Raw genomic sequence first — 126791 nt, 5'->3', positions numbered from 1 at the left:
ATTCTCCCCACTCCCTGTGGGAGAGAGTCCCACATTCCCCCCACTCCCTGTGGGAGCGAATCCCACATTCTCCCCACTCCCTGTGGGAGCGAATCCCACATTCTCCCCGCTCCCTGTGGGAGCGTGTCCCACATTGTCCCCACTCCCTGTGGGAGCGAGTCCCACATTCTCCCCACTCCCTGTGGGAGCGAGTCCCACATTCTCCCCACTCCCTGTGGGAGCGAGTCCCACATTCTCCCCATTCCCCTGTGGGAGCGAGTCCCACATTCTCCCCACTCCCTGTGGGAGCGAGTCCCACATTCTCCCCACTCCCTGTGGGAGCGAGTCCCACATTCTCCCCACTCCCTGTGGGAGAGAGTCCCACATTCCCCCCACTCCCTGTGGGAGCGAATCCCACATTCTCCCCACTCCCTGTGGGAGCGAATCCCACATTCTCCCCACTCCCTGTGGGAGCGAGTCCCACATTCTCCCCACTCCCTGTGGGAGCGAGTCCCACATTCTCCCCATTCCCCTGTGGGAGCGAGTCCCACATTCTCCCCACTCCCTGTGGGAGCGAGTCCCACATTCTCCCCACTCCCTGTGGGAGCGACTCCCACATTCTCCCCGTGCCTGCGTGGGTGTCCTCCGGGGTCTGGATTGTTCCCATCATCTCCACAATCAAACGCTGACGTTGCCGACTCCTCGCCCCACACACCCCCCTCCTCCCCGCCCCCACACCCCTCCTCCCCGCCCCCACACCCCCCTCCTCCCCGCCCCCACACCCCCCTCCTCCCCGCCCCCACACCCTCCCCTCCCCCACACCCTCCCCTCCCCCACACCCCCCTCCTCCCCGCCCACACACCCCCCTCCTCCCCGCCCACACACCCCCCTCCTCCCCGCCCCCACACCCCCCCTCCTCCCCCACACCCCCCCTCCTCCCCCACACCCCCCCTCCTCCCCCACACCCCCCTCCTCCCCCACACCCCCCTCCTCCCCGCCCCCACACCCCCCTCCTCCCCGCCCCCACACCCCCCCCTCCCCCACACCCCCCTCCTCCCCGCCCCCACACCCCCCTCCTCCCCGCCCCCACACCCCCCTCCTCCCCGCCCCCACACCCCCCTCCTCCCCGCCCCCACACCCCCCTCCTCCCCGCCCCCACACCCCCCTCCTCCCCGCCCCCACACCCCCCTCCTCCCCGCCCCCACACCCCCCTCCTCCCCGCCCCCACACCCCCCTCCTCCCCGCCCCCACACCCCCCTCCTCCCCGCCCCCACACCCCCCTCCTCCCCGCCCCCACACCCCCCTCCTCCCCGCCCCCACACCCCCCTCCTCCCCGCCCCCACACCCCCCTCCTCCCCGCCCCCACACCCCCCTCCTCCCCGCCCCCACACCCCCCTCCTCCCCGCCCCCACACCCCGCTCCTCCCCGCCCCCACACCCCCCTCCTCCCCGCCCCCACACCCCCCTCCTCCCCGCCCCCACACCCCCCTCCTCCCCGCCCCCACACCCCCCTCCTCCCCGCCCCCACACCCCCCTCCTCCCCGCCCCCACACCCCCCTCCTCCCCGCCCCCACACCCCCCTCCTCCCCGCCCCCACACCCCCCTCCTCCCCGCCCCCACACCCCCCTCCTCCCCGCCCCCACACCCCCCTCCTCCCCGCCCCCACACCCCCCTCCTCCCCGCCCCCACACCCCCCTCCTCCCCGCCCCCACACCCCCCTCCTCCCCGCCCCCACACCCCCCTCCTCCCCGCCCCCACACCCCGCTCCTCCCCGCCCCCACACCCCGCTCCTCCCCGCCCCCACACCCCCCTCCTCCCCGCCCCCACACCCCCCTCCTCCCCGCCCCCACACCCCCCTTCTCCCTGCCCCCACACCCCCCTCCTCCCCGCCCCACACCCTCCCCTCCTCCCCACCCCCACACCCCCCTCCTCCCCGCCCCCACACCCCTCCTCCCCGCCCCCACACCCCGCTCCTCCCCGCCCCCACACCCCCCTCCTCCCTGCCCCCACACCGCCCCTCCTCCCCGCCCCCACCCCCCCTCCTCCCTGCCCCCACACCCACACCCCCCTCCTCCCCACACCGCCCCCCTTCCCTGTCTCTCTGTCTTTCTCTCTCTCTCCCTCTATCTCTCTCTGTCTCTCTATCCCTCTCTCCCTCTCTCTCTCCCTGTCTCTCTCTGTCTTTCTCTCTCTCTCCATGTCTCTCTCTGTCTTTCTCGCTCTCTCTCCCTCTATCTCTCTCTCACTGTGTCTCTCTCTGTCTCCCTATCCCTCTCTCTCTCTCCCTCTCTCTCTCCCTCTCTCTCTCTTTCTCTCCCTCTATCCCTCTCTCTCTAACCCACTTTCTCTCCCTCTCTCGCTATCCCTCTCTCTCTCTCTCTCTCTCTATCCCTCTCTCTTTCTCTCTCTCTCTCTCTCTATCCCTCTCTCTCTCTCTCTATCCCTCTCTCTCTCTCTATCCCTCTCTCTCCCTCTCTCTATCCCTCTCTCTCTCTCTCCCTGTCTCTCTGTCTTTCTCTCCCTCTCTCACTGTGTCTCTCTGTCTCTCTATCCCTCTCTCTCTCTGTGTCTCTCTAACCCTTTCTCTCTCTCTCGCTATCCCTCTCTCTCTATCCCTCTCTCTTTCTCTCTCTCTCTCTCTCTATCCCTCTCTCTCTCTCTATCCCTCCCTCTCTCTCTGCCTCACTATCCCTCTCTCTCTCTCTCTATCCCTCTCTCTCTCTCTATCCCTCCCTCTCTCTCTATCCCTCCCTCTCTCTCCCTCTCTCTCTGCCTCGCTATCCCCCTCTCTCTCTCTCTATCCCTCTCTCTCTCTCTATCCCTCCCTCTCTCTCCCTCTCTCTCTCTGTCTCTCTATCCCTCTCTCTATCCCCCTCTCTCTCTGTTACAGAGCTGACGAATACCATGATTAAAAGCTGCTGTTTCAGGAGCAATGGAAACGTGGATCAAACGGCTCCGGTTAGGGCTCATTCCCATCCGACGCTGGAAATCTCTGGGAAGCACAGATTTCACAGGAATACATGTGACCCTCAGTCTATATTTCCCGTCTCGCTGGATCTGCCATGTCCCCCAGGCTGCAGTTACTGAACCAGCTTCCACTATCGCACAGCCCCCCCCCCCCAGCTCAGTGTTCCAGTCCTCACTCACTCAGCAATCTGTGCCCCCCCCCTCACTCCCCCTCCCCAGCTCAATGTTCCAGTCCTCACTCACTCAGCAATCTGTGCCCCCCCCTCACTCCCCCCCCCAGCTCAATGTTCCAGTCCTCACTCACTCAGCAATCTGTGCCCCCCCCCTCACTCCCCCCCCAGCTCAATGTTCCAGTCCCCACTCACTCAGCAATCTGTGCCCCCCCCTCACTCCCCCCCCCCCAGCTCAATGTTCCAGTCCCCACTCACTCAGCAATCTGTGCCCCCCTCTCACTCCCCCCCCCCAGCTCAGTGTTCCAGTCCTCACTCACTCAGCAATCTGTGGCCCCCCTCACTCCCCCCCCAGCTCAATGTTCCAGTCCTCACTCACTCAGCAATCTGTGCCCCCCCCTCACTCCCTCCCCAGCTCAATGTTCCAGTCCTCACTCACTCAGCAATCTGTGCCCCCCCCTCACTCCCCCCCCAGCTCAATGTTCCAGTCCTCACTCACTCAGCAATCTGTGCCCCCCCCTCACTCCCTCCCCAGCTCAATGTTCCAGTCCTCACTCACTCAGCAATCTGTGCCCCCCTCTCACTCCCTCCCCAGCTCAGTGTTCCAGTCCTCACTCACTCAGCAATCTGTGCCCCCCCTCACTCCCTCCCCAGCTCAATGTTCCAGTCCTCACTCACTCAGCAATCTGTGCCCCCCTCACTCCCTCCCCAGCTCAGTGTTCCAGTCCTCACTCACTCAGCAATCTGTGCCCCCCCTCACTCCCTCCCCAGCTCAGTGTTCCAGTCCTCACTCACTCAGCAATCTGTGCCCCCCCTCACTCCCCCCCCAGCTCAGTGTTCCAGTCCTCACTCACTCAGCAATCTGTGCCCCCCCTCACTCCCTCCCCAGCTCAATGTTCCAGTCCCCAGTCACTCAGCAATCTGTGCCCCCCCCCCTCACTCCCCCCCCAGCTCAGTGTTCCAGTCCTCACTCACTCAGCAATCTGTGTCCCCCCTCACTCCCTCCCCAGCTCAGTGTTCCAGTCCTCACTCACTCAGCTATCTGTGCCCCCCCTCACTCCCTCCCCCAGCTCAGTGTTCCAGTCCTCACTCACTCAGCAATCTGTGCCCCCCCTCACTCCCTCCCCAGCTCAGTGTTCCAGTCCCCAGTCACTCAGCAATCTGTGCCCCCCCTCACTCCCCCCCCCAGCTCAGTGTTCCAGTCCCCACTCACTCAGCAATCTGTGCCCCCCTCCCACCCTCCCCAGCTCAATGTTCCAGTCCTCACTCACTCAGCAATCTGTGCCCCCCCTCACTCCCTCCCCAGCTCAGTGTTCCAGTCCTCACTCACTCAGCAATCTGTGGCCCCCCCTCACTCCCTCCCCAGCTCAATGTTCCAGTCCTCACTCACTCAGCAATCTGTGCCCCCCCCTCACTCCCCCCCCAGCTCAGTGTTCCAGTCCTCACTCACTCAGCAATCTGTGGCCCCCCCTCACTCCCTCCCCAGCTCAATGTTCCAGTCCTCACTCACTCAGCAATCTGTGCCCCCCCCCTCACTCCCCCCCAGCTCAATGTTCCAGTCCCCAGTCACTCAGCAATCTGAGCCCCCCCCTCACTCCCCCCCCAGCTCAGTGTTCCAGTCCTCACTCACTCAGCAATCTGTGTCCCCCCCCCCCTCACTCCTCAGCTCAATGTTCCAGTCCGCACTCACTCAGCAATCTGTGCCCCCCCCCCTCACTCCCCCCCCAGCTCAGTGTTCCAGTCCTCACTCACTCAGCAATCTGTGCCCCCCCCTCACTCCCCCCCCAGCTCAATGTTCCAGTCCTCACTCACTCAGCAATCTGTGCCCCCCCCCTCACTCCCTCCCCAGCTCAGTGTTCCAGTCCTCACTCACTCAGCAATCTGTGCCCCCCCCTCACTCCCCCCCCAGCTCAATGTTCCAGTCCTCACTCACTCAGCAATCTGTGCACCCCCTCACTCCCTCCCCAGCTCAGTGTTCCAGTCCTCACTCACTCAGCAATCTGTGCCCCCCCCTCACTCCCCCCCCCCAGCTCAGTGTTCCAGTCCTCACTCACTCAGCAATCTGTGCCCCCCCCTCACTCCCCCCCCCAGCTCAGTGTTCCAGTCCTCACTCACTCAGCAATCTGTGCCCCCCCCTCACTCCCCCCCCCAGCTCAATGTTCCAGTCCTCACTCACTCAGCAATCTGTGCCCCCCCCTCACTCCCTCCCCAGCTCAGTGTTCCAGTCCTCACTCACTCAGCAATCTGTGCCCCCCTCTCACTCCCCCCCAGCTCAGTGTTCCAGTCCCCAGTCACTCAGCAATCTGAGCCCCCCCTCACTCCCTCCCCAGCTCAGTGTTCCAGTCCCCACTCACTCAGCAATCTGTGCCCCCCCCTCACTCCCTCCCCAGCTCAGTGTTCCAGTCCTCACTCACTCAGCAATCTGTGCCCCCCTCTCACTCCCCCCTCCCCAGCTCAGTGTTCCAGTCCCCAGTCACTCAGCAATCTGTGCCCCCCCCCCCCACTCCCTCCCCAGCTCAGTGTTCCAGTCCTCACTCACTCAGCAATCTGTGCCCCCCCCTCACTCCCTCCCCAGCTCAGTGTTCCAGTCCTCACTCACTCAGCAATCTGTGCCCCCCCCTCACTCCCTCCCCAGCTCAGTGTTCCAGTCCTCACTCACTCAGCAATCTGTGTCCCCCCCCCTCTCACTCCCCCCCAGCTCAGTGTTCCAGTCCTCACTCACTCAGCAATCTGTGCCCCCCCCTCACTCCCTCCCCCAGCTCAATGTTCCAGTCGTCACTCACTCAGCAATCTGTGCCCCCCTCACCCCCCCCCCCCCAGCTCAGTGTTCCAGTCCTCACTCACTCAGCAATCTGTGCCCCCCCCTCACTGCCTCCCCAGCTCAGTGTTCCAGTCCTCACTCACTCAGCAATCTGTGCCCCTCTCACTCCCCCCCCAGCTCAGTGTTCCAGTCCCCAGTCACTCAGCAATCTGTGCCCCCCTCTCACTCCCTCCCCAGCTCAATGTTCCAGTCCTCACTCACTCAGCAATCTGTGCCCCTCTCACTCCCCCCCCAGCTCAGTGTTCCAGTCCTCACTCACTCAGCAATCTGTGCCCCCCCCTCACTCCCTCCCCAGCTCAGTGTTCCAGTCCTCACTCACTCAGCAATCTGTGCCCCCCCCTCACTCCCTCCCCAGCTCAATGTTCCAGTCCCCAGTCACTCAGCAATCTGTGCCCCCCTCTCACTCCCTCCCCAGCTCAATGTTCCAGTCCTCACTCACTCAGCAATCTGTGCCCCCCCTCTCACTCCCTCCCCAGCTCAGTGTTCCAGTCCTCACTCACTCAGCAATCTGTGCCCCTCTCACTCCCCCCCCAGCTCAGTGTTCCAGTCCTCACTCACTCAGCAATCTGTGCCCCCCCCTCACTCCCTCCCCAGCTCAGTGTTCCAGTCCTCACTCACTCAGCAATCTGTGCCCCCCCTCACTCCCTCCCCAGCTCAGTGTTCCAGTCCTCACTCACTCAGCAATCTGTGCCCCCCCCCTCACTCCCCCCCAGCTCAATGTTCCAGTCCTCACTCACTCAGCAATCTGTGCCCCCCCCCTCACTCCCCCCCCCCCCAGCTCTGTGTTCCAGTCCTCACTCACTCAGCAATCTGTGCCCCCCCTCACTCCCCCCCAGCTCAATGTTCCAGTCCCCAGTCACTCAGCAATCTGTGCCCCCCCCTCACTCCCCCCCCAGCTCAGTGTTCCAGTCCCCAGTCACTCAGCAATCTGTGCCCCCCCCTCACTCCCTCCCCAGCTCAGTGTTCCAGTCCTCACTCACTCAGCAATCTGTGCCCCCCCTCACTCCCCCCCCCCAGCTCAATGTTCCAGTCCTCACTCACTCAGCAATCTGTGCCCCCCCCTCACTCCCCCCCCCAGCTCAGTGTTCCAGTCCTCACTCACTCAGCAATCTGTGCCCCCCCCTCACTCCCCCCCCCCCAGCTCTGTGTTCCAGTCCTCACTCACTCAGCAATCTGTGCCCCCCCCTCACTCCCCCCCAGCTCAATGTTCCAGTCCTCACTCACTCAGCAATCTGTCCCCCCCCCTCACTCCCCCCCCAGCTCAGTGTTCCAGTCCCCAGTCACTCAGCAATCTGTGCCCCCCCCCTCACTCCCTCCCCAGCTCAGTGTTCCAGTCCTCACTCACTCAGCAATCTGTGCCCCCCCCTCACTCCCCCCACCCCCAGCTCAGTGTTCCAGTCCCCACTCACTCAGCAATCTGTGCCCCCCTCTCACTCCCCCCCCCCCAGCTCAATGTTCCAGTCCTCACTCACTCAGCAATCTGTGCCCCCCCCCTCACTCCCCCCCCCCCAGCTCAGTGTTCCAGTCCCCACTCACTCAGCAATCTGTGCCCCCCTCTCACTCCCCCCAGCTCAATGTTCCAGTCCCCAGTCACTCAGCAATCTGTGCCCCCCCCTCACTCCCCCCAGCTCAATGTTCCAGTCCCCACTCACTCAGCAATCTGTGCCCCCCCTCCCACCCTCCCCAGCTCAATGTTCCAGTCCCCACTCACTCAGCAATCTGTGCCCCCCTCCCACCCTCCCCAGCTCAATGTTCCAGTCCCCACTCACTCAGCAATCTGTGCCCCCCCCTCACTCCCCCCCCAGCTCAATGTTCCAGTCCCCACTCACTCAGCAATCTGTGCCCCCCTCCCACCCTCCCCAGCTCAATGTTCCAGTCCTCACTCACTCAGCAATCTGTGCCCCCCCTCACTCCCTCCCCAGCTCAATGTTCCAGTCCTCACTCACTCAGCAATCTGTGCCCCCCCCCTCACTCCCCCCCCAGCTCAGTGTTCCAGTCCTCACTCACTCAGCAATCTGTGCCCCCCTCTCACTCCCTCCCCAGCTCAATGTTCCAGTCCTCACTCACTCAGCAATCTGTGCCCCCCTCACTCCCTCCCCAGCTCAATGTTCCAGTCCTCACTCACTCAGCAATCTGTGCCCCCCTCTCACTCCCTCCCCAGCTCAATGTTCCAGTCCTCACTCACTCAGCAATCTGTGCCCCCCTCACTCCCCCCCCCAGCTCAGTGTTCCAGTCCTCACTCACTCAGCAATCTGTGCCCCCGCTCACTCCCTCCCCAGCTCAGTGTTCCAGTCCTCACTCACTCAGCAATCTGTGCCCCCCCCCTCACTCCCCCCCAGCTCAATGTTCCAGTCCCCACTCACTCAGCAATCTGTGCCCCCCTCCCACCCTCCCCAGCTCAATGTTCCAGTCCTCACTCACTCAGCAATCTGTGCCCCCCCTCACTCCCCCCCCAGCTCAGTGTTCCAGTCCTCACTCACTCAGCAATCTGTGCCCCCCCCCTCACTCCCCCCCAGCTCAATGTTCCAGTCCCCACTCACTCAGCAATCTGTGCCCCCCTCCCACCCTCCCCAGCTCAATGTTCCAGTCCTCACTCACTCAGCAATCTGTGTCCCCCCCCCTCACTCCTCAGCTCAATGTTCCAGTCCTCACTCACTCAGCAATCTGTGCCCCCCCCTCACTCCCCCCCCAGCTCAGTGTTCCAGTCCTCACTCACTCAGCAATCTGTGCCCCCCCCTCACTCCCCCCCCAGCTCAATGTTCCAGTCCTCACTCACTCAGCAATCTGTGCCCCTCTCACTCCCCCCCCCAGCTCAATGTTCCAGTCCCCAGTCACTCAGCAATCTGTGCCCCCCCCCTCACTCCCTCCCCAGCTCAATGTTCCAGTCCCCAGTCACTCAGCAATCTGTGCCCCCCCCTCTCACTCCCTCCCCAGCTCAGTGTTCCAGTCCTCACTCACTCAGCAATCTGTGCCCCCCCTCACTCCCTCCCCAGCTCAATGTTCCAGTCCTCACTCACTCAGCAATCTGTGCCCCCCCCTCACTCCCTCCCCAGCTGAGTGTTCCAGTCCTCACTCACTCAGCAATCTGTGCCCCCCCCTCACTCCGCTCCCCAGCTGAGTGTTCCAGTCCTCACTCACTCAGCAATCTGTGCCCCCCCCCCTCACTCCCCAGCTCAGTGTTCCAGTCCTCACTCACTCAGCAATCTGTGCCCCCCCCTCACTCCCTCCCCAGCTCAATGTTCCAGTCCTCACTCACTCAGCAATCTGTGCCCCCCTCTCATTCCCTCCCCAGCTCAATGTTCCAGTCCTCACTCACTCAGCAATCTGTGCCCCCCTCTCACTCCCCCCTCCCCAGCTCAGTGTTCCAGTCCCCAGTCACTCAGCAATCTGTGCCCCCCTCTCACTCCCCAGCTCAGTGTTCCAGTCCCCAGTCACTCAGCAATCTGTGCCCCCCTCTCACTCCCCCCCCCAGCTCAATGTTCCAGTCCTCACTCACTCAGCAATCTGTGCCCCCCCCTCACTCCCTCCCCAGCTCAATGTTCCAGTCCTCACTCACTCAGCAATCTGTGCCCCCCCTCACTCCCTCCCCAGCTCAGTGTTCCAGTCCTCACTCACTCAGCAATCTGTGCCCCCCTCTCACTCCCTCCTCAGCTCAATGTTCCAGTCCTCACTCACTCAGCAATCTGTGCCCCCCCTCACTCCCCCCTCCCCAGCTCAGTGTTCCAGTCCCCAGTCACTCAGCAATCTGTGCCCCCCCTCACTCCCCCCCAGCTCAGTGTTCCAGTCCTCACTCACTCAGCAATCTGTGCCCCCCCTCACTCCCTCCCCAGCTCAGTGTTCCAGTCCTCACTCACTCAGCAATCTGTGCCCCCCCCTCACTCCCTCCCCAGCTCAGTGTTCCAGTCCCCAGTCACTCAGCAATCTGTGCCCCCCCCTCACTCCCTCCCCAGCTCAATGTTCCAGTCCTCACTCACTCAGCAATCTGTGCCCCCCCCTCACTCCCTCCCCAGCTCAGTGTTCCAGTCCTCACTCACTCAGCAATCTGTGCCCCCCCCTCACTCCCTCCCCAGCTCAGTGTTCCAGTCCTCACTCACTCAGCAATCTGTGTCCCCCCCCCTCTCACTCCCCCCCAGCTCAGTGTTCCAGTCCTCACTCACTCAGCAATCTGTGCCCCCCCCTCACTCCCTCCCCCAGCTCAATGTTCCAGTCCTCACTCACTCAGCAATCTGTGCCCCCCCTCACTCCCTCCCCAGCTCAGTGTTCCAGTCCTCACTCACTCAGCAATCTGTGCCCCCCCTCACTCCCTCCCCAGCTCAATGTTCCAGTCCTCACTCACTCAGCAATCTGTGCCCCCCCTCACCCCCCCCCCCAGCTCAGTGTTCCAGTCCTCACTCACTCAGCAATCTGTGCCCCCCCCTCACTCCCCCGCCCCAGCTCAGTGTTCCAGTCCTCACTCACTCAGCAATCTGTGTCCCCCCCCCTCTCACTCCCCCCCAGCTCAGTGTTCCAGTCCTCACTCACTCAGCAATCTGTGCCCCCCCCTCACTCCCTCCCCCAGCTCAATGTTCCAGTCGTCACTCACTCAGCAATCTGTGCCCCCCTCACCCCCCCCCAGCTCAATGTTCCAGTCCTCACTCACTCAGCAATCTGTGCCCCCCCTCACTCCCTCCCCAGCTCAATGTTCCAGTCCTCACTCACTCAGCAATCTGTGCCCCCCCTCTCACTCCCCCCCCCCAGCTCTGTGTTCCAGTCCTCACTCACTCAGCAATCTGTGCCCCCCCTCACTCCCCCCCCAGCTCAGTGTTCCAGTCCTCACTCACTCAGCAATCTGTGCCCCCCCCTCTCACTCCCCCCCCAGCTCAGTGTTCCAGTCCCCAGTCACTCAGCAATCTGTGGCCCCCCCCTCACTCCCTCCCCAGCTCAGTGTTCCAGTCCTCACTCACTCAGCAATCTGTGCCCCCCCCTCACTCCCCCCCCAGCTCAGTGTTCCAGTCCTCACTCACTCAGCAATCTGTGCCCCCCCCTCACTCCCCCCCCAGCTCAGTGTTCCAGTCCTCACTCACTCAGCAATCTGTGCCCCCCTCTCACTCCCTCCCCAGCTCAATGTTCCAGTCCTCACTCACTCAGCAATCTGTGCCCCCCCCTCACCCCCCCCCCAGCTCAGTGTTCCAGTCCTCACTCACTCAGCAATCTGTGTCCCCCCCTCACTCCCCCCCCAGCTCAATGTTCCAGTCCTCACTCACTCAGCAATCTGTGCCCCCCCTCACTCCCCCCCCCAGCTCAATGTTCCAGTCCTCACTCACTCAGCAATCTGTGCCCCCCCTCACTCCCCCCCCCCAGCTCAGTGTTCCAGTCCTCACTCACTCAGCAATCTGTGCCCCCCCCCTCACTCCCCCCCCCCCCAGCTCAATGTTCCAGTCCCCAGTCACTCAGCAATCTGTGCCCCCCCCTCACTCACCCCAGCTCAATGTTCCAGTCCCCACTCACTCAGCAATCTGTGCCCCCCCCTCACTCCCCCCCAGCTCATTGTTCCAGTCCTCACTCACTCAGCAATCTGTGCCCCCCCCTCACTCCCCCCAGCTCAATGTTCCAGTCCTCACTCACTCAGCAATCTGTGCCCCCCTCTCACTCCCTCCCCAGCTCTATGTTCCAGTCCCCACTCACTCAGCAATCTGTGCCCCCCCCCTCACTCCCTCCCCAGCTCAGTGTTCCAGTCCTCACTCACTCAGCAATCTGTGCCCCCCCCTCTCACTCCACCCCAGCTCAATGTTCCAGTCCCCACTCACTCAGCAATCTGTGCCCCCCCCTCACTCCCTCCCCAGCTCAGTGTTCCAGTCCCCAGTCACTCAGCAATCTGTGCCCCCCCCCTCTCACTCCACCCCAGCTCAGTGTTCCAGTCCTCACTCACTCAGCAATCTGTGTCCCCCCCCCCTCTCACTCCCCCCCAGCTCAGTGTTCCAGTCCTCACTCACTCAGCAATCTGTGCCCCCCCCTCACTCCCTCCCCCAGCTCAATGTTCCAGTCCTCACTCACTCAGCAATCTGTGCCCCCCCTCACTCCCTCCCCAGCTCAGTGTTCCAGTCCTCACTCACTCAGCAATCTGTGCCCCCCCTCACTCCCTCCCCAGCTCAATGTTCCAGTCCTCACTCACTCAGCAATCTGTGCCCCCCCTCACCCCCCCCCCCAGCTCAGTGTTCCAGTCCTCACTCACTCAGCAATCTGTGCCCCCCCCTCACTCCCCCGCCCCAGCTCAGTGTTCCAGTCCTCACTCACTCAGCAATCTGTGTCCCCCCCCCTCTCACTCCCCCCCAGCTCAGTGTTCCAGTCCTCACTCACTCAGCAATCTGTGCCCCCCCCTCACTCCCTCCCCCAGCTCAATGTTCCAGTCGTCACTCACTCAGCAATCTGTGCCCCCCTCACCCCCCCCCAGCTCAATGTTCCAGTCCTCACTCACTCAGCAATCTGTGCCCCCCCCTCACTCCCTCCCCCAGCTCAATGTTCCAGTCGTCACTCACTCAGCAATCTGTGCCCCCCTCACCCCCCCCCAGCTCAGTGTTCCAGTCCTCACTCACTCAGCAATCTGTGCCCCCCCTCTCACTCCCCCCCCCCAGCTCTGTGTTCCAGTCCTCACTCACTCAGCAATCTGTGCACCCCCCCTCACCCCCTCCCCAGCTCAATGTTCCAGTCCTCACTCACTCAGCAATCTGTGCACCCCCCCTCACTCCCTCCCCCCAGCTCAATGTTCCAGTCCTCACTCACTCAGCAATCTGTGCCCCCCCCTCACTCCCTCCCCAGCTCAATGTTCCAGTCCCCAGTCACTCAGCAATCTGTGCCCCTCTCACTCCCCCCCCAGCTCAGTGTTCCAGTCCTCACTCACTCAGCAATCTGTGCCCCCCCCTCTCACTCCCCCCCCAGCTCAGTGTTCCAGTCCCCAGTCACTCAGCAATCTGTGGCCCCCCCCTCACTCCCTCCCCAGCTCAGTGTTCCAGTCCTCACTCACTCAGCAATCTGTGCCCCCCCCTCACTCCCCCCCCAGCTCAGTGTTCCAGTCCTCACTCACTCAGCAATCTGTGCCCCCCCCTCACTCCCCCCCCAGCTCAGTGTTCCAGTCCTCACTCACTCAGCAATCTGTGTCCCCCCCTCACTCCCCCCCCAGCTCAATGTTCCAGTCCTCACTCACTCAGCAATCTGTGCCCCCCTCACTCCCCCCCCCAGCTCAATGTTCCAGTCCTCACTCACTCAGCAATCTGTGCCCCCCCTCACTCCCCCCCCCCAGCTCAGTGTTCCAGTCCTCACTCACTCAGCAATCTGTGCCCCCCCCCCCTCACTCCCCCCCCCCCCCCAGCTCAATGTTCCAGTCCCCAGTCACTCAGCAATCTGTGCCCCCCCCTCACTCACCCCAGCTCAATGTTCCAGTCCCCACTCACTCAGCAATCTGTGCCCCCCCCTCACTCCCCCCCAGCTCATTGTTCCAGTCCTCACTCACTCAGCAATCTGTGCCCCCCCCTCACTCCCCCCAGCTCAATGTTCCAGTCCTCACTCACTCAGCAATCTGTGCCCCCCTCTCACTCCCTCCCCAGCTCTATGTTCCAGTCCCCACTCACTCAGCAATCTGTGCCCCCCCCCTCACTCCCTCCCCAGCTCAGTGTTCCAGTCCTCACTCACTCAGCAATCTGTGCCCCCCCCTCTCACTCCACCCCAGCTCAATGTTCCAGTCCCCACTCACTCAGCAATCTGTGCCCCCCCCTCACTCCCTCCCCAGCTCAGTGTTCCAGTCCCCAGTCACTCAGCAATCTGTGCCCCCCCCCTCTCACTCCACCCCAGCTCAGTGTTCCAGTCCTCACTCACTCAGCAATCTGTGCCCCCCCTCACTCCCTCCCCAGCTCAATGTTCCAGTCCTCACCCACTCAGCAATCTGTGCCCCCCCTCACTCCCTCCCCAGCTCAGTGTTCCAGTCCCCAGTCACTCAGCAATCTGTGCCCCCCCCCTCACTCCCCTCCCCCCAGCTCAATGTTCCAGTCCTCACTCACTCAGCAATCTGTGCCCCCCCTCACTCCCTCCTCAGCTCAATGTTCCAGTCCTCACTCACTCAGCAATCTGTGCCCCCCCTCACTCCCTCCCCAGCTCAATGTTCCAGTCCTCACTCACTCAGCAATCTGTGCCCCCCCCCTCACTCCCTCCCCAGCTCAATGTTCCAGTCCTCACTCACTCAGCAATCTGTGCCCCCCCCTCACTCCCCCCCCAGCTCAATGTTCCAGTCCTCACTCACTCAGCAATCTGTGCCCCCCCCCTCACTCCCCCCCCAGCTCAGTGTTCCAGTCCTCACTCACTCAGCAATCTGTGCCCCCCCCTCACTCCCTCCCCAGCTCAGTGTTCCAGTCCCCACTCACTCAGCAATCTGTGCCCCCCCTCACTGCCCCCCCCCAGCTCAATGTTCCAGTCCTCACTCACTCAGCAATCTGTGCCCCCCCCTCTCACTCCCTCCCCAGCTCAGTGTTCCAGTCCTCACTCACTCAGCAATCTGTGCCCCCCCCCTCACTCCCCCCCCCCAGCTCAATGTTCCAGTCCCCAGTCACTCAGCAATCTGTGCCCCCCCCTCTCACCCCAGCTCAATGTTCCAGTCCCCACTCACTCAGCAATCTGTGCCCCCCCCTCACTCCCCCCCAGCTCATTGTTCCAGTCCTCACTCACTCAGCAATCTGTGCCCCCCCCTCACTCCCCCCAGCTCAATGTTCCAGTCCTCACTCACTCAGCAATCTGTGCCCCCCTCTCACTCCCTCCCCAGCTCTATGTTCCAGTCCCCACTCACTCAGCAATCTGTGCCCCCCCCTCACTCCCTCCCCAGCTCAGTGTTCCAGTCCTCACTCACTCAGCAATCTGTGCCCCCCCCTCACTCCCCCCCCCAGCTCAGTGTTCCAGTCCTCACTCACTCAGCAATCTGTGCCCCCCTCTCACTCCCTCCCCAGCTCAATGTTCCAGTCCTCACTCACTCAGCAATCTGTGCCCCCCCCTCACCCCCCCCCCAGCTCAGTGTTCCAGTCCTCACTCACTCAGCAATCTGTGTCCCCCCCTCACTCCCCCCCCAGCTCAATGTTCCAGTCCTCACTCACTCAGCAATCTGTGCCCCCCCTCACTCCCCCCCCCAGCTCAATGTTCCAGTCCTCACTCACTCAGCAATCTGTGCCCCCCCTCACTCCCCCCCCCCAGCTCAGTGTTCCAGTCCTCACTCACTCAGCAATCTGTGCCCCCCCCCTCACTCCCCCCCCCCCCAGCTCAATGTTCCAGTCCCCAGTCACTCAGCAATCTGTGCCCCCCCCTCACTCACCCCAGCTCAATGTTCCAGTCCCCACTCACTCAGCAATCTGTGCCCCCCCCTCACTCCCCCCCAGCTCATTGTTCCAGTCCTCACTCACTCAGCAATCTGTGCCCCCCCCTCACTCCCCCCAGCTCAATGTTCCAGTCCTCACTCACTCAGCAATCTGTGCCCCCCTCTCACTCCCTCCCCAGCTCTATGTTCCAGTCCCCACTCACTCAGCAATCTGTGCCCCCCCCCTCACTCCCTCCCCAGCTCAGTGTTCCAGTCCTCACTCACTCAGCAATCTGTGCCCCCCCCTCTCACTCCACCCCAGCTCAATGTTCCAGTCCCCACTCACTCAGCAATCTGTGCCCCCCCCTCACTCCCTCCCCAGCTCAGTGTTCCAGTCCCCAGTCACTCAGCAATCTGTGCCCCCCCCCTCTCACTCCACCCCAGCTCAGTGTTCCAGTCCTCACTCACTCAGCAATCTGTGCCCCCCCTCACTCCCTCCCCAGCTCAATGTTCCAGTCCTCACCCACTCAGCAATCTGTGCCCCCCCTCACTCCCTCCCCAGCTCAGTGTTCCAGTCCCCAGTCACTCAGCAATCTGTGCCCCCCCCCTCACTCCCCTCCCCCCAGCTCAATGTTCCAGTCCTCACTCACTCAGCAATCTGTGCCCCCCCTCACTCCCTCCTCAGCTCAATGTTCCAGTCCTCACTCACTCAGCAATCTGTGCCCCCCCTCACTCCCTCCCCAGCTCAATGTTCCAGTCCTCACTCACTCAGCAATCTGTGCCCCCCCCCTCACTCCCTCCCCAGCTCAATGTTCCAGTCCTCACTCACTCAGCAATCTGTGCCCCCCCCTCACTCCCCCCCCAGCTCAATGTTCCAGTCCTCACTCACTCAGCAATCTGTGCCCCCCCCCCCTCACTCCCCCCCCAGCTCAGTGTTCCAGTCCTCACTCACTCAGCAATCTGTGCCCCCCCCTCACTCCCTCCCCAGCTCAGTGTTCCAGTCCCCACTCACTCAGCAATCTGTGCCCCCCCTCACTGCCCCCCCCCAGCTCAATGTTCCAGTCCTCACTCACTCAGCAATCTGTGCCCCCCCCTCTCACTCCCTCCCCAGCTCAGTGTTCCAGTCCTCACTCACTCAGCAATCTGTGCCCCCCCCCTCACTCCCCCCCCCAGCTCAGTGTTCCAGTCCTCACTCACTCAGCAATCTGTGCCCCACCTCACTCCCTCCCCAGCTCAGTGTTCCAGTCCCCAGTCACTCAGCAATCTGTGCCCCCCCTCACTCCCTCCCCAGCTCAGTGTTCCAGTCCCCACTCACTCAGCAATCTGTGCCCCCCCTCACTGCCCCCCCCCAGCTCAATGTTCCAGTCCTCACTCACTCAGCAATCTGTGCCCCCCCCTCTCACTCCCTCCCCAGCTCAGTGTTCCAGTCCCCACTCACTCAGCAATCTGTGCCCCCCCCTCACTCCCCCCCCAGCTCAATGTTCCAGTCCTCACTCACTCAGCAATCTGTGCCCCCCCCCTCACTCCCTCCCCAGCTCAATGTTCCAGTCCTCACTCACTCAGCAATCTGTGCCCCCCCCTCTCACTCCCTCCCCAGCTCAGTGTTCCAGTCCCCACTCACTCAGCAATCTGTGCCCCCCCCTCACTCCCCCCCCCAGCTCAATGTTCCAATCCTCGCTCACTCAGCAATCTGTGCCCCCCCCTCACTCCCTCCCGAGCTCAGTGTTCCAGTCCCCACTCACTCAGCAATCTGTGCCCCCCCCTCTCACTCCCTCCCCAGCTCAGTGTTCCAGTCCCCACTCACTCAGCAATCTGTGCCCCCCCCTCACTCCCCCCCCCAGCTCAATGTTCCAATCCTCGCTCACTCAGCAATCTGTGCCCCCCCCTCACTCCCTCCCCAGCTCAGTGTTCCAGTCCTCACTCACTCAGCAATCTGTGCCCCCCTCTCACTCCCTCGCCAGCTCAATGTTCCAGTCCTCACTCACTCAGCAATCTCTGCCCCCCCCTCACTCCCCCCCCAGCTCAGTGTTCCAGTCCTCACTCACTCAGCAATCTGTGCCCCCCCTCACTCCCTCCCCAGCTCAATGTTCCAGTCCTCACTCACTCAGCAATCTGTGCCCCCCCCCTCACTCCCTCCCCAGCTCAGTGTTCCAGCCCTCACTCACTCAGCAATCTGTGCCCCCCCCCTCACTCCCTCCCCAGCTCAATGTTCCAGTCCTCACTCACTCAGCAATCTGTGCCCCCCCCTCACTCCCTCCCCAGCTCAGTGTTCCAGTCCTCACTCACTCAGCAATCTGTGCCCCCCCTCACTCCCTCCCCAGCTCAGTGTTCCAGTCCCCAGTCACTCAGCAATCTGTGCCCCCCCCTCACTCCCCCCCCCAGCTCAATGTTCCAGTCCTCACTCACTCAGCAATCTGTGCCCCCCCTCACACCCTCACCAGCTCAGTGTTCCAGTCCTCACTCACTCAGCAATCTGTGCCCCCCCTCACTCCCTCCCCAGCTCAATGTTCCAGTCCTCACTCACTCAGCAATCTGTGCCCCCCCTCACTCCCCCCCCCCCAGCTCACTGTTCCCGTCCTCACTCACTCAGCAATCTGTGCCCCCCTCTCACTCCCCCCACCAGCTCAATGTTCCAGTCCCCAGTCACTCAGCAATCTGTGCCCCCCCCTCACCCCCCCCCCAGCTCAGTGTTCCAGTCCTCACTCACTCAGCAATCTGTGCCCCCCCCCCTCATTCCCTCCCCAGCTCAATGTTCCAGTCCTCACTCACTCAGCAATTTGTGCCCCCCCCTCACTCCCCCCAGCTCAATGTTCCAGTCCTCACTCACTCAGCAATCTGTGCCCCCCCCCTCACTCCCTCCCCAGCTCAATGTTCCAGTCCTCACTCACTCAGCAATTTGTGCCCCCCCCTCACTCCCCCCAGCTCAATGTTCCAGTCCTCACTCACTCAGCAATCTGTGCCCCCCCTCACTCCCTCCCCAGCTCAATGTTCCAGTCCTCACTCACTCAGCAATCTGTGCCCCCCCCTCACTCCCCCCCCCAGCTCAATGTTCCAGTCCTCACTCACTCAGCAATCTGTGCCCCCCCCCTCACTCCCCCCCCCAGCTCAATGTTCCAGTCCTCACTCACTCAGCAATCTGTGCCCCCCTCACTCCCTCCCCAGCTCAGTGTTCCAGTCCTCACTCACTCAGCAATCTGTGCCCCCCCTCACTCCCTCCCCAGCTCAGTGTTCCAGTCCTCACTCACTCAGCAATCTGTGCCCCCCCCCCCTCACTCCCTCCCCAGCTCAATGTTCCAGTCCTCACTCACTCAGCAATCTGTGCCCCCCTCTCACTCCCTCCCCAGCTCAATGTTCCAGTCCCCAGTCACTCAGCAATCTGTGCCCCCCCTCCTCACTCCCTCCCCAGCTCAGTGTTCCAGTCCTCACTCACTCAGCAATCTGTGCCCCCCTCTCACTCCCTCCCCAGCTCAATGTTCCAGTCCTCACTCACTCAGCAATCTGTGCCCCCCCTCACTCCCCCCCCAGCTCAGTGTTCCAGTCCTCACTCACTCAGCAATCTGTGCCCCCCCCTCACTCCCTCCCCAGCTCAATGTTCCAGTCCCCAGTCACTCAGCAATCTGTGCCCCCCCCCCCCCTCACTCCCCCCCCAGCTCAGTGTTCCAGTCCTCACTCACTCAGCAATCTGTGCCCCCCCCTCACTCCCTCCCCAGCTCAGTGTTCCAGTCCTCACTCACTCAGCAATCTGTGCCCCCCCTCACTCCCTCCCCCAGCTCAGTGTTCCAGTCCTCACTCACTCAGCAATCTGTGCCCCCCCCTCACTCCCTCCCCAGCTCAGTGTTCCAGTCCTCACTCACTCAGCAATCTGTGCCCCCCCTCACTCCCTCCCCCAGCTCAGTGTTCCAGTCCCCAGTCACTCAGCAATCTGTGCCCCCCTCTCACTCCCTCCCCAGCTCAGTGTTCCAGTCCTCACTCACTCAGCAATCTGTGCCCCCCTCTCACTCCCCCCCCCCCAGCTTAGTGTTCCAGTCCTCACTCACTCAGCAATCTGTGCCCCCCCCCTCACTCCCCCTCCCCAGCTCAATGTTCCAGTCCTCACTCACTCAGCAATCTGTGCCCCCCCCCCTCACTCCCCCCCCCCAGCTCAATGTTCCAGCCCTCACTCACTCAGCAATCTGTGCCCCCCCCTCACTCCCCCCCCAGCTCAATGTTCCAGCCCTCACTCACTCAGCAATCTGTGCCCCCCCCTCACTCCCCCCCCAGCTCAGTGTTCCAGTCCCCACTCACTCAGCAATCTGTGCCCCCCTCCCACCCTCCCCAGCTCAATGTTCCAGTCCCCACTCACTCAGCAATCTGTGCCCCCCTCCCACCCTCCCCAGCTCAATGTTCCAGTCCCCACTCACTCAGCAATCTGTGCCCCCCCCTCACTCCCCCCCCAGCTCAATGTTCCAGTCCCCACTCACTCAGCAATCTGTGCCCCCCTCCCACCCTCCCCAGCTCAATGTTCCAGTCCTCACTCACTCAGCAATCTGTGCCCCCCCTCACTCCCTCCCCAGCTCAATGTTCCAGTCCTCACTCACTCAGCAATCTGTGGCCCCCCTCACTCCCTCCCCAGCTCAGTGTTCCAGTCCCCACTCACTCAGCAATCTGTGCCTCCCCTCACTCCCTCCCCAGCTCAATGTTCCAGTCCCCAGTCACTCAGCAATCTGTGCCCCCCCCTCACTCCCCCCCCCAGCTCAGTGTTCCAGTCCCCAGTCACTCAGCAATCTGTGCCCCCCCCCTCACTCCCCCCCAGCTCAATGTTCCAGTCCCCACTCACTCAGCAATCTGTGCCCCCCTCCTCACTCCCCCGCCCCAGCTCAATGTTCCAGTCCCCAGTCACTCAGCAATCTGTGCCCCCCCCCTCACTCCCTCCCCAGCTCAGTGTTCCAGTCCTCACTCACTCAGCAATCTGTGCCCCCCCTCACTCCCTCCCCAGCTCAGTGTTCCAGTCCCCAGTCACTCAGCAATCTGAGCCCCCCCTCACTCCCTCCCCAGCTCAGTGTTCCAGTCCCCACTCACTCAGCAATCTGTGCCCCCCTCTCACTCCCTCCTCAGCTCAATGTTCCAGTCCTCACTCACTCAGCAATCTGTGCCCCCCTCTCACTCCCCCCCAGCTCAGTGTTCCAGTCCCCACTCACTCAGCAATCTGTGCCCCCCCCTCACTCCCTCCCCAGCTCAATGTTCCAGTCCCCAGTCACTCAGCAATCTGAGCCCCCCCTCACTCCCTCCCCAGCTCAGTGTTCCAGTCCCCACTCACTCAGCAATCTGTGCCCCCCTCTCACTCCCTCCCCAGCTCAGTGTTCCAGTCCCCAGTCACTCAGCAATCTGTGCCCCCCCTCACCCCCCCCCCCCAGCTCAGTGTTCCAGTCCCCACTCACTCAGCAATCTGTGCCCCCCTCTCACTCCCCCCTCCCCAGCTCAGTGTTCCAGTCCCCACTCACTCAGCAATCTGTGCCCCCCTCTCACTCCCCCCTCCCCAGCTCAGTGTTCCAGTCCCCAGTCACTCAGCAATCTGTGCCCCCCCTCACTCCCCCCCAGCTCAGTGTTCCAGTCCCCAGTCACTCAGCAATCTGTGCCCCCCCTCACTCCCCCCCAGCTCAGTGTTCCAGTCCTCACTCACTCAGCAATCTGTGCCCCCCCTCACTCCCTCCCCAGCTCAGTGTTCCAGTCCTCACTCACTCAGCAATCTGTGCCCCCCCCTCACTCCCTCCCCAGCTCAGTGTTCCAGTCCTCACTCACTCAGCAATCTGTGCCCCCCTCTCACTCCCCCCTCCCCAGCTCAGTGTTCCAGTCCCCAGTCACTCAGCAATCTGTGCCCCCCCCTCACTCCCTCCCCAGCTCAGTGTTCCAGTCCTCACTCACTCAGCAATCTGTGCCCCCCCCTCACTCCCTCCCCAGCTCAGTGTTCCAGTCCTCACTCACTCAGCAATCTGTGTCCCCCCCCCTCTCACTCCCCCCCAGCTCAGTGTTCCAGTCCTCACTCACTCAGCAATCTGTGCCCCCCCCTCACTCCCTCCCCAGCTCAATGTTCCAGTCCTCACTCACTCAGCAATCTGTGCCCCCCCCTCACTCCCTCCCCAGCTCAGTGTTCCAGTCCCCACTCACTCAGCAATCTGTGCCCCCCTCACCCCCTCACCAGCTCAGTGTTCCAGTCCTCACTCACTCAGCAATCTGTGCCCCCCCCTCACTCCCTCCCCAGCTCAGTGTTCCAGTCCTCACTCACTCAGCAATCTGTGTCCCCCCCTCACTCCCTCCCCAGCTCAGTGTTCCAGTCCTCACTCACTCAGCAATCTGTGCCCCCCCCTCACTCCCTCCCCAGCTCACTGTTCCAGTCCTCACTCACTCAGCAATCTGTGCCCCCCCTCACTCCCTCCCCAGCTCAATGTTCCAGTCCTCACTCACTCAGCAATCTGTGCCCCCCCTCTCACTCCCCCCCCCCAGCTCAGTGTTCCAGTCCTCACTCACTCAGCAATCTGTGCCCCCCCCTCACTCCCCCCCCAGCTCAGTGTTCCAGTCCTCACTCACTCAGCAATCTGTGCCCCCCCTCACTCCCCCCCCCCCCAGCTCAATGTTCCAGTCCTCACTCACTCAGCAATCTGTGCCCCCCTCTCACTCCCTCCCCAGCTCTATGTTCCAGTCCCCACTCACTCAGCAATCTGTGCCCCCCTCCCACCCTCCCCAGCTCAATGTTCCAGTCCCCACTCACTCAGCAATCTGTGCCCCCCTCACTCCCTCCCCAGCTCAGTGTTCCAGTCCTCACTCACTCAGCAATCTGTGCCCCCCCTCACTCCCTCCTCAGCTCAGTGTTCCAGTCCTCACTCACTCAGCAATCTGTGCCCCCCCCCCTCACTCCCTCCCCAGCTCAGTGTTCCAGTCCTCACTCACTCAGCAATCTGTGCCCCCCCCTCTCACTCCCTCCCCAGCTCAATGTTCCAGTCCTCACTCACTCAGCAATCTGTGCCCCCCCCCCTCACTCCCTCCCCAGCTCAATGTTCCAGTCCTCACTCACTCAGCAATCTGTGCCCCCCCCCTCACTCCCCAGCTCAGTGTTCCAGTCCTCACTCACTCAGCAATCTGTGCCCCCCCCTCTCACTCCCTCCCCAGCTCAATGTTCCAGTCCTCACTCACTCAGCAAACTTTGCCCCCCCTCACTCCCTCCCCAGCTCAATGTTCCAGTCCTCACTCACTCAGCAATCTGTGCCCCCCCCCTCACTCCCTCCCCAGCTCAATGTTCCAGTCCTCACTCACTCAGCAATCTGTGCCCCCCCCCCTCACTCCCTCCCCAGCTCAGTGTTCCAGTCCCCAGTCACTCAGCAATCTGTGCCCCCCCCCCTCACTCCCTCCCCAGCTCAGTGTTCCAGTCCTCACTCACTCAGCAATCTGTGCCCCCCCCTCTCACTCCACCCCAGCTCAATGTTCCAGTCCTCACTCACTCAGCAATCTGTGCCCCCCCTCTCACTCCCTCCCCAGCTCAATGTTCCAGTCCTCACTCACTCAGCAATCTGTGCCCCCCCTCACTCCCTCCCCAGCTCAATGTTCCAGTCCTCACTCACTCAGCAATCTGTGCCCCCCCTCACTCCCTCCCCAGCTCAATGTTCCAGTCCTCACTCACTCAGCAATCTGTGCCCCCCCCTCACTCCCCCCCCAGCTCAATGTTCCAGTCCTCACTCACTCAGCAATCTGTGCCCCCCCTCACTCCCTCCCCAGCTCAATGTTCCAGTCCTCAGTCACTCAGCAATCTGTGCCCCCCCCCCTCACTCCCTCCCCAGCTCAATGTTCCAGTCCTCACTCACTCAGCAATCTGTGCCCCCCCCCCTCACTCCCCCCCCAGCTCAGTGTTCCAGTCCTCACTCACTCAGCAATCTGTGCCCCACCTCACTCCCTCCCCAGCTCAGTGTTCCAGTCCCCAGTCACTCAGCAATCTGTGCCCCCCCTCACTCCCTCCCCAGCTCAGTGTTCCAGTCCCCACTCACTCAGCAATCTGTGCCCCCCCTCACTGCCCCCCCCCCAGCTCAATGTTCCAGTCCTCACTCACTCAGCAATCTGTGCCCCCCCTCACTCCCTCCCCAGCTCAGTGTTCCAGTCCTCACTCACTCAGCAATCTCTGCCCCCCCCCTCACTCCCCCCCCCCCAGCTCAATGTTCCAGTCCTCACTCACTCAGCAATCTGTGCCCCCCCCTCACTCCCTCCCCAGCTCAGTGTTCCAGTCCTCACTCACTCAGCAATCTCTGCCCCCCCCTCACTCCCTCCCCAGCTCAGTGTTCCAGTCCTCACTCACTCAGCAATCTGTGCCCCCCTCACTCCCTCCCCAGCTCAATGTTCCAGTCCTCACTCACTCAGCAATCTGTGCCCCCCCCCTCACTCCCTCCCCAGCTCAATGTTCCAGTCCCCGCTCACTCAGCAATCTGTGCCCCCCTCACTCCCCCCCCAGCTCAGTGTTCCAGTCCTCACTCACTCAGCAATCTGTGCCCCCCCCTCACTCCCTCCCCAGCTCAGTGTTCCAGTCCTCACTCACTCAGCAATCTGTGCCCCCCCCTCACTCCCTCCCCAGCTCAATGTTCCAGTCTTCACTCACTCAGCAATCTGTGCCCCCCTCGCGCTCCCTCCCCAGCTCAATGTTCCAGTCCTCACTCACTCAGCAATCTGTGCCCCCCCCCTCACTCCCCCCCCAGCTCAGTGTTCCAGTCCTCACTCACTCAGCAATCTGTGCCCCCCCTCACTCCCCCCCAGCTCAATGTTCCAGTCCTCACTCACTCAGCAATCTGTGCCCCCCCTCACTCCCTCCCCAGCTCAGTGTTCCAGTCCCCAGTCACTCAGCAATCTGTGCCCCCCCCTCACTCCCCCCCCCCCAGCTCAATGTTCCAGTCCTCACTCACTCAGCAATCTGTGCCCCCCTCTCACTCCCCCCCCCCCCAGCTCACTGTTCCAGTCCTCACTCACTCAGCAATCTGTGCCCCCCCTCACTCCCCCCCAGCTCAATGTTCCAGTCCTCACTCACTCAGCAATCTGTGCCCCCCTCTCACTCCCCCCACCAGCTCAATGTTCCAGTCCCCAGTCACTCAGCAATCTGTGCCCCCCCCTCACTCCCTCACCAGCTCAGTGTTCCAGTCCTCACTCACTCAGCAATCTGTGCCCCCCCATCACCCCCCCCCCCCAGCTCAGTGTTCCACTCCTCACTCACTCAGCAATCTGTGCCCCCCCCTCACTCCCTCACCAGCTCAGTGTTCCAGTCCTCACTCACTCAGCAATTTGTGCCCCCCTCTCACTCCCTCCCCAGCTCAATGTTCCAGTCCCCAGTCACTCAGCAATCTGTGCCCCCCCCCTCACTCCCTCCCCAGCTCAATGTTCCAGTCCTCACTCACTCAGCAATCTGTGCCCCCCCTCTCACTCCCTCCCCAGCTCAATGTTCCAGTCCCCAGTCACTCAGCAATCTGTGCCCCCCCCCTCACTCCCTCCCCAGCTCAGTGTTCCAGTCCTCACTCACTCAGCAATCTGTGCCCCCCCCTCACTCCCTCCCCAGCTCAATGTTCCAGTCCTCACTCACTCAGCAATCAGTGCCCCCCCCTCTCACTCCTCCCCAGCTCAATGTTCCAGTCCTCACTCACTCAGCAATCTGTGCCCCCCTCTCACTCCCCCCCCCCAGCTCACTGTTCCAGTCCTCACTCACTCAGCAATCTGTGCCCCCCCCTCACTCCCCCCCAGCTCAATGTTCCAGTCCCCACTCACTCAGCAATCTGTGCCCCCCCCCCTCACTCCCCCCCAGCTCAATGTTCCAGTCCCCACTCACTCAGCAATCTGTGCCCCCCTCTCACTCCCCCCCCTGCTCAGTGTTCCAGTCCTCACTCACTCATCAATCTGTGCCCCCCCTCACTCCCCCCCCAGCTCAGTGTTCCAGTCCTCACTCACTCAGCAATCTGTGCCCCCCCCCTCACTCCCCCCCAGCTCAATGTTCCAGTCCCCAGTCACTCAGCAATCTGTGCCCCCCCCTCACTCCCTCCCCAGCTCAGTGTTCCAGTCCTCACTCACTCAGCAATCTGTGCCCCCCCCTCTCACTCCCTCCCCAGCTCAGTGTTCCAGTCCTCACTCACTCAGCAATCTGTGCCCCCCTCTCACTCCCTCCCCAGCTCAATGTTCCAGTCGCCACTCACTCAGCAATCTGTGCCCCCCTCTCACTCCCTCCCCAGCTCAATGTTCCAGTCGCCACTCACTCAGCAATCTGTGCCCCCCCTCACTCCCTCCCCCAGCTCAATGTTCCAGTCCTCACTCACTCAGCAATCTGTGCCCCCCCCTCACTCCCTCCCCAGCTCAATGTTCCAGTCGCCACTCACTCAGCAATCTGTGCCCCCCCTCACTCCCTCCCCAGCTCAGTGTTCCAGTCCCCAGTCACTCAGCAATCTGTGCCCCCCCCTCACTCCCTCCCCAGCTCAATGTTCCAGTCCTCACTCACTCAGCAATCTGTGCCCCCCCCTCACTCCCTCCCCAGCTCAATGTTCCAGTCCCCAGTCACTCAGCAATCTGTGCCCCCTCACTCCCCCCCCCCCAGCTCAGTGTTCCAGTCCTCACTCACTCAGCAATCTGTGCCCCCCCTCACTCCCTCCCCAGCTCAGTGTTCCAGTCCTCACTCACTCAGCAATCTGTGCCCCCCTCTCACTCCCTCCCCAGCTCAGTGTTCCAGTCCCCACTCACTCAGCAATCTGTGCCCCCCCCTCACTCCCTCCCCAGCTCAATGTTCCAGTCCTCACTCACTCAGCAATCTGTGCCCCCCCCTCACCCCCTCCCCAGCTCAATGTTCCAGTCCCCACTCACTCAGCAATCTGTGCCCCCCCCTCACTCCCCCCCCCCCAGCTCAATGTTCCAGTCCTCACTCACTCAGCAATCTGTGCCCCCCTCTCACTCCCTCCCCAGCTCAATGTTCCAGTCCCCAGTCACTCAGCAATCTGTGCCCCCCCTCACTCCCTCCCCAGCTCAATGTTCCAGTCCTCACTCACTCAGCAAACTGTGCCCCCCCCTCACTCCCCCCCAGCTCAGTGTTCCAGTCCCCACTCACTCAGCAATCTGTGCCCCCCCCTCACCCCCTCCCCAGCTCAATGTTCCAGTCCTCACTCACTCAGCAATCTGTGCCCCCCCTCACTCCCTCCCCAGCTCAGTGTTCCAGTCCCCAGTCACTCAGCAATCTGTGCCCCCCTCTCACTCCCCCCTCCCCAGCTCAGTGTTCCAGTCCTCACTCACTCAGCAATCTGTGTCCCCCCCCTCACTCCCTCCCCAGCTCAATGTTCCAGTCCCCAGTCACTCAGCAATCTGTGCCCCCCTCTCACTCCCTCCCCAGCTCAGTGTTCCAGTCCCCACTCACTCAGCAATCTGTGCCCCCCCTCTCACTCCCCTCCCCAGCTCAATGTTCCAGTCCCCAGTCACTCAGCAATCTGTGCCCCCCCCTCACTCCCTCCCCAGCTCAGTGTTCCAGTCCTCACTCACTCAGCAATCTGTGCCCCCCTCTCACTCCCCCCCAGCTCAGTGTTCCAGTCCTCACTCACTCAGCAATCTGTGCCCCCCCCTCACTCCCTCCCCCAGCTCAATGTTCCAGTCCTCACTCACTCAGCAATCTGTGCCCCCCCCTCACTCCCCCCCCAGCTCAGTGTTCCAGTCCTCACTCACTCAGCAATCTGTGCCCCCCCCCTCACTCCCCCCCCAGCTCAGTGTTCCAGTCCTCACTCACTCAGCAATCTGTGCCCCCCCCCTCACTCCCTCCCCAGCTCACTGTTCCAGTCCTCACTCACTCAGCAATCTGTGTCCCCCCCCCTCACTCCTCAGCTCAATGTTCCAGTCCTCACTCACTCAGCAATCTGTGCCCCCCCCCTCACTCCCCCCCCAGCTCAGTGTTCCAGTCCTCACTCACTCAGCAATCTGTGCCCCCCCCTCACTGCCTCCCCAGCTCAATGTTCCAGTCCCCAGTCACTCAGCAATCTGTGCCCCCCCCCTCACTCCCTCCCCAGCTCAGTGTTCCAGTCCTCACTCACTCAGCAATCTGTGCCCCCCCCTCACTCCCCCCCCCAGCTCAGTGTTCCAGTCCTCACTCACTCAGCAATCTGTGCCCCCCCTCACTCCCTCCCCAGCTCAATGTTCCAGTCCTCACTCACTCAGCAATCTGTGCCCCCCTCTCACTCCCCCCCCCCCCAGCTCAGTGTTCCAGTCCTCACTCACTCAGCAATCTGTGTCCCCCCCCCTCACTCCTCAGCTCAATGTTCCAGTCCTCACTCACTCAGCAATCTGTGCCCCCCCCTCACTCCCCCCCCAGCTCAGTGTTCCAGTCCTCACTCAGTCAGCAATCTGTGCCCCCCCCTCACTCCCCCCCCAGCTCAATGTTCCAGTCCTCACTCACTCAGCAATCTGTGCCCCCCCCTCACTGCCTCCCCAGCTCAATGTTCCAGTCCCCAGTCACTCAGCAATCTGTGCCCCCCCCCTCACTCCCTCCCCAGCTCAGTGTTCCAGTCCTCACTCACTCAGCAATCTGTGCCCCCCTCTCACTCCCCCCCCCAGCTCAATGTTCCAGTCCTCACTCAGCAATCTGTGCCCCCCCCCTCACTCCCTCCCCAGCTCAGTGTTCCAGTCCTCACTCACTCAGCAATCTGTGCCCCCCCCTCACTCCCCCCCCAGCTCAGTGTTCCAGTCCTCACTCACTCAGCAATCTGTGTCCTCCCCTCACTCCCCCCCCAGCTCAGTGTTCCAGTCCTCACTCGCTCAGCAATCTGTGCCCCCCCCTCACTCCCCCCCCAGCTCAGTGTTCCAGTCCTCACTCACTCAGCAATCTGTGTCCTCCCCTCACTCCCTCCCCAGCTCAATGTTCCAGTCCTCACTCACTCAGCAATCTGTGTCCTCCCCTCACTCCCCCCCCAGCTCAGTGTTCCAGTCCTCACTCACTCAGCAATCTGTGTCCTCCCCTCACTCCCTCCCCAGCTCAATGTTCCAGTCCTCACTCACTCAGCAATCTGTGCCCCCCCCTCACTCCCCCCCCCAGCTCAATGTTCCAGTCCTCACTCACTCAGCAATCTGTGCCCCCCCCTCACTCCCCCTCCCCAGCTCAGTGTTCCAGTCCTCACTCACTCAGCAATCTGTGCCCCCCTCTCACTCCCCCCCAGCTCAGTGTTCCAGTCCCCAGTCACTCAGCAATCTGTGCCCCCCCCTCACTCCCTCCCCAGCTCAATGTTCCAGTCCTCACTCACTCAGCAATCTGTGCCCCCCCTCACTCCCTCCCCAGCTCAGTGTTCCAGTCCCCAGTCACTCAGCAATCTGAGCCCCCCCTCACTCCCTCCCCAGCTCAGTGTTCCAGTCCCCACTCACTCAGCAATCTGTGCCCCCCTCTCACTCCCTCCCCAGCTCAGTGTTCCAGTCCTCACTCACTCAGCAATCTGTGCCCCCCCCCTCACTCCCTCCCCAGCTCAATGTTCCAGTCCTCACTCACTCAGCAATCTGTGCCCCCCTCACTCCCCCCCCAGCTCAATGTTCCAGTCCTCACTCACTCAGCAATCTGTGCCCCCCTCTCACTCCCTCCCCAGCTCAATGTTCCAGTCCCCAGTCACTCAGCAATCTGTGCCCCCCCTCTCACTCCCTCCCCAGCTCAGTGTTCCAGTCCTCACTCACTCAGCAATCTGTGCCCCCCCTCTCACTCCCTCCCCAGCTCAGTGTTCCAGTCCTCACTCACTCAGCAATCTGTGCCCCCCTCTCACTCCCTCCCCAGCTCAATGTTCCAGTCCCCAGTCACTCAGCAATCTGTGCCCCCCCTCACTCCCTCCCCAGCTCAGTGTTCCAGTCCCCACTCACTCAGCAATCTGTGCCCCCCTCTCACTCCCCCCTCCCCAGCTCAGTGTTCCAGTCCCCAGTCACTCAGCAATCTGTGCCCCCCCTCACTCCCCCCCAGCTCAGTGTTCCAGTCCCCAGTCACTCAGCAATCTGTGCCCCCCCTCACTCCCCCCCAGCTCAGTGTTCCAGTCCCCACTCACTCAGCAATCTGTGCCCCCCCTCACTCCCTCCCCAGCTCAATGTTCCAGTCCTCACTCACTCAGCAATCTGTGCCCCCCCTCACTCCCTCCCCAGCTCAGTGTTCCAGTCCTCACTCACTCAGCAATCTGTGCCCCCCCTCACTCCCTCCCCAGCTCAGTGTTCCAGTCCTCACTCACTCAGCAATCTGTGCCCCCCCTCACTCCCCCCTCCCCAGCTCAGTGTTCCAGTCCCCAGTCACTCAGCAATCTGTGCCCCCCCTCACTCCCTCCCCAGCTCAGTGTTCCAGTCCTCACTCACTCAGCAATCTGTGCCCCCCCCTCACTCCCTCCCCAGCTCAGTGTTCCAGTCCTCACTCACTCAGCAATCTGTGCCCCCCTCTCACTCCCCCCCAGCTCAATGTTCCAGTCCTCACTCACTCAGCAATCTGTGCCCCCCCTCACTCCCTCCCCAGCTCAATGTTCCAGTCCTCACTCACTCAGCAATCTGTGCCCCCCCTCACTCCCCCCCCCCAGCTCAATGTTCCAGTCCTCACTCACTCAGCAATCTGTGCCCCCCCCCTCACTCCCTCCCCCCAGCTCAATGTTCCAGTCCTCACTCACTCAGCAATCTGTGCCCCCCCTCACTCCCTCCCCAGCTCAATGTTCCAGTCCTCACTCACTCAGCAATCTGTGCCCCCCTCTCACTCCTCCCCAGCTCAGTGTTCCAGTCCCCAGTCACTCAGCAATCTGTGGCCCCCCCCTCACTCCCTCCCCAGCTCAGTGTTCCAGTCCTCACTCACTCAGCAATCTGTGCCCCCCCTCTCACTCCCCCCCCAGCTCAGTGTTCCAGTCCTCACTCACTCAGCAATCTGTGCCCCCCCCTCACTCCCCCCCCAGCTCAGTGTTCCAGTCCTCACTCACTCAGCAATCTGTGCCCCCCCCTCACTCCCCCCCCCCAGCTCTGTGTTCCAGTCCTCACTCACTCAGCAATCTGTGCCCCCCCCTCACTCCCCCCCAGCTCAATGTTCCAGTCCCCAGTCACTCAGCAATCTGTGCCCCCCCCTCACTCCCCCCCCAGCTCAGTGTTCCAGTCCTCACTCACTCAGCAATCTGTGCCCCCCCCTCACTCCCTCCCCAGCTCAATGTTCCAGTCCTCACTCACTCAGCAATCTGTGCCCCCCCCTCACTCCCCCCCCCAGCTCAATGTTCCAGTCCTCACTCACTCAGCAATCTGTGCCCCCCCCTCACTCCCTCCCCAGCTCAGTGTTCCAGTCCTCACTCACTCAGCAATCTGTGCCCCCCTCTCACTCCCCCCCAGCTCAGTGTTCCAGTCCCCAGTCACTCAGCAATCTGTGCCCCCCCCTCACTCCCTCCCCAGCTCAATGTTCCAGTCCCCAGTCACTCAGCAATCTGAGCCCCCCCTCACTCCCTCCCCAGCTCAGTGTTCCAGTCCCCACTCACTCAGCAATCTGTGCCCCCCTCTCACTCCCTCCCCAGCTCAGTGTTCCAGTCCTCACTCACTCAGCAATCTGTGCCCCCCCCTCACTCCCTCCCCAGCTCAATGTTCCAGTCCTCACTCACTCAGCAATCTGTGCCCCCCTCTCACTCCCTCCCCAGCTCAATGTTCCAGTCCCCAGTCACTCAGCAATCTGTGCCCCCCTCTCACTCCCTCCCCAGCTCAGTGTTCCAGTCCTCACTCACTCAGCAATCTGTGCCCCCCCTCTCACTCCCTCCCCAGCTCAGTGTTCCAGTCCTCACTCACTCAGCAATCTGTGCCCCCCTCTCACTCCCTCCCCAGCTCAATGTTCCAGTCCCCAGTCACTCAGCAATCTGTGCCCCCCCTCACTCCCTCCCCAGCTCAGTGTTCCAGTCCCCACTCACTCAGCAATCTGTGCCCCCCTCTCACTCCCCCCTCCCCAGTTCAGTGTTCCAGTCCCCAGTCACTCAGCAATCTGTGCCCCCCCTCACTCCCCCCCAGCTCAGTGTTCCAGTCCCCAGTCACTCAGCAATCTGTGCCCCCCCTCACTCCCCCCCAGCTCAGTGTTCCAGTCCTCACTCACTCAGCAATCTGTGCCCCCCCTCACTCCCTCCCCAGCTCAGTGTTCCAGTCCTCACTCACTCAGCAATCTGTGCCCCCCTCTCACTCCCCCCTCCCCAGCTCAGTGTTCCAGTCCCCAGTCACTCAGCAATCTTTGCCCCCCCCTCACTCCCTCCCCAGCTCAATGTTCCAGTCCTCACTCACTCAGCAATCTGTGCCCCCCCTCTCACTCCCCCCCCCCAGCTCTGTGTTCCAGTCCTCACTCACTCAGCAATCTGTGCCCCCCTCTCACTCCCTCCCCAGCTCAGTGTTCCAGTCCCCAGTCACTCAGCAATCTGTGCCCCCCCCTCACTCCCTCCCCCCAGCTCAATGTTCCAGTCCTCACTCACTCAGCAATCTGTGCCCCCCCCTCACTCCCCCCCAGCTCAGTGTTCCAGTCCTCACTCACTCAGCAATCTGTGCCCCCCTCTCACTCCCCCCCAGCTCAGTGTTCCAGTCCCCAGTCACTCAGCAATCTGTGGCCCCCCCCTCACTCCCTCCCCAGCTCAGTGTTCCAGTCCTCACTCACTCAGCAATCTGTGCCCCCCCTCTCACTCCCCCCCCCCCAGCTCTGTGTTCCAGTCCTCACTCACTCAGCAATCTGTGCCCCCCCCTCACTCCCTCCCCCCAGCTCAATGTTCCAGTCCTCACTCACTCAGCAATCTGTGCCCCCCCCTCTCACTCCCTCCCCAGCTCAGTGTTCCAGTCCTCACTCACTCAGCAATCTGTGCCCCCCCCTCACTCCCTCCCCAGCTCAATGTTCCAGTCCTCACTCACTCAGCAATCTGTGCCCCCCTCTCACTCCCTCCCCAGCTCAATGTTCCAGTCCTCACTCACTCAGCAATCTGTGCCCCCCCTCACTCCCCCCCAGCTCAGTGTTCCAGTCCCCAGTCACTCAGCAATCTGTGCCCCCCCCTCACTCCCTCCCCAGCTCAGTGTTCCAGTCCTCACTCACTCAGCAATCTGTGCCCCCCTCTCACTCCCCCCCCAGCTCAGTGTTCCAGTCCCCAGTCACTCAGCAATCTGTGCCCCCCCCTCACTCCCCCCCCCCCAGCTCAGTGTTCCAGTCCCCACTCACTCAGCAATCTGTGCCCCCCTCACTCCCTCCCCAGCTCAGTGTTCCAGTCCTCACTCACTCAGCAATCTGTGCCCCCCTCTCACTCCCCCCCCAGCTCAGTGTTCCAGTCCCCAGTCACTCAGCAATCTGTGGCCCCCCCCTCACTCCCTCCCCAGCTCAGTGTTCCAGTCTTCACTCACTCAGCAATCTGTGGCCCCCCCTCTCACTCCCCCCCCAGCTCAGTGTTCCAGTCCTCACTCACTCAGCAATCTGTGCCCCCCCCTCACTCCCCCCCCAGCTCAGTGTTCCAGTCCTCACTCACACAGCAATCTGTGCCCCCCTCTCACTCCCCCCCCAGCTCAATGTTCCAGTCCTCACTCACTCAGCAATCTGTGCCCCCCCTCTCACTCCCCCCCCAGCTCAGTGTTCCAGTCCTCACTCACTCAGCAATCTGTGCCCCCCCCTCACTCCCTCCCCAGCTCAGTGTTCCAGTCCTCACTCACTCAGCAATCTGTGCCCCCCCCTCACTCCCCCCCAGCTCAATGTTCCAGTCCTCACTCACTCAGCAATCTGTGCCCCCCCCTCACTCCCCCCCCAGCTCAGTGTTCCAGTCCCCAGTCACTCAGCAATCTGTGCCCCCCCCTCACTCCCTCCCCAGCTCAGTGTTCCAGTCCTCACTCACTCAGCAATCTGTGCCCCCCCTCACTCCCCCCCCCCAGCTCAATGTTCCAGTCCTCACTCACTCAGCAATCTGTGCCCCCCCCTCACTCCCCCCCAGCTCAATGTTCCAGTCCTCACTCACTCAGCAATCTGTCCCCCCCCCTCACTCCCCCCCCCAGCTCAGTGTTCCAGTCCCCAGTCACTCAGCAATCTGTGCCCCCCCCTCTCACTCCCTCCCCAGCTCAGTGTTCCAGTCCTCACTCACTCAGCAATCTGTGCCCCCCCTCACTCCCCCCCCCCAGCTCAGTGTTCCAGTCCTCACTCACTCAGCAATCTGTGCCCCCCCTCACTCCCTCCCCAGCTCAGTGTTCCAGTCCTCACTCACTCAGCAATCTGTGCCCCCCCCCTCACTCCCCCCCCAGCTCAGTGTTCCAGTCCTCACTCACTCAGCAATCTGTGCCCCCCCCTCACTCCCCCCCCAGCTCAGTGTTCCAGTCCTCACTCACTCAGCAATCTGTGCCCCCCTCTCACTCCCCCCCCAGCTCAGTGTTCCAGTCCTCACTCACTCAGCAATCTGTGCCCCCCCCTCACTCCCTCCCCAGCTCAATGTTCCAGTCCCCAGTCACTCAGCTATCTGTGCCCCCCCCTCACTCCCCCCCCAGCTCAGTGTTCCAGTCCTCACTCACTCAGCAATCTGTGCCCCCCCCTCACTCCCCCCCCAGCTCAGTGTTCCAGTCCTCACTCACTCAGCAATCTGTGCCCCCCTCTCACTCCCTCCCCAGCTCAATGTTCCAGTCCTCACTCACTCAGCAATCTGTGCCCCCCCCTCACCCCCCCCCCAGCTCAATGTTCCAGTCCTCACTCACTCAGCAATCTGTGCCCCCCCTCACTCCCCTCCCCCAGCTCAATGTTCCAGTCCTCACTCACTCAGCAATCTGTGCCCCCCTCTCACTCCCTCCCCAGCTCAATGTTCCAGTCCTCACTCACTCAGCAATCTGTGCCCCCCCTCACTCCCCCCCCCCAGCTCAATGTTCCCGTCCTCACTCACTCAGCAATCTGTGCCCCCCCTCACTCCCCCCCCCCCCAGCTCAGTGTTCCAGTCCTCACTCACTCAGCAATCTGTGCCCCCCCTCAATCCCCCCCCCCCAGCTCAGTGTTCCAGTCCTCACTCACTCAGCAATCTGTGCCCCCCCCTCACTCCCCCCCCCCCAGCTCAGTGTTCCAGTCCCCACTCACTCAGCAATCTGTGCCCCCCTCTCACTCCCCCCAGCTCAATGTTCCAGTCCCCAGTCACTCAGCAATCTGTGCCCCCCCCTCACTCCCCCCAGCTCAATGTTCCAGTCCCCACTCACTCAGCAATCTGTGCCCCCCCCTCACTCCCCCCCCAGCTCATTGTTCCAGTCCTCATTCACTCAGCAATCTGTGCCCCCCCCCTCACTCCCCCCAGCTCAATGTTCCAGTCCCCACTCACTCAGCAATCTGTGCCCCCCTCTCACTCCCCCCCCAGCTCAGTGTTCCAGTCCTCACTCACTCAGCAATCTGTGCCCCCCCTCACTCCCCCCCCCCAGCTCAATGTTCCAGTCTTCACTCACTCAGCAATCTGTGCCCCCCTCTCACTCCCTCCCCAGCTCTATGTTCCAGTCCCCACTCACTCAGCAATCTGTGCCCCCCTCACTCCCTCCCCAGCTCAGTGTTCCAGTCCTCACTCACTCAGCAATCTGTGCCCCCCCCTCACTCCCTCCCCAGCTCAGTGTTCCAGTCCTCACTCACTCAGCAATCTGTGCCCCCCCTCACTCCCTCCCCAGCTCAGTGTTCCAGTCCTCACTCACTCAGCAATCTGTGCCCCCCCCTCTCACTCCACCCCAGCTCATTGTTCCAGTCCCCACTCACTCAGCAATCTGTGCCCCCCCCTCACTCCCTCCCCAGCTCAGTGTTCCAGTCCCCAGTCACTCAGCAATCTGTGCCCCCCCCCCTCACTCCCTCCCCAGCTCAGTGTTCCAGTCCTCACTCACTCAGCAATCTGTGCCCCCCCCTCTCACTCCACCCCAGCTCAATGTTCCAGTCCTCACTCACTCAGCAATCTGTGCCCCCCCTCACTCCCTCCCCAGCTCAATGTTCCAGTCCTCACTCACTCAGCAATCTGTGCCCCCCCTCACTCCCTCCCCAGCTCAGTGTTCCAGTCCCCAGTCACTCAGCAATCTGTGCCCCCCCTCACTCCCTCCCCAGCTCAATGTTCCAGTCCTCACTCACTCAGCAATCTGTGCCCCCCCCCCCTCACTCCCTCCCCAGCTCAATGTTCCAGTCCTCACTCACTCAGCAATCTGTGCCCCCCCCTCACTCCCCCCCCAGCTCAATGTTCCAGTCCTCACTCACTCAGCAATCTGTGCCCCCCCCCTCACTCCCCCCCCAGCTCAGTGTTCCAGTCCTCACTCACTCAGCAATCTGTGCCCCCCCTCTCACTCCCTCCCCAGCTCAGTGTTCCAGTCCCCAGTCACTCAGCAATCTGTGCCCCCCCTCACTCCCTCCCCAGCTCAGTGTTCCAGTCCCCACTCACTCAGCAATCTGTGCCCCCCCTCACTGCCCCCCCCCAGCTCAATGTTCCAGTCCTCACTCACTCAGCAATCTGTGCCCCCCCCTCTCACTCCCTCCCCAGCTCAGTGTTCCAGTCCCCACTCACTCAGCAATCTGTGCCCCCCCCTCACTCCCCCCCCCAGCTCAATGTTCCAGTCCTCACTCACTCAGCAATCTGTGCCCCCCCCTCTCACTCCCTCCCCAGCTCAATGTTCCAGTCCCCACTCACTCAGCAATCTGTGCCCCCCCCTCACTCCCCCCGCAGCTCAATGTTCCAATCCTCGCTCACTCAGCAATCTGTGCCCCCCCTCACTCCCTCCCCAGCTCAGTGTTCCAATCCTCACTCACTCAGCAATCTGTGCCCCCCCCTCACTCCCTCCCCAGCTCAGTGTTCCAGTCCTCACTCACTCAGCAATCTGTGCCCCCCTCTCACTCCCTCCCCAGCTCAATGTTCCAGTCCTCACTCACTCAGCAATCTGTGCCCCCCTCTCACTCCCTCCCCAGCTCAATGTTCCAGTCCTCACTCACTCAGCAATCTGTGCCCCCCCTCACTCCCTCCCCAGCTCAGTGTTCCAGTCCTCACTCACTCAGCAATCTGTGCCCCCCTCCCACTCCCTCGCCAGCTCAATGTTCCAGTCCTCACTCACTCAGCAATCTCTGCCCCCCCCCTCACTCCCCCCCCCCCAGCTCAGTGTTCCAGTCCTCACTCACTCAGCAATCTCTGCCCCCCCCTCACTCCCCCCCCAGCTCAGTGTTCCAGTCCTCACTCACTCAGCAATCTGTGCCCCCCCTCACTCCCTCCCCAGCTCAATGTTCCAGTCCTCACTCACTCAGCAATCTGTGCCCTCCCCTCACTCCCTCCCCAGCTCAATGTTCCAGTCCTCACTCACTCAGCAATCTGTGCCCCCCTCTCACTCCCTCCCCAGCTCAATGTTCCAGTCCTCACTCACTCAGCAATCTGTGCCCCCCCTCACTCCCTCCCCAGCTCAATGTTCCAGTCCTCACTCACTCAGCAATCTGTGCCCCCCCCTCACTCCCTCCCCAGCTCAGTGTTCCAGTCCTCACTCACTCAGCAATCTGTGCCCCCCCTCACTCCCTCCCCAGCTCAGTGTTCCAGTCCCCAGTCACTCAGCAATCTGTGCCCCCCCCTCACTCCCCCCCCAGCTCAATGTTCCAGTCCTCACTCACTCAGCAATCTGTGCCCCCCCCTCACACCCTCCCCAGCTCACTGTTCCAGTCCTCACTCACTCAGCAATCTGTGCCCCCCCCTCACTCCCTCCCCAGCTCAATGTTCCAGTCCTCACTCACTCAGCAATTTGTGCCCCCCCCTCACTCCCCCCAGCTCAATGTTCCAGTCCTCACTCACTCAGCAATCTGTGCCCCCCTCTCACTCCCTCCCCAGCTCAATGTTCCAGTCCCCAGTCACTCAGCAATCTGTGCCCCCCCCCTCACTCCCTCCCCAGCTCAATGTTCCAGTCCTCACTCACTCAGCAATCTGTGCCCCCCCCTCACTCCCCCCCCAGCTCAATGTTGCAGTCCCCAGTCACTCAGCAATCTGTGCCCCCCCCCTCACTCCCTCCCCAGCTCAGTGTTCCAGTCCTCACTCACTCAGCAATCTGTGCCCCCCCTCACTCCCTCCCCAGCTCAATGTTCCAGTCCTCACTCACTCAGCAATCTGTGCCCCCCCCTCACTCCCTCCCCAGCTCAGTGTTCCAGCCCTCACTCACTCAGCAATCTGTGCCCCCCCTCTCACTCCTCCCCAGCTCAGTGTTCCAGTCCTCACTCACTCAGCAATCTGTGCCCCCCCCTCACTCCCCCCCCAGCTCAGTGTTCCAGTCCTCACTCACTCAGCAATCTGTGCCCCCCCCTCACTCCCTCCCCAGCTCAATGTTCCAGTCCTCACTCACTCAGCAATCTGTGCCCCCCCCTCACTCCTTCCCCAGCTCAGTGTTCCAGTCCTCACTCACTCAGCAATCTGTGCCCCCCCCCTCACTCCCCCCCAGCTCAATGTTCCAGTCCCCACTCACTCAGCAATCTGTGCCCCCCTCTCACTCCCTCCCCAGCTCAATGTTCCAGTCCTCACTCACTCAGCAATCTGTGCCCCCCCTCACTCCCCCCCAGCTCAGTGTTCCAGTCCTCACTCACTCAGCAATCTGTGCCCCCCCCTCACTCCCTCCCCAGCTCAGTGTTCCAGTCCTCACTCACTCAGCAATCTGTGCCCCCCCTCACTCCCCCCCCAGCTCAGTGTTCCAGTCCTCACTCACTCAGCAATCTGTGCCCCCCCCTCACTCCCCCCCAGCTCAATGTTCCAGTCCCCACTCACTCAGCAATCTGTGCCCCCCCCCTCACTCCCCCCCAGCTCAGTGTTCCAGTCCTCACTCACTCAGCAATCTGTGCCCCCCCCCCTCACTCCCCCCCAGCTCAATGTTCCAGTCCCCAGTCACTCAGCAATCTGTGCCCCCCCCTCACTCCCTCCCCAGCTCAGTGTTCCAGTCCTCACTCACTCAGCAATCTGTGCCCCCCCTCACTCCCCACCCCCCCAGCTCAATGTTCCAGTCCCCACTCACTCAGCAATCTGTGCCCCCCCCTCACTCCCTCCCCAGCTCAATGTTCCAGTCCTCACTCACTCAGCAATCTGTGCCCCCCCTCACTCCCTCCCCAGCTCAATGTTCCAGTCCTCACTCACTCAGCAATCTGTGCCCCCCCCTCACTCCCTCCCCAGCTCAATGTTCCAGTCCTCACTCACTCAGCAATCTGTGCCCCCCCTCACTCCCCCCCCAGCTCAATGTTCCAGTCCCCAGTCACTCAGCAATCTGTGCCCCCCCCTCACTCCCCCCTCCAGCTCAATGTTCCAGTCCCCAGTCACTCAGCAATCTGTGCCCCCCCCTCACTCCCTCCCCAGCTCAGTGTTCCAGTCCTCACTCACTCAGCAATCTGTGCCCCCCCCTCTCACTCCCTCCCCAGCTCAGTGTTCCAGTCCTCACTCACTCAGCAATCTGTGCCCCCCCCTCTCACTCCCTCCCCAGCTCAGTGTTCCAGTCCTCACTCACTCAGCAATCTGTGCCCCCCTCTCACTCCCTCCCCAGCTCAATGTTCCAGTCGCCACTCACTCAGCAATCTGTGCCCCCCCTCACTCCCTCCCCCAGCTCAATGTTCCAGTCCTCACTCACTCAGCAATCTGTGCCCCCCTCTCACTCCCCCCCCAGCTCAGTGTTCCAGTCCTCACTCACTCAGCAATCTGTGCCCCCCCCTCACTCCCTCCCCAGCTCAATGTTCCAGTCGCCACTCACTCAGCAATCTGTGCCCCCCCCTCACTCCCTCCCCAGCTCAATGTTCCAGTCGCCACTCACTCAGCAATCTGTGCCCCCCCCTCACTCCCCCCCCCAGCTCAATGTTCCAGTCCTCACTCACTCAGCAATCTGTGCCCCCCTCTCACTCCCTCCCCCAGCTCAATGTTCCAGTCCTCACTCACTCAGCAATCTGTGCCCCCCCCTCACCCCCTCCCCAGCTCAATGTTCCAGTCCCCACTCACTCAGCAATCTGTGCCCCCCCCTCACTCCCCCCCCCCCAGCTCAATGTTCCAGTCCTCACTCACTCAGCAATCTGTGCCCCCCCTCACTCCCCCCCCCCAGCTCAGTGTTCCAGTCCCCAGTCACTCAGCAATCTGTGCCCCCCCTCACCCCCTCCCCAGCTCAATGTTCCAGTCCTCACTCACTCAGCAATCTGTGCCCCCCCTCACTCCCTCCCCAGCTCAGTGTTCCAGTCCCCAGTCACTCAGCAATCTGTGCCCCCCTCTCACTCCCCCCTCCCCAGCTCAGTGTTCCAGTCCTCACTCACTCAGCAATCTGTGTCCCCCCCCCTCACTCCCTCCCCAGCTCAGTGTTCCAGTCCCCACTCACTCAGCAATCTGTGCCCCCCCTCTCACTCCCCTCCCCAGCTCAATGTTCCAGTCCCCAGTCACTCAGCAATCTGTGCCCCCCCCTCACCCCCCCCCAGCTCAGTGTTCCAGTCCTCACTCACTCAGCAATCTGTGCCCCCCCCCTCACTCCCTCCCCAGCTCAATGTTCCAGTCCTCACTCACTCAGCAAACTTTGCCCCCCCCTCACTCCCTCCCCAGCTCAGTGTTCCAGTCCTCACTCACTCAGCAATCTGTGCCCCCCCCTCACTCCCTCCCCAGCTCAGTGTTCCAGTCCTCACTCACTCAGCAATCTGTGCCCCCCTCTCACTCCCCCCCCCCAGCTCAATGTTCCAGTCCTCACTCACTCAGCAATCTGTGCCCCCCCCCCCTCACTCCCTCCCCAGCTCAGTGTTCCAGTCCTCACTCACTCAGCAATCTGTGCCCCCCCCCCTCACTCCCCCCCAGCTCAATGTTCCAGTCCCCAGTCACTCAGCAATCTGTGCCCCCCCCTCACTCCCTCCCCAGCTCAGTGTTCCAGTCCTCACTCACTCAGCAATCTGTGCCCCCCCTCACTCCCCACCCCCCCAGCTCAATGTTCCAGTCCCCACTCACTCAGCAATCTGTGCCCCCCCCTCACTCCCTCCCCAGCTCAATGTTCCAGTCCTCACTCACTCAGCAATCTGTGCCCCCCCTCACTCCCTCCCCAGCTCAATGTTCCAGTCCTCACTCACTCAGCAATCTGTGCCCCCCCCTCACTCCCTCCCCAGCTCAATGTTCCAGTCCTCACTCACTCAGCAATCTGTGCCCCCCCTCACTCCCCCCCCAGCTCAATGTTCCAGTCCCCAGTCACTCAGCAATCTGTGCCCCCCCCTCACTCCCCCCTCCAGCTCAATGTTCCAGTCCCCAGTCACTCAGCAATCTGTGCCCCCCCCTCACTCCCTCCCCAGCTCAGTGTTCCAGTCCTCACTCACTCAGCAATCTGTGCCCCCCCCTCTCACTCCCTCCCCAGCTCAGTGTTCCAGTCCTCACTCACTCAGCAATCTGTGCCCCCCCCTCTCACTCCCTCCCCAGCTCAGTGTTCCAGTCCTCACTCACTCAGCAATCTGTGCCCCCCTCTCACTCCCTCCCCAGCTCAATGTTCCAGTCGCCACTCACTCAGCAATCTGTGCCCCCCCTCACTCCCTCCCCCAGCTCAATGTTCCAGTCCTCACTCACTCAGCAATCTGTGCCCCCCTCTCACTCCCCCCCCAGCTCAGTGTTCCAGTCCTCACTCACTCAGCAATCTGTGCCCCCCCCTCACTCCCTCCCCAGCTCAATGTTCCAGTCGCCACTCACTCAGCAATCTGTGCCCCCCCCTCACTCCCTCCCCAGCTCAATGTTCCAGTCGCCACTCACTCAGCAATCTGTGCCCCCCCCTCACTCCCCCCCCCAGCTCAATGTTCCAGTCCTCACTCACTCAGCAATCTGTGCCCCCCTCTCACTCCCTCCCCCAGCTCAATGTTCCAGTCCTCACTCACTCAGCAATCTGTGCCCCCCCCTCACCCCCTCCCCAGCTCAATGTTCCAGTCCCCACTCACTCAGCAATCTGTGCCCCCCCCTCACTCCCCCCCCCCAGCTCAATGTTCCAGTCCTCACTCACTCAGCAATCTGTGCCCCCCCTCACTCCCCCCCCCCCAGCTCAGTGTTCCAGTCCCCAGTCACTCAGCAATCTGTGCCCCCTCTCACCCCCTCCCCAGCTCAATGTTCCAGTTCTCACTCACTCAGCAATCTGTGCCCCCCCTCACTCCCTCCCCAGCTCAGTGTTCCAGTCCCCAGTCACTCAGCAATCTGTGCCCCCCTCTCACTCCCCCCTCCCCAGCTCAGTGTTCCAGTCCTCACTCACTCAGCAATCTGTGTCCCCCCCCCTCACTCCCTCCCCAGCTCAGTGTTCCAGTCCCCACTCACTCAGCAATCTGTGCCCCCCCTCTCACTCCCCTCCCCAGCTCAATGTTCCAGTCCCCAGTCACTCAGCAATCTGTGCCCCCCCCTCACCCCCCCCCAGCTCAGTGTTCCAGTCCTCACTCACTCAGCAATCTGTGCCCCCCCCTCACTGCCTCCCCAGCTCAATGTTCCAGTCCTCACTCACTCAGCAATCTGTGCCCCCCCCCTCACTCCCTCCCCAGCTCAATGTTCCAGTCCTCACTCACTCAGCAAACTTTGCCCCCCCCTCACTCCCTCCCCAGCTCAGTGTTCCAGTCCTCACTCACTCAGCAATCTGTGCCCCCCCCTCACTCCCTCCCCAGCTCAGTGTTCCAGTCCTCACTCACTCAGCAATCTGTGCCCCCCTCTCACTCCCCCCCCCCCAGCTCAATGTTCCAGTCCTCACTCACTCAGCAATCTGTGCCCCCCCCCCTCACTCCCTCCCCAGCTCAGTGTTCCAGTCCTCACTCACTCAGCAATCTGTGCCCCCCTCTCACTCCCCCCCCAGCTCAATGTTCCAGTCCTCACTCACTCAGCAATCTGTGCCCCCCCCTCACTCCCCCCCCAGCTCAATGTTCCAGTCCCCAGTCACTCAGCAATCTGTGCCCCCCCCCTCACTCCCCCCCCAGCTCAGTGTTCCAGTCCTCACTCACTCAGCAATCTGTGCCCCCCCCCTCACTCCCTCCCCCAGCTCAATGTTCCAGTCGCCACTCACTCAGCAATCTGTGCCCCCCCTCACTCCCTCCCCAGCTCAATGTTCCAGTCCTCACTCACTCAGCAATCTGTGCCCCCCCCTCACTCCCCCCCCAGCTCAATGTTCCAGTCCCCAGTCACTCAGCAATCTGTGCCCCCCCCTCACTCCCCCCCCAGCTCAGTGTTCCAGTCCTCACTCACTCAGCAATCTGTGCCCCCCCCCTCACTCCCTCCCCCAGCTCAATGTTCCAGTCGCCACTCACTCAGCAATCTGTGCCCCCCCTCACTCCCTCCCCAGCTCAATGTTCCAGTCCTCACTCACTCAGCAATCTGTGCCCCCCTCTCACTCCCCCCCCCAGCTCAATGTTCCAGTCCTCACTCACTCAGCAATCTGTGCCCCCCCCTCACTCCCTCCCCAGCTCAATGTTCCAGTCCCCAGTCACTCAGCAATCTGTGCCCCCCCCTCACTCCCCCCCCACAGCTCAGTGTTCCAGTCCTCACTCACTCAGCAATCTGTGCCCCCCCCTCACTCCCTCCCCAGCTCAGTGTTCCAGTCCCCAGTCACTCAGCAATCTGTGCCCCCCCTCACTCCCTCCCCAGCTCAGTGTTCCAGTCCCCAGTCACTCAGCAATCTGTGCCCCCCCCTCACTCCCCTCCCCCCAGCTCAATGTTCCAGTCCTCACTCACTCAGCAATCTGTGCCCCCCCTCACTCCCCCCCAGCTCAGTCTTCCAGTCGCCACTCACTCAGCAATCTGTGCCCCCCCCCTCACTCCCGCCCCCAGCTCAGTGTTCCAGTCCTCACTCACTCAGCAATCTGTGCCCCCCCCCTCACTCCCCCCCAGCTCAATGTTCCAGTCCTCACTCACTCAGCAATCTGTGCCCCCCCTCACTCCCTCCCCAGCTCAGTGTTCCAGTCCTCACTCACTCAGCAATCTGTGCCCCCCTCTCACTCCCTCCCCCAGCTCAATGTTCCAGTCCTCACTCACTCAGCAATCTGTGCCCCCCCCTCACTCCCCCCCCAGCTCAGTGTTCCAGTCCTCACTCACTCAGCAATCTGTGGCCCCTCCTCACTCCCTCCCCAGCTCAGTGTTCCAGTCCTCACTCACTCAGCAATCTGTGCCCCCCCCCTCACTCCCCCCCCAGCTCAATGTTCCAGTCCTCACTCACTCAGCAATCTGGGCCCCCCCCTCACTCCCTCCCCAGCTCAGTGTTCCAGTCCCCACTCACTCAGCAATCTGTGCCCCCCCCCTCACTCCCTCCTCAGCTCAATGTTCCAGTCCTCACTCACTCAGCAATCTGTGCCCCCCCCTCACTCCCCCCCAGCTCAGTGTTCCAGTCCTCACTCACTCAGCAATCTGTGCCCCCCCCTCACTCCCCCCCCAGCTCAATGTTCCAGTCCTCACTCACTCAGCAATCTGTGCCCCCCCCTCACTCCCCCCCAGCTCAGTGTTCCAGTCCTCACTCACTCAGCAATCTGTGCCCCCCCCTCACCCCCTCCCCAGCTCAATGTTCCAGTCTTCACTCACTTAGCAATCTGTGCCCCCCCCTCACTCCCTCCCCAGCTCAATGTTCCAGTCCTCACTCACTCAGCAATCTGTGCCCCCCCCTCACTCCCCCCCCAGCTCAGTGTTCCAGTCTTCACTCACTTAGCAATCTGTGCCCCCCCCTCACTCCCTCCCCAGCTCAGTGTTCCAGTCCCCAGTCACTCAGCAATCTGTGCCCCCCTCTCACTCCCCCCTCCCCAGCTCAGTGTTCCAGTCCTCACTCACTCAGCAATCTGTGCCCCCCCCTCACTCCCTCCCCAGCTCAATGTTCCAGTCCCCACTCACTCAGCAATCTGTGCCCCCCCCTCACTCCCTCCCCAGCTCAGTGTTCCAGTCCTCACTCACTCAGCAATCTGTGCCCCCCCTCACTCCCTCCCCAGCTCAATGTTCCAGTCCTCACTCACTCAGCAATCTGTGCCCCCCCCTCACTCCCCCCCCAGATCAGTGTTCCAGTCCTCACTCACTCAGCAATCTGTGCCCCCCCCTCACTCCCTCCCCAGCTCAATGTTCCAGTCCTCACTCACTCAGCAATCTGTGCCCCCCCTCACTCCCCCCCCCAGCTCAATGTTCCAGTCCTCACTCACTCAGCAATCTGTGCCCCCCTCACTCCCTCCCCAGCTCAATGTTCCAGTCCTCACTCACTCAGCAATCTGTGCCCCCCCTCACTCCCTCCCCAGCTCAATGTTCCAGTCCTCACTCACTCAGCAATCTGTTCCCCCCCTCACTCCCTCCCCAGCTCAATGTTCCAGTCCCCAGTCACTCAGCAATCTGTGCCCCCCCCCCTCACTCCCTCCCCAGCTCAATGTTCCAGTCCCCAGTCACTCAGCAATCTGTGCCCCCCTCTCACTCCCTCCCCAGCTCAGTGTTCCAGTCCTCACTCACTCAGCAATCTGTGCCCCCCTCTGACTCCCCCCCCCAGCTCAGTGTTCCAGTCCCCAGTCACTCACCAATCTGTGCCCCCCTCTCACTCCCTCCCCAGCTCAATGTTCCAGTCCTCACTCACTCAGCAATCTGTGCCCCCCCCTCACTCCCTCTCCCCAGCTCAGTGTTCCAGTCCTCACTCACTCAGCAATCTGTGCCCCCCCTCACTGCCTCCCCAGCTCAGTGTTCCAGTCCTCACTCACTCAGCAAACTTTGCCCCCCCTCACTCCCTCCCCAGCTCAATGTTCCAGTCCTCACTCACTCAGCAATCTGTGCCCCCCCCCCTCACTCCCTCCCCAGCTCAATGTTCCAGTCCTCACTCACTCAGCAATCTGTGCCCCCCCCCTCACTCCCTCCCCAGCTCAATGTTCCAGTCCTCACTCACTCAGCAATCTGTGCCCCCCCCTCACTGCCTCCCCAGCTCAGTGTTCCAGTCCTCACTCACTCAGCAAACTTTGCCCCCCCTCACTCCCTCCCCAGCTCAATGTTCCAGTCCTCACTCACTCAGCAATCTGTGCCCCCCCCCCTCACTCCCTCCCCAGCTCAATGTTCCAGTCCTCACTCACTCAGCAATCTGTGCCCCCCCCCTCACTCCCTCCCCAGCTCAATGTTCCAGTCCTCACTCACTCAGCAATCTGTGCCCCCCCCCTCACTCCCCCCCCCCCAGCTCAGTGTTCCAGTCCTCACTCACTCAGCAATCTGTGCCCCCCCCTCACTCCCCCCCCAGCTCAATGTTCCAGTCCTCACTCACTCAGCAATCTGTGCCCCCCCTCACTCCCTCCCCAGCTCAATGTTCCAGTCCTCACTCACTCAGCAATCTGTGCCCCCCCTCACTCCCTCCCCAGCTCAGTGTTCCAGTCCTCACTCACTCAGCAATCTGTGCCCCCCCCTCACTCCGCTCCCCAGCTCAATGTTCCAGTCCTCACTCACTCAGCAATCTGTGCCCCCCTGACTCCCCCCCAGCTCAGTCTTCCAGTCGCCACTCACTCAGCAATCTGTGCCCCCCCTCACTCCCCCCCCCAGCTCAATGTTCCAGTCCTCACTCACTCAGCAATCAGTGCCCCCCCCTCACTCCCCCCCCAGCTCAGTGTTCCAGTCCTCACTCACTCAGCAATCTGTGCCCCCCCTCACTCCCCCCCCAGCTCAATGTTCCAGTCCTCACTCACTCAGCAATCTGTGCCCCCCCCCTCACTTCCCCCCCCCAGCTCAATGTTCCAGTCCTCACTCACTCAGCAATCTGTGCCCCCCCCCTCACTCCCTCCCCAGCTCAGTGTTCCAGTCCTCACTCACTCAGCAATCTGTGCCCCCCTCTCACTCCCTCCCCAGCTCAATGTTCCAGTCCTCACTCACTCAGCAATCTGTGCCCCCCCCTCACTCCCTCCCCAGCTCAGTGTTCCAGTCCCCAGTCACTCAGCAATCTGTGCCCCCCCCTCACTCCCTCCCCAGCTCAGTGTTCCAGTCCCCAGTCACTCAGCAATCTGTGCCCCCCCCTCACTCCCTCCCCAGCTCACTGTTCCAGTCCTCACTCACTCAGCAATCTGTGCCCCCCCCTCACTCCCCATCCAGCTCAATGTTCCAGTCCTCACTCACTCAGCAATCTGTGCCCCCCCCTCACTCCCTCCCCAGCTCAATGTTCCAGTCCCCAGTCACTCAGCAATCTGTGCCCCCCCCCCTCACTCCCCTCCCCCCAGCTCAATGTTCCAGTCCTCACTCACTCAGCAATCTGTGCCCCCCCCTCACTCCCTCCCCAGCTCAGTGTTCCAGTCCTCACTCACTCAGCAATCTGTGCCCCCCCCTCACTCCCTCCCCAGCTCAGTGTTCCAGTCCTCACTCACTCAGCAATCTGTGCCCCCCTCTCACTCCCCCCCCCCAGCTCAATGTTCCAGTCCTCACTCACTCAGCAATCTGTGCCCCCCCCCCTCACTCCCTCCCCAGCTCAGTGTTCCAGTCCTCACTCACTCAGCAATCTGTGCCCCCCCCCCTCACTCCCCCCAGCTCAATGTTCCAGTCCCCAGTCACTCAGCAATCTGTGCCCCCCCCTCACTCCCTCCCCAGCTCAGTGTTCCAGTCCTCACTCACTCAGCAATCTGTGCCCCCCCTCACTCCCCACCCCCCCAGCTCAATGTTCCAGTCCCCACTCACTCAGCAATCTGTGCCCCCCCCTCACTCCCTCCCCAGCTCAATGTTCCAGTCCTCACTCACTCAGCAATCTGTGCCCCCCCTCACTCCCTCCCCAGCTCAATGTTCCAGTCCTCACTCACTCAGCAATCTGTGCCCCCCCCTCACTCCCTCCCCAGCTCAATGTTCCAGTCCTCACTCACTCAGCAATCTGTGCCCCCCCTCACTCCCCCCCCAGCTCAATGTTCCAGTCCCCAGTCACTCAGCAATCTGTGCCCCCCCCTCACTCCCCCCTCCAGCTCAATGTTCCAGTCCCCAGTCACTCAGCAATCTGTGCCCCCCCCTCACTCCCTCCCCAGCTCAGTGTTCCAGTCCTCACTCACTCAGCAATCTGTGCCCCCCCCTCTCACTCCCTCCCCAGCTCAGTGTTCCAGTCCTCACTCACTCAGCAATCTGTGCCCCCCCCTCTCACTCCCTCCCCAGCTCAGTGTTCCAGTCCTCACTCACTCAGCAATCTGTGCCCCCCTCTCACTCCCTCCCCAGCTCAATGTTCCAGTCGCCACTCACTCAGCAATCTGTGCCCCCCCTCACTCCCTCCCCCAGCTCAATGTTCCAGTCCTCACTCACTCAGCAATCTGTGCCCCCCTCTCACTCCCCCCCCAGCTCAGTGTTCCAGTCCTCACTCACTCAGCAATCTGTGCCCCCCCCTCACTCCCTCCCCAGCTCAATGTTCCAGTCGCCACTCACTCAGCAATCTGTGCCCCCCCCTCACTCCCTCCCCAGCTCAATGTTCCAGTCGCCACTCACTCAGCAATCTGTGCCCCCCCCTCACTCCCCCCCCCAGCTAAATGTTCCAGTCCTCACTCACTCAGCAATCTGTGCCCCCCTCTCACTCCCTCCCCCAGCTCAATGTTCCAGTCCTCACTCACTCAGCAATCTGTGCCCCCCCCTCACCCCCTCCCCAGCTCAATGTTCCAGTCCCCACTCACTCAGCAATCTGTGCCCCCCCCTCACTCCCCCCCCCCAGCTCAATGTTCCAGTCCTCACTCACTCAGCAATCTGTGCCCCCCCTCACTCCCCCCCCCCAGCTCAGTGTTCCAGTCCCCAGTCACTCAGCAATCTGTGCCCCCCCTCACCCCCTCCCCAGCTCAATGTTCCAGTCCTCACTCACTCAGCAATCTGTGCCCCCCCTCACTCCCTCCCCAGCTCAGTGTTCCAGTCCCCAGTCACTCAGCAATCTGTGCCCCCCTCTCACTCCCCCCTCCCCAGCTCAGTGTTCCAGTCCTCACTCACTCAGCAATCTGTGTCCCCCCCCCTCACTCCCTCCCCAGCTCAGTGTTCCAGTCCCCACTCACTCAGCAATCTGTGCCCCCCCTCTCACTCCCCTCCCCAGCTCAATGTTCCAGTCCCCAGTCACTCAGCAATCTGTGCCCCCCCCTCACCCCCCCCCCAGCTCAGTGTTCCAGTCCTCACTCACTCAGCAATCTGTGCCCCCCCCTCACTGCCTCCCCAGCTCAATGTTCCAGTCCTCACTCACTCAGCAATCTGTGCCCCCCCCCTCACTCCCTCCCCAGCTCAATGTTCCAGTCCTCACTCACTCAGCAAACTTTGCCCCCCCCTCACTCCCTCCCCAGCTCAGTGTTCCAGTCCTCACTCACTCAGCAATCTGTGCCCCCCCCTCACTCCCTCCCCAGCTCAGTGTTCCAGTCCTCACTCACTCAGCAATCTGTGCCCCCCTCTCACTCCCCCCCCCCAGCTCAATGTTCCAGTCCTCACTCACTCAGCAATCTGTGCCCCCCCCCCTCACTCCCTCCCCAGCTCAGTGTTCCAGTCCTCACTCACTCAGCAATCTGTGCCCCCCTCTCACTCCCCCCCCAGCTCAATGTTCCAGTCCTCACTCACTCAGCAATCTGTGCCCCCCCCTCACTCCCCCCCCAGCTCAATGTTCCAGTCCCCAGTCACTCAGCAATCTGTGCCCCCCCCTCACTCCCCCCCCAGCTCAGTGTTCCAGTCCTCACTCACTCAGCAATCTGTGCCCCCCCCCTCACTCCCTCCCCCAGCTCAATGTTCCAGTCGCCACTCACTCAGCAATCTGTGCCCCCCCTCACTCCCTCCCCAGCTCAATGTTCCAGTCCTCACTCACTCAGCAATCTGTGCCCCCCCCCTCACTCCCCCCCCAGCTCAATGTTCCAGTCCCCAGTCACTCAGCAATCTGTGCCCCCCCCCTCACTCCCCCCCCAGCTCAGTGTTCCAGTCCTCACTCACTCAGCAATCTGTGCCCCCCCCCTCACTCCCTCCCCCAGCTCAATGTTCCAGTCGCCACTCACTCAGCAATCTGTGCCCCCCCTCACTCCCTCCCCAGCTCAATGTTCCAGTCCTCACTCACTCAGCAATCTGTGCCCCCCTCTCACTCCCCCCCCCAGCTCAATGTTCCAGTCCTCACTCACTCAGCAATCTGTGCCCCCCCCTCACTCCCTCCCCAGCTCAATGTTCCAGTCCCCAGTCACTCAGCAATCTGTGCCCCCCCCTCACTCCCCCCCCACAGCTCAGTGTTCCAGTCCTCACTCACTCAGCAATCTGTGCCCCCCCCTCACTCCCTCCCCAGCTCAGTGTTCCAGTCCCCAGTCACTCAGCAATCTGTGCCCCCCCTCACTCCCTCCCCAGCTCAGTGTTCCAGTCCCCAGTCACTCAGCAATCTGTGCCCCCCCCTCACTCCCCTCCCCCCAGCTCAATGTTCCAGTCCTCACTCACTCAGCAATCTGTGCCCCCCCTCACTCCCCCCCAGCTCAGTCTTCCAGTCGCCACTCACTCAGCAATCTGTGCCCCCCCCCTCACTCCCGCCCCCAGCTCAGTGTTCCAGTCCTCACTCACTCAGCAATCTGTGCCCCCCCCCTCACTCCCCCCCAGCTCAATGTTCCAGTCCTCACTCACTCAGCAATCTGTGCCCCCCCTCACTCCCTCCCCAGCTCAGTGTTCCAGTCCTCACTCACTCAGCAATCTGTGCCCCCCTCTCACTCCCTCCCCCAGCTCAATGTTCCAGTCCTCACTCACTCAGCAATCTGTGCCCCCCCCTCACTCCCCCCCCAGCTCAGTGTTCCAGTCCTCACTCACTCAGCAATCTGTGGCCCCTCCTCACTCCCTCCCCAGCTCAGTGTTCCAGTCCTCACTCACTCAGCAATCTGTGCCCCCCCCTCACTCCCCCCCCAGCTCAATGTTCCAGTCCTCACTCACTCAGCAATCTGGGCCCCCCCCTCACTCCCTCCCCAGCTCAGTGTTCCAGTCCCCACTCACTCAGCAATCTGTGCCCCCCCCCCTCACTCCCTCCTCAGCTCAATGTTCCAGTCCTCACTCACTCAGCAATCTGTGCCCCCCCCTCACTCCCCCCCAGCTCAGTGTTCCAGTCCTCACTCACTCAGCAATCTGTGCCCCCCCCTCACTCCCCCCCCAGCTCAATGTTCCAGTCCTCACTCACTCAGCAATCTGTGCCCCCCCCTCACTCCCCCCCAGCTCAGTGTTCCAGTCCTCACTCACTCAGCAATCTGTGCCCCCCCCTCACCCCCTCCCCAGCTCAATGTTCCAGTCTTCACTCACTTAGCAATCTGTGCCCCCCCCTCACTCCCTCCCCAGCTCAATGTTCCAGTCCTCACTCACTCAGCAATCTGTGCCCCCCCCTCACTCCCCCCCCAGCTCAGTGTTCCAGTCTTCACTCACTTAGCAATCTGTGCCCCCCCTCACTCCCTCCCCAGCTCAGTGTTCCAGTCCCCAGTCACTCAGCAATCTGTGCCCCCCTCTCACTCCCCCCTCCCCAGCTCAGTGTTCCAGTCCTCACTCACTCAGCAATCTGTGCCCCCCCCTCACTCCCTCCCCAGCTCAATGTTCCAGTCCCCACTCACTCAGCAATCTGTGCCCCCCCTCACTCCCTCCCCAGCTCAGTGTTCCAGTCCTCACTCACTCAGCAATCTGTGCCCCCCCTCACTCCCTCCCCAGCTCAATGTTCCAGTCCTCACTCACTCAGCAATCTGTGCCCCCCCCTCACTCCCCCCCCCAGATCAGTGTTCCAGTCCTCACTCACTCAGCAATCTGTGCCCCCCCCCCTCACTCCCTCCCCAGCTCAATGTTCCAGTCCTCACTCACTCAGCAATCTGTGCCCCCCCTCACTCCCCCCCCCAGCTCAATGTTCCAGTCCTCACTCACTCAGCAATCTGTGCCCCCCCTCACTCCCTCCCCAGCTCAATGTTCCAGTCCTCACTCACTCAGCAATCTGTGCCCCCCCTCACTCCCTCCCCAGCTCAATGTTCCAGTCCTCACTCACTCAGCAATCTGTTCCCCCCCTCACTCCCTCCCCAGCTCAATGTTCCAGTCCCCAGTCACTCAGCAATCTGTGCCCCCCCCCCTCACTCCCTCCCCAGCTCAATGTTCCAGTCCCCAGTCACTCAGCAATCTGTGCCCCCCTCTCACTCCCTCCCCAGCTCAGTGTTCCAGTCCTCACTCACTCAGCAATCTGTGCCCCCCTCTGACTCCCCCCCCCAGCTCAGTGTTCCAGTCCCCAGTCACTCACCAATCTGTGCCCCCCTCTCACTCCCTCCCCAGCTCAATGTTCCAGTCCTCACTCACTCAGCAATCTGTGCCCCCCCCTCACTCCCTCTCCCCAGCTCAGTGTTCCAGTCCTCACTCACTCAGCAATCTGTGCCCCCCCTCACTGCCTCCCCAGCTCAGTGTTCCAGTCCTCACTCACTCAGCAAACTTTGCCCCCCCTCACTCCCTCCCCAGCTCAATGTTCCAGTCCTCACTCACTCAGCAATCTGTGCCCCCCCCCCTCACTCCCTCCCCAGCTCAATGTTCCAGTCCTCACTCACTCAGCAATCTGTGCCCCCCCCCTCACTCCCTCCCCAGCTCAATGTTCCAGTCCTCACTCACTCAGCAATCTGTGCCCCCCCCTCACTGCCTCCCCAGCTCAGTGTTCCAGTCCTCACTCACTCAGCAAACTTTGCCCCCCCTCACTCCCTCCCCAGCTCAATGTTCCAGTCCTCACTCACTCAGCAATCTGTGCCCCCCCCCCCTCACTCCCTCCCCAGCTCAATGTTCCAGTCCTCACTCACTCAGCAATCTGTGCCCCCCCCCTCACTCCCTCCCCAGCTCAATGTTCCAGTCCTCACTCACTCAGCAATCTGTGCCCCCCCCCTCACTCCCCCCCCCCCAGCTCAGTGTTCCAGTCCTCACTCACTCAGCAATCTGTGCCCCCCCCTCACTCCCCCCCCAGCTCAATGTTCCAGTCCTCACTCACTCAGCAATCTGTGCCCCCCCTCACTCCCTCCCCAGCTCAATGTTCCAGTCCTCACTCACTCAGCAATCTGTGCCCCCCCTCACTCCCTCCCCAGCTCAGTGTTCCAGTCCTCACTCACTCAGCAATCTGTGCCCCCCCCTCACTCCGCTCCCCAGCTCAATGTTCCAGTCCTCACTCACTCAGCAATCTGTGCCCCCCTGACTCCCCCCCCAGCTCAGTCTTCCAGTCGCCACTCACTCAGCAATCTGTGCCCCCCCTCACTCCCCCCCCCAGCTCAATGTTCCAGTCCTCACTCACTCAGCAATCAGTGCCCCCCCCTCACTCCCCCCCCAGCTCAGTGTTCCAGTCCTCACTCACTCAGCAATCTGTGCCCCCCCTCACTCCCCCCCCAGCTCAATGTTCCAGTCCTCACTCACTCAGCAATCTGTGCCCCCCCCCTCACTTCCCCCCCCCAGCTCAATGTTCCAGTCCTCACTCACTCAGCAATCTGTGCCCCCCCCCTCACTCCCTCCCCAGCTCAGTGTTCCAGTCCTCACTCACTCAGCAATCTGTGCCCCCCTCTCACTCCCTCCCCAGCTCAATGTTCCAGTCCTCACTCACTCAGCAATCTGTGCCCCCCCCTCACTCCCTCCCCAGCTCAGTGTTCCAGTCCCCAGTCACTCAGCAATCTGTGCCCCCCCCTCACTCCCTCCCCAGCTCAGTGTTCCAGTCCCCAGTCACTCAGCAATCTGTGCCCCCCCCTCACTCCCTCCCCAGCTCAGTGTTCCAGTCCTCACTCACTCAGCAAACTGTGCCCCCCCTCACTCCCTCCCCAGCTCAATGTTCCAGTCCTCACTCACTCAGCAATCTGTGCCCCCCCCTCACTCCCTCCCCAGCTCACTGTTCCAGTCCTCACTCACTCAGCAATCTGTGCCCCCCCCTCACTCCCCATCCAGCTCAATGTTCCAGTCCTCACTCACTCAGCAATCTGTGCCCCCCCCTCACTCCCTCCCCAGCTCAATGTTCCAGTCCCCAGTCACTCAGCAATCTGTGCCCCCCCCCCTCACTCCCCTCCCCCCAGCTCAATGTTCCAGTCCTCACTCACTCAGCAATCTGTGCCCCCCCTCTCACTCCCTCCCCAGCTCAGTGTTCCAGTCCTCACTCACTCAGCAATCTGTGCCCCCCCCTCACTCCCTCAATGTTCCAGTCCTCACTCACTCAGCAATCTGTGCCCCCCTCACTCCCCCCCCAGCTCAATGTTCCAGTCCTCACTCACTCAGCAATCTGTGCCCCCCCCTCACCCCCCCCAGCTCAATGTTCCAGTCCTCACTCACTCAGCAATCTGTGCCCCCCTCTCACTCCCTCCCCCAGCTCAATGTTCCAGTCCTCACTCACTCAGCAATCTGTGCCCCCCCTCACTCCCCCCCCAGCTCAATGTTCCAGTCCTCACTCACTCAGCAATCTGTGCCCCCCCCTCACTCCCCCCCCCAGCTCAATGTTCCAGTCCTCACTCACTCAGCAATCTGTGCCCCCCCCTCACTCCCCCCCCAGCTCAATGTTCCAGTCCTCACTCACTCAGCAATCTGTGCCCCCCCCTCACTCCCCCCCCAGCTCAATGTTCCAGTCCTCACTCACTCAGCAATCTGTGCCCCCCCCTCACTCCCTCCCCAGCTCAATGTTCCAGTCCTCACTCACTCAGCAATCTGTTCCCCCCCTCATTCCCTCCCCAGCTCAATGTTCCAGTCCCCACTCACTCAGCAATCTGTGCCCCCCCCTCATTCCCTCCCCAGCTCAATGTTCCAGTCCCCAGTCACTCAGCAATCAGTGCCCCCCCCTCACTCCCCCCCCAGCTCAGTGTTCCAGTCCTCACTCACTCAGCAATCTGTGTCCCCCCCCCTCACTCCCTCCCCAGCTGAATGTTCCAGTCCTCACTCACTCAACAATCTGTGCCCCCCTCTCACTCCCCCCCCCCCAGCTCAATGTTCCAGTCCCCAGTCACTCAGCAATCTGTGTCCCCCCCCCTCACTCCCTCCCCAGCTCAGTGTTCCAGTCCTCACTCACTCAGCAATCTGTGCCCCCCCCTCACTCCCTCCCCAGCTCATTGTTCCAGTCCTCACTCACACAGCAATCTGTGCCCACCCCCTCACTCCCTCCCCAGCTCAATGTTCCAGTCCTCACTCACTCAGCAATCTGTGCCCCCCCTCACTCCCCCCCCCAGCTCAATGTTCCAGTCCTCACTCACTCAGCAATCTGTGCCCCCACTCACTCCCTCCCCAGCTCAATGTTCCAGTCCTCACTCACTCAACAATCTGTGCCCCCCTCTCATTCCCTCCCCAGCTCAATGTTCCAGTCCTGACTCACTCAGCAATCTGTGCCCCCCCTCACCCACCCCCCCCAGCTCAATAATCCAGTCCCCAGTCACGCAGCAATCTGTGCCCCCCCCTCACTTCCCACCCCCAGCTCAGTGTTCCAGTCCTCACTCACTCAGCAATCTGTGCCCCCCCCTCACTCCCCCCCCAGCTCAATGTTCCAGTCCTCACTCACTCAGCAATCTGTGCCCCCCTCACTCCCCCCCCAGCTCAGTGTTCCAGTCCTCACTCACTCAGCAATCTGTGCCCCCCCCTCACTCCCCCCCCCAGCTCAGTGTTCCAGTCCTCACTCACTCAGCAATCTGTGCCCCCCCCTCACCCCCCCAGCTCAGTGTTCCAGTCCTCACTCACTCAGCAATCTGTGCCCCCCTCTCACTCCCTCCCCCAGCTCAATGTTCCAGTCCTCACTCACTCAACATCTGTGCCCCCCTCACTCCCCCCCCAGCTCAATGTTCCAGTCCTCACTCACTCAACAATCTGTGCCCCCCTCACTCCCTCCCCAGCTCAATGTTCCAGTCCTCACTCACTCAACAATCTGTGCCCCCCTCACTCCCCCCCCAGCTCAATGTTCCAGTCCTCACTCACTCAGCAATCTGTGCCCCCCCTCACTCCCCCCCAGCTCAATGTTCCAGTCCTCACTCACTCAGCAATCTGTGTCCCCTCCTTCACTCCCTCCCCAGCTCAATGTTCCAGTCCCCAGTCACTCAGCAATCAGTGCCCCCCCCCTCACTCCCCCCCCAGCTCAGTGTTCCAGTCCTCACTCACTCAGCAATCGGTGCCCCCCCTCACTCCCCCCCCCAGCTCAGTGTTCCAGTCCTCACTCACTCAGCCAATCTGTGCCCCCCTCACTCCCTCCTCAGCTCAATGTTCCAGTCCTCACTCACTCAGCAATCTGTGCCCCCCTCTCACTCCCCAGCACAATGTTCCAGTCCTCACTCACTCAGCAATCTGTGCCCCCCCCTCACCCCCCCCAGCTCAATGTTCCAGTCCTCACTCACTCAGCAATCTGTGCCCCCCTCTCACTCCCTCCCCCAGCTCAATGTTCCAGTCCTCACTCACTCAGCAATCTGTGCCCCCCCTCACTCCCCCCCCAGCTCAATGTTCCAGTCCTCACTCACTCAGCAATCTGTGCCCCCCCCTCACCCCCCCCAGCTCAATGTTCCAGTCCTCACTCACTCAGCAATCTGTGCCCCCCTCTCACTCCCTCCCCCAGCTCAATGTTCCAGTCCTCACTCACTCAGCAATCTGTGCCCCCCCCTCACTCCCCCCCCAGCTCAATGTTCCAGTCCTCACTCACTCAGCAATCTGTGCCCCCCCTCACTCCCCCCCCCAGCTCAATGTTCCAGTCCTCACTCACTCAGCAATCTGTGCCCCCCCTCACTCCCCCCCCAGCTCAATGTTCCAGTCCTCACTCACTCAGCAATCTGTGCCCCCCCCTCACTCCCCCCCCAGCTCAATGTTCCAGTCCTCACTCACTCAGCAATCTGTGCCCCCCCCTCACTCCCTCCCCAGCTCAATGTTCCAGTCCTCACTCACTCAGCAATCTGTTCCCCCCCTCATTCCCTCCCCAGCTCAATGTTCCAGTCCCCACTCACTCAGCAATCTGTGCCCCCCCCTCATTCCCTCCCCAGCTCAATGTTCCAGTCCCCAGTCACTCAGCAATCAGTCCCCCCCCCTCACTCCCTCCCCAGCTCAATGTTCCAGTCCTCACTCACTCAACAATCTGTGCCCCCCTCTCACTCCCCCCCCCCAGCTCAATGTTCCAGTCCCCAGTCACTCAGCAATCTGTGTCCCCCCCCCTCACTCCCTCCCCAGCTCAGTGTTCCAGTCCTCACTCACTCAGCAATCTGTGCCCCCCCCTCACTCCCTCCCCAGCTCATTGTTCCAGTCCTCACTCACACAGCAATCTGTGCCCACCCCCTCACTCCCTCCCCAGCTCAATGTTCCAGTCCTCACTCACTCAGCAATCTGTGCCCCCCCTCACTCCCCCCCCCCCAGCTCAATGTTCCAGTCCTCACTCACTCAGCAATCTGTGCCCCCACTCACTCCCTCCCCAGCTCAATGTTCCAGTCCTCACTCACTCAACAATCTGTGCCCCCCTCTCATTCCCTCCCCAGCTCAATGTTCCAGTCCTCACTCACTCAGCAATCTGTGCCCCCCCTCACCCACCCCCCCCAGCTCAATAATCCAGTCCCCAGTCACGCAGCAATCTGTGCCCCCCCCTCACTTCCCACCCCCAGCTCAGTGTTCCAGTCCTCACTCACTCAGCAATCTGTGCCCCCCCCTCACTCCCCCCCCAGCTCAATGTTCCAGTCCTCACTCACTCAGCAATCTGTGCCCCCCTCACTCCCCCCCAGCTCAGTGTTCCAGTCCTCACTCACTCAGCAATCTGTGCCCCCCCCTCACTCCCCCCCCCAGCTCAGTGTTCCAGTCCTCACTCACTCAGCAATCTGTGCCCCCCCCTCACCCCCCCAGCTCAGTGTTCCAGTCCTCACTCACTCAGCAATCTGTGCCCCCCTCTCACTCCCTCCCCCAGCTCAATGTTCCAGTCCCCACTCACTCAACAATCTGTGCCCCCCTCACTCCCCCCCCAGCTCAATGTTCCAGTCCTCACTCACTCAGCAATCTGTGCCCCCCCTCACTCCCCCCCCAGCTCAATGTTCCAGTCCTCACTCACTCAGCAATCTGTGTCCCCTCCTTCACTCCCTCCCCAGCTCAATGTTCCAGTCCCCACTCACTCAGCAATCTGTGCCCCCCCCCTCACTCCCCCCCCAGCTCAGTGTTCCAGTCCTCACTCACTCAGCAATCTGTGCCCCCCCCTCACTCCCCCCCCCCAGCTCAATGTTCCAGTCCTCACTCACTCAGCAATCTGTGCCCCCCCTCACTCCCCCCCAGCTCAGTGTTCCAGTCCTCACTCACTCAGCAATCTGTGTCCCCCCCCCTCACTCCCTCCCCAGCTCAATGTTCCAGTCCTCACTCACTCAGCAATCTGTGCCCCCCCCCTCACTCCCTCCCCAGCTCAGTGTTCCAGTCCTCACTCACTCAGCAATCTGTGCCCCCCCTCACTCCCTCCTCAGCTCAATGTTCCAGTCCTCACTCACTCAGCAATCTGTGCCCCCCTCTCACTCCCCCCCAGCTCAATGTTCCAGTCCTCACTCACTCAGCAATCTGTGCTCCCCCTCACTCCCTCCCCAGCTCAATGTTCCAGTCCTCTCTCACTCAGCAATCTGTGCCCCCCTCTCACTCCCTCCCCAGCTCAATGTTCCAGTCCTCACTCACTCAGCAATCAGTGCCCCCCTCTCACTCCCTCCCCAGCTCAATGTTCCAGCCCTCACTCACTCAGCAATCTGTGCCCCCCCTCTCACTCCCTCCCCAGCTCAATGTTCCAGTCCTCACTCACTCAGCAATCTGTGCCTCCCCTCACTCCCTCCCCAGCTCAATGTTCCAGTCCTCACTCACTCAGCAATCTGTGCCCCCCTCTCACTCCCCCCCCCAGCTCAGTGTTCCAGTCCTCACTCACTCAGCAATCTGTGCCCCCCTCACTCCCCCCCCCAGCTCAGTGTTCCAGTCCTCACTCACTCAGCAATCTGTGCCCCCCCCTCACTGCCCCCCCAGCTCAGTGTTCCAGTCCCCAGTCACTCAGCAATCTGTGCCCCCCCCTCACTCCCTCCCCAGCTCAATGTTCCAGTCCCCAGTCACTCAGCAATCTGTGCCCCCCCCTCACTCCCTCCCCAGCTCAGTGTTCCAGTCCTCACTCACTCAGCAATCTGTGCCCCCCCCTCACTCCCTCCCCAGCTCAATGTTCCAGTCCCCACTCACTCAGCAATCTGTGCCCCCCCCTCACTCCCTCCCCAGCTCAATGTTCCAGTCCTCACTCACTCAGCAATCTGTGCTCCTGAGTGGGGGTGTGATGGGTGTTGGGGGGGGTGATGAGTGTTGGGGGTGTGGGTATGATGGTTGTTTGGGGGAGGTGTTGGGGGGATGGGTGTTGCGGGGTGGGGGTGTGATGGGTGTTGGAGGGGTGATGAGTATTGGGGGGTGGGGGGGGGGGGGAGGTGTGATGGTGTGGGTGGTTCTTCTGACGTTGGAATCAGCGCTGGACAAGACCCTAAATAAACATTCAAAGACCTGTCCCAATCTCTGGTCCAGTGTCCCTGATGTAACTTAAAGCTGCTGTATATAAAGCAGAGGTCACACTTCCTGATAATGCTTGGCTGATGTTCAAAGCTTGCTGCATGAATCTCGAATGGATGTGTTAGTTGGTGCAGAGACTTGATTCTCAGCATTATCCCAACTATTTACCTTTCCCCAATAGGTGTGTCCATACGTGCCCGAGAGTGAGATTGATGTTACTGCTTTTATTGGGCCTGTTAGATGTTGGACGGTCCGGCAATGTCTGAATTTAAAAATTCTCAACCTCCTCCAGCCCCTCCGAAGTCTCTGCCTTCCTTTAATTCCAGCCTCTTGTGCACCTTTGGTTGGCATTGCAGGACTTCCCGAAGCCCTCGACCCCCCTCGAGCCTCCCCCCCATCTCATCACCCGTGGGCTAATTGAACGCTACTGGCTCGTGCGATTGTCACTGGGTGCTGCATGTTAACCGAGGCCGTTGATCACAGGGCGATCTGAAACGTGCATTTCTATAGCCGCCTCGGGACATCCCCAGGTGATTTGCAGCCAATGACGGACTGTTTTTGAAGTGGGATCACTGCTACAACGCAGGAAACGTGGAAAAGGAGGGTTCGATTCCCGGCTCGGGTCACTGTCTGTGCGGAGTCTGCACGTTCTCCCCGTGTGTGCGTGGGTTTCCTCCGGGTGCTCTGGTTTCCTCCCGCAGTCCAAAGATGTGCAGGTTAGGTGAATTGGACATTCTGAATTATCCCTCTGTGTACCTGAACAGGCGCCGGAGTGTGGCGACTAGGGGTTTTTCACAGTAACTTCATTGCAGAGTTAATGTAAGCCTACTTGTGACACACCAGGGAAGAACTCCCCCCATCTTAAACCCCAACCCCCCCCCCACCCCCACCCCCCACCCACCCACCCCCACCAACCTCTCCTTCCAACAGTGGCTATGAGATTTTCTTCGCACCCATTTGAGAGGCAGTAGAAACTTCAATATAACTGGAATCCCTACAGTGCAGAAGGAGGCCATTCGGCCCATCGAGTCGGCACCGACCCTCTGAAACAGCATCCTATCTAGACCCTCCCCTCCCATCCCCCCTGCCCTATCCCCGTAACCCCACCTTAACCTGCGCGTCTTTCGGGACTGTGGGAGGAAACCGGAGCGCCCGGAGGAAACCCACGCAGACACGGGGAGGACGTGCAGACTCCACACAGACAGTGACCCAAGCCGGAATCGAACCCTGGTCCCTGGCGCCGTGAGGCAGCAGTGCTAGCCGCTGTGCCGCCCATGCGAGAGACGGCGCAGTCCTCTGCCAACGGTGCGGCACTCCGGCAGCACTGCCCAGGACCACCCGCCTGCCTGGTAAGGCTCGGCCCACCGGGGATGGCACTGCAGGTCTCCCGAATCGAAAGGGTGTGAGCCCGGGCACCTGGAGGCCCTTGCCAGGCTCGGAGCCCTGGAGGAGCAGAGCTGACATTTGCCGGAGGAGACAAAGCAAATGTGGCAGCTTGGGGTTGGCCTTGGAAGCGTGGGGGGGGGGGGGGGCAGGACAATACAGAACAAGCGCGTTTGTGTCTGCTTCTGCGGACACAGCTGTTCGGCACCACTCCGGCACCAAGGAACGTTTGTGATTAAAGGTCAGGAAAATGACAGCCCTCATTTTCACTTCAATCTTTTTAACCTTTGATCTTTCTGGGAGTGCCGGGGGACGGAATGCTGAATCGTACCACAAGCCTTTCAGCCAGATTCCAAAATCAGATCAGAGGAATTATATCAGTCGCTGCAACGCTCAATAAATCCTTCTATTCCTCTCCCCCTCAGCACGGTAGCCTTGTGGATAGCACAATTGCTTTTTTTTACGCAGAGGGTAGTGGGTGCCTGGAACTCGCTACCGGAGGAGGTAGTGGAAGCAGGGACGATAGGGACATTTAAGGGGCATCTTGACAAATATATGAATAGGGATGGGAATAGAAGGATACGGACCCAGGAAGTGTAGAAGATTGTAGCTTAGTCGGGCAGTATGGTCGGCACGGTCTTGGAGGGCCGAAGGGCCTGTTCCTGTGCTGTACATTTCTTTGTTCACAGCTCCAGGGTCCCAGGTTCGCTTCCGGCTTGGGTCACTGTCTGTGCGGAGTCTGCACATCCTCCCCGTGTCTGCGTGGGTTTCCTCCGGGTGCTCCGGTTTCCTCCCGCAGTCCAAAGATGTGCGGGTTAGGTGGATTGGCCACGATAAATTGCCATTAGTGTCCAAAATTGCCCTTAGTGTTGGGTGGCGTTACTGGGTTCTGGGGATAGGGTAGAGGTGTGGGCTTGGGTAGGGTGCTCTTTCCAAGAGCCGGCGCAGACTCGATGGGCCGAATGCCTCCTTCTGCACTGTAAATTCTATGAAATCTATGTGTTTCTCCAGCTCCTCTCCGCTCCGACAAACACCCCGATCACTCCCCTGTGGGAGCGAGTCCCACATTCTCCCCACTCCCCCTGTGGGAGCGAGTCCCACATTCTCCCCAGTCCCTGTGGGAGCGAATCCCACATTCTCCCCCACTCCCTGTGTGAGCGAGTCCCACATTCTCCCCAATCCCTGTGGGTAGCGAGTCCCACATTCTCCCCAAACCCTGTGGGAGCGAGTCCCACAATCTCCCAACTCCCTGTAGGAGCGAGTCCCACATTCTCCCCACTCCCTGTGGGAGCGAGTCCCACATTCTCCCCACTCCCTGTAGGAGCGAGTCCCACATTCTCCCCACTCCCCGTGGGAGCGAGTCCCACATTCTCCCCACTCCCTGTGGGAGCGAGTCCCACATTCTCCCCACTCCCCTGTGGGAGCGAGTCCCACATTCTCCCCAGTCCCTGTGGGAGCGAATCCCACATTCTCCCCACTCCTTGTGTGAGCGAGTCCCACATTCTCCCCAATCCCTGTGGGTAGCGAGTCCCACATTCTCCCCAAACCCTGTGGGAGCGAGTCCCACAATCTCCCAACTCCCTGTAGGAGCGAGTCCCACATTCTCCCCACTCCCTGTGGGAGCGAGTCCCACATTCTCCCCACTCCCTGTAGGAGCGAGTCCCACATTCTCCCCACTCCCCGTGGGAGCGAGTCCCACATTCTCCCCACTCCCTGTAGGAGCGAGTCCCACATTCTCCCCACTCCCCGTGGGAGCGAGTCCCACAATCTCCCAACTCCCTGTGGGAGCGAGTCCCACAATCTCCCAACTCACTGTGGGAGCGAGTCCCACATTCTACCGACTCCCTTGTGGGAGCGAGTCCCACAATCTCCCAACTCCCTGTGGGAACGAGTCCCACAATCTCCCAACTCCCTGTGGGAGGGAGTCCCACATTCTCCCCACTCCCTGTGGGAGCGAGTCCCACAATCTCCCAACTCCCTGTGGGAGCGAGTCCCACATTCTCCCCACTCCCTGTAGGAGCGAGTCCCACATTCTCCCGACTCCCTTGTGGGAGCGAGTCCCACAATCTCCCAACTCCCTGTGGGAGCGAGTCCCACAATCTTCCAACTCCCTGTGGGAGGGAGTCCCACATTCTCCCCACTCCCTTGTGGGAGCGAGTCCCACATTCTCCCCCACTCCCTGTGGGAGCGAGTCCCACAATCTCCCAACGCCCTGTGGGAGGAAGTCCCACATTCTCCCCACTCCCTGTGGGAGCGAGTCCCACATTCTCCCCCACTCCCTGTGGGAGCGAGTCCCACAATCTCCCAACTCCCTGTGGGAGCGAGTCCCACATTCTCCCCACTCCCTGTATGAGCGAGTCCCACATTCTCCCCACTCCCCTGTCGATATATTGATACTCCCGAGCTCTCCACGTACCCCCCCCACCCACCCGTCTTCCCAGGCTCATAGCTTTTTAAAATAAATTTAGTGTACCCAATTCATTTTTTCCAATTGAGGGGCAATTTAGCGCGGCCAATCCACCTAGAATGTGCAAACTGCACACGGACAATGACCCAGAGCCGGGATCGAACCCGGGTCCTCGGCGCCGTGAGGCTGCAGGGCTAATCTGGTTTGGGAAAAAATGAATTGGGTACTCTAAATTAAAAAACAACTTTGTTCGTTAGAGGGTAGGAAATGCCTTCCTCTTCGAGGTGGCCTCTTCATTTGGCATCAATCCCTCGGCAATTTGCCAGCAGGGTGGCCTCTTCAACAGGGGGGGCTGGGGGGATCTCAGAATCTGGTGCCCTCTTCAATGTGGGCCCATGGTAGTTAAGAGGACCACGTGACCAGCTCGGCGCAAATCGAGCGGTGTGGGCAATGGGGAGGTGCGCACGGGGGGTGGGGGCAGCGTGGACCAGTGAGATGCAGTGTGAAGGCTTTCCTCGATAAGCCCTTTATGTTCTGAAGCCCTCCGGTCTCGAGCCGCCACGTTGGCGACGAGTTGACAGCTTTCGACCGCGGCCGATAGCCGGCGTGAATCGAGGACGGGGTGTAGCGCACAAAGACTCCGTGAGACGAATATAGTGAAGTCGATGAGGCTTTATTAAGCGTGTCTGTTCCCCAGCAGCCCGATAGTAAACTGGCCTGCGGGGGAAGACACCGGCTTCTTATACTTCGCCTTCAGGGCGGAGCTTGAGGTCAACGGCCAACCAGGACCCGGGACCTGTCAGCCAATGACATTAGGGCTTCCAGTCCCACATGACCCCCAATACATACTACCACAGGGAGGTTGGGGGGGGGGGGGGGAAGGACTGGTTGAGAAGGTCGAGAAACTCCAGCAAGAGACGGAATCATTAAATGGCGGGACAGGCTCGAGGGGCTGAATGGCCTACTCCTGTTCCTCTGTTACATTTAAACCGCGAGTGTAAATGCCCATCATCTGCTGTCATAGAATCATAGAATTTACATTGCAGAAGGAGGCCATTCGGCCCATCGAGTCTGCACCGGCTCTTGGAAAGAGCACCCTACCCAAGCCCACACCTCCACCCTATCCCAATAACCCAGTAACCCCATCCAACACTAAGGGCAATTTTGGACACGAAGGAGAATTTATCACGGCCAATCCACCTAACCTGCACATCTTTGGACTGTGGGAGGAAACCGGAGCACCCGGAGGAAACCCACGCACACACGGGGAGAACATGCAGACTCCGCACAGACAGTGACCCAAGCCGGGAATCGAACCTGGGACCCTGGAGCTGTGAAGCAATTGTGCTATCCACAATGCTACTGTGTGGAGTTTGCACATTCTCCCTGTGTCTGCGTGGGTTTCACCCCCACAACCCAAAGATGTGCTGGTTAGATGGATTGGCCACGCTACGTTGCCCCTTAATTGGAAAGAAAAAGAATTGGGTACTCTAAATTTATAAAAACAAAGATACAACTCAAGGCCCATGATTATCCTCCAACGTTATAAGCTTAACTCTGCTGTGAGGGACCATGAGGAGTCTGTCTCGGCCTTCACAGCCAGGCTTCACCAGCTCGCTGAGCGCTATGAGTTTGGGACTGCCTTCAGCGCCATGCTGTGTGATCGGTCAGTTTGCGGATCCATGTCCTCAATATCCGGAAGAAGCTTCTGGCGGAGACCGCAATTACGTCGGGAAAAGTGACCGAGCTCGCTCAAGCCACGGAGTGCGTGGAAAAGGCGGCTCCGAGCTCCAACGCACGGCCCATACAGGGGACCGAGCTCGCTCAGGCCACGGAGTGCGTGGAAAAGGCGGCTCCGAGCTCCAACGCACGGCCCTTACAGGGACCGAGCTCGCTCAGGCCAGGGAGTGCGTGGAAAAGGCGGCTCCGAGCTCCAACGCACGGCCCATACAGGGGACCGAGCTCGCTCAGGCCACAGAGTGCGTGGAAAAGGCGGCTCCGAGCTCCAACGCACGGCCCATACAGGGGACCGAGCTCGCTCAGGCCACGGAGTGCGTGGAAAAGGCGGCTCCGAGCTCCAACGCACGGCCCATACAGGGGACCGAGCTCGCTCAGGCCACGGAGTGCGTGGAAAAGGCGGCTCCGAGCTCCAACGCACGGCCCATACAGGGCACCGAGCTCGCTCAGGCCACGGAGTGCGTGGAAAAGGCGGCTCCGAGCTCCAACGCACGGCCGATACAGGGGACCGAGCTCGCTCAGGCCACGGAGTGCGTGGAAAAGGCGGCTCCGAGCTCCAACGCACGGCCCATACAGGGGACCGAGCTCGCTCAGGCCACGGAGTGCGTGGAAAAGGCGGCTCCGAGCTCCAACGCAAGGCCGATACAGGGGACCGAGCTCGCTCAGGCCACGGAGTGCGTGGAAAAGGCGGCTCCGAGCTCCAACGCACGGCCCATACAGGGGACCGAGCTCGCTCAGGCCACGGAGTGCGTGGAAAAGGCGGCTCCGAGCTCCAACGCACGGCCCATACAGGGGACCGAGCTCGCTCAGGCCACGGAGTGCGTGGAAAAGGCGGCTCCGAGCTCCAACGCAAGGCCGATACAGGGGACCGAGCTCGCTCAGGCCACGGAGTGCGTGGAAAAGGCGGCTCCGAGCTCCAACGCACGGCCCATACAGGGGACCGAGCTCACTCAGGCGACGGAGTGCGTGGAAAAGGCGGCTCCGAGCTCCAATCTCCGATACAGGGGACCGAGCTCGCTCAGGCCACGGAGTGCGTGGAAAAGGCGGCTCCGAGCTCCAACGCACAGCCGATACAGGGGACCGAGCTCGCTCAGGCCACGGAGTGCATGGAAAAGGCGGCTCCGAGCTCCAACGCACGGCCCATACAAGGGACCGAGCTCGCTCAGGCCACGGAGTGCGTGGAAAAGGCGGCTCCGAGCTCCAACACACGGCCCATACAGGGGACCGAGCTCGCTCAGGCCACGGAGTGCGTGGAAAAGGCGGCTCCGAGCTCCAACGCACGGCCCATACAGGGACCGAGCTCGCTCAGGCCAGGGAGTGCGTGCAAAAGGCGGCTCCGAGCTCCAACACACGGCCCATACAGGGGACCGAGCTCGCTCAGGCCACGGAGTGCGTGGAAAAGGCGGCTCCGAGCTCCAACACACGGCCCATACAGGGGACTGAGCTCGCTCAGGCCACGGAGTGCGTGGAAAAGGCGGCTCCGAGCTCCAACCTCCGATACAGGGGGCCGAGCTCGCTCAGGCCACGGAGTGCGTGGAAAAGGCGGCTCCGAGCTCGAAAGCAAGGCCGATACAGGGGACCGAGCTCGCTCAGGCCACGGAGTGCGTGGAAAAGGCGGCTCCGAGCTCCAACGCATGGCCCATACAGGGGACCGAGCTCGCTCAGGCCACGGAGTGCGTGGAAAAGGCGGCTCCGAGCTCCAACGCACAGCCGATACAGGGGACCGAGCTCGCTCAGGCCACGGAGTGCGTGGAAAAGGCGGCTCCGAGCTCCATTGCATGGCCCATACAGGGGACCGAGCTCGCTCAGGCCACGGAGTGCGTGGAAAAGGCGGCTCCGAGCTCCAACGCACGGCCCATACAGGGAACCGAGATCGCTCAGGCCACGGAGTGCGTGGAAAAGGCGGCTCCGAGCTCCAACGCACGGCCCATACAGGGGACCGAGCTCGCTCAGGCCACGGAGTGCGTGGAAAAGGCGGCTCCGAGCTCCAACGCACGGCCCATACAGGGGACCGAGCTCACTCAGGCGACGGAGTGCGTGGAAAAGGCGGCTCCGAGCTCCAACCTCCGATACAGGGGACCGAGCTCGCTCAGGCCACGGAGTGCGTGGAAAAGGCGGCTCCGAGCTCCAACGCACGGCCCATACAGGGGGACCGAGCTCGCTCAGGCCACGGAGTGCGTGGAAAAGGCGGCTCCGAGCTCCAACGCAAGGCCGATACAGGGGACCGAGCTCGCTCAGGCCACGGAGTGCGTGGAAAAGGCGGCTCCGAGCTCCAACGCACGGCCCATACAGGGGACCGCGCTCGCTCAGGCCACGGAGTGCGTGGAAAAGGCGGCTCCGAGCTCCAACGCACGGCCCATACAGGGGACCGAGCTCACTCAGGCGACGGAGTGCATGGAAAAGGCGGCTCCGAGCTCCAACGCACGGCCCATACAGAGACCGAGCTCACTCAGGCCACGGAGTGCGTGGAAAAGGCGGCTCCGAGCTCCAACGCACGGCCCATACAGAGAACCGAGATCGCTCAGGCCACGGAGTGCGTGGAAAAGGCGGCTCCGAGCTCCAACCTCCGATACAGGGGACCGAGCTCGCTCAGGCCACGGAGTGCGTGGAAAAGGCGGCTCCGAGCTCCAACGCACGGCCCATACAGGGGACCGAGCTCGCTCAGGCCACGGAGTGCGTGGAAAAGGCGGCTCCGAGCTCCAACGCACAGCCGATACAGGGGACCGAGCTCGCTCAGGCCACGGAGTGCGTGGAAAAGGCGGCTCCGAGCTCCAACGCACAGCCGATACAGGGGACCGAGCTCGCTCAGGCCACGGAGTGCGTGGAAAAGGCGGCTCCGAGCTCCAACGCACGGCCCATACAGGGGACCGAGCTCGCTCAGGCCACGGAGTGCGTGGAAAAGGCGGCTCCGAGCTCCAACACACGACCCATACAGGGGACCGAGCTCGCTCAGGCCACGGAGTGCGTGGAAAAGGCGGCTCCGAGCTCCAACGCACGGCCCATACAGGGGACCGAGCTCGCTCAGGCCACGGAGTGCGTGGAAAAGGCGGCTCCGAGCTCCAACGCACGGCCCATACAGGGGACCGAGCTCGCTCAGGCCACGGAGTGCGTGGAAAAGGCGGCTCCGAGCTCCAACGCACGGCCCATACAGGGGACCGAGCTCGCTCAGGCCACGGAGTGCGTGGAAAAGGCGGCTCCGAGCTCCAACGCACGGCCCATACAGGGGACCGAGCTCGCTCAGGCCACGGAGAGCGTGGAAAAGGCGGCTCCGAGCTCCAACGCACGGCCCATACAGGGGACCGAGCTCGCTCAGGCCACGGAGTGCGTGGAAAAGGCGGCTCCGAGCTCCAACGCACGGCCCATACAGGGGACCGAGCTCGCTCAGGCCACGGAGTGCGTGGAAAAGGCGGCTCCGAGCTCCAACGCACGGCCCATACAGGGGACCGAGCTCGCTCAGGCGACGGAGTGCGTGGAAAAGGCGGCTCCGAGCTCCAACGCACAGCCGATACAGGGGACCGAGCTCGCTCAGGCCACGGAGTGCGTGGAAAAGGCGGCTCCGAGCTCCAACGCACGGCCCATACAGGGGACCGAGCTCGCTCAGGCCACGGAGTGCGTGGAAAAGGCGGCTCCGAGCTCCAACGCACGGCCCATACAGGGGACCGAGCTCGCTCAGGCCACGGAGTGCGTGGAAAAGGCGGCTCCGAGCTCCAACGCACGGCCCATACAGGGGACCGAGCTCGCTCAGGCGACGGAGTGCGTGGAAAAGGCGGCTCCGAGCTCCAACGCACAGCCGATACAGGGGACCGAGCTCGCTCAGGCCACGGAGTGCGTGGAAAATGCGGCTCCGAGCTCCAACGCACGGCCCATACAGGGGACCGAGCTCGCTCAGGCCACGGAGTGCGTGGAAAAGGCGGCTCCGAGCTCCAACGCACGGCCGATACAGGGGACCGAGCTCGCTCAGGCCACGGAGTGCGTGGAAAAGGCGGCTCCGAGCTCCAACGCACAGCCGATACAGGGGAACGAGATCGCTCAGGCCACGGAGTGCGTGGAAAAGGCGGCTCCGAGCTCCAACGCACGGCCCATACAGGGGACCGAGCTCGCTCAGGCCACGGAGTGCGTGGAAAAGGCGGCTCCGAGCTCCAACGCACAGCCGATACAGGGGACCGAGCTCGCTCAGGCCACGGAGTGCGTGGAAAAGGCGGCTCCGAGCTCCAACGCACAGCCGATACAGGGGACCGAGCTCGCTCAGGCCACGGAGTGCGTGGAAAAGGCGGCTCCGAGCTCCAACGCACAGCCGATACAGGGGACCGAGCTCGCTCAGGCCACGGAGTGCATGGAAAAGGCGGCTCCGAGCTCCAACGCACGACCCATACAGGGGACCGAGCTCGCTCAGGCCACGGAGTGCGTGGAAAAGGCGGCTCCGAGCTCCAACGCACGGCCCATACAGGGGACCGAGCTCGCTCAGGCCACAGAGTGCGTGGAAAAGGCGGCTCCGAGCTCCAACGCAAGGCCGATACAGGGGACCGAGCTCGCTCAGGCCACGGAGTGCGTGGAAAAGGCGGCTCCGAGCTCCAACGCACGGCCCATACAGGGGACCGAGCTCGCTCAGGCCACGGAGTGCGTGGAAAAGGCGGCTCCGAGCTCCAACGCACGGCCCATACAGGGGACCGAGCTCGCTCAGGCCACGGAGTGCGTGGAAAAGGCGGCTCCGAGCTCCAACGCACGGCCCATACAGGGGACCGAGCTCGCTCAGGCCACGGAGTGCGTGGAAAAGGCGGCTCCGAGCTCCAACGCACGGCCCATACAGGGGACCGAGCTCGCTCAGGCCACGGAGTGCGTGGAAAAGGCGGCTCCGAGCTCCAACCTCCGATACAGGGGACCGAGCTCGCTCAGGCCACGGAGTGCGTGGAAAAGGCGGCTCTGAGCTCCAACGCACGGCCCATACAGGGGACCGAGCTCGCTCAGGCCACGGAGTGCGTGGAAAAGGCGGCTCCGAGCTCCAACGCACGGCCCATACAGGGGACCGAGCTCGCTCAGGCCACGGAGTGCGTGGAAAAGGCGGCTCCGAGCTCCAACGCACGGCCCATACAGGGGACCGAGCTCGCTCAGGCCACGGAGTGCGTGGAAAAGGCGGCTCCGAGCTCCAACGCACGGCTCATACAGGGGACCGAGCTCGCTCAGGCCACGGAGTGCGTGGAAAAGGCGGCTCCGAGCTCCAACGCACAGCCGATACAGGGGACCGAGCTCGCTCAGGCCACGGAGTGCGTGGAAAAGGCGGCTCCGAGCTCCAACGCACAGCCGATACAGGGGACCGAGCTCGCTCAGGCCACGGAGTGCGTGGAAAAGGCGGCTCCGAGCTCCAACGCACAGCCGATACAGGGGACCGAGCTCGCTCAGGCCACGGAGTGCATGGAAAAGGCGGCTCCGAGCTCCAACGCACGGCCCATACAGGGGACCGAGCTCGCTCAGGCCACGGAGTGCGTGGAAAAGGCGGCTCCGAGCTCCAACGCACGGCCCATACAGGGGACCGAGCTCGCTCAGGCCACAGAGTGCGTGGAAAAGGCGGCTCCGAGCTCCAACGCAAGGCCGATACAGGGGACCGAGCTCGCTCAGGCCACGGAGTGCGTGGAAAAGGCGGCTCCGAGCTCCAACGCACGGCCCATACAGGGGACCGAGCTCGCTCAGGCCACGGAGTGCGTGGAAAAGGCGGCTCCGAGCTCCAACGCACGGCCCATACAGGGGACCGAGCTCGCTCAGGCCACGGAGTGCGTGGAAAAGGCGGCTCCGAGCTCCAACGCACGGCCCATACAGGGGACCGAGCTCGCTCAGGCCACGGAGTGCGTGGAAAAGGCGGCTCCGAGCTCCAACGCACGGCCCATACAGGGGACCGAGCTCGCTCAGGCCACGGAGTGCGTGGAAAAGGCGGCTCCGAGCTCCAACCTCCGATACAGGGGACCGAGCTCGCTCAGGCCACGGAGTGCGTGGAAAAGGCGGCTCTGAGCTCCAACGCACGGCCCATACAGGGGACCGAGCTCGCTCAGGCCACGGAGTGCGTGGAAAAGGCGGCTCCGAGCTCCAACGCACGGCCCATACAGGGGACCGAGCTCGCTCAGGCCACGGAGTGCGTGGAAAAGGCGGCTCCGAGCTCCAACGCACGGCCCATACAGGGGACCGAGCTCGCTCAGGCCACGGAGTGCGTGGAAAAGGCGGCTCCGAGCTCCAACGCACGGCTCATACAGGGGACCGAGCTCGCTCAGGCCACGGAGTGCGTGGAAAAGGCGGCTCCGAGCTCCAACGCAAGGCCGATACAGGGCACCGAGCTCGCTCAGGCCACGGAGTGCGTGGAAAAGGCGGCTCCGAGCTCCAACGCACGGCCCATACAGGGGACCGAGCTCACTCAGGCCACAGAGTGCGTGGAAAAGGCGGCTCCGAGCTCCAACGCAAGGCCGATACAGGGGACCGAGCTCGCTCAGGCCACGGAGTGCGTGGAAAAGGCGGCTCCGAGCTCCAACGCACGGCCGATACAGGGGACCGAGCTCACTCAGGCCACGGAAGTGCGTGGAAAAGGCGGCTCCGAGCTCCAACGCACGGCCCATACAGGGGACCGAGCTCACTCAGGCGACGGAGTGCGTGGAAAAGGCGGCTCCGAGCTCCAACGCACGGCCGATACAGGGGACCGAGCTCACTCAGGCGACGGAGTGCATGGAAAAGGCGGCTCCGAGCTCCAACGCACGGCCGATACAGGGGACCGAGCTCACTCAGGCCACGGAGTGCGTGGAAAAGGCGGCTCCGAGCTCCAACGCACGGCCCATACAGGGGACCGAGCTCGCTCAGGCCACGGAGTGTGTGGAAAAGGAGGCTCCGAGCTCCAACGCACGGCCCATACAGGGGACCAAGCTCGCTCAGGCCACGGAGTGCGTGGAAAAGGCGGCTCCGAGCTCCAACGCACGGCCGATACTGGGGCGTAAAGCAAGTGTGGGGCGGCGTGGTCGCCAGTCTGCCCCGGGATTCACCGGCTCAGCACAGAACCAGACCCAGTCCTCGGAACCGGACTGGAATCCAGGGAGTGGGCAGAGGTGGGCGGGGTGGGGGGTGGTCAACCCGAGTGGGGAGGGGCTTGCTGTTGTTGCCGGGGGAGACCGCCCCCAGGAGACGTGTCGCGCTCGGGAGGTTGTGAAGGGGGCGAATTGAAGCACATTGCCACGTGACGCCAAGGCCAAGAAAAATAACCACCAGCAGTCCACAGCGCCACTGAATGTAGTGGAGAAGAGCTCTGAACAGGTGTCTGCGATGTATCCGTTGAATGCAGTCCTGATAGACAAGACGGCTCCAACTGAAATTGTCTTAAAGTCAAATGGCAAAACCCTTAAAATGGAAGTGGCCATCAGGGTTTATATTCACGGGATGTTGGGGTCGCTGGCCGGGCCCCCAGCATTTATTGCCCGTCCCTAGTTGCCCCCTTGAGAAGGTGGTGGGTGAGCCGCCTGCTTGAACCCGCTGCAGTCCCTGTGGTGTAGGTACACCCACTGTGCTGTTAGGGAGGGAGTTCCAGGGTGTTGCCCCGGCGACAGTGAAGGAGCGGCCGATATATTTCCCAGTCGGGGTGGGGAGTGACTCGGAGGGGAACCTCCAGGTGGTGGGGGTCCCAGGTATCTGCTGCTCTTGTCCTTCTAGATGGTAGAGGGGGTGGGTTTGGAAGGTGCTGCCTGAGGAGCCTTGGTGAGTCGCTGCAGTGCATCTTGTAGACGGGACACACGGCTGCCACTGTGCGTCGGTGGGGGAGGGAGTGAATGTTTGTGGCAGGGGGAGCCAATCAAGCGGGGCTGCTTTGTCCTGGATGGTGTCGAACTTCTCGAGTGTTGTTGGAGCTGCGCTCATCCAGGCAAGTGGAGAGTATTCCATCACACTCCTGACTTGTGCCTTGTAGATGGTGGACAGGCTTTGGGGGGGGGGTCAGGAGGTGAGTTACTCTCCGCAGGATTCCCAGCCTCTGACCTGCTCTGGTAGCCACAGTATTAATGTGGCCGGGTCCAGTTCAGTTTCTGATCAATGGTCACCCCCAGGATGTTGATTGTGGGGATTCAGCGATGGTGATGCCAGTGAATGTCAAGGGGGCAATGGTTAGATCCTCTCTTGTAGGAGATGGTCATTGCCTGGCTCGTGCGTGGCGCGAATGTAAGTTGCCACTTGTCAGCCCAAGCCTGGGTATTGTCCAGGGCTCGCTGCATTTGGACAGGGACTGCTTCAGTATCTGAGGAGTCGCGAATGGTGCTGAATGGTGGATTAAGGATGTAAAAGTCCAAGATGGACGTCAAATCCAGATTGATTTATAAATCCTTTAGAGCCAGACTCGCGCACTGCATCAGAAGGTGGAAGCAGAGCTGAAGAGGTTGGAGGATCTGAGGATAATCCGGTTTTTCCGGCCTGCTGTTCGGCATCGCTCGAGCCTGCGCAATCCTCCAGCGCACGATGGAAAATCTCGTCCAGGGAATTCCCGAAAACCAATGCTTTCCCTTGACGATATTATCACCGGCATGAAAGCAGAACACGTGATGAGTCCAGAGGAAGCATTAAAGAGATTTGGTGACACAGGGGTCCACCTAAAACTGGTGATAACCGCACTTTTCAGGCCTGGGAAGTGACACAGCTAGGATTTTGCGTGTGCACGTGACAGGGTCACACCCAGCGGGAGAAAAGGTCACGTCCGTACGAGACGACCCTGCACCCAAAAATGCCGGCGAGCTCAAATCCTTCCTCGGTCTGGTCAATTACTGTGGGAGGGTCATTTTGAATGTATCCGCACCGTTACACCAGCTGTTGAGGAAGATTCAGCGGTGGTGATGGACAGAGGGCCAAGGGGGAGGTCCTTCCGAGTCGTGAAACGGGCATTACGGTCTTCAAACCTCTTTGCGCATTTTGACCCTTGGGAAACCAATCGTGCTGCCGGGTGATGCGTCCCCTTGGGGGACAGGGGCTAAAAGCCCACAATATGGGAGATGGTGGTTCGGAGCGGCCCATCGCCTTTACCTCAAGGACCCTTTGTGAAGCAGAATGAAAGGGTGTCCAGATTGAGAAGGAGGGCTTAGCGGGTACGTATGGGTGTGAAAGAATTCCACCAATATGCGTCTGGCCGGTGATTCCTGGGCCTGTTAATTGAAGACCATCCATAGCTTCGGTGACGGTGGAGTGGAGGGCCTTGTTAAACAAACAAAGGACAAAGAAAAGTACAGCACAGGCCCTTCGGCCCTCCAAGCCCGTGCCGACCATACTGCCCGACTAAACTACAATCTTCTACACTTCCTGGGTCCGTATCCCTCTATTCCCATCCTATTCATGTATTTGTCAAGATGCCCCTTAAATGTCCCTATCGTCCCTGCTTCCACCACCTCCTCCGGTAGCGAGTTCCAGGCACCCACTACCCTCTGCGTAAAAAACTTCCCTCGCACTCTTTTATTACACTTCTGGTAGTATGTTCTTCCACTGAATGTAATATATGTTACTCAGTACTGTTGTTGAGGAGGTTTTCTGAATCTTGATGAGAAAGACTCGAAGCCGTCCAGCAGTAACAAAAGAGTTATTGAGTAACTAAAACAATAATTTTGTGAGTTCTTTACGAGTCTACAAAATTATGAGGGGCATAGACAGAGTGGATAGTCAGAGGCTTTTCCCCAGGGTAGAGGGGTCAATTACTAGGGGGCATAGGTTTAAGGTGAGAGGGGCAAAGTTTAGAGTAGATGTACGAGGCAAGTTTTTTACGCAGAGGGTAGTGGGTGCCTGGAACTCACTACCGGAGGAGGTGGTGGAAGCAGGGACGATAGGGACATTTAAGGGGCATCTTGACAAATATATGAATAGGATGGGAATAGAGGGATACGGACCCAGGAAGTGTAGGAGATTGTAGTTTAGTCGGGCAGCATGGTCGGCACGGGCTTGAAGGGCCGAAGGGCCTGTTCCTGTGCTGTACTTTTCTTTGTTCTTTGTTCTTCCACCACCGTTGGGATTGGCCGGGTGGCCTGTGGACCAGGGTCCACGTTCGCACTGTTGTTGGCCTGTTTGTGGACAATTTGTTTTTGGCGCCAGTGGTTGCCCAATCGGAATGGCCATCGGTTCAAGAGATGGGAACCACTACCTGGCGACCGTGGTGGGTGCCGTGCGGGCCTGGTGGGTGCCGTGCGGCCGTGGTGGGTGCCGTGCGGGCCTGGTGGGTGCCGTGCGGGCCTGGTGGGTGCCGTGCGGCCGTGGTGGGTGCCGTGCGGCCGTGGATTGGCCATGATAAATTGCCCTTAGTGTCCAAAATTGCCCTTAGTGTTGGGTGGGGTTACTGGGTTATGGGGATGGGGTGGAGGTGTGGGCTTGGGTAGGGTGCTCTTTCCAAGAGCCGGTGCAGACTCGATGGGCCGAATGGCCTCCTTCTGCACTGTAAATTCTATGGTAATCTATGATTGGTGCCGTGCGGCCCTGGTGGGTGCCATGCGGGCCTGGTGGGTGCCGTGCGGCCCTGGTGGGTGCCGTGCGACCGTGGTGGGTGCCGTGCGGCCCTGGTGGGTGCCGTGCGGCCATAGGTGGGTGCCGTGCGGGCCTGGTGGGTGCCGTGCGGGCCTGGTGGGCGCCGTGCGGCCCTGGTGGGTGCCGTGCGGGCCTGGTGGGTGCCGTGCGGCCCTGGTGGGTGCCGTGCGGCCATAGGTGGGTGCCGTGCGGCCCTGGTGGGTGCCGTGCGGCCATAGGTGGGTGCCGTGCGGCCATAGGTGGGTGCCGTGCTACCCTGGTGGGCGCCGTGGGGCCCTGGTGGGTGCCGTGCGGCCCTGGTGGGTGCCGTGCGGCCATAGGTGGGTGCCGTGCGGCCCTGGTGGGTGCCGTGCGGCCCTGGTGGGTGCCGTGCGGGCCTGGTGGGTGCCGTGCGGGCCTGGTGGGTGCCGTGCGGCCCTGGTGGGTGCCGTGCGGCCCTGGTGGGTGCCGTGCTACCCTGGTGGGTGCCGTGCGGCCCTGGTGGGTGCCGTGCGGCCCTGGTGGGTGCCGTGCGGCCCTGGTGGGTGCCGTGCGGGCCTGGTGGGTGCCGTGTGGCCAGCCATTTACGGGCTTCCCGATTCAATTGTTTCGCACAATTGCATCCCCTACACCCGGCGGTGATTTCTAGGTTTTTTGCGCGAGCAGATGGCAGACGACACACGAGGCCAGCTCACTACCACCCAGTGTCGGGCGGTTTGGCAGAGGGCGTCCAAACGTTCAGTGAAGAAGCAATCCCACAAAGCACTTCGTCAGCGGTTGGCTAATGTCTTGTTCTACCGCGGGGGGGGGGGGGGGGGGGGGGGGGGGGGGGGGGTTGAGGTGGGCCCCAGCTTGGCGTCGACAGGTCCAGCTAGCGCTGTGAACACTCCCGTAACTCTGTCCAGCCGGCGGGAGCCAGGGTTTGCCGTCCCCGCTGTGCCCGTCGAGGCCAGTTCACCTGTCGTCGAGGTGGTAACTCCTGAGGTGGCATTGACTGTTCATCGCCTGGTAGCCCAAAGAATGCCCCGAGCCGATGTCAGGGCTACGGAGCTGCAGAACCCGGAGGCCTCCCATTGACCTTTTGATGGACTCTGTCATCAAGTCGGAGAGAGATAGGTTCTTGATTAATACAGGGATCAGGGGTTATGGGGAGAGGGCAGGAGAATGGGGATGATCACCTACCCTGCACATCTTTTACAAGTGGCTGGGGCGAGCGGGGTGGTGAAGAGCAAGGAGAAATGGGAAGGGGAGTTGGGGGGGGGGAAAAGAGATCAATTGGGGAGTACGGAGTGAGGCACTGCGAAGGGTGAACGGGACCTCCTCTTGTGCGAGGAGGAGCCTGATACAGTTTAAGGTGCGTATGACTCGGGTGAGAATGAGTGGGTTCTTTCAGGGGGTAGCAGATGAGTGTGAGAGGTGTGGGTGGGGGGCCGGCGAATCACGCGCACATGTTTTGGGGTTGCGGAAAATTGGGAAGATTCTGGGCGGGTGTTCGCGGTTTCAGCCAGGATAGTGGAGGAGGGAGTGGACCAGGACCCTTTGGTGACGATATTTGGGGTCTCAGAGAAGCCGGAGCTCACGGGGAGGAGGGAGGCCGATGTTGTGGCCTTCGCCTCTCTGATCGCACGGGGGGGCGAATTGTAGTGGCGGTCGGCATCGCCCCCGGGGGGAGCGGCTTGGCTGGGTGACCTGTACGACTTGGAGAAGTGTTGGAGAAGAACACGGGGAGAATGTGCAGACTCCCTCTTTACAAAGTCTGCCTCACTTAAGATACATTTTCCAACCCTTTTCCCGACAATCTGAACTCACCCAATGGCGTGTTGAGTGGAATGTAAAATCTAAGATGACACCGCCTGAGGGACCAGAACCAGGTCTAACTGGTACCCTCCTGAGCCAGGGAGCAGGTAGGTGTGACACCCAGACCAGCGGGGGGGGGGCATCGAGAAAAGGCCCTTTCGGCCCGTCCAGTCTGCGCTGGTCAGAAACAACCACCTAACTATTCTAGCCCCGCTTCCCAGCACTTGTCCCAGAGCCGTGTCTGCCCTGGGATCGCAAGCGCACATCTAAATACTTCCCAAATGTTCTGAGGGTCTCTGCCTCCACCCCCCTTTCAAGCAGCGAGTTCCAGACTCCCCCCCCCCCCTCACATCCCCTCTAAACCTCCCACCCCCTCACCTTAAATCTCTGCCCCCTGGTCACTGAGCCCTCCACCAAGGGGAAACGTTTCTTCCTGTCGACTCTCTCTGTGCCCCTCATAATTTTCTACATCTCCATCACGCCCCCCCCTCGGTCTCCTCTGCTCCAAGGAAAACAACCCCAGTCTATCCAATCTCTCTTCATAACTAACACTCTCCAGCCCAGACAACATCCTGGTAAATCTCCTCTGCCCCCTTTCCAGTGGCTATCACATCCCTCCTGTAATGTGGATTCCAGAACTGCCCACAATACTCTCGCTGTGGCCTAACCAACGTTTTATACAGTTCCAGCAAATCCTCCCTGCTCTTAAACTCTCTGCCTCGGCTAATAATGAAAACAAAATGAAATGAAAATCGCTTATTGTCACAAGTAGGCTTCAAATGAAGTGACTGTGAAAAGCCCCTAGTCGCCACATTCCGGCGCCTGTTCGGGGAGGCTGGGACGGGAATTGAACCGTGCTGCTGGCCTGCCTTGGTCTGCTTCCAAAGCCAGCGATTTAGCCCTGTGCTATACAGCCCCTGTAATAAAGGCAAGTAGACCATAAGCCTTCTTAACCACTGTGTCCACCTGCTCTGCTACCTTTCGGGACGGGTGTACAGGCACACCCAGGTCCCTCTGATCCTCGGAGCTTCCCAGGGTCCTGCCGTTTATCCTGTATTCCCCTCGCCTTGTCTGTCCTGCCCAAGTGCATCACCTCACACTTATCCGGATTGAACTGCATTTGCCACTGATCAGCCCGTCTCTTTTTTCTTAAATGTATTTTATTACAAACATGTATCAAAACAGGTTACAGCCGATAAACACCCCGGGAAACATACTTCCCAGCAATCAACGATACAGTCTGTACAGATTTTTCCCTTTAACGCCCCGCCCCCCCGGCCGAACAGCTCCTCAAACACGGTCACAAACATCCCCCATCTTTCCTCAGACGCCCCCTGAAGAGCCCCTTGACTCACACTTCATCTTCTCTAATCGCAGGAAGTCGTACAGGTCACCCAACCAAGCTGCTCCCCCCCCCCCGGTGGCGATGCCGACCACCACTCCAGCAAAATTCGCCGCCGTGCGATCAGAGAGGCGAAGGCCACGACATCTGACCAGCCCGTCTCTATCCTCCTATAGTCGGGGGCTATCCTCCCCACCATTTACCAACCCACCCATTTTCGGATCATCCGCAAACTGACTGATCAACCCTCCTAACATTCATATCGAAATCATTCACAAACAGCAAAGGCACTGATCCCTGCGAGACCCCACTGGACACAGGTTTCCAGTCAGAAAATCACCCCTGGACCATCTCCCTCTGCTTCCTCCCACTCAGCCAATTCTGGATCCAATTTGCCAAATTTCCTTGGATCCCATGTGGAACTTTATCCAAAGCCTTGTTGAAGTCCAGGTAGGCCACGTCAAATACATCAAAAGGGGTGGGGGAAGGGTGGTGGCTAACAAAATTAGTTGCTTCCTGCCCAGCCTCCTGCTTCAAAAGGTCGGTCTGTGCTCAGCTGAGTTGGGTGTGGCTGACGGCCCCTGCAGTCAAATAGCCCGCTGGCACTCTCCGACGCGGCACAACCAGCTGGTGAGGCTCAGCCGGGAACAAACAATCCTTTCTGAGAGGTCACGTCCAGACTAGGAGTGGGCTCCATAAGGTGGAGGGGCAAAAGGAGGCCATTCGGCCCATCGAGTCTGCTCCGCCATTCAATGAGATCGTGGCTGATCTGATGTAATAATCCTCAACTCCACTTTCCCGCTTTATCCCCATCACCCTCGATTCTCTTACTGATTAAAAATCTGTCCATCTCAGCCTTGAACTTAATTAACGACCCAGCCCCTACAGCTCTCGAACATCCAAAGCAGAAGGAGGCCATTCGGCCCATCGGGTCTGCACCGACCCACTTTTTTTTCTTTTTATAAATTTAGAGTACCCAATTCATTTTTTCCAATTAAGGGACAATTTAGCGTGGCCAATCCACCTAGAATGTGCAAACTCCACACGGACAGTGACCCAGAGCCGGGATCAAACCTGGGACCTCAGCGCCGTGAGGCTGCAGTGCTAACCACTGCGCCACCGTGCTGCTCTGCACCGACCCACTTAAGCCCTCACTTCCACCCTATCCCCGTAACCCAATAATCCCTCCGAACCACTTTTTTTGGACACAAAGGGCAATTTAGCACGTCTTTGGACTGTGGGAGGAAACCCACGCAGACACGGGGAGAACGTGCTGACTCCGCACAGACAGTGACCCAGCGGGGAATCGAACCTGGGACCCTGGCGCTGTGAAGCCAGTGTTATCCACTTGTGCTACCGTGCTGCCCTAATTCTTCACCTCTCTGCAGTAAAGAATTCCACATTCACTCCCCTCTGAGAGAAGAAATTCCTTCTCATAGAACATAGAACAATACAGCGCAGTACAGGCCCTTCGGCCCACGATGTTGCACCGAAAAAATGCCCTCAATGTTGGCGAGTTCACTACTGTAGCAGTAGTGAGGCATTCCACGGCCTCACTACTCTTTGCGTAAAGAACCTACCTCTGACCTCTGTCCTATATCTATTACCCCTCAGTTTAAAGCTATGTCCCCTCGTGCCAGCCATTTCCATCCGCAGGAGAAGGCTCTCACTGTTCACCCTATCCAACACCCAATCATTTTGTATGCCTCTATTAAGTCTCCTCTTAACCTTCTTCTCTCCAACGAAAACAACCTCAAGTCCATCAGCCTTTCCTCATAAGATTTTCCCTCCATACCAGGCAACATCCTGGTAAATCTCCTCTGTACCCGCTCCAAAGCCTCCACGTCCTTCCTATAATGCGGTGACCAGAACTGTACGCAATACTCCAAATGCGGCTGTACCACAGTTCTGGACAGCTGCAACATGACCTCCCGACTCCGGAACTCAATCCCTCTACCAATAAAGGCCAACACTCCATAGGCCTTCTTCTCAACCCTATCAACCTGGGTGGCAACTTTCAGGGATCTATGTACATGGACACCTAGATCCCTCTGCTCATCCACACTTTCAAGAACTTTACCATTAGCCAAATATTCCGCATTCCTGTTATTCCTTCCAAAGTGAATCACCTCACACTTCTCTACATTAAACTCCATTTGCCACCTCTCAGCCCAGCTCTGCAGCTTATCTATATCCCTCTTTAACCTGCTACATCCTTCCACACTATCGACAACACCACCGACTTTAGTATCGTCTGCAAATTTACTCACCCACCCTTTTTGCGCCTTCCTCTAGGTCATTGATAAAAATGACAAACAGCAACGGCCCCAGAACAGATCCTTGTGGTACTCCACTTGTGACTGTACTCCATTCTGAACATTTCCCATCAAACACCACCCTCTGTCTTCTTTCAGCTAGCCAATTTCTGATCCACATCTCTAAATCACCCTCAATCCCCAGCCTCCGTATTTTCTGCAATAGCCTACCGTGGGGAACCTTATCAAACGCTTTACTGAAATCCATATACACCACATCAACTGCTCTACCCTCATCTACCTGTTCAGTCACCTTCTCAAAGAACTCAATAAGGTTTGTGAGGCATGACCTACCCTTCACAAAGCCATGCTGACTATCCCTGATCATATTATTCCTATCTAGATGATTATAAATCTTGTCTCTTATAATCCCTTCCAAGACTTTACCCACTACAGACGTGAGGCTCACCGGTCTATAGTTGCCGGGGTTGTCTCTGCTCCCCTTTTTGAACAAAGGGACCACATTTGCTGTCCTCCAGTCCTCTGGCACTATTCCTGTAGCCAATGATGACATAACAATCAAAGCCAAAGGTCCAGCAATCTCTTCCCTGGCCTCCCAGAGAATCCTAGGATAAATCCCATCAGGTCCCGGGGACTTATCTATTTTCAGCCTGTCCAGAATTGCCAACACCTCTTCCCTACGTACCTCAATGCCATCTATTCTATTAGCCTGGGGCTCAGCATTCTCCTCCACAACATTATCTTTTTCCTGAGTGAATACTGACGAAAAATATTCATTTAGTACCTCGCCTATCTCTTCAGACTCCACACACAATTTCCCATCCCTGTCCTTGACTGGTCCTACTCTTTCCCTAGTCATTCGCTTATTCCTGACATACCTATAGAAAGCTTTTGGGTTTTCCTTGATCCTTCCTGCCAAATACTTCTCATGTCCCCTCCTTGCTCGTCTTAGCTCTCTCTTTAGATCCTTCCTCGCTACCTTGTAACTATCCATCGCCCCAACTGAAACTTCACACCTCATCTTCACATAGGCCTCCTTCTTCCTCTTAACAAGAGATTCCACTTCCTTGGTAAACCACGGTTCCCTCGCTCGACGCCTTCCTCCCTGCCTTACCGGTACATACTCATCAAGAACACGCAGTAGCTGATCCTTGAACAAGCCCCACTTATCCAGTGTGCCCAACACTTGCAGCCTACTTCTCCACCTTATCCCCCCCAAGTCACGTCTAATGGCATCATAATTGCCCTTCCCCCAGCTATAACTCTTGCCCTGCGGTGTATACTTATCCCTTTCCATCATTAACGCAAACGTCACCGAATTGTGGTCACTGTCCCCAAAGTGCTCTCCTACCTCCAAATCCAACACCTGGCTTGGTTCATTACCCAAAACCAAATCCAACGTGGCCTCGCCTCTTGTTGGCCTGTCAACATATTGTTTCAGGAAACCCTCCTGCACACACTGTACAAAAAACGACCCATCTATTGTACTCGAACTATATCTTTTCCAGTCAATATTTGGAAAGTTAAAGTCTCCCATAATAACTACCCTGTTACTTTCGCTCTTATCCAGAATCATCTTCCCCATCCTTTCCTCTACATCCCTAGAACTATTAGGAGGCCTATAAAAAACTCCCAACAGGGTGACCTCTCCTTTCCTGTTTCTAACTTCAGCCCATACTACCTCGGAAGAAGAGTCCCCATCTAGCATCCTCTCCGCCACCGTAATACTGCTCTTGACTAGCAGCGCCACACCTCCCCCTCTTTTGCCTCCTTCTCTGAGCTTACTAAAACACCTAAACCCCGGAACCTGCAACATCCATTCCTGTCCCTGCTCTATCCATGTCTCCGAAATGGCCACAACATCGAAGTCCCAGGTACCAACCCATGCTGCCAGTTCCCCTACCTTGTTTCGTATACTCCTGGCATTGAAGTAGACACACTTCAAACCACCTACCTGAACACTGGCCCCCTCCTGCGACGTCAAATCTGTGCTCCTGACCTCTATACTCTCATTCTCCCTTACCCTAAAACTACAATCCAGGTTCCCATGCCCCTGCTGCATTAGTTTAAACCCCCCCAAAGAGCACTAACAAATCTCCCCCCCAGGATATTTGTGCCCCTCAGGTTCAGATGTAGACCATCCTGTCTGTAGAGGTCCCACCTTCCCCAGAAAGAGCCCCAGTTATCCAGAAATCTGAATCCCTCCCGCCTGCACCATTCCTGTAGCCACGTGTTTAATTGCTCTCTCTCCCTATTCCTCATCTCACTATCACGTGGCACGGGCAACAACCCAGAGATAACAACTCTGTTTGTTCTAGTTCTGAGCTTCCATCCTAGCTCCCTGAAAGCCTGCCTGACATCCTTGTCCCCTTTCCTATGTCGTTAGTGCCAATGTGGACCACGACTTGGGGCTGCTCCCCCTCCCCCCAAGGACCCGGAAAACACGATCCGAGACATCACGTACCCTTGCACCTGGGAGGCAACATACCAAACGTGAGTCTCTCACGCTCCCACAAAATCCTCTCCACCAGAATTTATTGGTGAGGGTCTTCCCAGACGTCCGCGGGTCGACTTCCTGTTCCCGCCTAAAACACTAGTTTATTAAAAAAAAATTCTCAGCTCCTGCTGAAATTGACTAACCAGCCAGCTCCACTCCCGCCGAAATCGACTGGCCTGCCCCTGCAAAGAGAAGTGAACAGGACAAGGACAGACTTACCTCCCAGCAGCCACTTCCGCAATGCTCCCGCTGAAACTGACTCACCAGCTGATTCTCCCGCCGAAATCGACTGGCCTGCCCCTGCAAAGACAAGTGCTTTTAAAGGTTGACTTACCTCCCAGCAACCTCCTTCCGCAATGCTCCCGCTGAAACTGACTCACCAGCTGTTCTCACGCCGAAATCGACTGGCCTGCCCCTGCAAAGACAAGTGCTTTTAAAGGACAGACTTACCTCATCTCGGTCTTCAATGGATAACCCTTTACGCGGAGATTAGGCCCTCTCGTCCTAGACTCTCCCACAAGGGGAAACATCAGACTTGACCCTGTCAAACCCCCTGAGAATCTGATATGTCTCAATACGGTCTCCTCTATGGCCTGCTGCAAGATGCTGGTCTCTAATTTCTCTGTTTTTACAGGCTGTTGGAGGATATTAACATTTCCCGCTCTGTTGAAGGGACAACACGCCATCATCCTCCCCGTGGACAACCACAACCTCCTCGCCTTCACCGCCTGCATCTGGGCAAAGCCAAGCATCGGGACAAATGGAACAGCCCTCTTTTCCTATAGCACCGAGGGAAACCACACCCAATTCCAGCTCTACCTTGGCAGAGGCTGGGTACAGCTCTCAGTCGGCACGGCGGAGGTGCGCGTTCGCGCCCGCCCAGCGCAAAGGTGGACGCACTACTGTGGGATCTGGGACGGTGACTCGGGGGACACCACCCTGGTGGTAGACGGGCAGGCGGTGGCGACGCGCAGCACGCGGGCTGGGCCCCGCACAATCCCTGGCAGAGGAGCGGTGCGGCTGGGGCACAGGGGCGCCGAAAGCCACGAGGGCGGGGAGAAGGCCCTCACCACCTTCGCCGGAAAGCTGACAGGCTTCAACCTGTGGGACTCGGCGCTCACAGAGGTGGAGATCGGCCATCTGCTGAGGAGCAAAGGGTGTGACGTTAAGGGTAACATGGTGGGGTGGGATGACTCTCCGGTTACCGAGGGTGCTGGTGTGCTGTTCCATTAGGCAAACATTCGATTCCAGGGAGCTTCATGCCACAGATTATAAATCCCTCCCCCCAACCCCCTCAATAAACTGAACGTTTATTTTCCTTTCTTTTTAAAAAAAAATGGTTACTTTATGAAATAAAAAATGGGTTTCATTGACATCATTACCTTCAATGTGGTCAAGGCAGCCGTTTTAAACCTGGTCAAGGCAGCCATTTTGTGACCCAAGTTCCTGGCCAAAGCATCCATTTTGTGACCAAAGAATCTGCCCAAGGCAGCCATTTTGTGAGCAGAGAACCTGGTCACGGCAACCATTTTGTGACTCAAGATCCTGGTCAAGGCAGCCATTTTGTGAGCAGAGAACCTGGCCAGGGCAGCCATTTTGAAGTCTCCACATCCACTAGCCCGGCCAGTCCATATTGCAAAACTAGTCAAGCGCCACAACAGAGGTTTAAAAAATTAAAAGGTTTTGCGTCCGCCAAAATGTTGCACATTTCCTCACCAGGACACGGCCCAAGAGAGCCCATGGCCGGGGTTTTCAATAAGGTACTGCCTTGTCATACAACAATACGGTCAACTTGGGTACCCAGTTTTATCTTCGTGAACCAGTTAAAGGAGTAAGCTTATTGACCCACCCCCCCCCCCCCCCCCCCCCCCCAGCCGATACCTCGACAATTACCCCTCTAAATAGTTGGATTCTTTAGTCAGGTGGCGTAACTGCACTGACAGTATTGGGTTGACTATATATATTCTTCTCAACTAGTAAAACAATGAAGAAACAATTTGCTTATTTCAACCTACAGTATACAAAGTTTCCTTATTTCGAGCTTGTCTGTAGTTCACGTAAAACATGTTTTAAATGTATCAGGGGCATAATGGATGTTCTGCAGCCGTTAAGCTATTATCGCAAAGTGCTTTCAAGAATATCCCATATTTACCTAAACAGCCCTCAACTGTTAAATCCCATTTAAATGCATCAATACCTTGTTCACTCCCCTGTGGGAGCGAGTCCCACATTCTCCCCACTCCCCTGTGGGAACGAGTCCCAAATTCTCCCCTCTCCCCTGTAGGAGCGAGTCCCACATTCTCCCCACTCCCTGTAGGAGCGAGTCCCACATTCTCCCCACTCCCTGTAGGAGCGAGTCCCACATTCTCCCCACTCCCTGTAGGAGCGAGTCCCCCATTCTCCCCACTCCCTGTGGGAGCGAGTCCCACATTCTCCCCACTCCCTGTAGGAGCGAGTCCCCCATTCTCCCCACTCCCCTGTGGGAGCGAGTCCCACATTCTCCCCACTCCCTGTGGGAGCGAGTCCCACATTCTCCCCACTCCCTGTAGGAGCGAGTCCCACATTCTCCCCACTCCCTGTGGGAGCGAGTCCCACATTCTCCCCACTCCCCTGTGGGAGCGAGTCCCACATTCTCCCCACTCGCTGGGTAAAGAGGTTGCTCCTGAATCCCCCATCGGGATGTATTAGTGACTGTCCGAAACGGATTGTTCCTGCCTGGCTTTGCACCCACCCCACAACTAGAAACATCCTCTCTACGTCCACCCTATCGGAGCTCTTCATAATTTGCACAGGCCTCTTGTCACGGGAGCCCATAGTCTCGAGAAAACGGTGATTGTGCGACCTTTTCTGCTGGGTTTCAGTCATCATCCCCCCCACCTTGGATGAGAGGGTGGCGAAGATGGGATTGGGCGATGATGTGAATCAAGACCAGCAGGAGGCCACTGGGCCCCTCGGGCCTGCTCCGCCATCCAATGAGATCACAATCGATCCGATTGTAACACCCAACCCCACATTCCCACCTACAGGGCCGATCACCCCCTTGTTAGTCAACAATCTATCCACCTGGGCCTTCAAAATATTCGGGTTCCTTTTGATGACGAGGGTCCCAGACACTCCAAAAGAAAAGTTTTCCTCATCTCCAGTTTGAAATGGGGGATTCCTTATTTTTAAAAGTCGGCGAGGGAGCACAGTGGGTAGCACAGTTGCTTCACGGCTCCAGGGTCCCAGGTTCGATTCCGGCTTGGGTCACTGTCTGTGCGGAGTCTGCACGTCCTCCCCGTGTGTGCGTGGGTTTCCTCCGGGTGCTCCGGTTTCCTCCCACAGTCCAAAGATGTGCAGGTTAGGTGGATTGGCCGCGCTAAATTGCCCTGAGTGTCCAAAATTGCCCTGAGTGTTGGGCGGAGGTGTTGACTATGGGTGGGGTGCTCTTTCCGGGGGCTGGTGCAGAATCAATGGGCCGAACGGCCTCCTCCTGCACCATAAATTCAATAATTCTATAATATTCCAACCCCTCCAAGGGCCAGTTGCCAGATGAGGACTTGGCTTTGACATCGCCCCGAGTCAAACTGCCCACCGACAATAACAGCGAGGCTGGGCTGGGGGCGGGGGGAGAGAACGGGGGGGGGGGGGTTTCAACACGAGGACTCAGCACCTCCAGGTGAAAACAAGCAAACAAAATCACCCAGAAAAACAGACAACAACGCCGACTCCAACAACTTGGATATTCTCGGTTTTAAATTCAGCATTATACATTTTATTGTACATTTTTACAAGGACAAAAATAATCAACAACTTAAATATTTTTGTTAAATGCACATTATATGAATAAAAATGACAAGCTATCACAAAATACATATTGCCTTCCTCGCGGTTTATATTAAAACTCTGCTCCCACGTCCTTACGGTTTGCCGAGGCCAGTTTTAGTCACATGTCCCATCGGAATTCAATCCGTTTACTGATCCCCAGTCAATGTGGACAAAAGCAGGTAAGATAGTGTCTGAGGGGGGAGGGAGACGGCGAGGGAGGAGGGGAGGGGGACGGCGAGGGAGGAGGGGAGGGAGACGGCGAGGGAGGAGGGGAGGGAGACGGCGAGGGAGGAGGGGAGGGAGACGGCGAGGGGGGCGGGGAGGGAGACGGCGAGGGAGGCGGGGAGGGAGACGGCGAGGGGGGCGGGGAGGGAGACGGCGAGGGGGACGGGGAGGGAGACGGCGAGGGGGACGGGGAGGGAGACGGCGAGGGGGACGGGGAGGGAGACGGCGAGGGGGACGGCGAGGGGGACGGCGAGGGGGACGGGGAGGGAGACGGCGAGGGGGACGGGGAGGGAGACGGCGAGGGGGACGGGGAGGGAGACGGCGAGGGGGACGGGGAGGGAGACGGCGAGGGGGACGGGGAGGGAGACGGCGAGGGGGACGGGGAGGGAGACGGCGAGGGAGACGGCGAGGGAGACGGCGAGGGGGACGGGGAGGGGGACGGGGAGGGGGACGGGGAGGGAGCGAGGGGGACGGGGAGGGAGCGAGGGGGACGGGGAGGGAGCGAGGGGGACGGGGAGGGAGCGAGGGGGACGGGGAGGGAGCGAGGGGGACGGGGAGGGAGCGAGGGGGACGGGGAGGGAGCGAGGGGGACGGGGAGGGAGCGAGGGGGACGGGGAGGGAGCGAGGGGGACGGGGAGGGAGCGAGGGGGACGGGGAGGGAGCGAGGGGGACGGGGAGGGAGCGAGGGGGACGGGGAGGGAGCGAGGGGGACGGGGAGGGAGCGAGGGGGACGGGGAGGGAGCGAGGGGGACGGGGGTTAACTGGGCTGGGGAAAGATAAGGCTTGGCTGTGATGTTTCAGTGGCTGAGCAACCGACAGGTACTTGGCACGCACTAACACCCACCACACCCTCGGCAAAACTGATCAGTTCTCTGCTTGCCAGTCCCCAGGCTCTGATCAATCAATGTCCCGTCAGCATCGGTGGGCTGTTGGGTTTGTAGCGGGCGTTATGAGCAGAGGTTGGTGTGTGGCTGCGTGCGTCGTTTCCTATCTTGACCATCCCAGGGGAGGAGGCGACGCAGTGTGGGAGGCCGATGTGGCCCACCGCCTCATTCAGATGGCGCACAGCCCCGGCCGACTCCACCAGATCGGTTAACACTCGTGAGAAAAGTAAAAGCAGTCGAGCGCCAGGCAGGGAAACGGTGGGAGAGGCTCGGGACTGACGGTGGAGCGAGCAGGAGGGTCGCTCGGGCACAGCGCTGCCCGCCTGCTCTCACATGTACTGCGGGCTCGACGCACTGTCCATTTCTACCTCGATGGAAACGACATGGTGACCGGGGATCATTGCCAACCCCAGCACGCGCGGCTCGCCCTGCAACAAGGAATCTGCAACACAACAAACGGGACAGCAAATTCCTCACTACCTTGGCAAACAAATGGGATACCGGCTCGGGGGAAGACACAGCAACACTCCACAAGCGCCTCCAGGAGCGCGTCCAGCTCTGGCCGGCAGTTACACAGCAACATAGAAAACAGGAGCAGGAGGAGACCATTCAGCCCCTCGAGCCTGCTGCACCATTCATTCTGATCGCGGTTGATCATCCAACTCAATAGACTAATCCCACATTCCCCCCATATACATAATGGCTCCTGTTATTTACACACACACTCTGGACTCTCCCCTCGCAGACTCCTGTTATTTACACACACACTCTGGACTCTCTCCTCGCAGACTCCTGTTATTTACACACACACTCTGGACTCTCTCCTCGCAGACTCCTGTTATTTACACACACACTCTGGACTCTCTCCTCGCAGACTCCTGTTATTCACACACACACTCTGGACTCTCCCCTCGCAGACTCCTGTTATTTACACACACACGCTGGACTCTCTCCTCGCAGGCTCCTGTTATTTACACACACACTCTGGACTCTCCCCTCGCAGACTCCTGTTATTTACACACACTCTGGACTCTCTCCTCGCAGACTCCTGTTATTTACACACAAACACACACTGGACTCTCTCCTCGCAGGCTCCTGTTATTTACACACACACTGGACTCTCCCCTCGCAGACTCCTGTTATTTACACACACACTGGACTCTCCCCTCGCAGACTCCTGTTATTTACACACACACACACACTCTGGACTCTCCCCTCGCAGACTCCTGTTATTTACACACACACTCTGGACTCTCTCCTCGCAGACTCCTGTTATTTACACACACACTCTGGACTCTCTCCTCGCAGACTCCTGTTATTTACACACACACTCTGGACTCTCTCCTCGCAGACTCCTGTTATTCACACACACACTCTGGACTCTCCCCTCGCAGACTCCTGTTATTTACACACACACGCTGGACTCTCCCCTCGCAGACTCCTGTTATTTACACACACACTGGACTCTCTCCTCGCAGACTCCTGTTATTTACACACACACTCTGGACTCTCTCCTCGCAGACTCCTGTTATTTACACACACACACTGGACTCTCTCCTGTTATTTACACACACACACTGGACTCTCTCCTCGCAGACTCCTGTTATTTACACACACACACTGGACTGTCCCCTCGCAGACTCCTGTTATTTACACACACACTCTGGACTATCTCCTGTTATTTACACACACACGCTGGACTCTCTCCTCGCAGACTACTGTTATTTACACACACACTCTGGACTCTCTCCTCGCAGACTCCTGTTATTTACACACACACTCTGGACTCTCTCCTCGCAGACTCCTGTTATTTACACACACACACTGGACTCTCTCCTGTTATTTACACACACACTGGACTCTCTCCTCGCAGACTCCTGTTATTTACACACACACTCTGGACTCTCTCCTCGCAGACTCCTGTTATTTACACACACACACTGGACTCTCTCCTGTTATTTACACACACACACTCTGGACTCTCTCCTCGCAGACTCCTGTTATTTACACACACACTCTGGACTCTCTCCTCGCAGACTCCTGTTATTTTCACACACACACTGGACTCTCCCCTCGCAGACTCCTGTTATTTACACACACACACTGGACTCTCTCCTCGCAGCCTCCTGTTATTTACACACACACTGGACTCTTTCCTCGCAGACTCCTGTTATTTACACACACACTGGACTCTCTCCTCGCAGACTCCTGTTATTTACACACACTCTGGACTCTCTCCTCGCAGACTCCTGTTATTTACACACACACTCTGGACTCTCTCCTGTTATTTACACACACACTCTGGACTCTCTCCTCGCAGACTCCTGTTATTTACACACACACACTGGACTCTCCCCTCGCAGACTCCTGTTATTTACACACACACACTGGACTCTCTCCTCGCAGACTCCTGTTATTTACACAAACACACTGGACTCTCCCCTCGCAGACTCCTGTTATTTACACACACACACTGGACCCTCTCCTCGCAGACTCCTGTTATTTACACACACACTCTGGACTCTCTCCTCGCAGACTCCTGTTATTTACACACACACACTCTGGACTCTCTCCTCGCAGAGTCCTGTTATTTACACACACACTCTGGACTCTCTCCTCGCAGACTCCTGTTATTTACACACACACACTGGACTCTCTCATCGCAGACTCCTGTTATTTACACACACACTCTGGACTCTCTCCTGTTATTTACACACACACACTGGACTCTCTCCTCGCAGACTCCTGTTATTTACACACACACACTGGACTCTCTCCTCGCAGACTCCTGTTATATACACACACACTCTGGACTCTCTCCTGTTATTTACACACACACACTCTGGACTCTCTCCTCGCAGACTCCTGTTATTTACACACACACACTCTGGACGCTCTCCTGTTATTTACACACACACACTCTGGACTCTCTCCTCGCAGACTCCTGTTATTTACACACACACTCTGGACTCTCTCCTCGCAGACTCCTGTTATTTACACACACACTCGGGACTCTCTCCTCGCAGGCTCCTGTTATTTACACACACACTCTGGACTCGCTCCTCGCAGACTTCTGTTATTTACACACACACTCTGGACTCTCCCCTCGCAGACTCCTGTTATTTACACACACACTCTGGACTCTCTCCTCGCAGACTCCTGTTATTTACACACACACTCTGGACTCTCTCCTCGCAGACTCCTGTTATTTACACACACTCTGGACTCTCTCCTCGCAGACTCCTGTTATTTACACACACACTGGACTCTCTCCTCGCAGGCTCCTGTTATTTACACACACACTCTGGACTCTCTCCTCGCAGACTCCTGTTATTTACACACACACTCTGGACTCTCTCCTCGCAGACTCCTGTTATTTACACACACTCTGGACTCTCTCCTCGCAGACTCCTGTTATTTACACACACACTGGACTCTCTCCTCGCAGACTCCTGTTATTTACACACACACTGGACTCTCCCCTCGCAGACTCCTGTTATTTACACACACACACACACTCTGGACTCTCCCCTCGCAGACTCCTGTTATTTACACACACACTCTGGACTCTCTCCTCGCAGACTCCTGTTATTTACACACACACTCTGGACTCTCTCCTCGCAGACTCCTGTTATTTACACACACACTCTGGACTCTCTCCTCGCAGACTCCTGTTATTCACACACACACTCTGGACTCTCCCCTCGCAGACTCCTGTTATTTACACACACACGCTGGACTCTCCCCTCGCAGACTCCTGTTATTTACACACACACACTGGACTCTCTCCTCGCAGACTCCTGTTATTTACACACACACTCTGGACTCTCTCCTCGCAGACTCCTGTTATTCACACACACACTCTGGACTCTCCCCTCGCAGACTCCTGTTATTTACACACACACGCTGGACTCTCCCCTCGCAGACTCCTGTTATTTACACACACACACTGGACTCTCTCCTGTTATTTACACACACACACTGGACTCTCTCCTCGCAGACTCCTGTTATTTACACACACACGCTGGACTCTCTCCTCGCAGGCTCCTGTTATTTACACACACACTCTGGACTCTCCCCTCGCAGACTCCTGTTATTTACACACACTCTGGACTCTCTCCTCGCAGACTCCTGTTATTTACACACAAACACACACTGGACTCTCTCCTCGCAGGCTCCTGTTATTTACACACACACTGGACTCTCCCCTCGCAGACTCCTGTTATTTACACACACACTGGACTCTCCCCTCGCAGACTCCTGTTATTTACACACACACACACACTCTGGACTCTCCCCTCGCAGACTCCTGTTATTTACACACACACTCTGGACTCTCTCCTCGCAGACTCCTGTTATTTACACACACACTCTGGACTCTCTCCTCGCAGACTCCTGTTATTTACACACACACTCTGGACTCTCTCCTCGCAGACTCCTGTTATTCACACACACACTCTGGACTCTCCCCTCGCAGACTCCTGTTATTTACACACACACGCTGGACTCTCCCCTCGCAGACTCCTGTTATTTACACACACACTGGACTCTCTCCTCGCAGACTCCTGTTATTTACTCACACACTCTGGACTCTCTCCTCGCAGACTCCTGTTATTTACACACACACACTGGACTCTCTCCTGTTATTTACACACACACACTGGACTCTCTCCTCGCAGACTCCTGTTATTTACACACACACACTGGACTGTCCCCTCGCAGACTCCTGTTATTTACACACACACTCTGGACTATCTCCTGTTATTTACACACACACGCTGGACTCTCTCCTCGCAGACTACTGTTATTTACACACACACTCTGGACTCTCTCCTCGCAGACTCCTGTTATTTACACACACACTCTGGACTCTCTCCTCGCAGACTCCTGTTATTTACACACACACACTGGACTCTCTCCTGTTATTTACACACACACTGGACTCTCTCCTTGCAGACTCCTGTTATTTACACACACACTCTGGACTCTCTCCTCGCAGACTCCTGTTATTTACACACACACACTGGACTCTCTCCTGTTATTTACACACACACACTCTGGACTCTCTCCTCGCAGACTCCTGTTATTTACACACACACTCTGGACTCTCTCCTCGCAGACTCCTGTTATTTTCACACACACACTGGACTCTCCCCTCGCAGACTCCTGTTATTTACACACACACACTGGACTCTCTCCTCGCAGCCTCCTGTTATTTACACACACACTGGACTCTTTCCTCGCAGACTCCTGTTATTTACACACACACTGGACTCTCTCCTCGCAGACTCCTGTTATTTACACACACTCTGGACTCTCTCCTCGCAGACTCCTGTTATTTACACACACACTCTGGACTCTCTCCTGTTATTTACACACACACTCTGGACTCTCTCCTCGCAGACTCCTGTTATTTACACACACACACTGGACTCTCCCCTCGCAGACTCCTGTTATTTACACACACACACTGGACTCTCTCCTCGCAGACTCCTGTTATTTACACAAACACACTGGACTCTCCCCTCGCAGACTCCTGTTATTTACACACACACACTGGACCCTCTCCTCGCAGACTCCTGTTATTTACACACACACTCTGGACTCTCTCCTCGCAGACTCCTGTTATTTACACACACACACTCTGGACTCTCTCCTCGCAGAGTCCTGTTATTTACACACACACTCTGGACTCTCTCCTCGCAGACTCCTGTTATTTACACACACACACTGGACTCTCTCATCGCAGACTCCTGTTATTTACACACACACTCTGGACTCTCTCCTGTTATTTACACACACACACTGGACTCTCTCCTCGCAGACTCCTGTTATTTACACACACACACTGGACTCTCTCCTCGCAGACTCCTGTTATATACACACACACTCTGGACTCTCTCCTGTTATTTACACACACACACTCTGGACTCTCTCCTCGCAGACTCCTGTTATTTACACACACACACTCTGGACGCTCTCCTGTTATTTACACACACACACTCTGGACTCTCTCCTCGCAGACTCCTGTTATTTACACACACACTCTGGACTCTCTCCTCGCAGACTCCTGTTATTTACACACACACTCGGGACTCTCTCCTCGCAGGCTCCTGTTATTTACACACACACTCTGGACTCGCTCCTCGCAGACTTCTGTTATTTACACACACACTCTGGACTCTCCCCTCGCAGACTCCTGTTATTTACACACACACTCTGGACTCTCTCCTCGCAGACTCCTGTTATTTACACACACACTCTGGACTCTCTCCTCGCAGACTCCTGTTATTTACACACACTCTGGACTCTCTCCTCGCAGACTCCTGTTATTTACACACACACTGGACTCTCTCCTCGCAGGCTCCTGTTATTTACACACACACTCTGGACTCTCTCCTCGCAGACTCCTGTTATTTACACACACACTCTGGACTCTCTCCTCGCAGACTCCTGTTATTTACACACACTCTGGACTCTCTCCTCGCAGACTCCTGTTATTTACACACACACTGGACTCTCTCCTCGCAGACTCCTGTTATTTACACACACACTGGACTCTCCCCTCGCAGACTCCTGTTATTTACACACACACACACACTCTGGACTCTCCCCTCGCAGACTCCTGTTATTTACACACACACTCTGGACTCTCTCCTCGCAGACTCCTGTTATTTACACACACACTCTGGACTCTCTCCTCGCAGACTCCTGTTATTTACACACACACTCTGGACTCTCTCCTCGCAGACTCCTGTTATTCACACACACACTCTGGACTCTCCCCTCGCAGACTCCTGTTATTTACACACACACGCTGGACTCTCCCCTCGCAGACTCCTGTTATTTACACACACACACTGGACTCTCTCCTGTTATTTACACACACACACTGGACTCTCTCCTCGCAGACTCCTGTTATTTACACACACACACTGGACTCTCCCCTCGCAGACTCCTGTTATTTACACACACACTCTGGACTATCTCCTGTTATTTACACACACACACTGGACTCTCTCCTGTTATTTACACACACACTGGACTCTCTCCTCGCAGACTCCTGTTATTTACACACACACACTGGACTCTCTCCTGTTATTTACACACACACACTCTGGACTCTCTCCTCGCAGACTCCTGTTATTTACACACACACTCTGGACTCTCTCCTCGCAGACTCCTGTTATTTTCACACACACACTGGACTCTCCCCTCGCAGACTCCTGTTATTTACACACACACACTGGACTCTCTCCTCGCAGCCTCCTGTTATTTACACACACACTGGACTCTTTCCTCGCAGACTCCTGTTATTTACACACACACTGGACTCTCTCCTCGCAGACTCCTGTTATTTACACACACTCTGGACTCTCTCCTCGCAGACTCCTGTTATTTACACACACACTCTGGACTCTCTCCTGTTATTTACACACACACTCTGGACTCTCTCCTCGCAGACTCCTGTTATTTACACACACACACTGGACTCTCCCCTCGCAGACTCCTGTTATTTACACACACACACTGGACTCTCTCCTCGCAGACTCCTGTTATTTACACAAACACACTGGACTCTCCCCTCGCAGACTCCTGTTATTTACACACACACACTGGACCCTCTCCTCGCAGACTCCTGTTATTTACACACACACTCTGGACTCTCTCCTCGCAGACTCCTGTTATTTACACACACACACTCTGGACTCTCTCCTCGCAGAGTCCTGTTATTTACACACACACTCTGGACTCTCTCCTCGCAGACTCCTGTTATTTACACACACACACTGGACTCTCTCATCGCAGACTCCTGTTATTTACACACACACTCTGGACTCTCTCCTGTTATTTACACACACACACTGGACTCTCTCCTCGCAGACTCCTGTTATTTACACACACACACTGGACTCTCTCCTCGCAGACTCCTGTTATATACACACACACTCTGGACTCTCTCCTGTTATTTACACACACACACTCTGGACTCTCTCCTCGCAGACTCCTGTTATTTACACACACACACTCTGGACGCTCTCCTGTTATTTACACACACACACTCTGGACTCTCTCCTCGCAGACTCCTGTTATTTACACACACACTCTGGACTCTCTCCTCGCAGACTCCTGTTATTTACACACACACTCGGGACTCTCTCCTCGCAGGCTCCTGTTATTTACACACACACTCTGGACTCGCTCCTCGCAGACTTCTGTTATTTACACACACACTCTGGACTCTCCCCTCGCAGACTCCTGTTATTTACACACACACTCTGGACTCTCTCCTCGCAGACTCCTGTTATTTACACACACACTCTGGACTCTCTCCTCGCAGACTCCTGTTATTTACACACACTCTGGACTCTCTCCTCGCAGACTCCTGTTATTTACACACACACTGGACTCTCTCCTCGCAGGCTCCTGTTATTTACACACACACTCTGGACTCTCTCCTCGCAGACTCCTGTTATTTACACACACACTCTGGACTCTCTCCTCGCAGACTCCTGTTATTTACACACACTCTGGACTCTCCCCTCGCAGACTCCTGTTATTTACACACACACACTGTACTCTCTCCTCGCAGACTCCTGTTATTTACACACACACTGGACTCTCTCCTCGCAGGCTCCTGTTATTTACACACACACTCTGGACTCTCCCCTCGCAGACTCCTGTTATTTACACACACACACTGGACTCTCCCCTCGCAGGCTCCTGTTATTTACACACACTCTGGACTCTCTCCTCGCAGACTCCTGTTATTTACACACACACTCTGGACTCTCTCCTCGCAGACTCCTGTTATTTACACACACACTCTGGACTCTCTCCTGTTATTTACACACACACACTGGACTCTCTCCTCGCAGACTCCTGTTATTTACACACACACACACTGGACTCTCCCCTCGCAGACTCCTGTTATTTACACTCACACACACACTGGACTCTCTCCTCGCAGACTCCTGTTATTTACACACACACTCTGGACTCTCTCCTCGCAGACTACTGTTATTTACACACACACACTCTGGACTCTCTCCTGTTATTTACACACACTCTGGACTCTCTCCTCGCAGACTCCTGTTATTTACACACACACTCTGGACTCTCTCCTCGCAGACTCCTGTTATTTACACACACACTCTGGACTCTCGCCTCGCAGACTCCTGTTATTTACACACACACTCTGGACTCTCTCCTCGCAGACTCCTGTTATTTATACACACACACTGGACTCTCTCCTCGCAGACTCCTGTTATTTACACACACACTCTGGACTCTCCCCTCGCAGACTCCTGTTATTTACACACACACACTGGACTCTCTCCTCGCAGACTCCTGTTATTTACACACACACTGGACTCTCTCCTCGCAGACTCCTGTTATTTACACACACACTCTGGACTCTCTCTTCGCAGACTCCTGTTATTTACACACACACTCTGGACTCTCTCCTGTTATTTACACACACTCTGGACTCTCTCCTCGCAGACTCCTGTTATTTACACACACACACTGGACTCTCTCCTCGCAGGCTCCTGTTATTTACACACACACTCTGGACTCTCTCCTGTTATTTACACACACACACTGGACTCTCTCCTCGCAGACTCCTGTTATTTACACACACACACACTGGACTCTCCCCTCGCAGACTCCTGTTATTTACACACACACACACTGGACTCTCTCCTCGCAGACTCCTGTTATTTACACACACACTCTGGACTCTCTCCTCGCAGACTACTGTTATTTACACACACACACTCTGGACTCTCTCCTGTTATTTACACACACTCTGGACTCTCTCCTCGCAGAGTCCTGTTATTTACACACACACTCTGGACTCTCTCCTCGCAGACTCCTGTTATTTACACACACACACTGGACTCTCTCATCGCAGACTCCTGTTATTTACACACACACTCTGGACTCTCTCCTGTTATTTACACACACACACTCTGGACTCTCTCCTCGCAGACTCCTGTTATTTACACACACACTCTGGACTCTCTCCTCGCAGACTCCTGTTATTTACACACACACTCGGGTCTCTCTCCTCGCAGGCTCCTGTTATTTACACACACACTCTGGACTCTCTCCTCGCAGACTCCTGTTATTTACACACACACTCTGGACGCTCTCCTCGCAGACTCCTGTTATTTACACACACACTCGGGACTCTCTCCTCGCAGGCTCCTGTTATTTACACACACACTCTGGACTCTCTCCTCGCAGACTCCTGTTATTTACACACACACTCGGGACTCTCTCCTCGCAGGCTCCTGTTATTTACACACACACACTCTGGACTCTCTCCTCGCAGACTCCTGTTATTTACACACACACTGGACTCTCCCCTCGCAGACTCCTGTTATTTACACACACACTCTGGACTCTCTCCTCGCAGACTCCTGTTATTTACACACACACTCTGGACTCTCTCCTCGCAGACTCCTGTTATTTACACACACTCTGGACTCTCTCCTCGCAGACTCCTGTTATTTACACACACACTGGACTCTCTCCTCGCAGGCTCCTGTTATTTACACACACACTCTGGACTCTCCCCTCGCAGACTCCTGTTATTTACACACACACACTGGACTCTCCCCTCGCAGGCTCCTGTTATTTACACACACACTGGACTCTCCCCTCGCAGACTCCTGTTATTTACACACACACTCTGGACTCTCTCCTCGCAGACTCCTGTTATTTACACACACTCTGGACTCTCTCCTCGCAGACTCCTGTTATTTACACACACTCTGGACTCTCGCCTCGCAGACTCCTGTTATTTACACACACACACTGGACTCTCTCCTCGCAGGCTCCTGTTATTTACACACACACTCTGGACTCTCTCCTGTTATTTACACACACTCTGGACTCTCTCCTCGCAGACTCCTGTTATTTACACACACACACTGGACTCTCTCCTCGCAGGCTCCTGTTATTTACACACACACTCTGGACTCTCTCCTGTTATTTACACACACACACTGGACTCTCTCCTCGCAGACTCCTGTTATTTACACACACACACACTGGACTCTCTCCTCGCAGACTCATGTTATTTACACACACACTCTGGACTCTCTCCTCGCAGACTCCTGTTATTTACACACACACTCTGGACTCTCCCCTCGCAGACTCCTGTTATTTACACACACACTCTGGACTCTCTCCTGTTATTTACACACACACTCTGGACTCTCTCCTCGCAGACTCCTGTTATTTACACACACACTCTGGACTCTCCCCTCGCAGACTCCTGTTATTTACACACACACTCTGGACTCTCTCCTCGCAGACTCCTGTTATTTACACACACACTCTGGACTCTCTCCTCGCAGACTCCTGTTATTTACACACACACTGGACTCTCCCCTCGCAGACTCCTGTTATTTACACACACACTCTGGACTCTCCCCTCGCAGACTCCTGTTATTTACACACACACTCGGGACTCTCCCCTCGCAGACTCCTACTATTTACACACACACACTCTGGACTCTCCCCTCGCAGACTCCTGTTATTTACACACACACACTGGACTCTCTCCTCGCAGACTCCTGTTATTTACACACACACTGGACTCTCCCCTCGCAGACTCCTGTTATTTACACACACACTCTGGACTCTCCCCTCGCAGACTCCTACTATTTACACACACACACACTCTGGACTCTCCCCTCGCAGACTGCTGTTATTTACACACACACTCTGGACTCTCTCCTTGCAGACTCCTGTTATTCACACACACACACTCTGGACTCTCCCCTCGCAGACTCCTGTTATTTACACACACACTCTGGACTCTCTCCTCGCAGACTCCTGTTATTTACACACACACTCTGGACTCTCCCCTCGCAGATTCCTGTTATTAACACACACACACTGGACTCTCCCCTCGCAGGCTCCTGTTATTTACACACACACTGGACTCTCCCCTCGCAGACTCCTGTTATTTACACACACACTCTGGACTCTCTCCTCGCAGACTCCTGTTATTTACACACACACTCTGGACTCTCTCCTCGCAGACTCCTGTTATTTACACACACTCTGGACTCTCTCCTCGCAGACTCCTGTTATTTACACACACTCTGGACTCTCCCCTCGCAGACTCCTGTTATTTACACACACACACTGGACTCTCTCCTCGCAGACTCCTGTTATTTACACACACACTGGACTCTCTCCTCGCAGGCTCCTGTTATTTACACACACACTCTGGACTCTCCCCTCGCAGACTCCTGTTATTTACACACACACACTGGACTCTCCCCTCGCAGGCTCCTGTTATTTACACACACTCTGGACTCTCTCCTCGCAGACTCCTGTTATTTACACACACACTGGACTCTCTCCTCGCAGACTCCTGTTATTTACACACACACTCTGGACTCTCTCTTCGCAGACTCCTGTTATTTACACACACACTCTGGACTCTCTCCTGTTATTTACACACACTCTGGACTCTCTCCTCGCAGACTCCTGTTATTTACACACACACTGGACTCTCCCCTCGCAGACTCCTGTTATTTACACACACACACTGGACTCTCCCCTCGCAGACTCCTGTTATTTACACACACACACTGGACTCTCTCCTCGCAGACTCCTGTTATTTACACACACTCTGGACTCTCCCCTCGCAGACTCCTGTTATTTACACACACACTCTGGACTCTCTCCTCGCAGAGTCCTGTTATTTACACACACACTCTGGACTCTCTCCTGTTATTTACACACACACTCTGGACTCTCTCCTCGCAGACTCCTGTTATTTACACACATACTCTGGACTCTCTCCTCGCAGACTCCTGTTATTTACCCACACACTCTGGACTCTCTCCTCGCAGACTCCTGTTATTTACACACACACTCTGGACTCTCTCCTCGCAGAGTCCTGTTATTTACACACACACACTGGTCTCTCTCCTGTTATTTACACACACACTCTGGACTCTCTCCTCGCAGACTCATGTTATTTACACACACACTCTGGACTCTCTCCTCGCAGACTACTGTTATTTACACACACACACTCTGGACTCTCTCCTGTTATTTACACACACTCTGGACTCTCTCCTCGCAGACTCCTGTTATTTACACACACACTCTGGACTCTCTCCTCGCAGACTCCTGTTATTTACACACACACTGGACTCTCCCATCGCAGACTCCTGTTATTTACACACACACTCTGGACTCTCCCCTCGCAGACTCCTGTTATTTACACACACACTCTGGACTCTCCCCTCGCAGACTCCTACTATTTACACACACACACTCTGGACTCTCCCCTCGCAGACTCCTGTTATTTACACACACACACTGGACTCTCTCCTCGCAGACTCCTGTTATTTACACACACACTGGACTCTCCCCTCGCAGACTCCTGTTATTTACACACACACTCTGGACTCTCCCCTCGCAGACTCCTACTATTTACACACACACACACTCTGGACTCTCCCCTCGCAGACTGCTGTTATTTACACACACACTCTGGACTCTCTCCTTGCAGACTCCTGTTATTCACACACACACACTCTGGACTCTCCCCTCGCAGACTCCTGTTATTTACACACACACTCTGGACTCTCTCCTCGCAGACTCCTGTTATTTACACACACACTCTGGACTCTCCCCTCGCAGACTCCTGTTATTAACACACACACACTGGACTCTCCCCTCGCAGGCTCCTGTTATTTACACACACACTGGACTCTCCCCTCGCAGACTCCTGTTATTTACACACACTCTGGACTCTCCCCTCGCAGACTCCTGTTATTTACACACACACACTGGACTCTCTCCTCGCAGACTCCTGTTATTTACACACACACTGGACTCTCTCCTCGCAGGCTCCTGTTATTTACACACACACTCTGGACTCTCCCCTCGCAGACTCCTGTTATTTACACACACACACTGGACTCTCCCCTCGCAGGCTCCTGTTATTTACACACACTCTGGACTCTCTCCTCGCAGACTCCTGTTATTTACACACACACTGGACTCTCTCCTCGCAGACTCCTGTTATTTACACACACACTCTGGACTCTCTCTTCGCAGACTCCTGTTATTTACACACACACTCTGGACTCTCTCCTGTTATTTACACACACTCTGGACTCTCTCCTCGCAGACTCCTGTTATTTACACACACACACTGGACTCTCTCCTCGCAGGCTCCTGTTATTTACACACACACGCTGGACTCTCTCCTGTTATTTACACACACACACTGGACTCTCTCCTCGCAGACTCCTGTTATTTACACACACACACACTGGACTCTCCCCTCGCAGACTCCTGTTATTTACACACACACACACTGGACTCTCTCCTCGCAGACTCCTGTTATTTACACACACACTCTGGACTCTCTCCTCGCAGACTACTGTTATTTACACACACACACTCTGGACTCTCTCCTGTTATTTACACACACTCTGGACTCTCTCCTCGCAGACTCCTGTTATTTACACACACACTCTGGACTCTCTCCTCGCAGACTCCTGTTATTTACACACACACACTGGACTCTCTCCTCGCAGACTCCTGTTATTTACACACACACACTGGACTCTCTCCACGCAGACTCCTGTTATTTACACACACACTCTGGACTCTCCCCTCGCAGACTCCTGTTATTTACACACACACTCTGGACTCTCTCCTCGCAGACTCCTGTTATTTACACACACACTCTGGACTCTCTCCTCGCAGACTCCTGTTATTTACACACACACTGGACTCTCCCCTCGCAGACTCCTGTTATTTACACACACACTCTGGACTCTCCCCTCGCAGACTCCTGTTATTTACACACACACTCTGGACTCTCCCCTCGCAGACTCCTACTATTTACACACACACACTCTGGACTCTCCCCTCGCAGACTCCTGTTATTTACACACACACACTGGACTCTCTCCTTGCAGACTCCTGTTATTTACACACACACTGGACTCTCCCCTCGCAGACTCCTGTTATTTACACACACACTCTGGACTCTCCCCTCGCAGACTCCTACTATTTACACACACACACTCTGGACTCTCCCCTCGCAGACTCCTGTTATTTACACACACACTCTGGACTCTCTCCTTGCAGACTCCTGTTATTTACACACACACACTCTGGACTCTACCCTCGCAGACTCCTGTTATTTACACACACACTCTGGACTCTGTCCTCGCAGACTCCTGTTATTTACACACACACACTGGACTCTCTCCTCGCAGACTCCTGTTATTTACACACACACTCTGGACTCTCCCCTCGCAGACTCCTGTTATTTACACACACACTCTGGACTCTCTCCTCGCAGACTCCTGTTATTTACACACACACTCTGGACTCTCTCCTTGCAGGCTCCTGTTATTTACACACACACTCTGGACTCTCTCCTCGCAGACTCCTGTTATTTACACACACACTCTGGACTCTCTCCTCGCAGACTCCTGTTATTTACACACCCACACTCTGGACTCTCTCCTCGCAGACTCCTGTTATTTACACACACACACTCTGGACTCTCTCCTCGCAGGCTCCTGTTATTTACACACACACTCTGGACTCTCTCCTCGCAGACTCCTGTTATTTACACACACACACTGGACTCTCTCCTCGCAGACTCCTGTTATTTACACACCCACACTCTGGACTCTCCCCTCGCAGACTCCTGTTATTTACACACACACACACTGGACTCTCCCCTCGCAGGCTCCTGTTATTTACACACACACTGGACTCTCCCCTCGCAGACTCCTGTTATTTACACACACACTCTGGACTCTCTCCTCGCAGACTCCTGTTATTTACACACACACTCTGGACTCTCTCCTCGCAGACTCCTGTTATTTACACACACTCTGGACTCTCTCCTCGCAGACTCCTGTTATTTACACACACTCTGGACTCTCGCCTCGCAGACTCCTGTTATTTACACACACACACTGGACTCTCTCCTCGCAGGCTCCTGTTATTTACACACACACTCTGGACTCTCTCCTGTTATTTACACACACTCTGGACTCTCTCCTCGCAGACTCCTGTTATTTACACACACACACTGGACTCTCTCCTCGCAGGCTCCTGTTATTTACACACACACTCTGGACTCTCTCCTGTTATTTACACACACACACTGGACTCTCTCCTCGCAGGCTCCTGTTATTTACACACACACTCTGGACTCTCTCCTGTTATTTACACACACACACTGGACTCTCTCCTCGCAGACTACTGTTATTTACACACACACACTCTGGACTCTCTCCTGTTATTTACACACACTCTGGACTCTCTCCTCGCAGACTCCTGTTATTTACACACACACTCTGGACTCTCTCCTCGCAGACTCCTGTTATTTACACACACACTCTGGACTCTCTCCTCGCAGACTCCTGTTATTTACACACACACTCTGGACTCTCCCCTCGCAGACTCCTGTTATTTACACACACACTCTGGACTCTCTCCTCGCAGACTCCTGTTATTTACACACACACTCTGGACTCTCTCCTCGCAGACTCCTGTTATTTACACACACACTGGACTCTCCCCTCGCAGACTCCTGTTATTTACACACACACTCTGGACTCTCCCCTCGCAGACTCCTGTTATTTACACACACACTCTGGACTCTCCCCTCGCAGACTCCTACTATTTACACACACACACTCTGGACTCTCCCCTCGCAGACTCCTGTTATTTACACACACACACTGGACTCTCTCCTCGCAGACTCCTGTTATTTACACACACACTGGACTCTCCCCTCGCAGACTCCTGTTATTTACACACACACTCTGGACTCTCCCCTCGCAGACTCCTACTATTTACACACACACACACTCTGGACTCTCCCCTCGCAGACTGCTGTTATTTACACACACACTCTGGACTCTCTCCTTGCAGACTCCTGTTATTCACACACACACACTCTGGACTCTCCCCTCGCAGACTCCTGTTATTTACACACACACTCTGGACTCTCTCCTCGCAGACTCCTGTTATTTACACACACACTCTGGACTCTCCCCTCGCAGACTCCTGTTATTAACACACACACACTGGACTCTCCCCTCGCAGGCTCCTGTTATTTACACACACACTGGACTCTCCCCTCGCAGACTCCTGTTATTTACACACACACTCTGGACTCTCTCCTCGCAGACTCCTGTTATTTACACACACACTCTGGACTCTCTCCTCGCAGACTCCTGTTATTTACACACACTCTGGACTCTCTCCTCGCAGACTCCTGTTATTTACACACACTCTGGACTCTCCCCTCGCAGACTCCTGTTATTTACACACACACACTGGACTCTCTCCTCGCAGGCTCCTGTTATTTACACACACACTCTGGACTCTCTCCTCGCAGACTCCTGTTATTTACACACACACTGGACTCTCTCCTCGCAGACTCCTGTTATTTACACACACACTCTGGACTCTCTCTTCGCAGACTCCTGTTATTTACACACACACTCTGGACTCTCTCCTGTTATTTACACACACTCTGGACTCTCTCCTCGCAGACTCCTGTTATTTACACACACACACTGGACTCTCTACTCGCAGGCTCCTGTTATTTACACACACACTCTGGACTCTCTCCTGTTATTTACACACACACACTGGACTCTCTCCTCGCAGACTCCTGTTATTTACACACACACACACTGGACTCTCCCCTCGCAGACTCCTGTTATTTACACACACACACACTGGACTCTCTCCTCGCAGACTCCTGTTATTTACACACACACTCTGGACTCTCTCCTCGCAGACTACTGTTATTTACACACACACACTCTGGACTCTCTCCTGTTATTTACACACACTCTGGACTCTCTCCTTGCAGACTCCTGTTATTCACACACACACACTCTGGACTCTCCCCTCGCAGACTCCTGTTATTTACACACACACTCTGGACTCTCTCCTCGCAGACTCCTGTTATTTACACACACACTCTGGACTCTCCCCTCGCAGACTCCTGTTATTAACACACACACACTGGACTCTCCCCTCGCAGGCTCCTGTTATTTACACACACACTGGACTCTCCCCTCGCAGACTCCTGTTATTTACACACACACTCTGGACTCTCTCCTCGCAGACTCCTGTTATTTACACACACACTCTGGACTCTCTCCTCGCAGACTCCTGTTATTTACACACACTCTGGACTCTCTCCTCGCAGACTCCTGTTATTTACACACACTCTGGACTCTCCCCTCGCAGACTCCTGTTATTTCCACACACACACTGGACTCTCTCCTCGCAGGCTCCTGTTATTTACACACACACTCTGGACTCTCTCCTCGCAGACTCCTGTTATTTACACACACACTGGACTCTCTCCTCGCAGACTCCTGTTATTTACACACACACTCTGGACTCTCTCTTCGCAGACTCCTGTTATTTACACACACACTCTGGACTCTCTCCTGTTATTTACACACACTCTGGACTCTCTCCTCGCAGACTCCTGTTATTTACACACACACACGGGACTCTCTCCTCGCAGGCTCCTGTTATTTACACACACACTCTGGACTCTCTCCTGTTATTTACACACACACACTGGACTCTCTCCTCGCAGACTCCTGTTATTTACACACACACACACTGGACTCTCCCCTCGCAGACTCCTGTTATTTACACACACACACACTGGACTCTCTCCTCGCAGACTCCTGTTATTTACACACACACTCTGGACTCTCTCCTCGCAGACTACTGTTATTTACACACACACACTCTGGACTCTCTCCTGTTATTTACACACACTCTGGACTCTCTCCTCGCAGACTCCTGTTATTTACACACACACTCTGGACTCTCTCCTCGCAGACTCCTGTTATTTACACACACACACTGGACTCTCTCCTCGCAGACTCCTGTTATTTACACACACTCACTGGACTCTCTCCTCGCAGACTCCTGTTATTTACACACACACTCTGGACTCTCCCCTCGCAGACTCCTGTTATTTACACACACACTCTGGACTCTCTCCTCGCAGACTCCTGTTATTTACACACACACTCTGGACTCTCTCCTCGCAGACTCCTGTTATTTACACACACACTGGACTCTCCACTCGCAGACTCCTGTTATTTACACACACACTCTGGACTCTCCCCTCGCAGACTCCTGTTATTTACACACACACTCTGGACTCTCCCCTCGCAGACTCCTACTATTTACACACACACACTCTGGACTCTCCCCTCGCAGACTCCTGTTATTTACACACACACACTGGACTCTCTCCTTGCAGACTCCTGTTATTTACACACACACTGGACTCTCCCCTCGCAGACTCCTGTTATTTACACACACACTCTGGACTCTCCCCTCGCAGACTCCTGTTATTTACACACACACTCTGGACTCTCTCCTCGCAGACTCCTGTTATTTACACACACACTCTGGACTCTCTCCTCGCAGACTCCTGTTATTTACACACACACTGGACTCTCCCCTCGCAGACTCCTGTTATTTACACACACACTCTGGACTCTCCCCTCGCAGACTCCTGTTATTTACACACACACTCTGGACTCTCCCCTCGCAGACTCCTACTATTTACACACACACACTCTGGACTCTCCCCTCGCAGACTCCTGTTATTTACACACACACACTGGACTCTCTCCTCGCAGACTCCTGTTATTTACACACACACTGGACTCTCCCCTCGCAGACTCCTGTTATTTACACACACACTCTGGACTCTCCCCTCGCAGACTCCTACTATTTACACACACACACACTCTGGACTCTCCCCTCGCAGACTGCTGTTATTTACACACACACTCTGGACTCTCTCCTTGCAGACTCCTGTTATTCACACACACACACTCTGGACTCTCCCCTCGCAGACTCCTGTTATTTACACACACACTCTGGACTCTCTCCTCGCAGACTCCTGTTATTTACACACACACTCTGGACTCTCCCCTCGCAGACTCCTGTTATTAACACACACACACTGGACTCTCCCCTCGCAGGCTCCTGTTATTTACACACACACTGGACTCTCCCCTCGCAGACTCCTGTTATTTACACACACACTCTGGACTCTCTCCTCGCAGACTCCTGTTATTTACACACACACTCTGGACTCTCTCCTCGCAGACTCCTGTTATTTACACACACTCTGGACTCTCTCCTCGCAGACTCCTGTTATTTACACACACTCTGGACTCTCCCCTCGCAGACTCCTGTTATTTACACACACACACTGGACTCTCTCCTCGCAGGCTCCTGTTATTTACACACACACTCTGGACTCTCTCCTCGCAGACTCCTGTTATTTACACACACACTGGACTCTCTCCTCGCAGACTCCTGTTATTTACACACACACTCTGGACTCTCTCTTCGCAGACTCCTGTTATTTACACACACACTCTGGACTCTCTCCTGTTATTTACACACACTCTGGACTCTCTCCTCGCAGACTCCTGTTATTTACACACACACACTGGACTCTCTACTCGCAGGCTCCTGTTATTTACACACACACTCTGGACTCTCTCCTGTTATTTACACACACACACTGGACTCTCTCCTCGCAGACTCCTGTTATTTACACACACACACACTGGACTCTCCCCTCGCAGACTCCTGTTATTTACACACACACACACTGGACTCTCTCCTCGCAGACTCCTGTTATTTACACACACACTCTGGACTCTCTCCTCGCAGACTACTGTTATTTACACACACACACTCTGGACTCTCTCCTGTTATTTACACACACTCTGGACTCTCTCCTTGCAGACTCCTGTTATTCACACACACACACTCTGGACTCTCCCCTCGCAGACTCCTGTTATTTACACACACACTCTGGACTCTCTCCTCGCAGACTCCTGTTATTTACACACACACTCTGGACTCTCCCCTCGCAGACTCCTGTTATTAACACACACACACTGGACTCTCCCCTCGCAGGCTCCTGTTATTTACATACACACTGGACTCTCCCCTCGCAGACTCCTGTTATTTACACACACACTCTGGACTCTCTCCTCGCAGACTCCTGTTATTTACACACACACTCTGGACTCTCTCCTCGCAGACTCCTGTTATTTACACACACTCTGGACTCTCTCCTCGCAGACTCCTGTTATTTACACACACTCTGGACTCTCCCCTCGCAGACTCCTGTTATTTCCACACACACACTGGACTCTCTCCTCGCAGGCTCCTGTTATTTACACACACACTCTGGACTCTCTCCTCGCAGACTCCTGTTATTTACACACACACTGGACTCTCTCCTCGCAGACTCCTGTTATTTACACACACACTCTGGACTCTCTCTTCGCAGACTCCTGTTATTTACACACACACTCTGGACTCTCTCCTGTTATTTACACACACTCTGGACTCTCTCCTCGCAGACTCCTGTTATTTACACACACACACTGGACTCTCTCCTCGCAGGCTCCTGTTATTTACACACACACTCTGGACTCTCTCCTGTTATTTACACACACACACTGGACTCTCTCCTCGCAGACTCCTGTTATTTACACACACACACACTGGACTCTCCCCTCGCAGACTCCTGTTATTTACACACACACACACTGGACTCTCTCCTCGCAGACTCCTGTTATTTACACACACACTCTGGACTCTCTCCTCGCAGACTACTGTTATTTACACACACACACTCTGGACTCTCTCCTGTTATTTACACACACTCTGGACTCTCTCCTCGCAGACTCCTGTTATTTACACACACACTCTGGACTCTCTCCTCGCAGACTCCTGTTATTTACACACACACACTGGACTCTCTCCTCGCAGACTCCTGTTATTTACACACACTCACTGGACTCTCTCCTCGCAGACTCCTGTTATTTACACACACACTCTGGACTCTCCCCTCGCAGACTCCTGTTATTTACACACACACTCTGGACTCTCTCCTCGCAGACTCCTGTTATTTACACACACACTCTGGACTCTCTCCTCGCAGACTCCTGTTATTTACACACACACTGGACTCTCCACTCGCAGACTCCTGTTATTTACACACACACTCTGGACTCTCCCCTCGCAGACTCCTGTTATTTACACACACACTCTGGACTCTCCCCTCGCAGACTCCTACTATTTACACACACACACTCTGGACTCTCCCCTCGCAGACTCCTGTTATTTACACACACACACTGGACTCTCTCCTTGCAGACTCCTGTTATTTACACACACACTGGACTCTCCCCTCGCAGACTCCTGTTATTTACACACACACTCTGGACTCTCCCCTCGCAGACTCCTACTATTTACACACACACACTCTGGACTCTCCCCTCGCAGACTCCTGTTATTTACACACACACTCTGGACTCTCTCCTTGCAGACTCCTGTTATTTACACACACACACTCTGGACTCTACCCTCGCAGACTCCTGTTATTTACACACACACTCTGGACTCTGTCCTCGCAGACTCCTGTTATTTACACACACACACTGGACTCTCTCCTCGCAGACTCCTGTTATTTACACACACACTCTGGACTCTCCCCTCGCAGACTCCTGTTATTTACACACACACTCTGGACTCTCTCCTCGCAGACTCCTGTTATTTACACACACACTCTGGACTCTCTCCTTGCAGGCTCCTGTTATTTACACACACACTCTGGACTCTCTCCTCGCAGACTCCTGTTATTTACACACACACTCTGGACTCTCTCCTCGCAGACTCCTGTTATTTACACACCCACACTCTGGACTCTCTCCTCGCAGACTCCTGTTATTTACACACACACACTCTGGACTCTCTCCTCGCAGGCTCCTGTTATTTACACACACACTCTGGACTCTCTCCTCGCAGACTCCTGTTATTTACACACACACACTGGACTCTCTCCTCGCAGACTCCTGTTATTTACACACCCACACTCTGGACTCTCCCCTCGCAGACTCCTGTTATTTACACACACACACTCTGGACTCTCTCCTCGCAGGCTCCTGTTATTTACACACACACTGGACTCTCTCCTCGCAGACTCCTGTTATTTAGACACACACTCTGGACTCTCTCCTCGCAGACTCCTGTTATTTACACACACTCTGGACTCTCCCCTCGCAGACTCCTGTTATTTACACACACACACTGGACTCTCTCCTGTTATTTACACACACTCTGGACTCGCTCCTCGCAGACTCCTGTTATTTACACACACACACTGGACTCTCTCCTCGCAGACTCCTGTTATTTACACACACACTCTGGACTCTCTCCTGTTATTTACACACACTCTGGACTCTCTCCTCGCAGACTCCTGTTATTTACACACACACTCTGGACTCTCTCCTCGCAGACTCCTGTTATTTACACACACACACTCTGGACTCTCCCCATGCAGACTCCTGTTATTAACACACACACTCTGGACTCTCTCCTGTTATTTACACACACACTCTGGACTCTCTCCTCGCAGACTCCTGTTCTTTACACACACACACTGGACTCTCCCTTCGCAGACTCCTGTTATTTACACACACACACTGGACTCTCTCCTCGCAGACTCCTGTTATTTACACACACACACTGGACTCTCTCCTCGCAGACTCCTGTTATTTACACACACACTCTGGACTCTCTCCTGTTATTTACACACACTCTGGACTCTCTCCTCGCAGACTCCTGTTATTTACACACACACTGGACTCTCCCCTCGCAGACTCCTGTTATTTACACACACACACTGGACTCTCCCCTCGCAGACTCCTGTTATTTACACACACACACTGGACTCTCTCCTCGCAGACTCCTGTTATTTACACACACTCTGGACTCTCCCCTCGCAGACTCCTGTTATTTACACACACACTCTGGACTCTCTCCTCGCAGAGTCCTGTTATTTACACACACACTCTGGACTCTCTCCTGTTATTTACACACACACTCTGGACTCTCTCCTCGCAGACTCCTGTTATTTACACACATACTCTGGACTCTCTCCTCGCAGACTCCTGTTATTTACCCACACACTCTGGACTCTCTCCTCGCAGACTCCTGTTATTTACACACACACTCTGGACTCTCTCCTCGCAGAGTCCTGTTATTTACACACACACACTGGTCTCTCTCCTGTTATTTACACACATACTCTGGACTCTCTCCTCGCAGACTCATGTTATTTACACACACACTCTGGACTCTCTCCTCGCAGACTACTGTTATTTACACACACACACTCTGGACTCTCTCCTGTTATTTACACACACTCTGGACTCTCTCCTCGCAGACTCCTGTTATTTACACACACACTCTGGACTCTCTCCTCGCAGACTCCTGTTATTTACACACACACTCTGGACTCTCTCCTCGCAGACTCCTGTTATTTACACACACACTCTGGACTCTCCCCTCGCAGACTCCTGTTATTTACACACACACTCTGGACTCTCTCCTCGCAGACTCCTGTTATTTACACACACACTCTGGACTCTCTCCTCGCAGACTCCTGTTATTTACACACACACTGGACTCTCCCCTCGCAGACTCCTGTTATTTACACACATACTCTGGACTCTCCCCTCGCAGACTCCTGTTATTTACACACACACTCTGGACTCTCCCCTCGCAGACTCCTGTTATTTACACACACACTCTGGACTCTCCCCTCGCAGACTCCTACTATTTACACACACACACTCTGGACTCTCCCCTCGCAGACTCCTGTTATTTACACACACACACTGGACTCTCTCCTCGCAGACTCCTGTTATTTACACACACACTGGACTCTCCCCTCGCAGACTCCTGTTATTTACACACACACTCTGGACTCTCCCCTCGCAGACTCCTACTATTTACACACACACACACTCTGGACTCTCCCCTCGCAGACTGCTGTTATTTACACACACACTCTGGACTCTCTCCTTGCAGACTCCTGTTATTCACACACACACACTCTGGACTCTCCCCTCGCAGACTCCTGTTATTTACACACACACTCTGGACTCTCTCCTCGCAGACTCCTGTTATTTACACACACACTCTGGACTCTCCCCTCGCAGACTCCTGTTATTAACACACAGACACTGGACTCTCCCCTCGCAGGCTCCTGTTATTTACACACACACTGGACTCTCCCCTCGCAGACTCCTGTTATTTACACACACACTCTGGACACTCTCCTCGCAGACTCCTGTTATTTACACACACACTCTGGACTCTCTCCTCGCAGACTCCTGTTATTTACACACACTCTGGACTCTCTCCTCGCAGACTCCTGTTATTTACACACACTCTGGACTCTCCCCTCGCAGACTCCTGTTATTTACACACACACACTGGACTCTCTCCTCGCAGACTCCTGTTATTTACACACACACTGGACTCTCTCCTCGCAGGCTCCTGTTATTTACACACACACTCTGGACTCTCTCCTGTTATTTACACACACACACTGGACTCTCTCCTCGCAGACTCCTGTTATTTACACACACACACACTGGACTCTCCCCTCGCAGACTCCTGTTATTTACACACACACACACTGGACTCTCTCCTCGCAGACTCCTGTTATTTACACACACACTCTGGACTCTCTCCTCGCAGACTACTGTTATTTACACACACACACTCTGGACTCTCTCCTGTTATTTACACACACTCTGGACTCTCTCCTTGCAGACTCCTGTTATTCACACACACACACTCTGGACTCTCCCCTCGCAGACTCCTGTTATTTACACACACACTCTGGACTCTCTCCTCGCAGACTCCTGTTATTTACACACACACTCTGGACTCTCCCCTCGCAGACTCCTGTTATTAACACACACACACTGGACTCTCCCCTCGCAGGCTCCTGTTATTTACACACACACTGGACTCTCCCCTCGCAGACTCCTGTTATTTACACACACACTCTGGACTCTCTCCTCGCAGACTCCTGTTATTTACACACACACTCTGGACTCTCTCCTCGCAGACTCCTGTTATTTACACACACTCTGGACTCTCTCCTCGCAGACTCCTGTTATTTACACACACTCTGGACTCTCCCCTCGCAGACTCCTGTTATTTCCACACACACACTGGACTCTCTCCTCGCAGGCTCCTGTTATTTACACACACACTCTGGACTCTCTCCTCGCAGACTCCTGTTATTTACACACACACTGGACTCTCTCCTCGCAGACTCCTGTTATTTACACACACACTCTGGACTCTCTCTTCGCAGACTCCTGTTATTTACACACACACTCTGGACTCTCTCCTGTTATTTACACACACTCTGGACTCTCTCCTCGCAGACTCCTGTTATTTACACACACACACTGGACTCTCTCCTCGCAGGCTCCTGTTATTTACACACACACTCTGGACTCTCTCCTGTTATTTACACACACACACTGGACTCTCTCCTCGCAGACTCCTGTTATTTACACACACACACACTGGACTCTCTCCTCGCAGACTCCTGTTATTTACACACACACTCTGGACTCTCTCCTCGCAGACTACTGTTATTTACACACACACACTCTGGACTCTCTCCTGTTATTTACACACACTCTGGACTCTCTCCTCGCAGACTCCTGTTATTTACACACACACTCTGGACTCTCTCCTCGCAGACTCCTGTTATTTACACACACACACTGGACTCTCTCCTCGCAGACTCCTGTTATTTACACACACTCACTGGACTCTCTCCTCGCAGACTCCTGTTATTTACACACACACTCTGGACTCTCCCCTCGCAGACTCCTGTTATTTACACACACACTCTGGACTCTCTCCTCGCAGACTCCTGTTATTTACACACACACTGGACTCTCCACTCGCAGACTCCTGTTATTTACACACACACTCTGGACTCTCCCCTCGCAGACTCCTGTTATTTACACACACACTCTGGACTCTCCCCTCGCAGACTCCTACTATTTACACACACACACTCTGGACTCTCCCCTCGCAGACTCCTGTTATTTACACACACACACTGGACTCTCTCCTTGCAGACTCCTGTTATTTACACACACACTGGACTCTCCCCTCGCAGACTCCTGTTATTTACACACACACTCTGGACTCTCCCCTCGCAGACTCCTACTATTTACACACACACACTCTGGACTCTCCCCTCGCAGACTCCTGTTATTTACACACACACTCTGGACTCTCTCCTTGCAGACTCCTGTTATTTACACACACACACTCTGGACTCTACCCTCGCAGACTCCTGTTATTTACACACACACTCTGGACTCTGTCCTCGCAGACTCCTGTTATTTACACACACACACTGGACTCTCTCCTCGCAGACTCCTGTTATTTACACACACACTCTGGACTCTCCCCTCGCAGACTCCTGTTATTTACACACACACTCTGGACTCTCTCCTCGCAGACTCCTGTTATTTACACACACACTCTGGACTCTCTCCTTGCAGGCTCCTGTTATTTACACACACACTCTGGACTCTCTCCTCGCAGACTCCTGTTATTTACACACACACTCTGGACTCTCTCCTCGCAGACTCCTGTTATTTACACACCCACACTCTGGACTCTCTCCTCGCAGACTCCTGTTATTTACACACACACACTCTGGACTCTCTCCTCGCAGGCTCCTGTTATTTACACACACACTCTGGACTCTCTCCTCGCAGACTCCTGTTATTTACACACACACACTGGACTCTCTCCTCGCAGACTCCTGTTATTTACACACCCACACTCTGGACTCTCCCCTCGCAGACTCCTGTTATTTACACACACACACTCTGGACTCTCTCCTCGCAGGCTCCTGTTATTTACACACACACTGGACTCTCTCCTCGCAGACTCCTGTTATTTAGACACACACTCTGGACTCTCTCCTCGCAGACTCCTGTTATTTACACACACTCTGGACTCTCCCCTCGCAGACTCCTGTTATTTACACACACACACTGGACTCTCTCCTGTTATTTACACACACTCTGGACTCGCTCCTCGCAGACTCCTGTTATTTACACACACACACTGGACTCTCTCCTCGCAGACTCCTGTTATTTACACACACACTCTGGACTCTCTCCTGTTATTTACACACACTCTGGACTCTCTCCTCGCAGACTCCTGTTATTTACACACACACTCTGGACTCTCTCCTCGCAGACTCCTGTTATTTACACACACACACTCTGGACTCTCCCCATGCAGACTCCTGTTATTAACACACACACTCTGGACTCTCTCCTGTTATTTACACACACACTCTGGACTCTCTCCTCGCAGACTCCTGTTCTTTACACACACACACTGGACTCTCCCTTCGCAGACTCCTGTTATTTACACACACACACTGGACTCTCTCCTCGCAGACTCCTGTTATTTACACACACACACTGGACTCTCTCCTCGCAGACTCCTGTTATTTACACACACACACTGGACTCTCTCCTCGCAGACTCCTGTTATTTACACACACTCTGGACTCTCCCCTCGCAGACTCCTGTTATTTACACACACACTCTGGACTCTCTCCTCGCAGAGTCCTGTTATTTACACACACACTCTGGACTCTCTCCTGTTATTTACACACACACTCTGGACTCTCTCCTCGCAGACTCCTGTTATTTACACACATACTCTGGACTCTCTCCTCGCAGACTCCTGTTATTTACCCACACACTCTGGACTCTCTCCTCGCAGACTCCTGTTATTTACACACACACTCTGGACTCTCTCCTCGCAGAGTCCTGTTATTTACACACACACACTGGTCTCTCTCCTGTTATTTACACACATACTCTGGACTCTCTCCTCGCAGACTACTGTTATTTACACACACACACTCTGGACTCTCTCCTGTTATTTACACACACTCTGGACTCTCCCCTCGCAGACTCCTACTATTTACACACACACACACTCTGGACTCTCCCCTCGCAGACTGCTGTTATTTACACACACACTCTGGACTCTCTCCTTGCAGACTCCTGTTATTCACACACACACACTCTGGACTCTCCCCTCGCAGACTCCTGTTATTTACACACACACTCTGGACTCTCTCCTCGCAGACTCCTGTTATTTACACACACACTCTGGACTCTCCCCTCGCAGACTCCTGTTATTAACACACAGACACTGGACTCTCCCCTCGCAGGCTCCTGTTATTTACACACACACTGGACTCTCCCCTCGCAGACTCCTGTTATTTACACACACACTCTGGACACTCTCCTCGCAGACTCCTGTTATTTACACACACACTCTGGACTCTCTCCTCGCAGACTCCTGTTATTTACACACACTCTGGACTCTCTCCTCGCAGACTCCTGTTATTTACACACACTCTGGACTCTCCCCTCGCAGACTCCTGTTATTTACACACACACACTGGACTCTCTCCTCGCAGACTCCTGTTATTTACACACACACTGGACTCTCTCCTCGCAGGCTCCTGTTATTTACACACACACTCTGGACTCTCCCCTCGCAGACTCCTGTTATTTACACACACACACTGGACTCTCCCCTCGCAGGCTCCTGTTATTTACACACACTCTGGACTCTCTCCTCGCAGACTCCTGTTATTTACACACACACTGGACTCTCTCCTCGCAGACTCCTGTTATTTACACACACACTCTGGACTCTCTCTTCGCAGGCTCCTGTTATTTACACACACACTCTGGACTCTCTCCTGTTATTTACACACACTCTGGACTCTCTCCTCGCAGACTCCTGTTATTTACACACACACACTGGACTCTCTCCTCGCAGGCTCCTGTTATTTACACACACACTCTGGACTCTCTCCTGTTATTTACACACACACACTGGACTCTCTCCTCGCAGACTCCTGTTATTTACACACACACACACTGGACTCTCCCCTCGCAGACTCCTGTTATTTACACACACACACACTGGACTCTCTCCTCGCAGACTCCTGTTATTTACACACACACTCTGGACTCTCTCCTCGCAGACTCCTGTTATTTACACACACACTCTGGACTCTCTCCTCGCAGACTCCTGTTATTTACACACACACACTGGACTCTGTCCTCGCAGACTCCTGTTATTTACACACACACACTGGACTCTCTCCTCGCAGACTCCTGTTATTTACACACACACTCTGGACTCTCCCCTCGCAGACTCCTGTTATTTACACACACACTCTGGACTCTCTCCTCGCAGACTCCTGTTATTTACACACACACTCTGGACTCTCTCCTTGCAGGCTCCTGTTATTTACACACACACTCTGGACTCTCTCCTCGCAGACTCCTGTTATTTACACACACACTCTGGACTCTCTCCTCGCAGACTCCTGTTATTTACACACCCACACTCTGGACTCTCTCCTCGCAGACTCCTGTTATTTACACACACACACTCTGGACTCTCTCCTCGCAGGCTCCTGTTATTTACACACACACTCTGGACTCTCTCCTCGCAGACTCCTGTTATTTACACACCCACACTCTGGACTCTCCCCTCGCAGACTCCTGTTATTTACACACACACACTCTGGACTCTCTCCTCGCAGACTCCTGTTATTTACACACACACTCTGGACTCTCTCCTGTTATTTACACACACACTCTGGACTCTCTCCTCGCAGACTCCTGTTATTTACACACATACTCTGGACTCTCTCCTCGCAGACTCCTGTTATTTACTCACACACTCTGGACTCTCCCCTCGCAGACTCCTGTTCTTTACACACACACACTGGACTCTCTCCTCGCAGACTCCTGTTATTTACACACACACTCTGGACTCTCTCCTGTTATTTACACACACTCTGGACTCTCTCCTCGCAGACTCCTGTTATTTACACACACACTGGACTCTCCCCTCGCAGACTCCTGTTATTTACACACACACACTGGACTCTCCCCTCGCAGACTCCTGTTATTTACACACACACACTGGACTCTCTCCTCGCAGACTCCTGTTATTTACACACACTCTGGACTCTCCCCTCGCAGACTCCTGTTATTTACACACACACTCTGGACTCTCTCCTCGCAGAGTCCTGTTATTTACACACACACTCTGGACTCTCTCCTGTTATTTACACACACACTCTGGACTCTCTCCTCGCAGACTCCTGTTATTTACACACATACTCTGGACTCTCTCCTCGCAGACTCCTGTTATTTACCCACACACTCTGGACTCTCTCCTCGCAGACTCCTGTTATTTACACACACACTCTGGACTCTCTCCTCGCAGAGTCCTGTTATTTACACACACACACTGGACTCTCTCCTGTTATTTACACACACACTCTGGACTCTCTCCTCGCAGACTCCTGTTATTTACTCACACACTCTGGACTCTCCCCTCGCAGACTCCTGTTATTTATACACACACACTGGACTCTCCCCTCGCAGACTCCTGTTATTTACACACACACACTGGACTCTCTCCTCGCAGACTCCTGTTATTTACTCACACACTCTGGACTCTCCCCTCGCAGACTCCTGTTATTTATACACACACACTGGACTCTCCCCTCGCAGACTCCTGTTATTTACACACACACACTGGACTCTCTCCTTGCAGACTCCTGTTATTTACACACACACTCTGGACTCTCCCCTCGCAGACTCCTACTATTTACACACACACACTCTGGACTCTCCCCTCGCAGACTCCTGTTATTTACACACACACTCTGGACTCTCTCCTCGCAGACTCCTGTTATTTACACACACACTCTGGACTCTCTCCTCGCAGACTCCTGTTATTTACACACCCACACTCTGGACTCTCTCCTCGCAGACTCCTGTTATTTACACACACACACTCTGGACTCTCTCCTCGCAGGCTCCTGTTATTTACACACACACTCTGGACTCTCTCCTCGCAGACTCCTGTTATTTACACACACACACTGGACTCTCTCCTCGCAGACTCCTGTTATTTACACACCCACACTCTGGACTCTCCCCTCGCAGACTCCTGTTATTTACACACACACACTCTGGACTCTCTCCTCGCAGGCTCCTGTTATTTACACACACACTGGACTCTCTCCTCGCAGACTCCTGTTATTTAGACACACACTCTGGACTCTCTCCTCGCAGACTCCTGTTATTTACACACACTCTGGACTCTCCCCTCGCAGACTCCTGTTATTTACACACACACACTGGACTCTCTCCTGTTATTTACACACACTCTGGACTCGCTCCTCGCAGACTCCTGTTATTTACACACACACACTGGACTCTCTCCTCGCAGACTCCTGTTATTTACACACACACTCTGGACTCTCTCCTGTTATTTACACACACTCTGGACTCTCTCCTCGCAGACTCCTGTTATTTACACACACACTCTGGACTCTCTCCTCGCAGACTCCTGTTATTTACACACACACACTCTGGACTCTCCCCATGCAGACTCCTGTTATTTACACACACACTCTGGACTCTCTCCTCGCAGACTCCTGTTATTTACACACACACTCTGGACTCTCTCCTGTTATTTACACACACACTCTGGACTCTCTCCTCGCAGACTCCTGTTATTTACACACATACTCTGGACTCTCTCCTCGCAGACTCCTGTTATTTACTCACACACTCTGGACTCTCCCCTCGCAGACTCCTGTTCTTTACACACACACACTGGACTCTCCCCTCGCAGACTCCTGTTATTTACACACACACACTGGACTCTCTCCTCGCAGACTCCTGTTATTTACACACACACACTGGACTCTCTCCTCGCAGACTCCTGTTATTTACACACACACTCTGGACTCTCTCCTGTTATTTACACACACTCTGGACTCTCTCCTCGCAGACTCCTGTTATTTACACACACACTGGACTCTCCCCTCGCAGACTCCTGTTATTTACACACACACACTGGACTCTCCCCTCGCAGACTCCTGTTATTTACACACACACACTGGACTCTCTCCTCGCAGACTCCTGTTATTTACACACACTCTGGACTCTCCCCTCGCAGACTCCTGTTATTTACACACACACTCTGGACTCTCTCCTCGCAGAGTCCTGTTATTTACACACACACTCTGGACTCTCTCCTGTTATTTACACACACACTCTGGACTCTCTCCTCGCAGACTCCTGTTATTTACACACATACTCTGGACTCTCTCCTCGCAGACTCCTGTTATTTACCCACACACTCTGGACTCTCTCCTCGCAGACTCCTGTTATTTACACACACACTCTGGACTCTCTCCTCGCAGAGTCCTGTTATTTACACACACACACTGGACTCTCTCCTGTTATTTACACACACACTCTGGACTCTCTCCTCGCAGACTCCTGTTATTTACTCACACACTCTGGACTCTCCCCTCGCAGACTCCTGTTATTTATACACACACACTGGACTCTCCCCTCGCAGACTCCTGTTATTTACACACACACACTGGACTCTCTCCTCGCAGACTCCTGTTATTTACACACACACTCTGGACTCTCTCCTCGCAGGCTCCTGTTATTTACACACACACTCTGGACTCTCCCCTCGCAGACTCCTGTTATTTACACACACACTCTGGACTCTCTCCTGTTATTTACACACACACACTGGACTCTCCCCTCGCAGACTCCTGTTATTTACACACACACACTCTGGACTCTCTCCTCGCAGAGTCCTGTTATTTACACACACACACACACTCTGGACTCTCTCCTTGCAGACTCCTACTATTTACACACATACTCTGGACTCTCTCCTCGCAGACTCCTGTTATTTACACACACACTCTGGACTCTATCCTCGCAGACTCCTGTTATTCACACACACTCTGGACTCTCTCCTCGCAGACTCCTGTTATTTACACACACACTGGACTCTCCCCTCGCAGACTCCTGTTATTTACACACACACTCTGGACTCTCTCCTCGCAGAGTCCTGTTATTTACACACACACTCTGGACTCTCTCCTGTTATTTACACACACACTCTGGACTCTCTCCTCGCAGACTCCTGTTATTTACACACATACTCTGGACTCTCTCCTCGCAGACTCCTGTTATTTACACACACACTGGACTCTCCCCTCGCAGACTCCTGTTATTTACACACACACACTGGACTCTCCCCTCGCAGACTCCTGTTATTTACACACACACACTGGACTCTCTCCTCGCAGACTCCTGTTATTTACACACACACTCTGGACTCTCTCCTCGCAGAGTCCTGTTATTTATACACACACACTGGACTCTCTCCTGTTATTTACACACACACACTGGACTCTCCCCTCGCAGACTCCTGTTATTTACACACACACTCTGGACTCTCCCCTCGCAGACTCCTACTATTTACACACACACACTCTGGACTCTCCCCTCGCAGACTCCTGTTATTTACACACACACACTGGACTCTCTCCTTGCAGACTCCTGTTATTTACACACACACTGGACTCTCCCCTCGCAGACTCCTGTTATTTACACACACACTCTGGACTCTCCCCTCGCAGACTCCTACTATTTACACACACACACTCTGGACTCTCCCCTCGCAGACTCCTGTTATTTACACACACACTCTGGACTCTCTCCTTGCAGACTCCTGTTATTTACACACACACACTCTGGACTCTACCCTCGCAGACTCCTGTTATTTACACACACACTCTGGACTCTGTCCTCGCAGACTCCTGTTATTTACACACACACACTGGACTCTCTCCTCGCAGACTCCTGTTATTTACACACACACTCTGGACTCTCCCCTCGCAGACTCCTGTTATTTACACACACACTCTGGACTCTCTCCTCGCAGACTCCTGTTATTTACACACACACTCTGGACTCTCTCCTTGCAGGCTCCTGTTATTTACACACACACTCTGGACTCTCTCCTCGCAGACTCCTGTTATTTACACACACACTCTGGACTCTCTCCTCGCAGACTCCTGTTATTTACACACCCACACTCTGGACTCTCTCCTCGCAGACTCCTGTTATTTACACACACACACTCTGGACTCTCTCCTCGCAGGCTCCTGTTATTTACACACACACTCTGGACTCTCTCCTCGCAGACTCCTGTTATTTACACACACACACTGGACTCTCTCCTCGCAGACTCCTGTTATTTACACACCCACACTCTGGACTCTCCCCTCGCAGACTCCTGTTATTTACACACACACACTCTGGACTCTCTCCTCGCAGGCTCCTGTTATTTACACACACACTGGACTCTCTCCTCGCAGACTCCTGTTATTTAGACACACACTCTGGACTCTCTCCTCGCAGACTCCTGTTATTTACACACACTCTGGACTCTCCCCTCGCAGACTCCTGTTATTTACACACACACACTGGACTCTCTCCTGTTATTTACACACACTCTGGACTCGCTCCTCGCATACTCCTGTTATTTACACACACACCCTGGACTCTCTCCTCGCAGACTCCTGTTATTTACACACACACTCTGGACTCTCTCCTGTTATTTACACACACTCTGGACTCTCTCCTCGCAGACTCCTGTTATTTACACACACACTCTGGACTCTCTCCTCGCAGACTCCTGTTATTTACACACACACACACACTCTGGACTCTCCCCATGCAGACTCCTGTTATTTACACACACACTCTGGACTCTCTCCTCGCAGACTCCTGTTATTTACACACACACTCTGGACTCTCTCCTGTTATTTACACACACACTCTGGACTCTCTCCTCGCAGACTCCTGTTATTTACACACATACTCTGGACTCTCTCCTCGCAGACTCCTGTTATTTACTCACACACTCTGGACTCTCCCCTCGCAGACTCCTGTTCTTTACACACACACACTGGACTCTCCCCTCGCAGACTCCTGTTATTTACACACACACACTGGACTCTCTCCTCGCAGACTCCTGTTATTTACACACACACACTGGACTCTCTCCTCGCAGACTCCTGTTATTTACACACACACTCTGGACTCTCTCCTGTTATTTACACACACTCTGGACTCTCTCCTCGCAGACTCCTGTTATTTACACACACACTGGACTCTCCCCTCGCAGACTCCTGTTATTTACACACACACACTGGACTCTCCCCTCGCAGACTCCTGTTATTTACACACACACACTGGACTCTCTCCTCGCAGACTCCTGTTATTTACACACACTCTGGACTCTCCCCTCGCAGACTCCTGTTATTTACACACACACTCTGGACTCTCTCCTCGCAGAGTCCTGTTATTTACACACACACTCTGGACTCTCTCCTGTTATTTACACACACACTCTGGACTCTCTCCTCGCAGACTCCTGTTATTTACACACATACTCTGGACTCTCTCCTCGCAGACTCCTGTTATTTACCCACACACTCTGGACTCTCTCCTCGCAGACTCCTGTTATTTACACACACACTCTGGACTCTCTCCTCGCAGAGTCCTGTTATTTACACACACACACTGGACTCTCTCCTGTTATTTACACACACACTCTGGACTCTCTCCTCGCAGACTCCTGTTATTTACTCACACACTCTGGACTCTCCCCTCGCAGACTCCTGTTATTTATACACACACACTGGACTCTCCCCTCGCAGACTCCTGTTATTTACACACACACACTGGACTCTCTCCTCGCAGGCTCCTGTTATTTACACACACACTCTGGACTCTCCCCTCGCAGACTCCTGTTATTTACACACACACTCTGGACTCTCTCCTGTTATTTACACACACACACTCTGGACTCTCTCCTCGCAGAGTCCTGTTATTTACACACACACACACACTCTGGACTCTCTCCTTGCAGACTCCTACTATTTACACACATACTCTGGACTCTCTCCTCGCAGACTCCTGTTATTTACACACACACTCTGGACTCTATCCTCGCAGACTCCTGTTATTCACACACACTCTGGACTCTCTCCTCGCAGACTCCTGTTATTTACACACACACTGGACTCTCCCCTCGCAGACTCCTGTTATTTACACACACACTCTGGACTCTCTCCTCGCAGAGTCCTGTTATTTACACACACACTCTGGACTCTCTCCTGTTATTTACACACACACTCTGGACTCTCTCCTCGCAGACTCCTGTTATTTACACACACACTGGACTCTCCCTCGCAGACTCCTGTTATTTACACACACACACTGGACTCTCCCCTCGCAGACTCCTGTTATTTACACACACACACTGGACTCTCTCCTCGCAGACTCCTGTTATTTACACACACACTCTGGACTCTCTCCTCGCAGAGTCCTGTTATTTACACACACACACTGGACTCTCTCCTGTTATTTACACACACACACTGGACTCTCCCCTCGCAGACTCCTATTATTTACACACTACACACTCTGGACTCTCTCCTCGCAGAGTCCTGTTATTTACACACACACACACACTCTGGACTCTCTCCTTGCAGACTCCTACTATTTACACACACACTCTGGACTCTCTCCTGTTATTTACACACACACTCTGGACTCTCTCCTCGCAGAGTCCTGTTATTTACACACACACTCTGGACTCTCTCCTGTTATTTACACACACACTCTGGACTCTCCCCTCGCAGAGTCCTGTTATTTACACACACACTCTGGACTCTCTCCTCGCAGACTCCTGTTATTTACACACACACTCTGGAATCTCTCCTCGCAGACTCCTGTTATTTACACACACACTCTGGACTCTCCCCTCGCAGACTCCTGTTATTTACACACACACACACTCTGGACTCTCTCCTCGCAGACTCCTGTTATTTACACACACACACTGGACTCTCCCCTCGCAGACTCCTGTTATTTACACACACACTCTGGACTCTCTCCTCGCAGACTCCTGTTATTTACACACACACTCTGGACTCTCTCCTGTTATTTACACACACACACTGGACTCTCCCCTCGCAGACTCCTGTTATTTACACACACACTCTGGACTCTCTCCTCGCAGACTCCTGTTATTTACACACACACTCTGGACTCTCTCCTCGCAGACTCCTGTTATTTACACACACACTCTGGACTCTCCCCTCGCAGACTCCTGTTATTTACACACACTCTGGACTCTGTCCACGCTGGCTCATTTACCTGTTGGTTTTAAGTACTCCTGGGCGGAGCCCAAAATGACATTACAGTCCCTGTCGGTGCACAGGAATAGGCCAATCAGCGTCCTTCCATCCGTCATATGGATTCTCATGCTTCTATTCAGCAAGCTCTCCAACATCGGTCTGGAGTTGGTGTGTGATGGCCCACCGCCTTCATGCAGTTCCTGCCCATTTGAAGAGACAGAAGAGAAGTGGTTGAGAAATGTTTAGCTTGCTAACTTCTTTCTGTATTCCTTCGGGGGGGGGGGGGGGGGGGGGGGGGGGGTCTTTGCTGTCTGGCCGACCCTATTTGCCCCCTTGAGAAGGTGGTGGGTGAGCCGCCTTCTTGAACCCGCTGCAGTCCGTGAGGTGTAGGTACACCCACCGTGCTGTTAGGGATGGAGTTCCAGGGTGTTGCCCCGGCGACAGTGAAGGAACGGCCGATATATTTCCCAGTCGGGGTGGGGAGTGACTCGGAGGGGAACCTCCAGGTGGTGGGGTTCCCAGGTATCTGCTGCTCTTGTCCTTCTAGGTGGTAGAGGGGGTGGGTTTGGAAGGTGCTGCCTGAGGAGCCTTGGTGAGTCGCTGCAGTGCATCTTGTAGACGGGACACACGGCTGTCACTGTGCGTCGGGGGGGGGGGGAGGGGGAGTGAATGTTTGTGGAAGGGGAGCAATCAAACGGGGCTGCTTTGTCCTGGATGGGGTCGAGCTTCTCGAGTGTTGTTGGAGCTGCGCTCATCCAGGCAAGTGGAGAGTATTCCATCACACTCCTGACTTGTGCCTTGTAGATGGTGGACAGGCTTTGGGGGGGGGGGGGGTCAGGTGAGTCAGCCCCAAGCCTGGATATTGCCCAGGTCTTGCTGCGTTTGGACATGGACTGCTGGATAAAGAACATTGCAGTAACCAGGGGCAGGACTTCCATAGATTCACAATCTAACCTGCCACAGAGGAAACCTTGCCTTTCAAAGAACAAAGAAAAGTACAGCACAGGAACAGGCCCTTCGGCCCTCCAAGCCCGTGCCGACCATGCTGCCCGACTAACTACAATCTTCTACACTTCCTGGGTCGTATCCTTCTATTCCCATCCTATTCATGTATTTGTCAAGATGCCCCTTAAATGTCACTATCGCCCTGCTTCCACCACCTCCTCCGGTAGTGAGTTCCAGGCACCCACTACCCTCTGCGTAAAAAACTTGCCTCGTACATCTACTCTAAACCTTGCCCCTCTCACCTTAAACCTATGCCCCCTAGTAATTGACCCCTCTACCCTGGGGAAAAGCCTCTGACTATCCACTCTGTCTATGC

The 126791-nt window shown here is 57.1% G+C and overlaps 2 protein-coding genes across 2 annotated transcripts; one reads left to right on the top strand and one right to left on the bottom strand.

Annotated features, from left to right (window-relative positions):
- Window positions 1-83047: 83047 nt before the first annotated feature.
- On the top strand, window positions 83048-84309 carry LOC140406552 (pentraxin-related protein PTX3-like). The gene has a single exon (XM_072494549.1). It carries the CDS (start codon window positions 83048-83050, stop codon window positions 83675-83677), a length of 630 nt encoding a protein of 209 aa, XP_072350650.1. The 3' UTR covers window positions 83678-84309.
- A 1859-nt stretch (window positions 84310-86168) lies between these two features.
- naa38 (N-alpha-acetyltransferase 38, NatC auxiliary subunit) lies at window positions 86169-125668 on the bottom strand. Its single transcript, XM_072494550.1, has 2 exons — window positions 125490-125668; window positions 86169-87802 (listed from the first exon to the last, which is right to left on the bottom strand). Exons 1-2 carry the CDS (start codon window positions 125623-125625, stop codon window positions 87690-87692), a joined length of 249 nt encoding a protein of 82 aa, XP_072350651.1. The 5' UTR covers window positions 125626-125668; the 3' UTR covers window positions 86169-87689.
- Between the last annotated feature and the right edge of the window lie 1123 nt (window positions 125669-126791).

This window comes from Scyliorhinus torazame, unplaced genomic scaffold (genome assembly GCF_047496885.1).
Source record: "Scyliorhinus torazame isolate Kashiwa2021f unplaced genomic scaffold, sScyTor2.1 scaffold_601, whole genome shotgun sequence".
Taxonomy (NCBI): Eukaryota; Metazoa; Chordata; class Chondrichthyes; order Carcharhiniformes; family Scyliorhinidae; genus Scyliorhinus; species Scyliorhinus torazame.
Note: the sequence above shows the minus strand (reverse complement) of the source record. Positions and strands in the feature narration are given on the sequence as shown.

Bases quoted from the DNA above. Each gene is read 5' to 3' on its own strand.
- naa38 (XM_072494550.1), bottom strand. From the start codon at position 125,625: ATGTTGGAGAGCTTGCTGAATAGAAGCATGAGAATCCATATGACGGAT. The intron at 87,803-125,489 runs GTAAATGAGCCA...GTTGTGTTGCAG, and splicing joins GGAGTACTTAAAACCAACAG to ATTCCTTGTTGCAGGGCGAG.
- LOC140406552 (XM_072494549.1), top strand. From the start codon at position 83,048: ATGCTGGTCTCTAATTTCTCTGTTTTTACAGGCTGTTGGAGGATATTA.